Genomic DNA, 121,896 nt, shown 5'->3' on the forward strand with positions numbered 1-121,896 from the left:
GTATTGACTTACAGTAATTCTGCATTATTCTTGATGGGATCTTTACTGGCGGGTCATCAGTACATGACGTGTTGTGGAGACATCACAGCTGTCCTTTGGAATGTTTTAGGTCTGGGGAATGGTGCAAAGTGAGGCCGTTGGGGTTATTGGTCTAGTATAGAGTGGAGCGGGTTCCCTTCTTTGTTGAAGATAGCCACTATGGCCAAGGCCCTGTGAAAGAAGTAGGTATTGCAACAGACAGTTTCCCATCCATGTGAAAGCCAGCAAGCTAATGTTGCTTCTTGCTTCAGATTTCCACTCATCTCAACAAGGTCCTGTGTCCTGGTGGTGCAATTAGCAATTTGGAGAAAAGTGGACACTGAGTCTTTGTCAAAGCTAGTTATTAAGTGGTTGTTTGAACTAGAAAGTTCTTTGTTCTTTTTTATATAATTTTTTAAATTTAAATTTGAAACAAGCTTGTTTTTCTTGCCAATCACAGTTCCCCCACGCTCTTGTCCACCCCTGTACCCCCCCACAAACCCCCATCCCCTTTCTGCTCCCCAGAGAGGGTGAGGCCTTCCATGGGGAGTCTTCAAAGTTTGTCATATCATTTGGAGCAGGGTCCAGGCCCTCCCTCCTGTGTCTAGGCTGAGGGGGTATGCCTCTGTGTGGAATGGGCTCCCAAAGTCCATTCATAGACTAGGGATAGATACTGATCCACTAGCAGAGGACCCATTGACTGCCCAGACCTCCCAACTAACACCACATTCAGGGAATCTAGGTCAGTCCTATGCTGGTTTCCAGACTAGAATCCATGAGCTCCCCCCTTGTTCATGTCAGTAGTTTGTGTGGGTTTCTCCAGACTGGTCTTGAGGCCTTTGCTCATCAGTCCTCCCTGTCTGCAACTGGATTTTAAGAGTTTGGCTCTGTGTTTAGCTGTGGGTGTCTGCTTCTGCTTCCATTAGCTACTAGATGAAGGCTCTAGGATGGTATATAATCTCATTATTGGGGAAGGGCATTCAAGGTAGCCTCTCCACTATTGCTTAGATTGTTAGTTGGGGGGTCATCCCTGTAGATCTCTGGACATTTCCTTAGTGCCAGTTTTCTCTTAAAACCTATAATGGCTCCCTCTATTTTGGTATCTCTTTTCTTGCTCTCCTCTATTCTTTCCCTCAATCTTCCTGCTCTTTCATGCCCACCTCTCCTTGCTTCTTCTTCCTAACTCCTTCTCCCCTCCCCCCATGCTCCCAATTTGCTTGGGAGATTTTGTCCTTTTCCCCTTCTCTAGGGGACCATGTATGTCTCTCTTAGGGTTCTCCTTGTTTCCTAGCCTTTCTGGTGGTGTGAATTATAGTTTGGTAATCATTTGCTCTATGTGTATAGGCCATATATGACTGAGTACATACCATATTTGTCTTTTTGTAACTGGGTTACATCACTCAGGATGGTTTCTTCTAGTTCTCTCCATTTGCCTGCAAAATTCAAGATTCCATTGTTTTTTATTTTCTGCTGAGTAGTACTTCATTGTGTAAATGTGCCACATCTTATTTATCCTTCTTCAGTTGAGGGGCATTTAGGTTGCTTCTAGGTTCTGGCTATTACAAATAATGCAACTATGAACATAGTTGAATGGATGTCCTTATTGTATGAATGTTTTGGGTATGTGCCTAAGAGTGGAATTACTGAATCTTGGGGTAGACTGATTCCCATTTTACTGAGGAACCAATATACTGATTTCCAAAGTAGCTGTACGAGTTTGCCCTCCCACCAGCAATGGAGGGATGTACCCTTTCCCCCACATCCTCTCCAGCATAAACTGTCTTTGGTGTATTTGATTTTAGCTATTCTGACAGAAGTAAGATGATATCTCAGAGTTGTTTTGATTTACATTTCCCTGATGGCTAAGGATGTTGATGTTGAGCACTTTATTAAGTGTCTTTCAGCCATTTTAGAGTCCTCCATTGAGAATTCTCCATTTAGTTCTGTACCCCACATTTTAATTGGATTATTTGGTGTTTTGGTAACTAGTTTCTTCAGTTTTTGATATATTATGGAAATCAGCCCTCTGTCAGATGTGAGGTTGGTGAAGATCTTTTCCCATTTTGTGGGCTGCTGTTTTGTCTTGTTGACTGTGTCCTTTGCCTTATAGAAACTTTTCGATTTCAGGAGGTCTCATTTATTAATTATTGATCTCAGTGTCTGTGCTACTGGTGTTTTGTTCAGGAAGCAGTCGCCTGTACTAATTCGTTCAAGGGTACCTCCCATTCTTCTAAGAGGTTCAGTGTGGCTGGATTTATATTGAGTCTTTGATCCATTTGGAGTTAAGTTTTGTGCATGGTGATAGATAGGGATCTCTCCGCAGTCTTCTTCAGGTCAGCATCCAGTTATACCAGCATCATTTGTTGAAGATGCTTCTTTTTTCCATTATATAATTTTAGTTTCTTTGTCAAAAGTCAGGTATTTGTAGGTGTATGGGTTAATATCAGGGTTTTCAATTTGATTCCATTGGTCTGCCTGTTTATTTTTGCATTGATACCAAGCTGTTTCCAGGATTATAATGATTTTGCATGAGTATCAAGCTGTTTTTGGGACTATAGCTCTATAAGAGAGCTTAAAGTTAGGAAGTTCCTTTATTGTACAGGATTGTTTTGGCTATCTTGGATCTTTTGTTTTTCCATATAAAGTTGAGTATTTCTCTTTTAAGGTCTGTAAAGAATTGTGCTGAGATTTTGATGGGGATTGCATTGAATCTGTAGATTGCTTTTGGCAAGATTGTCATTTTTAGTGTGTTGGTCCTACCTATGCATGAACATGGGATATCTTTCCATTTTCCGTATCTTCTTTAATTTCTTTCTTGAAAGACTCAAAGTTCTTATTATATAGGTCTTTCCCTTTCTTGGTTAGAGTTACCCCAAGATATTTTATGTTGTTTGTGGTTATTGTAAAATGTGATGTTTTCTTAGCCCCTTTATTGTCTGTATATAGTGGGGCTACTGATTCTTTTGGGTTGATCTTGTATCTCGCCACTTTGCTGTAGGTATTTGTAAGTTGTAGGAATTCCCTGGTAGAGTTTTTCAGGTCACATATGTAAACTACCATATCATCTGCAAATAGTGACAGTTTGATTTCTTCCTTTACACTTTGTATCCCCCCCCCCATCTCCTTTTGTTTTCTTATTGCTCTAGCTAGAACTTCAAGTAAAATATTGAAGAGTATGGAGAGAGTGGACTTGTTCCTGATTTTAGAAGAATCACATTAATTTTCTCTCCTTTTAGTTTGATGTTGGCTGTTGGTTTGCTGTATATTGCTTTTATTATGTTTAGGTATGTTCCTGTTATCCCTGATCTAAGACATGAAGGGGTATTGGATTTTGTCCAAGACTTTTTCAGCATCTAGTGAAATGATCATGTGTTTTTTCTTTTCCAGTTTGTTTATATGATGGATTACATTGGTGGATTTTCATAGGTTGAACCTTCCCTATCCCCCTGAGATAAACCAACTTGGTCATGATGGATGATTTCCCTGATGTGTTATTGGATTTGATTTGCCAGTATTTTATTGAGTATTTTTTGGATCAATGTTCACAAGTGATATTGGTTTGTAGTTCTCTTTCTTAGTTGTATATTTGTGTGGCTTGGATATAGTGGTAATTGTAGCCTCTTAAAAAGAGCTTGGCAACACTTTGAGGAGTATTGGTATTAGCTGTTCTTTGAATTTCTGGTAGAATTCTGCACTGAAACCATATAGCCCTGGGCATTTTTTGGGGGGGAGGAGTTGGGAGGCTTTTGATGACTGCTTCTATTTCATTAGGGGTTATAGGTCTATCTAAATTGCTTATCTGTTCTTGATTTAATTTTGGTAAGTGATATCTAACCAGAAAATTGTCCATTTCTGTTGAATTTTCAGATTTTGTGAAGTACAGGTTTTCAAAGAATGACCTGAAGATTCTCTGGATTTTCTCAGTGTATGTTGTTATGTCCCCCTTTTCATTTCTTATTTTTTTTTAATTTGCATGTCCTCTCTCTGCCTTTTGGTTAGTTTGGATAAAGATTTATCTATCTTGTTGATTTTCTCGAAGAACCAACGCTTTGTTACATTGATTTTTTTTTTTTTTGTATTGTTTACCTTGTTTCTACTTTATTGATCTCAGCCCTCAATTTGATTATTTCCTGGTGTCTACTCCTCAGGGGTGAGTTTGATTCTTTTTGTTCTAGAGCTTTCAGTAGTGCTGTTAATTTTCTAATGTGACTATTTTCCAGTTTCTTCATGTGGGCACTTAGTACTATGAACTTTCCTCCTAGTATTGCTTTCAAAGTGCTATAAGTTTGGGTATGCTGTATCTTGATTCTCACTGAATTCTACGAAGCTGTAGTGCATTGTTCAATATCCATGAGTTTGTAGGCTTTCTGCAGTTTGTATTGTTGTTGAATTCTAACTTTAAAGCATGGTGGTCTGATAAAATACAAGGGTTTATTCCAATTTTTTAGTACCTATTGATATTTGTTATATTGCTGAGTATGTGGTCGATTTTAGAGAAGGTTCCATGTGGAGCTGAGAAGAATGTATATTCTTTTGTCTTTGGATGGAATGTTCTCTAAATGTCAGTTAAACCAAAGTGGGTCATAACTTCTGTTAGTTCCTTTGTTTCTTTGTTAAATTTTTGTGTGGAGAAGCTGACTAGTGTTGAGAGTCAGGTGTTGAAATCTCCCTCTGTAAGTATGTGAGGTTTTATGTGGGATTTAAGTTCTAGTAATGTTTCTTTTACGAATGTGTGTGCCTTTGTATTTTGGGCATAGATGTTCAGAATTAAGATTTCATCTTGATGGATTTCTCCTATGATGAATAAGAAACGACCTTCATCTCTTTTGATTGATTTTAGATTAAGTCTAATTTGTTAGATATTAGGATTGCTACACCTGCTTGTTTCCTAACCCTTAACTCTGAGGTAATGTTTGTCTTTGTACTTGAGGTGTGTTTCTTGTATGCAGCAGAAGGATGGAATCTGTCTTCATATTTATTCCGGTAGCCTATGTATTTTTGTAGGTGAGTTAAGACCATTAATATTGAGGGATATTAATGACCATAGATTGTTACCTTGTTTGTTTTGGATTTGTTGTTGGTGGTAGTATTATGTGTGGGGTTCCCCCCATTTTTCTTTTGGCTGTTGGTAAGGTGGGATTATCTTTTGCCTATGTTTTTGTGGGTGTAATTGACTTCCTTGGGTAGGACTTTTCCTCCCAGAACTCTTTTTAGGGCTGGATTAGTTGGTAAATATTGTTTAAATCTGGTTTTGTCATGGAATATCTGGTTTCTCCATCTATAGTAATTGAAAGCTTTGCTAGGTATAGTAGTCTGGGCTGGCATCTGTGGTCTCCTAGTGTTGGTACAGTATTTATTCAGGACCTTCAGGCCTCCAGATTTCCATGGAGAAGTCAGGTTTAATTCTGATAGGTTTGCCTTTATATGTTACTTGGCCTTTTTCCTTTGGTGCTCTTAATATTATTTCTTTATTCTGTATAATTGGTGTTTGTTTGGATTATTATGTGGCAAGGGGACTTTTTTGTGGTCCACTCTATTTGGTGTTCTGTAGGTGTCTTGTACTTTAATTAGTATGCCTTTCTTTAGGTTGGGAAAGTTTTCTTCTATGATTTTGTTGAATAAATTTTCTGCACCTTTGAGCTGGGTTTCTTCATCTTCTTCTATACCTATTATTCTTAGGTTTGGCCTTTTCACAGTGTCCCATATTTCCTGGATATTTGTGTCAGGGATTTGTTGGACTTAATATTTTCTTTGGTCAATGAATCTATTTCTTCTAGTGTATCTTCAATGCCTGAGATTCTCTCTCCCATCTCTTGTATTTTGTTGGTTATGCTTGCACCTGTAGCTTTACCCAGCTTTTCTATATCCAGCATTCCCTCAGACTGTGGTTTTTATTTATTTTATTTATTTTTTGATTTCTCTATTTCAGGGTTCAAACCTTGCACTGTTTGAAGTGTTTCTTAACATTTTTAGTTTGTCTTTTCTTCCATTTCTTTAAAGCATTTTCTCATTTCTCCTTTTAGGGTCTCTATTATCTTTATGCAATTGTTTTTAGGGTTGTTCTCTTCTGCTTAATTTGTGTTGGTGTGTTCAGGTCTTGTTGGTTGGGCTCCCCCATGGGTGCACAGGCTCCAGATTTCAGGAGACTCCAAGCAGCAAACTAGAAAGTTCTATAGCTGACTCCTCTGCCTTCTACTCAAGCATGGTGGGAACATATTTCTTTTTAAGTTGTTTCTTGTTTAGAAATGTATTAATAACTTAAAAATAAGTTATTTTGAATTAAAATTTATGTTAATTTAATGCTTAATTCATGCTCACTGAGCATCATAATAATTATAGCCCTTAGAGAAAAGGGCTATATATGCATAGATAGACTAAATTCAAATGGGTTAAAATGTAGAACAATGGGAAAGGTCCAATTAAAAAAAATCTAATGCCATATGCAAGGCATAACATTCAAGACATAGCAGAAAATCACATCCACTGTCTGAGTTGATAGAAAACAAGATGATGTTCAGCTGGGCAGAGTCAGAGATGGCTTTATTAGAGTTTTGGCTGCCCTGTCAAGTGACATTGATTTTACTATATTCCAGATGGCAGGTTGGTTCTGGATTTCCTGTGCATGCAGACATCCACGGTGTTTTAATTAGGCACTTTGGGCATTCGTATCTCTCATATGAGGAGCTCTCTTGTGTTTCCAACATTCAAGACAAGGAAGAACTCAGGGATTCCTTGTAATTTTACAACTCATGCACACTCTTTAAGAGACCAGTTTCTTGTGTTTCAATGTCTCATATCATTTAGGGAGGGGGCTGAAGAGGAGTGGTTTTGGTGGCAATTGGGAACTTTTGATGTCATTTGTTTGTTTGCAGAGTATAGTTATTCTAGAGCTTTTAGAGATGAGACCAGGGACTTGTAGGACCAGTGAGCATAGTGAAGATAGAGAGGACCTGGCTATCTTAAATTTGGAAGCCTTCAACAGTGGAAAAATTCCCAGGGCTAGAAAACTGGGGGGACATGTCATAACCAACACTAGAAAGATGAAAATAAATAATAGTCTCAAACTATGAGTAGAATTCACATATGCTAAAAAAAATCAAACTATGTAAAACAAGAGAAGGACTCAGCAGGTCTGTAGCAAGATTAGTCAAATTATCCATTATGTATCCTTTCTCATCACATTGACTCCTTGAGTCTAGTTGTATGAATTTTAAAATTAGTCATGTGTCTATAGCTGGATGCTTTTATGCATCCTGCCTGGTCCTGCAGTTGCCTATAAATCTCACATTTAAATTAACCCATTTCTATGAATCTTCATATTGCCAACTGGCTGTTGCTTATCAGTAATGCTCTGGCATCTTCCTCCTCCTCTGGCATCTTCCTCCTTTTCTGGCACCAAATGCTGTTTCCCTGACTACCTTCTTTTCTTTTATACCTTTATTTGGATTTTCTGACTGGCTCTATTCTACCTGGTTATTGGCCAAATCAGCATCTTTATTAACCAATGGCAATAAAACATATTCACATCATACATAGGGGGCATTCCACATCATCTCTCCTTTTCTTTCTAATTAAAAAGGAAGGTTTTTAATTTTAACATAGTAAAACCACATTTGGCCAAATAGGTATCAAGCAAAAATTATACTTACACTATTTAGTCTATTTGCATTTAGTAAAAATTACAGAAACTGTGAGTCTAAATTTTAAATCTATTATATCTTTTTTCATAACCAAGGAAAGCTATAATTATAACTGTCTAGTTTTTACCTCCATCAAAGACCCCAGAAGAATATAACATTACCTAAGTAAACAGGAATTTCATTGTAAGCAATTTGTAAACCTCTAGAAATGACAGAGATATCATGTGTTTTTGGTGAACATGATTGAATCATCTAAGATTTTGACTGTAGCAAAGTAAAAGTAGAGAATAGCTTCACATGACTATGAAAATAAGATAATTTTTATTAACTCAGTTAAGAGGTGGGGAGGAATAGCTTGCATCCTGTGGGAGAAGCATTTTTCTAATGATTGCATTCCCACCCGAGAACCTCTGCTTAACCAGCTTCACAGTGTTTTATTAAACATGGAAACTGGTGAAGAATTTTTATTAACTTTTTTTTTTTGAGTAAATATTTGCTGTGTACTACTCTGTTCTAGGCACTGGTGGTAGAACCTTGAGCAAGACAGTTTCCTAAAGGGCAAGTGTATGTCAAAGATGCTAAGTGAGGAAACAAATGAGAAAAATTGGCACAATGTGAATATATGAGTGGGTATTCGGTGGTAGGATGAATGAACAGATGTTGGCTGGTGGGATGAACCAAGGAACTTGACTAAGGTGAGATTTATAATGAGAGTGGAAGATCTTGTTTAAGATGGAGGGGGTGAAGCCGGGCATTGGTGGTGCATGCCTTTAATCCCAGCACTTGGGAAGCAGAGGCAGAGGATCTATGTGAGTTCGAGGCCAGCCTGGTCTACTGAGCAAATTCCAGGACAGCTCCAAATCAATACAGAGAAACCCAGTCTCAAAAAAAAAACAAAACAAACAAACAAACAAAAGATGGAGTGGGTGAGTGAAGTGAGGAAGTGAGGGATAGGAATGAATCTTAAAGGCAGAAGAAAGAGATCCTGGGGAATAATAAGTGAATTCTGGGTAGGGTATGCAGATGTCTTCAGAGACAGGGGTGTGCTAATGTTTTGATAGTGCACCAAGTGTGATGGGAAGCCATCAGTGATACTGAGCAGGGAGCTGATGAATTAAGTTCACACTTGAATCAGATCATCTGCCTGCTGCAGGGGATGTTTCCACAGGAACAAACAAGAACCATGTTGATGGTCCAGGTGCACCAGGATGTGCTCTGAACTGGGCCTGGCACAGCAGTGAATAGAAGTAGGTAGAATTTGGTCTTTATTTTGCAAGTACATTTGAAAGACTTTTCAATTTCATACAATAATATGAAAAGAAAGCGCAAGGATGGTGTCAAAAAAATTGGCTTGATCAACAGAAAGTGAGCAAATGGCTAACTGGCATAATGAAGATTAAAAAAAAATGGCTTGGAGGGTGTTGTCTACTTTTCGAGTGGACCTGCTTAGTGGTGATGCAACTGGTATGTAAAGGCAGGGTTAAGTGGAGGGGAGTATTGCATGGGAAATAAGATTCCAGGACACCGTATAGGCTAATTAATGTTTATTCAGGGAGAAATCACTTACACCAGAAACAGATGACTACCTCAGGTTCCTGCTCCAAGGATTCCCCTGGATGCTCTCTGCAACCAACCAGTAAGTAAGAGGGAGAGCTGGGGTCTGGGATCCCAGACCTAGACCCCACAGGTCACTCTGCACACCCCCATGGGTCTTGTCAGTGCAACAGGTGCAGGCTGTGAATATCTCACTACAGAGGAGGGCAGGTGCAAATTGTGGGCCTTTCAGAATGCTGACATGAGGCTACTGACACTGCTTAGCTTTTGGTGCCTTACAAACTATGCTCTGCACAGTTGAGTTCTGGGTATTGTGGTGATATATTATTTATGGTTTAATAAAGCTTGCTTGAGGGTTCAGGATACAAAGACACCCACAAGCTACAGAGATCAGGCAATGGTGGCACACACCTTTAATCTCAGGATTCAGGAGACAGGCAAATGGATCACTCTGAGTTCAAGGTCACCATGGCATACACATGAGTGAACAGTAACAGAGCTCATGCCTTTGATCCCAGCATTTGGGATGTGAAGACAGGAGTGATATGACTGAGTGGACAAAGGAATTTAAGGTAGGAAGAGACAGGAACTCAGAGATTTTTACCTCTGAGGATTCTTGGAGATAGCATTGTCTCTGAGGATTCATGGAGACAGGATCAGCCCTTTCAGCCTGAGGTTGAGGTAAGAGCTAGTGGCTGGCTGCTTTGCTTCTCTGGTCTTCAGTTTGAAGCTTAACCCCAAGTATCAATCTCTGGGTCTTTATTTTTCGTGCTATAGGGTATGATGCTTGTAGCCCCCAACTCTCAAGCACAGCATAAGGCTAGGGAAATGGTTTTTGGATTTATTATAGGCGGAGTTTTTAGTTTCTTTCCTGGTATGTGAAGACAACTGTGTATCATATTCACTCTCCATGGAGGTATCAATGTATCCTACTGTGGAGTATCTGTAAGAGCTACACTTGAAAGATTTGAAGAAGCAATTCTAAAGAGCTCTCCAGCTATCTTTATTTGTTTGAAGGGCATACCAAGGCCAGCATGCCTAGTCCAGATAGAGGATAAATCTAAAATCACTCCCACCTGCCATAGCCTCCATTAATTGCTGCCTAACCCTCTTCCCTTAAAGTGATTCAGCATCTAATTCCAGGGTGTGCACACTGGGGAAGCTGCAGAAGGAACTCTTAGAGATATACAGTAATGGCACAAAACAGCATCTGACACTTGCCTGGTTCTTTCTCACTTTCTTCACTTTCTCACTTTCTCAGATTCAACTAGTAGTGTCTAAAGGGTCTGTAATCCATAGTGATTCAGCCCACATAGTGAAGGATATATGTGGGGAGTATAATAATCGATTTGTGTAATCTGCTATTTTATATTTAGATTTCTCCTTATTTATATAAGAAAGGTTTCATGTACTTTACAACATTCACTTGCATTTGACAAAACTTGATTCTTTAAAACTAGGTTGATACACATCAACTTCTGGTGACTGTTAGACTGTGGTGTCCTCTTCCTCTCTTCCCTTTGGGTGTTGGTAGTTCCCCTTTCCATGTCTCTCATGACTCCACACTTTTACAACAGAGGTCAAACATTACAGTTTCTCCTGGCCCGTTAAGACTCAGTAGGAAAACTGAAAATCTTAAACAAGCCTTTGGTGGTGAGGGAAGGGGTATTTATGTCTGATTTCAATGAAGTTGGGAAACAATGCTTCCTTTAGTTTTTATGTGGTTAGCCATTGTAAGGAAACAGAATTTTTAGTTATTTGAGGTTTTTGTTTTGTTTTGGTTTTTCACCAGAAACAAGCAACTTAAAAGACACACTTGGGTGCTATTTACCTGCTTAGTTATCCACACAATCTCTACCTTCATTTTGTCCTTTAATAACACATTTTTACCATATCTCAGAGGTTTACTAGCAACACATTGAATTACTTGGCATTATATATAACTTTTGTCTCCCTTTAAGAATTTATGATCTAGGCTTATGAGTATATTAATAACAAAAATCTAAGAGTGGAATAATATACAGATGTATGCAGTGTAAATTTGATAGGCAAACACCCAGACAACACAGATCTACAATCACAGTTCTCCAGTGTGGCAATTTCTCAGGGCCTGCAAGGATTATTTTAAAACTGTGTTTGCTGCCTGCCACTCTGCTACCAAAAATAAGCTGGTCTGAAGGAACTAAGTGTGAGAGGACATTCCTGGAAGCTGTTTCATCCAAGGCCATTTGTGACAAAGCATTCTTGATTTTTTTTTTCAACTTCATCCAAATTCCGCTGATATATGTCAACAGAGCTGGGTCTTTTCTTTTTTGAAAAAGGCAAATTTACATCCTACTGCCAAATGAGTAGTTGAAAAACTTATGTCAGCTGGTGCTTTGTCTCAACCATTTCAAAATCTATGACTGAAGTTAGAGACACCAAACAAACTACATTTTACAGAAGTATTTTAAGGGGATGGAGAAAGGACTGGTAGTGAATGCAGGTGACCCCTCACAGTGTACACACACACACACACACACACACACACACACACACACACGGAGACAGGGAGGGAGGAGAGAGAAAGGGAGAAAGAGAGAAAGAGACTCGTGCTGGAGCCAGTAAGGCTGAAGTCAGGCAGGTTATCTCTGAAGTCCTTTAATAGACTGGTGACCTTGAGCAGTGTGGTGGTTTGCCAGTCTAATCCTGGGTCTTCATCTATGGAGTTAGCCAAAACTGAATGTTTCCAGGGCCAGCTGCTGTGTCAAAGTCATTAAAGTGCCAGGTCAGTGAAAAGTCACAATTTATTTGCATAGACATCTTTCAGGGTATAAATCCAATGACTTAAGAATTCAGACTGCCGATTTGGAAAACACTGCTAGGTCACAGGAGCGCAGATTTCTGTACAGCACCCTGTGGGAAAGAGGGGTGGGGGATCCCCTTCACAAAGGAACCAACCGGGCCTGAAGAGTTGAGAATTTGGACTCAGACTGAGTCAAATAGAGGTTAAGTGTTTAGCTCCTTCTCCTGGGAAGGAGGCAACATCATTCATTACTGCAAGGATGGAGGAGACCCACAAGCCACACAATGGGGCATTGCTACAGAATGTGACCCTCCAACTTCTGAGGCATCTGAAAAATGTACAAACCCAGGACGCCTACTGCAGGGGACAGGGACAGGGCAACTGAAGGATTCAAGGGCAGCGGGGGCGGGGTGGGGGCGCAGTGGGATGACGAAGGTTCCAGAGGCTTCTGTTTGAAGGCTCTTGGGATGCAGAATCCTCTGAAGGGAAAGGATTGGGATCCCCAAATAACAGTGGAGCAAAAAGCAGTTACAGCATCAGTCTCCACCGGCCCTTTCCCGCGCGCCTCTGTTCAATGGGTTCTTGCACCACAGGGATACCTGCCTCTCCCTCATCCCCACTCCCACGCGGGTTTCCGCTTGGCCCATCGCGCCCTCATCAGGCGGGTGTCACGGAATTCCCCCCAGACCCACCCAGTAACGGTTTTTGGATCAGTAGCTTCCGACCCCTCCCCCTTTTCCTAGCTCACTGGAGCCGCAGTGCCGGGCGCTTCAGAGAGGGGCAATCCGCCCCGGAACCGACGTGAGCGACCCGGGGCGGGGTTGGTGGAAGCGGCCCAGGGATCACCCAGTTGCAGCCCGGTCCTCTCTGCACCCCACACCTCCTTCTCAGGCACGACTCGCACCCCCGCCCCAGTCCCGCGCCTGTTCCCTCCCAGCCTCCGTGCGCATCTCCGCCCCTCCCCCCCCCTTCGCGCGCCTGGCACGCGCAGCCGAACTCTGCGCCGCCTCCATCAGAGTCCAGCCGGCGGCTCAGCCGAACAGCCGCCTGTGCCGCCGCCGCGCCGGTCCTCCGTGTCCCCTCCCGGTCCCGCCCTCCCAGTCCGGGTGCCCCGGACCTCGTTTCCCGCCCTCCTCCCTCCCCTCTCTCCGGCCTTCGCTAGCGCTCTCTCTCTCTGGCTGCAGTCCGCGCCCAGCCCGCCACCGGGCGGGCAGGAGGGCGGCGGCGGCTCCACCATGAACGAGGAGGGGAGCAAACGGTGTAGCCGGATGGACAGCCGCGATGCCGAGCCGCCCCTGCCCCCGCCGCCTCCGCCCCCGCCGCCTGGAGAACCGGCCCTGGTCCCCACCTCCCCACGCTACCGGCCGCCTCTGCCCGCTCCGCCGGAGCGCACCGCGGGGTCGGGCGAGCGGCTGGTAGAGGTGGCCCCGTGGCGCAAGGGTGCAGATGAGCTGCCGCCGCCGCCGCCTCTGTTGTCCCGCGACCAGGAGGTGTCAGCGGCCGGCGACTCTTGCGAAGGTCCGAGGCGCCTTTCGGAGGTGGCGGTCCCCGAGGCAGTGGCGGAGAAAGGCGGCCCGGGGCATCCTGAGGTCGGCGCGTGCGGAGAGGGCGAGCGGCGGGGCACGGGAGACCAGCCCGAGACACGCTCCGTGTGCAGCAGCCGCAGCAGCAGCAGTGGCGGCGGTGGCGACCAGCGCTCGGGCCATCAGCACCAGCACCATCAGCCCATTTGTAAGATCTGCTTCCAGGGCGCAGAGCAGGTAAGGCCAGGGACCCCAGGTCTGCTGGCGGTGAGCCTTTTCAGCACCGCGGACAGCGCACGCCTCGCAGAGGCGCCTTCCACTCCAGTCCCTTTTCTGTGAGGGCAGATAAAAAGTGTCCTGGTAGCAAATACCGAAGTCAATTTAACCTATACTTTTCCCCCCTCTACCCGATTTTGCAGTCTGTTACTCAGGTGCTATAATGGTAACATTATCAAGCGTTTCTTGTGAATTACTCAAAGTATTTTTGTTTATAAGTAGAATCAAATCTATAAAATGCAAAGGTGAAGTCTGTTTCCTATGAATGTGTCCGTAGAGCCTAGTCTTGGGCTACAAATGGGGAGTGGGGTGGGACAAGTCATGCTACAATATCAAAAGAGGGTGTTTCCTTATTGCAAATTATTAATGCAAAAGGCGCTACAGTTCTGCTAAAGGGAGTACTTTAAGAGAAAGGCTATTGTAACCAATTGATGTACTTGAGTTTTGTTATAAACACATTTCAAAAATTATAAACACTATTACAGGCACATACAAACTTTCATGATAATCATCACGCAGGGGAAAGATAATGCATCGCCCCTCCAAAGTGTGTGAAAACACTGGGTTTAATGTATTTAAAAGTAAGGAAGTTGCATAAGAATATGGAGGCTTTCAGAAATATAATGCCCCAAGTCAATATTTATGATGCTGCATTTAGAAAAAGGAAAAACATAATACTACCATGAGCTGCTTCCTCCCCCCCCCATGCACTTCTTCTTCAGCAATGATTAGGAATAACTGCAGAGGAAATGCATCTGACCATCCACTTAAAAGTTATTAAAGAGATTTAATAGTAGAGCTTTCTCCCGAGGGTATTGGGGGATATGTCTTGCAGACATTTTGTATGTCAGTGGAACATTTATGTCATAACTCTAAGCACTATCTTGGAAACAGTTTTTAAGACTTTAGTATCATTCCCATCAGACATATAAAATTTTAATTTGGTTTTCTGGGATAGAGCTTGATGCTTGTAGCCTTCTGGGTAAACCGTTTAGAAGGGAAAGAGAGTTCAGGTTTTTTAAAGCAGAAGCAGGAACAGGAATGTTCACAGTAAGCTATTTCCTTTTCAGGGTGAGTTGTTAAATCCCTGCCGATGTGACGGGTCTGTTCGGTACACACATCAGCTGTGTCTTCTAAAGTGGATCAGTGAAAGAGGCTCCTGGACCTGCGAACTGTGCTGTTATAGATACCATGTCACAGCCATTAAAATGAAGCAACCTTGCCAGGTAGACACAGCTCTTTCTCTTCCAGGGATAATTTTGTTAGCAAGGGTACACTTGACTTTCATTTTTGCTTAAGCGATCCCCTTAATGCTACTTAGGAATATTTAATGCAAGTTGAAGTAAGCTCAAGATTTAGAATTTGTGGGATGTGCTTAGAGAAAGCTACAACAGTCTATCTGAGAAATTCAAAGGACATTGTAACAAAATGATTTCCTTCACAATTTGTTTTTTACTGATCAAATTATAGCCAGTTCCATTTCTTAAAGAGTAAAATGTTACAGAATTTGCTTGTGTGTTTTATTAATTAGAGATGTTATACAGCTTATTAACAGACAGTTTTACATTTATTTAAACTGCGTGGAGCTCAGTTTATGGACATGTAGAAGGGACACATGAAATGGCTATTTAGTAGTGCAGAAACTTCCAGGTGAATCTGTCAACTCAACTCTTGAGTAGCCTTCTGAATCCTTAAGCTTCTGCTCCCTGTGAGTTATTTACCTGTGTTAATTCTTGGTGGTATTTGGTTACATGGTGGTGCGGGCATGTTCCATGTTTCAACAATGCTGCTGAGATTGTACACAGTTTCAAACTTTTGTGTAAAAAGTCACAACACAGGGACACAGTATCCTTGGCATGCAAATGACCCCCCAATACAATTCTCTCTCCCCACCCCCTTATTTTTCTTGGTGGAAATGACTCAATTTTTTTGAGTAGGTTGATGGAGTCTAAAATGAAGAATGTTGAGAATGATATCTAGAGCAAAGTGGGGAAACATGTAGCAGACATCTGGCAGGGAGATTCAGCAGCCATGAAGATGCAATGAGAAAGTGGAGAGGGGAACACGATGGAACACAGCAGCCCCTGTATGTATCTAAATTACCAAACCCAGTTTACATTGAGCTATGTAACATGCATGGCACTGCAGTGTTCCTGAAGGAACCCAGAATGTGAATCATTATTGCATTAATAATTTAAATTTCTTAGTATTTAATTGGTACCTTATTTATTTATTATACAGTTAATTTGCATCTCCAAGAGCTGCATTTAAGGCATGATTAGCAATCATGAAGTGAAAAGGGGAATTTCTCCACTTTAGGCTTACAGGTTACTTGACAAGGGGAAGCTGATGTAAAGAGAGGTGTGGCCATACTGAAGTCAGCACATTTCTGACACCTTTCCGAGAACTTCTGATTGCATGAGTTAATGGATCTACTTATGCTGTCCTGTTGGAGCTGTGTACAAAGTGTCACAGCATGGTGGACATTGTTGTTTTTCTGATGAGTAGAATAGACTCTAGGTAAGACAGGAGTCTGTGTCTAGTCATGAGCCTAGTGAGAAGATGTGTGGAGCTACAGTGGAATGTTAGATATTTCAAAAGCTTTAATTGAGAGCTACTATATATTCATTCCTATTGATCATTAATTTTGCAGTAAATAGAAATAGGCTCTTCATGAACTCTAAACAGAGGTAAAAGTCTAGGCAAATAATACCAAAGTTACAGTAATTTTGTTGTTGTTTGTTTTTGTTTTTTGAGGCAGGGTTTCTCTGTATTGCTTTGGAGCCTGTCCTAGAACTTGCTCTGTAGACTGGCTTTGTAGCTTGACCTCAAAGTCACAGAGATCCTCCTGCCTCTGCCTCCTGAGTGCCGGGATTAAAGGTGTGTGTTACCAACACCTAGCTTAATATAGCAATTATTTTAATAGAAGCAATTCCCCAAACACTTTCCCTTCAAAAAATCGAAATCCCCCCAATTAAAACAACATTACACATGTATTTAAGTTTAGTTTTGTTATGATACACACGTATATCATTTCGTGTATACATATAAACACACATACACACACACACAGTGATCTGTGACATTATCTGATTATTACACTGAGATGGAAAGTGATGTTAGAAGACGGTTCATAAGAATGCTATGCTGGTATGTTATTGCATCTTGCAGAGATGAAAGAACTGTGTGAGACTACCCTCAACACATACAAAGCTTGATGCTCCTTTAAAGGTGCCAGGGATTGAACTCTGACACTTCCACATATGAGGCAAATAGTCTACCGGTGAGCTACATTCCACAGCCAAGCCTGCTAACCTCACCTAGCTGGAATTGGTCATGAAGACCCAAAGAATGGATTTTTAATGCCCAGATGATGGGATAGAGCTTGGTTCCCAGCTTGACATCTTTAATATGGAAGAACCATAGCCTGAGTGGTTCATGTTCACTCTGGCTCTTAATACAAGGTCCATGGGAGTTACCAGTCAGTCATCATCACTTCCATGTTCCCATGGCCTCATATAAAGCTACCTCCTCCAGGGCAGAATCAAACAGAAAGCATGTACATGGCTCATCCTTTCACTGTCTGTCTCTGTTTCCTAAGCATAGGTCCATCGCATAGCTATGAGCAGTCAGTTCACTGGACGAGAACAGGATAGAGAATAAGCAATAATATTGAGCAAGGAGTATTTATTGAGCAGTTAGACTGTGGCAGCCACTGTTCTAAATGCCTTACACACAGAGATACCAATATTTAGTCTTTGTAGCACATTAGTAATCTGAGCAGTACTGTTATCTCTACATCATACAATGTGAAACTAGAACACAGCCAGTCTCTCCTAGGAGTATATCAGGATTCTAACTCAGTCAATCTGACTTCAGAGTCTACAGTCTTAACCACTATGTTGGAAAGTTCTTCTCAGTCTTCTGCCTGTCTTGATGTTTCTGGGTCTTTAATGAGTAAGACTTGACGTAGGCAGGATCTGGCTTTCAATCAAGTCTCTAAGAAGGATTAGAAAGTCTTTGGCTGTATCATGAACTTCCTAAATTCTAAGTGATTTAAAAAGTCACTTTAACTATCTCACTGGCATCTGTATATTGACTGAAGTCAGCTGGGGAGCTTTGTTTCACACATGGAATCACCCAGAACTGTAATCCAGAGGTTTGGTCTTGTCAGAGCATCCTGGGTGGTTTGCCCATTTGACTTGTTCTTGGTGGTGACTGATTGGGGGGTCCAGTCTGGAGATGCTCACTAGAACCTGAATTCTCCTCCCAAATACTGTGGTTCTGGCAATATGGTGTCTGGGTCTTAGGAGGATAAAAGTGAGCATTACAAATCTATTAAGGCTGAGCCTTGGAAGTGACATGATTTCACATCTGCTGTGTTCTCTGATCTAAAGCTAATTTAGTCTCACTCTGACTCAAGAGACAGGCAAACTAACTCCACTTCTTGGAATCAGACCTGTTTTAAAGATAGGCCATCTTGACAGTGTATAGTGTGACTAACCTTCCCACCCCAATCTCTCTATTGATCTTCATCAGGTCATGTGGACCAGTGGGCATTATTATGACTTCCCCATTGTGGGCTGAGAGCTGAAGGAGGCTGTCAGTGCATGGAAGCTTGATTTGCCCTTGGTGTTTGATGAATTTCATTAAGCACTTTCCAGGAGTGTTTATTACCATCATGTTCTTATTGTTCACAGGGAGATGGGGACAATGATTTCCAGGAAACAGGCATATGTGCACAAAACATGCCACAGAGTGCCATGTAAAACACTTTAGTTTTACTCATTTTTTTTTCTCATCAAGATTCAAATTCTCCCACTTGCTTGCCTTATGTTTCAGTTATGCTCAGTGGTAGAACCTAGGGGAAATGGAGCAGATACATTTACACTTTAATTGTTGCATCATTAGTAGTAGGAGTTAATTAAGACATTTGAATTGATTCAAATGCATTTACCTTCCTTCTTACTTACAAAATCTATTTATTAATACATCCAAGATGATACATTAATGGTATTTTAAGAGTAAAAGCTAATTCTGTTTGGAATCACATAATTATTCCTGAAATTTGAGATGCATGAGCATATAAGATCACATTTACTTCAAGATGTTGGTGACATTATAAACCGATGAAGCCACGTTTTAGCTTATGAGTGCTGTTGGTGATATGCATCTTTGAGGAGATAACATTTAGGTAATATGCTGGTGGGACACTTTAACCTTGAAGTAAAACTGTCTGAAGTGTTTCTAGATTAAAAAAACATACATACACAAGAATTCCTAACAATATCGTTGTATATACCAGTTAACTTATACTAAATAGTCTTTACCCTTATTTGCTCAGTGTGTGTGTGTGTGTGTGTGTGTGTGTGTGTGTGTGTGTGTGTGCATTTGTGTGGTGGTGGTGGTGTGTGTTGCCTGTGTGTGTGAGCGTGTCTGTGTATGCATTTGTGTGATGTGTGTGTCTCTCTGTGTGTTCATTTGTGTGTGTGTGTGTGTGTGTATGTGTGCATGCATTGCGTGCGCAGGCGCGCCATGGTATTCTTGTGGCTGTCTGAGGACAGACCAGTTGTGGCCATTGGTTCTCTTCTTCTACCATGTGAGTTCTAAAGGTCAACTCAGGTCATCTGGTATTGTTGCAGGTGCCTTTGCCTTCTGAGCTATTTCTCTATGAATGACTTATCTTCTTTAAAAGGGAGATCATGGTGGTACCTATTCTGGGTGTTATTTTGTACATTAACTTCATAAACATATGTGACATGCTTAGAATGGCTGTTCTTTCCCCTTGCCTGTCATCATTATTCAACCTGCCTAAGAGATAGAGGTTTTGTTCCCTTCTGATAAGAGGTGCTTCTTTTTAACCCCTCTATTGTCACTAAATTGCCTTAAAAGGTAACTGGCCAGCATGCAAGCCTTAGTTCTTTCCCAGCCAGAAAGACTCTCTTTCCATATAACTCTTTAAGTTTTACTTTTAACTAATTAATACCAATTGTATAAACTTATAGGGTACAAAGAGATGTTTCAATACTTGGATACATTGTAGAATGATTAAATATGGTTAATTGATGTATTCACCACATCAGATATTTTTCTTTGTGGTTGGATTTTCTAAGACATGGTATTTTAGCTCTCAATTGTTGTTAACAATGTTGTTGACAACACAGGGCACCAGAATTTACTCCTTGGATCTAACTGCAGTTTCATGCCTAGTGACCACTGTCTCCCATTTTTCATACTCTAAGCAATCTCATCTTCTGATAATTGTCATTTTACTGGCAAAAGTATCAATATTTTGTGTATCCCACACATAAGTGAAGTTACATGGAATTTGTCACCCAATTCCAGGTTTATTCCATTTAACATGAAACCTGTAAGCTTCATCTATACTGTGACAAGTGACAGGGATTTTTTTGTTACTTTTGTTTTTTTATTTAAGACTAAATAGTGTTCCTTTATGTATACATATCATAATCTGTAGGTATGCAGATTGCTCTGTAACCAGGTGATTGTGAATTCCATGTCATTTTGTTTTTTCCATCTTTTTCAACACCATTCTTCACCTACATTTTTACTTCTTGCTTTTTAAAGCCAAGACACATCCCAGTTTCTAACTAAACCCATCATCATAAATTATTAGCAAATCAGTATTTTTGAAAGCACTGAGACATACTGATCTCAGTGTTCTAAGCACAGTCACAGTTCAGATGTCCCTCCCCATGAGGCTAATATACATCCATCATGAGTCTCCTTGTATTTGGAGATCTGAGATTTGGAGAATTTAAAATGTGGTTATTTCACTGGATAGCTTTACTCAAAGTCAGAGAGCCATTGGGTGGATCGTATGTAAGCAGTCAGTGGGAAGTTAAGGAGGCTTAGAGGTTGTTGGATGGTAATGACACAGAGTGGCCTTGTAGAGCATCACAAAGCAGCACATCAACAGGGAAAGAGACACCCTTATGGGAGATGCCATTCTGTATATATGTTTCTCATACTGATAAATGAATAAAGCACTGTTGGCCAATAGGAAAGGAAGATAGGAGGGACTAGGAGACAAGGAGGAAAGAAGAAGTAGTAAGGAGGAGTCAAGATGGAGAGACTGGGGAGATTAGATGCCTGCCCCATTCCCCAGTAAGATTAGAGCACGTGGAAGTACTTCTATTTAACAGAAATGGGTTAATACTTAAGACAGAGCTAGCCAATAAGAAACTAGTACCTGGCCAACAGCATTATATCAAATACAGTGTCTCAGTGCATTATTTGGGGCTGGCGCCGCGGCAGGACAAGACCAGGCGGTGGGCAGAAAAACCTTACTCCTTACAAGACCCTCCCCCCAAACTCTCCTTCCTCCTCCACCATTACTGGAACAGAGGAAAAGATGTGCTGTCTCCTGGGCCTGTCTGCCTGGGAAAGGACTGAGGCTTGCATGCTGGCCAGTTACCTTTTAAGGCAATAGCTCCCCAGCTGTTTTCACTCATCATCCTGGGCCACAGTTCTTCTCAGAGCAGTACGAATAATCTGAAAGTCACCCACAAAAGGTAAAGGACACAGAATTATTTTTCAGTTTTAAATCTCCATTACTGAAATACGGCAGTCCACCACACTAGGTACAGATTTGCAGAATTTGTATTTATCTTGCCCATTGTTGTAAGGTCTGACTTCTAGACCTATTTATGAGACGTGCCTAGAACCCATTTATTCTTAAATGGGGTAGGAGGCGATACTCTTCCCTTCAGTGAACCTCATAGTTAATATAATGCACTAAAAGAAGCTGATGAATTATCACCAAAATTACTTGAGCTTTTGAAATTTTATTAATAAAACGAGAGAGCATGGGTCCCATCAGCCTAACATGCTTTTCCTAGGAAACATCTCCAGTGCTGGCTCATGGCAATGTTAACTTGTCCATGTGTGTGCAACCTTGTCTCTATTTGAGGTTTTTCTAACTGTTGCTCTCATTGATGTTTTCATGGGTTCAATAGCAGAGGGGGGAGGAGGCAAAGCTTTTCATAATCATGCCCAATAGCAATAAGATGATGTTCAGACATGTATTTCAGATTTGTATGCTGGTATAATTTGTAGGCAACTAAAAATGCCAAGATAAACAGGGAACACACCACAAGGCAGTTTGTTCACCTTAGAAACTGGTCTGGTTCCATGTATTTGCTAATTCTCAAGTCCGGTGATGTCACCCACTAGACAAGATTGATGATGCTCTGGTGAGTGAATTATGTAGATGAGCTTTGTGCACTACTATAGCTGTGGTGTTTACTGTTCATCACTGTGTACTGTTGATTCTCCAAATTGTCCCAAAGCCAGATGTCTCTGAGACAGAAGAAAGGGGAGGGAGGAAGAGAGCATTTGGGGGCTTTGAAAATCCTGTACAGGGAGAGGCTGAGGGACAACATAGATTATGTAGATGAAACCTTCCAGAAATTTGTCCTTTGCATGCATCTGCTGTTCTATATCTTAGATGCTTTAAGGTATATCTTCCCTTTGTTTTGGTACTTTTTCTCTTCTTTGCTGTCTGTGCTGTTCATCATGTAGCTGCCTCTAAAAGAAGAGGTTCTGCAGCACAGATGTGGGTGGATCTATCCCTCAAAGCAAGTTATGGCGGCAGAGACAGTTTGAGCAGGGGACTACAAACAGAGCTCCAGTGTGTCTTCACTTGATACCCGGATATTTAAACCAGAGGGTCAGAACAGAAAGTTAATTAAACTCTGAGGGGCATCATAGGCACCACACCAGCTTGGAAACAGCCACAGACACCATATAGATAAATGGACATGACTGTATTCCAGGGAAGTTTCACTTAACAATACTGGAGTTTTAATTTTGCTTAATCATAATGTTTCAAGGAATGCTATTTCCTCGAGCTTTCCCTTCCTCTCATTTTACAATGTAAAAACTTGCAACATATACCCAAAACAATTGCAGAGCTGGCTGGGCTCTGTGGTGGTCAGCAGTAGTTAAAACAATGGACAGACTTGTAGACTTGGGTGTCACTTACATTGTCACATGGGCAAAGAATTTTCAGTTTTACTGTTTCCAACTTCAAGTAAAATCATAATGAACTCACATCATTTAGAAGATGGTGACATTTCAGCTTTATAAAAGTATTAAATGTTGACCATGGCTAATTATGTAACCCATTATTACTTCCAAACAGTTTCTTAGTTTCTTCAGACCACAGGAATAGTTTCACAATCACCAGAAATGGAAGACAGGGCCATGGAAGCCCACAGCATCCTTGGATCAAGCTGTCCTCTCATTTCAGTCAGCCCTGGTACACATGTATGGAGTGCTAGTGGGCCAATCACAACAGAAATTCCTCCAGCATCTGCCACTCACCACGTGTCCATAGTTCCTTCTGAATGTCCTGATATTGAATCCCTCCAGTTTGCTTAGGTTTTTAGACCTGGATTTCTAATGGGGCATGCATAGTCTTGAGTTGAATAAGTTTTAGAACAAATCACAGAATAAAGCACAATATTGCTTGAGATCAAATATCTTTGTGGTCACTTCTGAGCATTCAGTGAATACTGGTATTAGGAATGAATGAGTGCGTGGATACATACATGAGTGAGCATTTTAGCAAAGCTCAAGAAACATCGCAGTTCTGTCACTTCTGCAGTTGAGACTTGCTCTCAAGGAATTAAAGTTGCTTTCATTACCGAGTATTTTCCATTTGTTTTCAGAATATGCCTGAACAAATGTTTTCAGTTTTTTAGACCACAACAAAAAGCCTCAAAAGTAATAAAGAGATCCATTTTAAAACCTAGATTTTTTTTGGGGGGAAGCTTCCAGTGAGATATCCACTCTTTAAAAAAACTTCAAGAAAGACTCAGTGACAATGGAAATGCTATGTGTGTCACACTTGCTTTCTTGAGACTGTCACTGGTTGAAAGGTTTCACATAACAGTTGTTCAGGGAATTTGAATAATTTGTTGGAAATCTCACCCTGTGATCATGGATGTAAAAGAGATGCTATGAAAGTCTACTGGATATAAATGAAATCTGCCACCTGACTGAAAACAAAGAAATACATTTCTTTGATGTGTGGTTTGCACCACTGTAACATAAGTTCAAAGATGATTTTTGGCTGTTGGGTACACTACTGCAGCAAAGGGATATCTAGCAGTGGGCAGATTATTTCCTCCTTGCTCATTTCCTGCTTTACCTTTCGAGTGGCTTTGCTGTGCTGTGACTAAAGGGATCAGAACAAAGGAAACTCAGCTTCCTTCTATTCTTGGACCTTCTGAGAGTAGAGAGGATGACTCGGAGGACAAACTGGGAGTGCATTGGACCATTCAGAATGGCAGAGAGTGGCCTGATGAGCAGATAATCACTACAATTACAAGGAAATGCATGGCCAACTCAGAGGACTCTGCTGAGAACAACTGTATTGTGGTTTGTACTTTCTGTATCCTTGGATATTTGACAGCGTGTCCCCTGTGAGCATAGCTCATAATTCAACAGCTGTGCAATGTGATTTATGCAAATGAAGTTTGGTATCAGTAAAGGTGGACAGCAAACTGTTGTGTGGGAGGGTTTGAAGAAAGCCTGGAAGGCCGGAGTGCAGGCAGAGGCAATGCAGGGGCTTGTTAAAGAGACACTTCTTATTCCACCCACCCCTTAGGTTGGACATGCCACGTAAACTTACATCTAATAACCTACTCTGTTTCTATTTTCATCTCAGGTTAGTTCATTTTGATTAGTGACACATGGGCAATGTGTTTCAATCGGAATAATGGAGGTTCTTTCTTAATGTGCTCTTTGTCTTGCTTCTCTTTTTAGCCTGCTGATTATTTGCAAGTGTCCAAGAGCTTACTGTGGGATGCGGGTGGATGGGCTCCTCAAGTGTCTAGCAATTATTCCAGGAGGTCTCTGGGTACTTGGCTATATATGGCCTTGCAGTTGTGCCAAATGGCATCTTCCTCCTCAATTACCATCATGACACTGAGTAACAAAATAGTTCAGATGAGTAGGGAACTATTTCAAGATAATACAGAGGCTCAGTAGGGTTTGTTGAAAAGATTTTTAGGAAAGGGTAGCAACTTTCACAAATGAAGGGGGACTTTATGTTTTTGTGAAGAACATTTCAAAAGCTATGATATTAAACTTCTCTGTGTTACATTTGCATATTTTATGTGAATATGCATTTAAATGATTTACTACTTTTTAAAAAATAAAGTGTGTTAAAAACTCATTAGGTGAATAGAAAAGAGGGCATGGTCTCTTTTGTTATTTGTTTTATTCTTGGCCCATCTCTTCCTTGCATTTCTGAGCATCATCTTTGTATCATTTTTATAAGGGGAGGATAAGTAGGAAACTTTCAGCGAATCTTCAAAACCCTTGGAGAGAAAGGAAGGGGAAGAGGTGGTGCCTTTGCCTGTGTGGTGTTCCCCAGGACCAAGAGTGCCCAGCCCCAGACTTAGAGGCTGAATTGAATTTTGATAGCACAGCTTCTTCAAGCTTCCTGATGTGCCTTCTTTCTTCCTCCCTCCCTCCCCCTCTCTCTTCTTTCTTTTCTTCCTTTCTTTTTTCTTTCTTTCATCTATCTTTCCTCCCTCCCTCTTTGTTTCACCCCTCCCTTCTTCCTTCCTTCTTTATTTTTTTTTCTTTTTTTATTTTCATGGTAGCTGATCAGGAATAGTTCAGTAGCTTCTGTGGATTTCATTTTAGACCAAGCCAATGTGAGTAGTTTAAAAAAGTGAAAACTAAACCAAACACATACAATGCTAGGCTAGCTAACAGATTGCAAGGACCTTGTCTGAAATGCGTTGGGTAGCTTTGTGCTATGTGGTTCTCTAGCTACGGAGTACAGGACACATAGACACTGAAACCTTTCTGAGTGATTTGCAAGGATGAGTTGAGATTACCCCTTTATCCTAAGGCTCTTGCTCTGACCTGCTATGGATGAGGCTAGTATCTATTGCAGGAAAAACATGAAAAGGAATCCTGCCTCTGTGTTTTGGTTATGATTAAGTTCCATTTTTGTAAGCTGCAAGGAGGAAAAATGCCACATATTTCTCAAGTTGCTTATATGAAATTTTCCACCACCAAGTCATCACAGGTGATGCAGATCATTAGCACGGCAGAACATGCTGATAGTTTGGGAATGGATGTGTGAAGATTAATAGTGTCAACTTGACAAAATCAAGAACCAACTAGGAGACAAGCCAGTAGGCATGCCTGTGCAGTTTTACCTAGATTAAGTTAGACTCTGGGAATGTCTGTGTAAACGTACATGGTTGAGGTTGGAGATGCTGGAGATGCCAGGAACATGGAACCTTCTCTTAAGAAAGTAACAGGCCCCAAGTAACAATGTATAGGGAAGAGGATCTCTCTCTCTCTTTCTCTCTCTCTCTCTCTCTCTCTCTGTGTGTGTGTGTGTGTGTGTGTGTGCATGTGTGCTTGCTATGGGCAACAGCTGGAGTTGTGGGTGTGCTACAGGCAACTGCTGGAAGTGAGGGTGTGCTACAGGCAACTCTTGGAGGTGTGGGTGTGCTACAGGCAACCCTTGGAGGTGTGGGTGTGCTACAGGCAACCGCTGGAGGTGTGGGTGTGCTACAGGCAACTGCTAGAGACCTGAGGATGCTCACCTCCTTTCAAGCCCAGGTGATTTCATTAAGAGCCCCAGATGTTGTACTTGCAGCTGTAGGATTTGGTGTTTTACTTGCTGGGATCTGGTTTTGCTTTGGTCTGATCTTTGCTTTTCTCTTACTCTTCCCTTTTGGAATGTAGTTGTTAATTCTGTGCTTTCATAAATTGAAGTGTACAATTTGTTTTTGAGTGTGTGAGAACTCACAGTTATGATATTATTTGAGTCTCATATGTGAGGATTGCTCTTCCATCTCTTAAAGAGTATTGGAAATCTTAAAGGCGTTGGAGGCTTTCAAAATTGTACTAATTGCAATTTGCATTGTGGGAGTGACATAAGACTATGGAGACAAGGGGTAGAAAGCTATGGCCTAAAAGTGATGTATTTCAACATCGAGTTGATACAGGGTGGAGTTGTGATGACTAATAATTGTCCATTTAACAGAATTTAGAGTAACATAAGAGACAAGCATCTGGGCATGCCTGTGAGGGACTATTATGATAAAGATAGTCTCTGGCCATGCTTGTTAGGTTAACTGAGCTGTGAAGATCTACCTCACATGTGAGCTGTGGTTCTAGCCTGCATAAAATGGAGAAAATGAGCTGAGTGGTAAACTTCATCTTCCCCTACTTCCTGATGAATGACACAGTGTGACCAGATGCTTCAAGCTCCTGCCACCAAGGGTTGCCTACCATGACTGGCAATAGTGTGAATTGTCAACTTATGAAGTCCAGAATTACTTGGGAGATGGACCCCTGGGCATGCCTATTGGGGATTATTTTTAGTTAATTGGTGAATGCAGACCTGTCGTAATTGTGGACAGGGCTACTCTCCGATGAAGGGATTCTGGATTTTATAAAGTTGAGGATAAAACAAGATGAGCATTAGCTTGTTTTCATGACTCTCTGCTTTTTAATTGTGATAAGATGTGTCCAGATTGTTTGAGCTTCTTCTGCCTTGGCTTTCCTGAGGGACTGTACCCTTAAATTATGAACTATAATAACTTTTGATCTTAAATTGATTTTTGTCAGGTATTTTGTTATGGTAGCAAGACAAGTAATACACATATGTTTATTTTTGGCCTGGAAGGTAATTTTATGCATCTCCCAGAGGCAATCACAGAATATTCCATCATTGCTATTTTCTACTATAAACTATATAATCAATACTTTGTGATTGATTATTTTTCATTTATTTATCAATTACCACTTCATTATAAGCACTGCCCTAAGCCCTGGACTTGCCAGGTTTTTTAAAGCCAGTGAGGGCTCTGATTCTAGAGCTGAGGTCATTAATAAGAGTGACAGAAATTAAGCATAAGGCCTTGTTTATTGTATATTGTGCTAATAATTCTATGGGAAATAAATTAGGCATGATGACTAACTAAATGTTTAGGTGCACTGGACACATTCTCAGATATTTTTGTGGATGTGTCCCTGAGAATGTGTCTGCAGAAACTGACATTTGAATCTACAGGTGAAGTGAAGCACAACATCTCTCTAATCTGCATGGACATGTCCAGTGAATTGGAGTCCTAAGTACAGCAAAAGGGCTGACTATCCATTGGAAGGAGAAGCAATTCCACCTATCTGTTTCTAAGTCAGGGGATTGTTTCTTGCCATTGTATTTGAGCAGAAGCATTGGCTCTTCCTGGATCTTATGCCCTCTGTCCTTTGTTCTTTTGAATGGTAGATGTTCAGTACATTCTTTCAGTGATCCTGGCTTTAAGGCCTTCCACTTCCACCTGGGATATCAGCATCAGCTCTCATTAACTATCTTAGGATCTACCAGTCCAGTTATATGAATGCGTTTCTTTCCACAAATCTCTCAGCACACACACAGACACACATACATACAAAATCACAAACAGACCCATATAAGCACACAGACATACATACAAACAGATAGACATATACACACACATAAGAGAGACATATAAAGGAACACAAATACACCCATATAAACACACAGACATACATACATAGACACGAGCACGCACGTGCGTGTGCGCACACACACACAGACCCATAACACAGATAATACATACCAAAACACTCATGAGAGAGACATATAAAGACAAACAAACACTCATACAAACACACAGACATACATACATAGACACACACAGATAGACACACACACACAACTATTACTACTACTATTGGTATTGCTTCTCTGGAAAGTCTCAACAAATCTTCCACATTATTTCAGGGCTTGATGAAATAGATCATGAAGTACTTGAGTAGAGTGGACATTGATAGAAATAAAAGAACAAACAAACAAATAAATGTGAAAGAATAGCCTACCTCCCAAGAACACGTCAAATAACTATGTAATTTTCTTCCTTGAAAGAGAACTCTACTCCTTCCTTTGAATATGAACTATACTCAGTGATTTATTTCCAAAGAATAGAAGAATGCATGGTAGAAAGGGAGGAAGGAATGGATTTCTGCTTGCAATGTCTAGCAAACATTGCTTTAGTCATATCATTAAGGTTAACCCTGGGAGGGAATGATAGCATTCTCAGCGATAGGTCACCTCTAAAGCCATACCCAAGTACAGTTATTTTCAGAATAAAAACAACACAAGACACAACAAGTTGGTGAGAAGCCTGAAAGACACTTCCGCAGTCCTTCTTAAAGTAGAAGGAAAAACAAAGAGGAACATCTGAGACAAGAGAAGACAAAAGAGTATGATGACTAAAGAATCCAGGTTGGAGGCTAGACTAGAAAACAGAGACAAAAAAGAGACAGTGAATTATAAAGTATAGCACCTAGTCAACACAACACTGGTGTGTTAAAGTGGTGGTTGGTTTATCAGCCACAGTGAATACGCATCAGCAACCTGACTGATTAACAGGAAAACTGAATGTGGGCTACATGTGAACTTTGCAACAATTTTGTAAACAAAAGCAGTCTAAGATTAAATTTTTTTTTTAAAGAAAATCAAATGGCAGGGAGAAGTGTGAGCTTAGCTAGATAGGGGGATAGGGGATTTAGGGAAGTTATAGGATATGACATCATGGATTAGAGTCTGATATTGATGATGAAGTTGGTTGTGATAACCATATGAAGTGTACTCTGAGGGAGGAACAAGAAAAACCGTGCTCTAACTAGGAAGTAATGGGGTGTTAGAGGAATGAAAGAAGTCTATGTAGCTACAATTCTGAGTAAGGAAGTCTTGGCGATGCTATGGAGGAAGCAGGGCTTCACCTTGTCAGGCAGAATTCATAATTCATTTGAAGAGCAAAGGGAAGTACTAAATGTTTATCAGTCTCAGGGTGCCAAAGGTCTCAGTAACCATGCATGTATACTTATGTGAGACTCACTCTAATACTATAGTGGTAACAGTGGATGCCATTATCATTTGTGGACACACTGCTGAGGAGAAGGAATGGAAGCATGGATACTGATAGAAAGCTTTGTGTACAATAGTTGCTTGTATACAATGATTGCATCAGAGTTATAAGACAATAAAACCCATTTGAAAATGCTTTGGGCTTGATGATAAGACTTTGGAATGAAGAGAGTGCTGTTACATGATCTTTGTTTCAGTGCCAAGAGGTATCTATGTCTGTGAGAAAATATAATTGATCGGGGGTGTTTACCTGCATGGTGATAATGTGGGTATTCCATAATACACCCCCATGTACTCCTTTATATTAAAGAACCAGAAAATTTGGAGTTCTGACTCTCATATGGTCCAAGTGTTTTAGACAATACATTTTGGCCTAATGTGTCCTGAAGAGTGTTGTAAGTAGAATTGAGAAGAACCTGCACTCTCCTTTTGATCAAGCTATCTGTTGATTTATAGTGTAAGATATAATTGTTTATGGTGATGTTAAAGTCTTCTATTTCCTTTCTAGTTAAAGTAGATCTTTGGCATTTCCAACTGTTAGTTTGAAATTGTCTGTTCTTTATTCAGCTCTATCCATTTCTCCTGTATTTTAGGGGTCTGGTATTGAATGCCAAACTGTTCATAAATGTTATGTCATCCTATACACCAGTCATTTTATCATTATATAATACCCTTTGTTTCTATGTCTTAGTCTATTTTTAGTTCTGTAACAAAATACCATGTTTAGTAGTTTGAAAAAATAGAAACTTCTCCCCACCTCCAACCCCCACCTCCCACCCCCCCATACCATTCTGGAGGGTCATAGTCTAAGATTTAGGCTTTAGGCACTCACAGCTTTGTTGTCTGATGATGGATAACTCCACTGGAGAGTGTGGATGCTGTGTCCTCACACAAAGGTGAGAGGAAGAGAGAGAAGCCTCCAGACCTTTGACAAAGGCCTCAGTTCCATTTGGGAGGGCTCTAACCTCATAACTTAACTATCTCTAAATCCCTGCTTCTTAGTAGTTACACTGCTCATTAAATTTTCACATACAAATTTCAGGGGAACTATCGTTCAGAACTCTACCACTCCATCTCTATATTGCTTTGTCTGATGTCAGTCGGTCCACTGACTCTACTTTGATTGCATGTTTCCATGATATATTTTTCATCTTTTATCTTCCCATCTACTTTGTCCTTGAATTTATATTGGATCTCTTAGAGAGATCCTATAGTTGTATTATTAATTATGGTATTTTGGACCTATATGAAGTAATTCCTATAGTCAAAATTTATAAAAATCAACATGTACGTGCTTTGTTACACTCTGAATATAAAACTTACCAATTTAGAGAGTCTAAGCTTATACTCTCAGGGTTCATATGTTCTTAAATTCTCAATGGACCTTCTGTGAATACATGTTAACTTATATATTCATACAGCTGTCCTCATCTACAACTTGTGAGGGAACTGTTTGGATTTAATTTTTCTTAGTTTGTCCTTTCGTCATCATGCAGGACCTGGTAAGAGAAATGAAGGACTTAGGAATTAACTTTTACTTCTAAGTAAATATACAATACTTAGTATTGTCATGTAGCTAATATCCTCCGTTACTCCAGACTGTCCAGAGAATGATACCAAGTTGGCACAACTAGCCATTGTCATTTATGCCATGCCACTTAAAAATAGCCACATATCTTTTACAAGAGTTGAGATTATAGGATGATTAATGTAATTTCATTGAAAGAGTATGGACTTTGATAATAAGTGGACCAATGTCAGCTAAGCCACTTAGCAGGCTGTGTGGTGAGCAGAGATATTGTGTCTATTAACTCTTTAATGCTGCTGGTATGGCTAAATCAAATTAAGTATTCACAGATGGCTAATTACTTTTAATGCTGATTTTATACAGTAGTGATAATAAAACAGGTAAAAACTGACTTTGAAATGATTTATTTTTTGGACAATGCAATTTTTTTTTCTCACAGAGAAGCACAGTTTCTAAGATGAATGGCTTTGGAGAGTTTGGTCATCTCATTGAATGTTCCCTGGAAACTTGGCTATTTGGAGAATGAATGCTTGATGCTCTGATGTTCAACTTAAAATAATTGAGATATATTGAAGTGTCTTGAATGACTTGGCCACCATGAAAGACATACAATGACTTAAAGAGTGGGAAATGACTTTTTTCTGTTGCTCCCCGAGCTGTGCAAATTGATATTCGGGCTTCCAGAATCCATTTGGAAACAAATGGGTTTCATTTGTCAATACAGTGGACAGCACATATTGTTTTTTGCATCATTGTCATTGATAGGGAATGTGGATGTAAAATGTTCTGAAATGTGAGGATTCCTCCCATCCTCTTTTTAGAAAACTTTTAACAGCACGGAGCTATTTTGTTTGATTTCTTGTTTGTTTGTTTGTTTGCTTTTTTGAGACAAGGTTTTTCTGTGGTTGTTTGATCTTATGGTACTTGGTTAACACAAATGGAATACTTGCTTCCCCAAATTTCATCATTCAAGGCAATATTAATTCAATACCTTCAGATTTTAGAATCTACAAGTGTACCTTGGCTACTAAGTCTTTTATTCAGAAGAAAAGCAGCAGTCATATCTTAGGAAATGAGTGTTCATTATGAGTACTGGCAAGAATAAGAAAGGTCATTCCTAGGAAATTATTCTCCATGAGTCCTTCTCTGGGTTTTGTTGGTTGGGTTCATATTGGTAAAGCTTAGACCACCTTTTAAAAGTTTGAAATCCTTTCCAAATAAATCAGCTGATAGAGCAAGAACCCCTCATGTTGCATCCTTTCTGGTTGGTGGCAGATAGACTTCCCTGTGCAGCTCTGCCCTCTAGTGTCGTGTGGTAACCATGGTCATGATGCTTTTGGAATTCCACAGGAGCTCTTCTGAGTTAGGGCTCTCTGTACTTCTCTCATGTTCCTTGGAAATAAACAAGACCAAGATTAAATTCACTTAATGTTCTCAGTTTAAAATAAGCATTTACTTAAAGTATTTTTAAAAAAAATCAATGATAAAAAAATGTATCAACTATCATTGCTTACCTAATCAATGTGGATGAAAATTTTCTATTTGGTCAGGCTTTAATTTAATAAAAAAATGTTTTATCTCTATGTAGATATATATCATTTCATTTGTTGATGGGGTTAAACTGTTCGGGCTTTTTGAATAAGTTTTGTTTTGTTTTGTGTGTGTGTTGTTGTTTTTTGTTTGTTTGTTTGTTTTTGTGTTTTGAGACATGGTTTGGAGCCTGTCCTGGAACTAACTCTGTAGACCAGGCTGGCCTTGAACTCACAGAGATCTGCCTGCCTCTGCCTCCTGGGTGCTGGGACTAAAGGCGTGCTCTACCAATGCCTAGGAATATGTTTTAAGGCAATTTAAGACTAGAAATCATTTTAACTCCATCAGAACGTAAATTAATTTGCATTTATTTTAGGGATGGCATTGAATTATTATTGTTCATTGTATTTCTGGGTGGGTTATGTTCAAAGAGAAGATAATTGTAATACATAATGGTATCAGAATATGTGTGAAATACTGAAAATCAAACTTAAACAACATAACTATCCAGTATCACATGTATAAAAGCAGCCATTAACCAATAATTGGAAAGACTTTATTATTTGAAAGAGAAGCCGATCACATCTTAATTTCTGTTTTTACATTTTCAAAGAAAATATTTTACCTTGCTTGGGGCCACATTTCTAAAGAGAAGTGGATGAGACACCCTTTAATGATGTAAAGCTGATAACTGAATTTGAAAATGAGGTTTTTCATTTCTGGTTACATGAGATAGTGGTTGAAAAACATACTTGATGCTATTTTAATTTGTAAATATTGCTGTGCAGCTTAAAATGTAATGTATTCTGTAGATTGCTGCATATATCTTTGCGAATAATGTGTGCTGTGTATTACTATATTGAAGTTACTCTGTTGGTTTAATGTGTCTGAAGTGTAGTTGAAATCTGATGTTTACTTACTAAATTCTATCTCAGTGTTCTGAGCTTTGCTGAAAGTGAGTTACTAAAATCCTAAATGATTGTTGCATTAATCTAGCTCTCTCTTCAGACTTATAAATACTTCTTATGTGTATGTATGTGCTCTGGTATGACTGTATCTGTAGTTCAACTGTTAAAATGTCTTGATGAATTAACCCCCTTTTACAATATATAAGACTGTTTTTTTTGTGTAGTTTGTATGTTAAATTCTATTTTAAAACCCATTTAAAATATATGTACCCCATGAAAGAGTTTAGTGAATAACTAACTGTATTAAATATAAAGATGTACAAATAATGGTTTTACTTTACTGAAGTTAAAATTTCTGGACCAAAATAATTTTACAGACTATTTAGAAAATTAAATATAACATTAACACAAATGGATAGAGTTAATACCTAGTCATATGTTCCAGGGACATATGTTTTAGTTCAGACAACTTGAATAATATTCTCTACCCTATTTTGATAAGAAAAAATGATATGACAGTTATTATAAAAATAGCCTTTTATCTCAGTAGCAAACAATAGGTAGTAAGTGAAATAAATTCACAGTAAATGGAAACCTGATTTGTATGGTCAGTAAAATGTTTTCAATAGTTAAATCTTCATCCAATACACAGCATACTAGTTTTTATGGTAAGGACATAATAATAAAAATAATTCATGTTTTACTAAAGGGTTTGTTCTCAACTGAAAACGTTTCATAACGTAGCATAAAATTTCACTGAGCAAAGAAAGGAATACCTAAATTAATGGGTGTTTGAGTGATGCACTCTACTCTGTATTTAAGTTCACCTACCTCTCTTTGGTCAGAACCTCACTGATTTAAGATCAGCCTTCTCAGAGAACATATGAGCAAGGGAGGTCAAGATCATGATGAGGAAATCTAAAGAGAGTTCCCACAAAGCTCCTGGGAACTTGTGAACTCTAGACTGACAGCAGTAGAGACTCTATGGGACCGAACTAGGCCCTCTACATTTGGGAGACAATTGTGTAGCTGGATCTATCTGAGGGGCATCTGGCAGTAGGACCAGAATCTAACCCTGATACATGAGCTAGCTTCTTAGAGCCCATTCCCTATGGTGGGAAGCCATGCTCAACCTGATTGCATGGGAGAAAGGCTTGGTCTTGCTACATTCTATTGTGCCAGACTTTGTTGACTATGCATGGGAGTCCTTACCCATGAGGAGTTGTGGACAGTGGACAGGGATTGGGCTGGCGGGGGGATGCAAGGGGAGTGGGAGGGAAAACTGAGGTTGGGATGCAAAATGAAATTTAAAAAATATGTATATATATATACATATACATACACACACACAATATATATGCCACCTCATGATGCACTAATAAAATATTACACATCAGTGAAGGCAATTTCAGTCCACAGTTCACAGTTCAGAGACAAAGCCTGTCAAATAAGGTATTGACAATATATAGGTGGCAGTTTTACGATAGGAAATTGGCACATAACTTCTTATCAGTTCTGAGTCAGAATCTATCTCGTACTTTAGAAGTAAGAGAGCTCATTTCTCATATCTTATCAGAGACCAGGTAGTGGAATTCCTTCTCAATGTTTGATCAAAAATAAGCAGAGTCCAAAAAATGATAGTGCAGTGATTGGAGTATAGTCATTATCGTTTGTGGCAAGTGGATCCAGAACTCATACAAAAACTGTCCATACTCACATGGATACTCAAGGATTAAGGCTTACTTCTTTGCATAGTGACAGTGGGAGTTGATGGAAGTTAGGCAGGTGTCTATTGTTAATGAGTCTATTGTTATTTTTAGGACTGAAAACATTTTAAAGATATGGTTGAAGGTCATTTGTAGTGAAAAGGTTAGAGTATGCTTGTGTAACCCACCACATACACACTTTTTTTCCAGCTGACTAGGCTAAACTTGGTGACCTTGAGGAAGAGGCTCCCATATTACAAACTTCACAGTACACAACAAACCCTAGATCCAGAGATACTGACAGTGATGACAATTGCCACTGGGGAGCTCTTATGTGCTGTGTATTTCTCAGAGGGTTTAGTTGGACTGACACACTTGACATGCAGAAAGGTGGTCAGCTTAGGAATGCATTCCTTGTTTTGTACCAAGAGTTACAGGACCAGCTAGAACTTCTGTATTAAAAGTTAAGTCAATTTGGAGAAATAGAAGATTGACATCCAGTCGAAGGGCCAGTATCCCATTTGGCACAGCACCATGAGATCTGGATTAAATCTTATTATAGTCTATTAAGTCACTTTTGACTACACAGCTAATTCAAAACAGTATAATATCGTTGACATTTAAAGAACTGAGAAAACCCATCCATTAGAAACAGGTAGGATTCCTCTTTCTCCCCTAGGCCCCACCCTGCCCTATGATTCCCAGGGGAAATACTGGGAAAAGGAACATTCCACAGACTTCTCAGACTTCTGCAGATGCATTTACATGTGTGTGTATGCATTTGTACTATTTGTCCCTCCTCATGGGAAACCCCTACATGCTTTGTTCTGCAGCTTCAGCCTCCTGACAGCCTTTCAGTACATGCATTCCTGCTTTTTTTCAACAAATGGACTGCATTATTAAGAATGAACTTGGCAATCTAACTGGTAGGCTTTCCTATTATGGGCTCCAAATTTTCACTGTTATAGAGGTAATATAGTGAGTTCTGTATACACATGGGGATCCTTGCTATGGGACCTTTCCAATGTGGAAGTGTTGGGTTTTGCTCACCATCAGCAATCTAGGAGCCTGCTTTCTCCATCAGCGCTGTGGAACAGAGCTCATTTCTCATATCCTTATGGTCAAGGAAATTATAAATAGTTAAATATTGCTAAATTATTAATGTTGCATAAAAGTGATACTGTGTTATTTTAATTCTTGTTTCTCTGATTAGGAAGGTTAAATATTACTTCCTGGGTCTACTGGCCATTAGTGTACCTTCATTTTTGTAGGCATTGGTGTAATGTTACTTCCTGGGTGTACTAACCATTAGTATTCTTTCATTTTTGTAGGCATTTGTGTAAATTCTATCATTTAAACACAATCTTTTACTAAATTTGTTCTATGTCAGTTTTATACACATACATCATGGTTACCTCTACAATCCCATCCTCCTCCTCACAGGCCCCTTTTCCACTTCACGGTTTTTGTTGTTTTGTGACACACTGAGTTTTACAGGGCTATCTGTTGGTGCATGGTAGGCTCATCAGCTGTTGACAGCAGCTGCCTGTCTCCCAGCTGCCCTCCTCCCATCTGAACTACTGTATGTGAATGAGAATTCCATTTTTATATCATTGTGAGGTGTTCATCATCCTCAAGTTTGTCTTCCTGGCTACCATGGCCCCTTTAGTGCTAGACACCACATCCATTTTTATGTCATTGTGAGGTGTTCATCATCCTCAAGTTTGTCTTCCTGGCTACCATGGCCCCTTTAGTGCTAGACACCACATCCATGGTCCTTGATGGGGAATGGAAAGAAGAAAGGCAATCCCTCCAGAGATATCTAGAAGTACCAAGGGAATATTTCTCAGAAATTGTTTACATATGACTTACTCATATGGTCATGTCTATAGAGAAGATAAGCCTGAACATGTTGTATTTGTTTTTGTTAACATGAGACCTACTAAAGTAAGCTACTTGAGTTCTTTACTAAGAGCTGGTTGAGTAGATATTGAACAATTATCACTGTCCACTGTAACTAGTCCTATCAGTGTGTGCATCCACTAATTATATTAATATCTTCTAAAGCGATGCCTTGGGGCATAGAGAATGATGCACTTAGCTTTGGATGCAAACTTCACCACAATGCTTAATCATTACCGCTGTTCTACATTCTCATATGGAACACCAAGAGCCCTTGTTTAAGAGCCTCTTAGTCACACCCATTTTATTGCAGAGGGGCAGCCAAGCTTCTTAGCATGGTTGTAAGGCCTTCAGAAAGCAAGCCACACCTCAGCTGCCAGGCTTGGACCTGCTTCTCCTGTGCCTCCTGTGAGTGGGTATGGGGCCAGAGTCGCTCTTATGTTCCCAGCACAGATTTCAGCTTCTGTCACTTCCCTGAGGAGGCTCCTTTCTCACTGTCAAATGCCCTCATTCTGTTCTTCACAAAGAGCAACTCTTCTAGGTTTCTGAGGCTAATCCAAAGCCACTGTCTTCCAAGCTGTTTATCACAGTCAGTCTCTGTGCCATTGTTTCCCTTACTTCCCTCTTTGTACTCCCTTACCACTCTATTAAAACATTTTATTTTCATTGTAAAATTATAGATGTTACAGGTTGTGTATATGCACACACAAATGCAGATGCCCGGGAATACAGAAGCTGTTGGATTCCCTGGAGCTAGAGTTATAGGTGGCTATGAACCACCAAACTGTTTGCTGGGAACTGAACCCAGGTCTTCTGCAAGAGCAGCAGATGCTCTTAACCACTGAACCATTTCTCTGGCCCCAAGAGCTGAACTGTAGCTGAGAGAGAGATAGAGATAGATAGATAGAAAGAGAGAGAGAGAGGGGGGGGGGACTGTGAGGCATCTGAGGACAGAGGACAGGATTTGTACCTAAATTGTTTTCCTTCTTCTTTCTTTTTTTTTTTTTTTTTGGCTGTATGTAGAGCAGAACACTGAACAGCACACTGATAACAGGAGCCAACAGATGATTTAGTGTACATTTATGTATGCACTTAGTGCCAAACAGTTATTTTATACAACACAATCATATCACACTCATGAAACTTACACTTTGTGTGGTCCAAATAACATTATTGGTGATTAATTATAGTAGTAATAGAAGAGATATGTTCATTTCAGAGATAGTACAACCAGCTGCTAGTGGCAGGGGAATACTAAGTCCGCCCCCGACTCATCTATATATCTAGTGGATTTCTTCTTAGCCAAGTAGAGGAAACAGAATTTAGGACTGATGCCAGTTTCTGCAATTTGATCAGGGCAGATTTTTTTTATAGACTCTGGGATAAGAGGATGAGACATCTTGATTGCATTTGTGTCTCTGTTGGGGTAGGAGCTGAAGGTCTGATTTTGCTCAGATAATGTTTGGAGGTGATTATTGGGCCATCCACAGCTATTCTTGTTGCACTGGTGATCAGATCCTTACAAAACAAAATTGGATTCTAATAAAAACTCACTGGATCCTGAGGAAAGATGATTTAGGTTGTGTTTAAAAAGATATTATCAGGGCTTGTAATGATTTGTGACAGTCTGTGTTAAAAAAATTTCTTAAAAAATTATTCTTATTCCAAAGAAATACTAAAACCACATTTTATTTATATTTTGTTCCTTGGTCTAGAAGCCCAACATAAGTCTCATTGTTTGATAGGAATGGACTTGTTATATGGCTGGTCAGGTAGGTAATACCTGGTCTGTACCATCACCATGGTATGTATACGGTTATGGCACATCCAGCTGGATAAATGCAAAGAAAGCATCTGGCAAAACTATTTATTCATAGTAGGATGGGGAAATAGAAATTAAAAATATAAAGCTCAACTACAGTTCTCTTCACACAACTACAGTTATGAATGAGATACTAGAATACAGAGATCAACTCTGGTATCAAAACACAAGTGCTCTCTGCAATGTCAATTCAGATTGTTCTGGAAGAGCTAGATAGATAATTAGGGAAGGACAACACCTGCACACATAAATACATGCACCACAACACACACACATACCACAAACACACATACACCCCCACACAATACCACAAACACATGTATACATCACATACACACATACCACAAATATACACACCACAAATATGCACAAATGAACACTACACTCATGTCAATTGGAATGCTGTTCTTTGTCTTTGTTCATAAATTCCAATGAAACAAAATGTAAAAGCAACTATATCTCCCCACCTCTGTTTTGGTTAATAGGGGTTTATTCTTTTCATAGGTTTATTGATGATATCATGGTAGAATATGATGTATAAATAGTTTATTTGGGTTATAAGTGAAGATCTGGATAGAAAAATTGAATTTAATTCCATTGTCAATATTTTCAGATGTTCTGAATCAAGATATAAAACAAAAGGCTAATACTTTTATTCTGTTAGGATACTAAAAAGTTAGAAGAGCCTGATTAAGTAAGATCTGGCAAAGAAGTGGGTGTGGGAACTAATTGGACTTTGGGTGTAGTTACCATGAATTGTCTACAGATACTTGTTTGAATATAAAACATGTTACCCTATGTCTTGACCATTCCACCGCTATACTCCTGTCCCCATGGAATTCATTTTTTAAATCTAAACATTACTCCAAATGGTCCACCGATTACCTAAAGCTATCTGTAGCTATCTGTACATTAGCACTCATGAGGAGACTAACTCCTTAATAAAAATTAAAGAGGGAGAGTCAATCCATAAAGTGCTTCCCTTGCAGGCACAAGGACCTGAGTTTGATGCCCAGTGCTCAACAATAATTTGGACATGAATACATGCTCCTGTAATCTCAGTGCTTGGGAAGCAGAGATAGGAAACTCCCTGGAGCTAGCAACCAACTCAGCCAGCTTGGTTTATTTGATAATCAACAGGCCAAGTGAGGGAGCTGGTGCAAACAAGGTGGCCAGCTCCTAAGGAACAATACCTCAAGCCTCCATGCACAGGTATACACATGTGAATATACTTTCTATGCAATTTGGATGGCTGCCTAACAGACTAAATACTTAGATAAGGAACTGAATGTTACATTCTAATAATATTCACAGCATTTTGCATTGTGAAATTATAGGCTTTCTTTGGTACCATGAGATCCCCACATGGCTCTTAGATTTTGATATATTTTTACCTAATTCAGAACCATGTGACTCACCTTTGTGTATTCCTCAGTGTGCTCAGTACACAGATTGCAATGTGTCGCTTTGATGAAGAATTAGAATGCATGGCTTAACTAAATGCTAAAATCCACAAATCAATCCAGCAGGCTGATGGGAAACAAGTGGTAGGATTAAGGGATGAGAAAGAGAATAACAATGAACACATCTTGAGTGGTTTAATGCTAGAAAGAAGAGGAGTGGTAAGAGATGCTGCTGGAGAGTGTGCTGGGGAGGAGTAAGAACCATTGGAGTTTGTGCATTGTGATGGATATCACACTGGGAGAGCACACATGATCTGAGCATCATGGGCCAATTTGCTGAATTTCATCTTAAGAGGTCAACTTACTTAATGGTCTTAAATTTGGTTTAAACATATTCAACTTGAAGTTTGAACAGATTATGACAAGTTACAGTGTGACATGTTATAATCCAGAAACTCCTGAATTATTTGGTTGATTAGCTAATTGTGTCTTTTCAGCACAGTACTGGAGGGGGAAAAAAAAACCAAAAGATTGTCAACTTAGTTAATATTTGTGAGTATTTAGGTGCATCCTAGTCCTTTATGTTTCCAGAACTCATTCCACAGCATTTATACTGAATTTTCTGAGCAATAACCATTTATTCTTAATTATTTTTTGTGTATAAAGTGATCTCACATGTATTAACTCAATAATGCCTTATGAAAAGCTGGGCTATTGGTTTAATCATTGGTTTCTTTTTATAGATAGGTTCATTGGACCTTAGGGAAGTAAAAATAAAATTATTCTTGGTCACTTGGAAAATGGCAGTGAGCCAGTAAATGAACTTGGATTTTCATAAATTCAGCTAGTTTTTGTTCACAAGAAAGAATGGGCATGGCCACGCCTACCGAATGCTGGACCGAACTCAGTGCTGTGGTTCTGGTATAGTTTGAGTATTTAAGTATGTTTCCCAGTAATTGATGTATTAAGTCACAGCTTGGCCACAGGGCAGCACTAATGAGAGATGCTATGGACTTTTAGAGACACGTGCAGAAGAGAGGCTAGATAATTGGAGGTGTGTTGTCTACAGACAGATCAAGCTATGTCCATTTTCTCTTATGTAAGCACCTCTCATGAGGGACTGTAGTCACTGGACCTTGGCCTTTATCTCTAAAGTGTGAGCTAGGTGAATGTTCTCACCTTATAAACTTGGCTTCCCCCACTGCTGTGTTGTAAACACACAAAGTTGACTAACCCACCAAGGTGTTCAGGAGTTCCTGGACATGTCACAGTGCATTCAAATCTCAAGTTGGGTATATTTAGACCAAATTCTCTGCATCTGACCCAACATTGGAGACATTTTGAGTATCAACATGATGAGGCAAGTGTGACTGTTCAAACGTTGACTCATGTGCAAAACTACTGAAGCATTGTCAGGGTTTGTCTTCAGCTTGTGTGTACAGGCTTCATATAAAACACAAATGAATCTCATATTTGGGCTTGACACTTATCTCCAATAGACCCCTTTATGCATATGTAAAGATCCAAATTGTGAAAAGAAGGTCTTAAATCTGAAACCCCATGGTCCTAAGCATCACATGTAGGGACCATTAGCCTATACCTCTGAAGTCCTACCCATATTCTGAAGAGGTTGTACTAGCAGACTGTCCCAGGTGGGTCTGTTACTGAGGGATTTACACAGACCTTTTTTCACTAGTAGTCTGGCTGCATACTCCTATCCCAAATGCCTCACTGCACTTGGGCCCAGACAGAATTTTCTCAGTTATTTGCCTTCCTGTCTTTGATCTTGCACCATTTTATAGTTAGTGTCTCTAGAATAAACAGAAAGATTGACTTTGAGTGGGAAAGCAACTTCATTTTTATAGAGTGCTGGCTAGGGCTTAGCTGTGTTTAGAAAAGTTTTCTTTTAAGGCTATGCTTGTTTCTGATAGGACCAATGTGCCCTTAGACATAGGGCATGGAAAGTCCTTTCTGGAGAGGATGATAATAATCAGTGACTCAGTCAGCTGTCTCTTAAAAGATGCCTAGGAAGAAGAAACCAGACAGAGTTGACCAAGGGCAGCCAGTTTGCCTTGGTTCACTGTTATAAAGATAAAGACTAGGGAATGGGAGTCAAGTCTTCCTTGCACCTCCCTGTCGCCTTGGCTCCTTGTCTACACATTCATGGATGGTGGTCTCTGGTGCCTCATGAACCTGTGCTGTATCAGAATCGAGAAGCAGATAGAGGGCAAAGGATCAGAAGTGCTTCAGTCATTGTGAAATGCCAAGGACCAATAAGGAGAGAAAAGCATAGAGTATTCTGTTCCATTTAAGTCTGATGCAATTCTCTTTATATGTTCAAACATGAAATCCAATGAGTGTAAACAGAGCTTTGCTAAGTAGAACCAGCAAAGGAGAGAGACAAGGACAATGTGAGCCATAACTGGGACCTTGACCCAGCTCACTGAGTTACACTGTACACTGTGTTCCTTTGAAGTGCTGACATCAGAACATGTGGGAAATGTGGGCCTTGAGGGCAAACACAGGCTTTGCCAGAGTTCTCTGTGGTCTGTTTGGTCATCTGGTTGCCCTAAGAGGCATCTATTTGCAAGCATCATGGTCTCAGGAGGGAGACTGTTTTTAAACTCTGTTCCATGGGTAGAGTGGAGTCAGTTTCATTGCTGTTATATTAGTGGGAAAAATTCCTCCACAGTTAAATTGTATTTCATATAATAAGTAACCTAGAGGTGGTTCCAGTGGAAAGGTGATTAAAGAATCAAATCCACCATTGTCTTCTGTACAGAACTTTGGAATTCATGGCGTCTGTCTCCACATTGATATTAGTAATCACTCTAAGTTACAAATGTCTGCTGTTTTATTATCTGCTTTGTTCCTATTTAGCCCACACATAAAATCTCCAATGTGTATTGAGAGGGGCAGGGGAGTGGAAACACCTGTATGGTGGACACTGTGTCATTTCTCCACTTTTGAGAGTACTGGATTCCCTCAGCTTCAGAGCTTTTCCTAAGGCCCCTTCCTTTTCAGTGCTGTGGCATATTTCACCATAAAGTTGGTACACATTTACTTAAGATGCCAGAAATATAAGTACGTATGATGCTAGTGATCTTCCCTGTAGTAATATCCACCTTCATACTTGTATCACTGACCATACTCTTTTGGGCGTGGTCACAGGTATGGACCTGACTCTGATAAAGATTTAGGTTTAGTGCCCAGAGGTCTCTCTTGTTTCTTATTTGGGTTCTGGAGAGCATCCCGGTGTCAGCATCAGCATCCTTGGAGTAGGAACCCATGGCAGTTATCTGTTTCTAGTGTAAGTACATTCTCCCCGAATAAACTTCACTTAACCTGAACTGAGTCCAGTGAATATTGATTCCCATGAAATAGTCCCCACCTCTAATTTTATAAAGTTTTGAAAATTGAGAATATATACATTGAAGTTTAATAAAATTTGTTAAGTTCCTTCTCAGTGTGAATGGAAAAAATACTGTTTCCCCTCCTCTGCTACTGACCTTCTACTTCTAATACTTTCAGGTCCCTCGATGGTGAGAACAAGGCACAAGGTGTGATTTCCACTCACAGCTGCCCTAAGTGTTGCAGGCCAGGGTTCCCAGGAGGATTTCCTCTCAGCCTCAATCCAAGGAGCTCCATCTCCCATAATGGGGCCCATTTTCAGCCCCGCCCTAAGTCTGTGTCATATCATAGGGTCAGGGAGAAGCCTGGCTCCCACCTGGACAGTTTACTTTAGTGACTGCTCTGTCCCCAAGTATTTGCTGTCTTGAAAAAGCAAAAATAGTTATATTGACATATGTGTTTTAACTGTTGAACAGTTCTAAGCCATTTAGATTGTGTAGATTTAAGGTTTGTTGTATTGAGGGCATAGTGTTGTTTGTAGACATGCATGTGTGCACATGTGTGAAGGATCATGAGTGTATGTATGTGCTGGGTGTTGGTTTGAACACTGTGTTGATTGTGCAGGAAGACTCAGAAACTTACACTCTTTCTGTATGTGCAGTAGATGCTGGCATCACCCACCCTGAAGGGTTCATGTGAAGCTGATACTTCAAGGTTATGCCTTGAGAAATTATGACATCTCTAGTAGTTGGCTGTGGGTCTACAAAATCCATTCATCTAAGTTTTTATATACCATCAAATTATTTTCTGTGGAGCATAAAGGGGTGCTTGCTGCTTTGTAGGGGACCTGCATTCAATCCCAGCATTCACATCTGGTAACTCACAATCACATGTGACTCCAGCTCTAGGAGATCGTACACCTCTTCTTGTCTCTATGAGCATCTGACCTCATGTGTCATCCCCTCCACACATTCATATAATTTAAAAAAGTCTAAGAGAAACATTTAAGCCAAGTACTTGTCAGGATGCAATTGTTTTACAGTTGCTCTATAATGATTTCCATTCTCTGACTTTTTTTTTTTTTTTTTGCATCAATTTTGGCTATTTAAGGCTTTATCTTATTCTTCAACTTAGAAAATTTCTTTTTAAGTGGTCTTTCATATATGTTAATGAAAGTAGTATATGTAGTGTGGACCAATTGTCTTTCCTATGAATATAGTAGAACTCTCTGGAGATTTCAGAAAATCTTTGTTTTACAGAATTATTTAAATATCTGTATTTTTTGTTTGGATTTCACTTTTGACAACTAAGTTTGGAGAATTTCTACTTGGTACAGATGGTATAGGCTTTCTCTCTGTCTGGTTTCATAAATTTTCCATTTCACTGCACTGTGAACAAACAGTATTGTTCCTATCTATTTTTTATAACTTGCAAGGGATTTTTAAAAACGTAATAAATAGTAAAAGCCTTCAGTAGACATTTGTAAAGAAGCCTCATCTTTGTTTTCTGATATGCAGTTCCATTTATCTGTCTATTTGAGTAGATCTGTAACTTTGTTCTTATATCTTGTTCCTCTGAAAGTTTTCCAGCACAAGGATGCCTCCAAACTCTTCAGCAATCCTTACACTGTTGGAGTTTATCATGGTTTTGCTACATAGATATTGATGTCATGCTTGTGTTAGACTACACACATTCTTCAACCTCAAAGTAGCTTTTCCTTACCTGATGCTATTTGTGATGGACGAGTCCAATTCGTCTTATTAAAATCAAAGTTACTGACTTTCTAATTGGCAGATGCAGATATTTGTATAATAAATTTTAGGCATTTTCATGTCTCATCCCCCTCTCTCACTGTTTCCTTCCCCTAGAACCCTGTTTCTCAATCCCCCCTCCCCCGATTTTCATGTCTGGTTAGTCTGTGTGATATGCTACTTTCTGAGATTTTATTTTTACCATTTCTGGGTTGCATTATTGTGTTTCTATACATATATATACCACTTCTTCCTGTGGGGACAAAGATGGGGCTCTTTATTTAATGGGAAATTTTATTTATATTTATGTGTCTAGTCTCAGCTCTGTAATCACATTTTATGCTGTTCTTTGTTTTACTGCTTACATTTTTACTACAGTGTCTGGATTTGGTTGTGTAGTTTTTCATGTTATTTGAAAAGGTTATGTTATATTGTAACTCTGCTAGGAACAACCTTTATAACCATAGTATCATGTATAATTTTATTTCTTTAGACAATATCTATTCATGCCCCTTAAGATATGTGAAGAGATAAGTATTTTCCTTACTTACGTCTCTCTTTCCTTTTTACTACCTAACTTCAGTTGATTATATCCTCTATTTTAACTATTCTATTAGTAGCTTTTATACTTTTGTTGTATTTAATTTCTTTTCCATACTAGATTTATTTTTGGTGTTTTCAGCTCTCTAGGGTAAGTCAGTGTAACTTGTAAAACCTTCACGTCCCTTCCCATGTGCCTTCCAACATTTTGTTAGTCACCCTTTTCTGCAAGTATCAGAGCACATATCATTTCTTCTCCATTTCAGAACCATGGTTCTTGCAGTTGCTTTTATTTTTATGTTATTTTCATTAAGAAAATTTAGTGCCGGGTATTGTTGTTGCACACCTTTAATCCCAGCACCCAGAAGGCAGAGGCAGGCAGATCTCTGTGAGTTCAAGGCCAGCCTGTTCTAAAGATCTAGTTCCAGGACAGATTCCAAAGCAATACAGAGAAACCCTGTCTTGAAAACAAAAACAAAAGAACATTTACTAACAACCAGTAGTCATTTTCCTGTGGTTTTTGTCTCTTGACTTCTTTGGCTTGAGGAGTCCGGCCACTCATGGGAGAACCCCATGATGATTGGATGCCCTTCCTTCAGGGGAAGATTACCTTTATTCTATCTGGATGCCAAAAAGTGATTTCAATTTCATCAAGGTCTTTTGATTGTGTGTTTATTGTTATCTCTCAAAATTTTCTGGTAGTGTGGGCTCTGAATGTTCCTTTTCATTCTTACTTTATTGACTTATACCTTACACGTTCATTAATTTTTCTACCCTCTCTGCTCTGTTCTTGTATTCTGAGACACTAGTTAGACACTCATTACATGTAAGTACTATTGTTTTTCATGAACATTTCCTTCTCCCTTCACCACTTGCTTTTTGATGCCTTTCTAGGTCTTAAACTCATGGTCTTCTTGAGAGTTGGTATGACAAGCATCTGCTATTGTGCTGGGCTTTCCACTGAACTTGGTAGTGTGTAGTAGATTTCACTGACCACACTATGAGCACCTTGGGTGCAGTAAGAGACATAGATAGTGAGGATGCAAGCTCAGCTCTTCAGGGTTCTGTATTTTCAGAAGGGGTGCTTGGTTACTGTTGAAAATCTTTCCAAATAACCCATATTTGTTATCTTCTTCTGCCTTGCTCTTCCCCCTCCCTTTCTCTTTTTTTTTCTTTTTCTTTCTTTCTTTCTCTTTTTTTGTTTTCTTTTGCTCTTCTATTTCTTGATACCTTTCATTCATGTTCATATCTTCACACTGAGGGACATGCTTCAGAGAAATCACATTGATATCTATATGTGTAGTATGTAGTGTTAGTTATTCACATTTTTAGTAGACAGAGAAGACACTTATTAACTGAAATAATGCCTCTTTTCCTTGGTCCCAAGGATTTTTAGTCTGTTCAACAGTGTTTTCATGTTGAGCTACAGGATCTCATTTCTTAACAGGTACAGTGTTGTTCACTGAACCTTTCCCTTTAAATTGTAGCAGGCAGGGTAGGGAGAATTAACCTTATGTTTTATTTTTCAATTTAGGTTTCAATGATGTACTTGATACTTTTGCATAAGCTTCCTGCTTCTGTTGCTTACTAGGGCATAGCTACTTTCAGGCTTTCAGAGGCTTCTGGGATATCTTCTGAAATGTTATTTGTGTCTGTCAGCTAAATATCATCTTTCTTATTCTTGGCCTCCAGGCTAACATGCCACACTCTTGTTCTCTGATGCTTTGAATACATATCATGTATATCCAAGCACAGCCCCCATTTGTCTGTTGCTAACACATTTCTCCCATCCCAGTACTGTGTTAAAAATCTCTCCTTACATAGTTGGACCTCTCTGTTTAAGGTCTCCATTACAGACTGTGCAGATCCACATTTTGAAAGAGGTTTTCTTAAGAAGAAAGAATGGAAACAGATTCGAAGTGAATGGTCTCAGAGCAAAGGGAATGGAACCCTGCTGTCCTGAGGTGAAAGGATAGACACGTATGGCTTCCCAATGGTTCATGAAGTCATGCCACAGTAAAGTGAGCTTCCTGCTTAAGCTGCCCACAGTATTAGAACTGAAAGGCATAGGAGAGAAAACAGCCTGGGTGATTGACTCATTCCTGATCACAGCAGGTCTGCTGGAGCCCCCTAAGTTTCTCTCTTATGTAGCCACCCCCCACCCTGTCCCCAGTTCCCCACTGATAAAGATACATTTTGTGTTAGAACCCCACCCCCTTCTTCTCCCATGGTCTACTACTCCACACTGTGTTTATTCTGTTTTAAATCTGATTGAAAATATTTCCAGAATCTATTTCTTGCTGTGTGGAAAGTCATGCATCCTCCTAAGTTTTAGAGTATTGTTTTCCACTTTCATGCACCATAGAAGGAAATTGTGATGGGCAATAAGGTCACTTACTGAACTAAAACAGCTCCTGTCACGTCTCCTGATGACTGGCCACTCCCTTCCTATGAGTGAAGTATTATCACCACTACGATTAGATTAGAACCTTGAATAGTTAGGGATTGCTTTAACTGTTTTGACTTGCCTTGGTTTTACATATGGGAAAGTGTTTGTTTCCTCCCATGCTGTTTACTGCATCAGGCTGACCTTTGATAAATGGAAAATACACAGTGTGGCTGGCTTTACACATGCAATTAGAGGCATACATCTGTTTAACCTAACAGCTTTATCCAATCCCATCTTCCTAATAAATTCATGCAACCTTACAGGCACCTGTTTTGAGATAATTGCATCAAATGAGACTTATGAATCGCCCTATCTTTAGTGGAGGTGGAAAGCATGCTTGATAAAATTGCTGTAGGAATACTTGGTTTCCTAGTGTCCATTTATGATGCAGAGGGAGCTTGATTTGTGGCAATGAAGCTTCTCTTCTATCCCTTTTACATCTCAAATTTGAAGCATATCTCAAACACTCTTTGACTCTTTTAGAAATGCTTTTTGGATTGTCATGAAAGAATTGAGTAGTTGTCTTTTACACCTGGTTTCTTCATGTGTTCCAACATCAGAACAATTGATTTTTTAAAAAATCAGAAACAAGATTCTTTTCCTTTCAAGGGACAATTTGTCATTTCTAGTTACTAGCAGCCCATTGGCTATATTCCATGACCACCTAGGGAGAATCTGCAGAATCCGTGTAACAATACTGTTTTTAAAATGCACAAATGTCACCAGGACAGCACCCAGCATCTCAGTATTCCCAGTGTGTCAGCATTCTTTGCAAAGTAGAAGTGTTAAAATTCAAGAACTGTGCACACCCAGTCTTGATGAAGCTCTGGTGGTTTTAACTGACTTGTGACATGGGCTCCAGTTATTCAATACATTACACGTATGAGTATGTGGGTTTATCTTCTTCCATCTGTAGAACAATCAAAGTGAGCTGACAGGTGGACCCAGTTTTCAAGCTTTATGTGGTTATGATATTCAGATTTGTTAAAATTAGATCCCACCTGTATTTACCAATTAAGTCTTAGTGGGCAATAAACTCTGCTCTTTCTTTTTCTCTGTAACTGGTGAAATATGGTAATTTTATTGTTTTGAGTTTTTGAAAATAGAGCTTAAACCACGAGAAAGGGGAAGAGAAGGAAATAATATCTATTTTAGATTTATATCACAAATTTAACTGTATACTTTGCCCACATTCATTTGTTTCTTTTTGGATCCTTGCTTTTCTTAGTGCTTTAACTTAGTAAAGTTAAAGTAAGTTAGAGCAAGTGTAAGGAAACAGTGTCAATCCAAAGAATTTTACAACTCATTAGAATGAATGTCAACTGGAGGTCAGTTTTTATTGAAACTTGAAAACAAGTTCTAGAAAGACATCAGGGTCACCCTCCTCATCTCTACAGTTAAATGCTCTCCAGCTTTCCCCAGAGTTGCTGCAACTCAGCATAGAAAGAAAGCAGTGCTGAGCCAACAAGTTGTTAATTTTCTTAATTAAGTCATAATGGGACTATAAAATAACTCTAAATATTTTATTTGAACATCTTATCATTAAATTAAAATTGCCAAGGCTACTTCAATTAAACATTCAAAAATAAGTATTTTTCTCATTGTAAACCATGACTTGCTAAGTTATTTAGTATTTTACTTTACAGAAAAAAACAAAACAAAAACACCAAAGGCATAACTTCTCTGCTAGTAGTTTGCCTGATAATTGTCAGGAGAATAAAACCAAGGGAATACTACTAACAGTGAGGAAGTGATGGGGGATATCCCTAGTCCTCTTATGACCTTAAATGTCCATGAGGTGCCTTTGGAGTCCTCCAACATTAAAGGTTAAGGTACTGGTCATGTCAGAAATGAAGAAAGTATTATACCCTCATTTATACAATTATATCCTATTATACCCATATATACATTATTGACATTATACCCTTATACACATTATAGCCTTATCAACACATATATACATCATACCCTTATGCACATTATATACATTATACTCTTATATACACTATATACATTATACCCTTATGCACTTCAGATAACCAGTCTATGCCAATCTCATGCCAGTTGCATGGCCTATGAAAATAGTTGATGGGTTCTGGTTCCCACACTGAATGCTGAACTATGGTGCTAACGCTAAGAATTCCTCCAAAGCAAAGCCATCTGCTAATCACCCTGGGTCTGGCAGGGGATGATGGCACTTCGTCATATAGAAATACTAGGGATTAAAGGGTAGGGCCACGATTGATGAAAGAAAGCATCTGTTGAGGTGAGAGGAACTAGGGTTCCAGGGTTAGTTTAGTCTCTAAGTTTTGTGCCCATCTAGCCTCCAAATGGTTTGTAATTTCCTGGTGTGAACAGATGCCAAAGTGTGCTCACATATTTTGAACACTGAATGCATTTCTTTTCATGGTAATTGAAAGATACACACACATTTTGATAGATGACCAATGACATTAAAGTTACTTCTTTTGGGTGGGGGATAGTCTATGTGCCTTTTCCCATATAATGCTCTCCTAAGGAGTCTTTCCCAGTCCATGTCAACTTGGAGTCATGTGGCTAGCATCTTGGTTATGTTTCTGTTGCTGTGAGAACATACTCTGACAAAGGTAACTTAAAGAGGAGGAGTTCATTGTGGCTCAGTTCAAAGGCATGGTTGTCATGGAGGTGATATCAATAAATGAGGACTTTGGAGCAACTGTTCACTCCACATCTTCAATCAGGGAGTAGAGAACAATGGATGGATACGGCTGCTCTAGATTCCCCTAAGGACTGTATTATCTTAACAGTTATTACCCCCTCAATTAATGTAATCAATGTAGTAGTTCATAGGTATGTCCAGAGGCTCATCTCCCCAGTGAGTTTTACAAGTTACCAACAAACTAACAACAACTACCCATCCCAGGTGGTAATATAAAGAATATTTGATATCACTTCTCTGGCTTTTGTTTCTTCTTCATTATAGTGTGATCCTATCAATTTCAAATTCATAGTAGGCTCCAGTATGGCTTGGAATTTGGTAGTAATTCATAAGTTTACAAAGCTGAATAAAAGTGTTCAGTCACAGCCTCCACCCACATGTGAACTGCCTATAGACAAGCATTGTCTTTTAATCACGTGGGCAGGGGTGCTACTTAGCCATACTCACTGTAGTTCTGGTGTGACTATGCGCTTCTGGTGGCCTTAAGACGCCTACCTGGGCTGTGTGAGAACATCTCACTGGGTACACTTATGTGGTGAAATCTTGTTTGTACAAATAAAGCCTGCCTGAAGGTTTGTTAATAGAGCTTGCCACTAGCTAACCATAGAGGTCTGGAGGTCTGTACAGACAGACAGGATGTGAGATAGCTGGTGGGAAGAGGAATATAGGAGGGGGAAACAGGAACTGGGAAGCTAGAGAGGTAAAGGTGACTTTGGCTTATTCATTCTTCTCTCTGATCTCTCAGCATTTCCCCCTATATCTGACCCTGGGCTTTTATTGTTGAGACTTATTAGAACTCGTGTTACACATTTGCTTCTCTTGCAGTGCAGACTCCAGTTGTAGTGTTCTGTAAACATTTCCACACAGTTTTAGCCTTTTGTATTCCATGTACCTTTCACCAACCCACTGTAGGCCACAGATAGCCTGGTGCATTTTGTTAATTTAATAGTTTGAGTTATGAAAGCCAGCAGGATGATGGGCACTGGAGGCTACACTAACAGGGTATAAAGCAATGGTTTCCAACCCTTCCTGATTTTGTGATTCTTTAATACAGCTCCTCATGTCCTGGTGAACCCCAGCCATAAAATTATTTCATTGCTACTTAACACCTGTAATTTTGCTACTGTCATAAATCATAATGTAAGTATCTGTACTTTCCAATTGTCTTAGGTGAACCCTGTGAAAGGGTCATGATCCACAGGTTGAGAATCACTTGTATAAAGGCTCAGCTCTGTGGCTAGAAAAGGAGATGAATGGTCATATAGGGGAATATAGCCACTGCCACATCCTTGGGGAGATATGTGGGCAGGGTTTGCTGTGGCTCACGAACATGTGTAGCTCAATACCACAATCTTATTGCTTCCACCCTCTGAACTTCTAAAATCCCCTCAGTTGATCTCATTTATTCAGAATTCAGAGGGCAGGGGACCTCCTAAGATTGATACCAGAGTAAGAAATACTGAGACAAAGGTCCAGTCAAGAGTATTTAGCACATGACCTCTCCCACAGATCTTGTAGCATAGCAAGCACAGTGCCCAGGTATTGGGTCAGTGTAACGTTTTGCAAGGTAGAGAGGACAGCCTCTCTTCTCTATAGAACAATACCAAATGGTAACTTCAGTATCAAGACCTTCTGGAAAGGCCAGCTATACATGGGAATGCATGTCTGTTGTGCTGACTCAGGTGGTCTCTAGACCTTCTCTGAAATGTATTAATCAAGGAAGTAGGTTGATGTAGACAAAGCTCAAAGTTTCAGTGGCTTCCTCAACAGAGTGATTTGTTCACTCTTCCCATTTCTTTCTGCTATTGGGACAAAATATTCCGACCAAAACTAACTTGAGAAAAAATTATTTTGATTCACACTTATAGGTCACAGCTCACCACTGAGGGAGGGCAGGTCAGGAACTCAAGGGAGGAACCATGGCCTAACACTACTGGGTGGCATGTTGTCTGGATGGCTCATAGATTCATGCTTGGCTAATTTTTATATGTGCTCAGAAACACATGCCTGGGAATTGTGCCACCCACAGTGGGCCAGGTCATCTTGCATCAATTGACAATAAAAACAATCCTTCACAGACATGTCCACAGACAAACCTGATAAAGATAACCACTCAACTGAGACGTATTTCCGGTGATTTTAGACTATGTCAAGTTAACAGTTAAGGCTAGCCAGAACACTCATGTGCATGTCCAATGATCTCTGTGTTGTAGAGGTGCCTTCTGGAATTAGTAACGTTAATGATCATCAGAAAGGAGAGAGATGATGAGCACATAAGATAATTTTTGCCATCCCTGTGTGGTGACGCCCGGGCACTCAGGTCTAATTGGTCACATGGTTTGACTGCAGAGAAAGGCAGGTGTAAGATGATTAGTAGTCTGTGCTGAGCATGTGTGGGAATCTCAGCTCTAAACATGATTGGAGTGAGTTGGAACTAATTGAATATGCATTCCACATATTATAGCATTCATTAAGTCCTGTTGTCCCAGAAATTTGCATTATACTCAGTAAAATTTGAATATTTAAAGTTATTCTACATATATTGCTCTAACTTCATCATTCATTATTTGAACAAATCATGGAGAAATGCTTTTTCTCTTGATTTAGCTGTGCCATTACAAGTAGGCAGGCAGCAGATGCATGTTCCTTTAAAGGTTTATGATTCTTTATCTACATCTCTCAACTTTAATGGTTTAATCAAGTCACTAATTTGACTCTTTATATCTGCTCCTATGAAGAATAGATGCAAACCAAAGCAGAGCTTTTACAGATACCATTTCTGGTCAGAACATTTAATTGTATTAGTAATGAACAGTGTATAGGATGAATTTATTTAATGCCAATGCTCATTACAGTATAGTCTTAACTACCCAAACCTCATTGTATGCAGTCTTAACTATGTAGATTTTATTGTGTCAGAAACTTAGAATTACTTAAAATCTTTGCCACAGACCAAATCTCAGGAAATAATTTAGCATCATTTAGCTTTACTTGTCCTAAGAAATTTAGTATCACCATATAGTAGTGAGTTTTTTCATTATTAAAAACAATTGATTTTTATTTTAAAATGTGTATGCATGGCATCAAAGAATATCTATTATAATGCTAATGACAAATAGAGACTTTGTAGTTAAGAACCTAAGCTTAATTTAATATGCAAAGTATTAAAACTAGGTGTAAGGAACATAATAATTCATGTGTTATAAATTAGTTTATCTGCCAACATAATGCATGACTACATTGCTAATTAGTGGCATTTACATAGTACATTCTTGGCATACAACTTCTTGGAATCAGTGAGCTTTATGTAAATCAGAGACTGTTTAATTATTGATTCCCTTTCCTTTATATGCTGTATTAACCAATTGGTTGCTATACCAAAACACCTAACAATAAAATAAATAGTAAGCAAATTAATTAAAGATAGACATTCCCAAAGAAGTACAAATGTCCAATAAACATATGGGAAAATACCCAACAATCTTAGCCATCAAGAATATATAAAATGAAATTACATTGTGAACACATTTCATCCCAGACAAGATGATATTATCAAGGTGAGGATAAGGGAAGGAAATGATCCCTTTTTCCCTGTTAGTGGGAATAGAAACCAGTGTAGCCATGCTGGAAGAAACAAGTTTGAAGGATTGCCAGAAAAGCAAAAGTGAAGCCACCACATTATTTGGCCAGTTTTTCCACTTTGGCGATATATTCATAGTACCTCATGTCATATGCTGCAGGGATTTCTGTGCACTCATGTTTATTATAACCCTATTCATAACAGCCACATTACATAACCAGTCCAGATGTCGATTTACTTGTGGATGGATAATTAAAACTATATATATGAGTTGCAATCATGAGTCCTTTATCCGTTCATTAATCGCTCCTGACTATCGTAGTTTACAATACTTATTGTGCACAATGACTCTTGACTAAAGTCATATTATTTAAGAAACCCAAACGAGAAACTATAGCAAGTGATTAATCTAAATCCAATTGCATTCTAGAGAATTTCAAGCAAGAGGTTATGTTCATAAATCAGAGAGAGAAAAAAATCTCATGGCGTTGACTTAGTGTCTACAAATTTCAGGGGTAATATATCTTTGCTCCTGTCTTTCTTCTCAAGAAGGAAAGTAAAAATTGAGGTTCCTTTTTTTTTCAGCTTACCTGTGAAAGATTTATGATAAAGTTCTTCTCATCTATTTGGATAATTTGTCCCATTTCATGGTGCAGGTGCAATAGGATTTCCTCCTAGTTGGGCACTCTAGGCTTCCTCAAATGGCTTCTGCATCAAAGCAGTGTGTACCATGAAGCTATCACAGCCAGGGTTAACCAGCTGGATGGCCTTGGTAGAGGAGCCCGTCCTACAGTGTTGGCAGCTTTTACAAGCTCTAAATCCATTCCTGGGGTGAGCCTGAAGACTAGATTCATCATGGCAGCACAAACATTGCTGGGAAGTTAATCCCACACTTTGAAAGCCATGGGCCATTTAGGGACTGCCTCCATGGCTGAGGATTCCAGGGTTAGGCTATAGATATGACTTGTTGAATATTAAATGTGTTCTCTCCTATTCTAGCACAGCCACATGTGTCATCCACAGCCCACACAGCAACAGCTTCACCACTGTGAGAGTCAGCTTTGGGGCCTGGTGCACATTCATGTCAGATGGTCATGAATATGCTGTCATCAGTGCTGTCCTTACCCGTGTGCTGCCTCAGCATACTGACCCATTAGAGTTGCCAGAGCCCTGCTGAATTAGTACTGTGTAGTACAGCATATGGCTTAAACTCCATGTCACCTCGAATACCTGACAAAAGGAGCTGAACAATACTCAAAAAACAAATTTCTGATGAAAGAGTTTGAATAATCTTAAAGCAGTAAGAACATAACAAAGGTGCTGTGCTTTGATGCAATACTGCCATGTTTCAAAAAAGAAGAACCGACCAAACATGCAAAACAAAAGCAAAACCATAAAACCCCTGCCACCAACAATCTAATGATATGACAAACATCAGCCAAACATGTGGACATGATTGATGTGATTGCTGGTCTGTGCTGTCAACTCAAGTGCATGAACAGATGTGGACCCTCCAATGGGCAAAGTGATTGGACAAAGAAGGAACATGTGAGGATGGCTGCATGGGACTCAGCAAATCTCTTTCTCTTCTGGGTGGGTCTGTCTATGGGAGCTGTGGCCTGCTGACATCAGACTTCAGTTTCTACTCCATCTTCAACATGGCACCAATACGGAGACTGCTCAATACACTTCTGGCATTGGACCAAGACCAGTGACTGCCAAGGCATCCCACTTCCTGTCTTGGAAACTGGATTCTTTGACTCTCAGGCATTCAGACACCTAGTACCTATCACAGAAGCCAAGCTGGCTCTGCCCTACTTTTTTGGTTTGCATTCCTATAGTGAATCCCTCCTAAAACAATTGAGATGATAAAGACTTGCATCTGTGGAGTTAATTAAATATCTTGTCCGTAAATGTGTTAGTTTTTAAGATATTAATTAATGATCCTACACATTCTTGGAACTGGAATACTGAGAGTCCATGAGATATCACAGAGAATCCTGGAGCTCTGCGGATATGGTAAATTTCATAGAAAATTCTGTTAGGAACTGCAGGTGACACATGCTTTCACCCACTAGCTCTCACAGCTCCTCTTTTCTCAGTCCCTCTTGCTCTTCCCTCCCATGAGTCACTTCACAGAATTCTTCCTCAGCATTCTGCACTATGGTTTCCTAGTAGCAATACTTCACTTTTTCCTTAAAATTTCACACTAATTGCTTTCTCTGTCCTCAGCCCATTCCTACTCCCATCCAAGGTTAATTTCATGCTCACAAATTGCAACAAGCCCATTTGCTCCCTATTTCATTCTCATCATCTCCTGAATCCAGACACTCACCCAATTTATACTTGATAGCTCTATAAAAAACAACAACAACATGTTACAACTCTGTTTATTTAAGAGGAAAGGTCTGGACTTTTACCAGGCTATTCAGGCATTAGCATTTTATTCTCTTGACTCATGGATTTCTGAACATTTTCATGCCTTATGGTGACTTGTAAAAAGCTTATTTTTGCACCTATATACTACATATGCTTGTCTTTTACAAATCCATTCTCACAGTTCTCACAGGTGTAGATTCTGTAAAATGATGACTCCAATGACATTGGTAATGCCACTACAAATGCCTTTGTAATTAAATAAGAATGCATGGTTTCTGACTTTTGACCTTGGAGAAATGAGTCCACATGGAGCTTAAATAATAATACAGATCACTGTGTCTTGATCACAAAATCAAATCAAAAATAAGACCCCAGGAGTTCAGAGACAAGGCAGCATAAGGCATCTCCCAAGGATGTTTGCATTGTATTGGTTCACTTGAGCTGCTAATTGCTTAGACAACAGAGAGTTACTGTTTCCAAGTTTAGAGGCTAGACATCTTAGAGAAGGGTGCTGGCAAGATCTCCAAGAGCTGTAAAAGGAGGGACTGTTCCAGTTTTTTTGTCCTTGGCCTTCCGTAGCCATCCTTGCTTCTCTTCACAAGGTTGTCCATATGTACCTGCATCCTTATAAACTCTTCTTACAAAAAGAACTCTCAGCTCCAATCCTAGACCACTTAACTGTTATTACTTTGCCCCATACCACTCTGTCAAAGCCCTGTGTCTAAATGCAACCACAGTCTGAGGTAGTGGAGCTAAGACCTCAGTGCAGAGATATCTGAGAGGATTCAGTTGAGATCATAGCAATCAATATATGTGGCAAGTAGACAGGGTGAAGAGGTTGGGATAGGGAAAAGGCTTGAAGTAGAGGGTATGGATTCAGGGCATGCTTCAGTTGGAAGGGTTGAGTCAAGTTCATGAGGAAATCATTGTCTACAAGGTCTTCCAACATCAACTGAAAAGGGGCTACTCATTGTAAGGAATAAATGCAGCATTAAGAATGCATAGTCCAGACTTTCTGGATTAATGAAGCATGTCTTCTGTGGTAAGATCTCTTCAGGGTGTGTGGATATGAGGGTGTGACCAACTAACTCCTCTAAATAGCTCTCTGCATCACCCTCCTTTGATGGAGAGCCTTCTTTTCTGAAAGAGGGTGAATACAACTCTGCTGTGCCTGGTCCCTGCCTTGCTGCCAAGGAGGCAGCAAGTCTGGCGAGAGAGTCTGTAGTAGTTGATGCAGAGGAAAGTCAGAGTTATGCACATACAAGATGGCATAAGGGATGGGGTAAACACTACAGGGATACAGGGTGGGGCTCAGACTGGACAGTAAAAACAACATTGGGCAGAACCAGAATACCAATGTTCGAACGTGCTTGATTACTGACCAAGAAAGTATCCTGAGACTGAGACAGTCAGATAGTAGGTGACTCAACCACACTGCCTTCCATTGCAAATGTGGAGAAGCCCAATCCAGCTCTCTCCTGGAAGGAGCCTCTTTCCTCATGCCTTGACAGTTCTTATGAGTGGGGAAGAGTTAAGCACTCCTGGGGGAGGCGAAATGTTTAGACATCATGAAGTAGAAGTTTCCTTTGGATTTGATTCTACATAAGTCATTGGCATCAATGTGAGGGGTCATATGTGGGCGGTAAAAGGCAGAAGCATTCAAGCTACACTGCTCCTATTTTAAGACAGTTTTGTAATTCTATGCTATCAGACAGAGTACCTCAACTCTCTGTCTCTGAGTTTCTAGGATGTTAATAGGACCATAGAGTAAAGGTAACAGTAACCATGATTCAAAGAAAAGGGTTTCTAGAATAGTAGTGCCCAGAAAAGTACAAGTGCTCAAAACAGTTGCCATTGTTCTTATTAGACGTGTGATCAATAGCAATAGTGATACTGGTGGCAGGACCTTGAAGAAACAGTGGGAATAAAGGCAGCTACTCCAGGATAGGCAAGTTTCTTTCATCAGAGACATAAGCTTTAGTCCTGCTCTTTGGTTCCATCAACAGAAGTTGTTCTCTGAGCTGTTATAGTCAAGCGGCATTGTTAACATTGCTAGTACAACTTGGATTAATTATTGAGAAAACCTGGAATTTATTTAAGTACCCACTCAATTACTACCTTAATTTGTGGCTGGCTCCCAATTTTACCATGGACCCACTAACCACCACTTTTTTAAATTTTAAATCTCTATATAATAGTTATTGTCAGTTTTTATTACTTGGTTTGCTTCATTCATTCATTTTCTTGCTTATGCCACCAATATGTATTACATTATTACCATGTCATCGTTGCTATATGTGCTAAGGCAAACATGCAAGAATGAAATAAAGAAAATGCCTTGTCATCATGGGCAAGGTGGATTAAAAATAAATAAGTAATATGTAGTAAAGCATTGTGTCAGATGGTAGTAAATCTTATGCACAAAATCCATAAAGTGTTCATCTAGGATGTGGCATTTAGGCTTAAAACTATCTGGCCTGTGGAAGAGGGCTTCACTTTACTGACGGATTGCAGCTAGGCAGAAATTTGAAGGAAATGATGCATATGTCTACCTGGGTAAGACATGCTCACCAGGAAGGGCAAGAAAAGAATAGACATGTGTTCACATCAGAACAAGGAGCTCAGCATAACAAAGACAAAATGTGAAGAGGAGGTGTATTGATTAACTTTCACCAACTTGAATGGCCACCATAAATTTGATGGTTTCGAACAACTACTATTTGTTTAGCGCAGTAACCTATTTGTTAGCAATTTGGCTGGGATCATCTTCTAATCTCACTAGCAGACCCAGCAGGCTGGGCCCTAGTCAGTGTTGTGTCATTCATGTGGAGTGGCTTACCTGTGACCCATGTTGATCTGTTATCCTATGCCTGTCCACAGTATGTCTCTTTTTACCATGGTTTCTTGGTCAGAGGAGGTCTTGCACAGGCTTGGCTTCCCAAGGAGAGGAATAGACTCCTCTTGGATTTGTAAGCTCATTTGCCCACGTGCATACACGGATTTGTAAAGCTTCCTGAGGAACTGGAGGTGAGCTCAAGCCTCAGAAGATGCAATCATTGAGAAGCATTTCCAAGCTACTCTGTTCAACAGAGACCTGACAGCAGAAGCCAACCACCCAGGAAGGAGTCTACTGTATTTACCTGAGTGAGATTTGGCATATAAGCAAGAGCTGTCTTACTTTTCCACAATGTTTGCAGTGTGTAGCTGGAACATTGTGAATTTTCAATACATATTGGTTAAATGAAGGAGTGAAAATATAATATCCCCTTGAGAGCTGAAGGGCATGAAAGGGATTGGAAGGAGGGTACCCTGGGAAAGGAGTGGAGAAATGATAATGATATGATCTATTTTGATTAAAAACATATTTGAACATGAAAAGAGTGAATGAGTCCATCGGAATTTAAATTGCTGAGGTGAACTTGAGAAACCAAACAGGATCCCCTTCTCAGAATTTCTGTAAGAGTTTCCTCCATAGCCCTCTAGTGTTGTACATTGGCTGGCCTATGCTTGCTGTCCTTAGACTGACATCTGGGGTGGGGGTGGGATGCCCCTGCGTTAAAGCACTTAGCAGAAAATGTATGACCATAGAGCCAAGGGAGGCAGCAACCCATGTGTGGAGGGCTATTTAGTACTGTGTGTTAAGATTGTTCACTGTACTCCAGTGCACTCTGCATTGTTTCTTTGAGTCCGTGGACTGATATTTTATTACTATAAATAGAAGTAATAAAACAGAACTTTGTGCTTTTTGCTCTAAACGAATAATTGGTGAAATATACTCAAGAACTTGAAGAGTTCTAAATGCCCCTACCCGTGTGTGTGTGTGTGTGTGTGTGTGTGTGTGTGTGATAGGACTTCAGTAGCTCCAAACATAGCATTCAGTGGTCTCTCTCTCTCTCTTAAATATTTGACAATTACAACTCTAATTATCTTGACTCTACGGCTTAAAAGTATAAATCCTATAGGATGTTATAGTTTTGGTCCCTGAGTGACATTTCTCCATCTGGCACCAAAGAGGAATGATTAAGTTATTCAGGATCTATCTTTCCACTGTGGTCCCAGACTCATCCTGGATGCTGCCACAAGGCATTTGTCCTCTGCTCTCCATCCTACTTTCCTCATGTACTACTTTCCTATCACGTGTCTCTTTCCACTTGGGTTACTTCCAAAGGTGCAAGTTACACAGACTCACATAGCTCCACCCCTTAGTTTCAGAAGCTGACAAGCAAGGTTCCATCAACCTTGCCACTTCTGTAACTCTCTCTCCCAGGTGCTTTAAAGAGTGTCCACACTAAACTCTCTCCTCACTTCCTGATGACTCTTCACTCCACTCAGTGCTGACTTGCCACTCCATTACTATCATGGAACTGTTCTTGAAGCCAGCCCTGTCCTGGCTCCTCTGGTGCTCTCTCTTTGTCTCAGAATGCTCAGGTTTATTTTGGTTCTGTGTTTTACTTTGATTTTTTTAAAATCCTAGTTCTTCCTCCATTGGATATGGAAGTTCTTTTGTATGAAAAAATAACTACCTTTCTATTGACAACTTCTTTTGCATGCCTTAGGAGAATTAGACTCTCGGTGAGTCTGTAACTGATCTCATGTTCTTCCTCCTGAAGTGTCCTTCCTTTTTAAACCCCATCTTTCTGCTGTTTTGTTCCCTTGCTCACCTGTGTCATATACAGCCACCCTCTTCGGACCAATAGCAGCATCTTCTAAATGGCATTCCTGCTGCCTCTCTACTTAGGTTCCTGTTGCACAGCACAAGGGAAATGCCTATCATTAACCTCTTTAGCAGTTGGTTGTCTAGCCATCTTGGGAGAAATCTTAATTCTCTTAAAAGAACTAAGTTCCCTTCTGATGCTGGCCAGGCCTACCTCTCTGAACTCATTTAATATCTGTGGTCTGACTTCTGCTTCCCGTGTTCTCCACAGGCCTCAGAACGCTGCCAGTATATCAGCCATCTACCGTCTGCTAGGCCCTCCTGACCCACTTCATGGATGATTCTTATTGATACATCTCTAGCATTTTCGATAAAAATGTTATAGTTTGGATCTTAAATTTCTTCCACATGCTAAAGGTGTGGTGGCTAACTGTGACACTCTTGCGAGTGGCAGAACTTCTAGATGGTGGAGTCTAGTGAAGGCAGTTTGGTCCCTGGATATGTGATCTTGAAGGGGATCTAGGAACTCACCTCCCTTTTCTTGCTCTCTGCTTTGAAACCATCATGAGATTAAAACATTTTCTTTGCTACGTGGTCACGTGATAATCTCACTTCTTGCCTCAGGCCCCATACCATCAGAACTAAGTAAGCAGGAACCAACGTCTCTGAAAGGGTGGGCTAAAATCCATCTTTGTTCCTTTAAATTATCTGTCTAATCACACTCCTGCTGCTGTGATAAAATACAAAGACAAACACAACATAGAGGAGAAATCTGGCTCACAATCCCAGTTGATAATCCATTCTTTGGGGTCGTCAAAGTAGCAGGACCTATACTCACAGCCATGGGTGGAGAGCAATGAATGAGTGCTGGGTGTCCCTGCTTCTCCTTTTTGTAGCTCACAGCCTCCCTCCTAGAGAGTGGTGGCACCTTAGTTTATCAAGACAGTCACCCCCAGACAAGGCCACAGGCCAATCTAATCTGCACATCCCTTACTGGTAATCTCTGCGTAGGGGGAATCTAGATTATCAACTTGAAACAATTAAAGCTAACCATGTTTATCTGAAGTATTTTGTCGCAGCCTTTGAAAAGTGACTGGCATAAATACCACCTCCCCTTTTTTGATCGAACAGGTTTGTTGAGATTCCAAACCCACCTATGTTTTTCCCTTTCTCTTCCTCCAGATTTATTGGCTCACATCCTGACTATTTCATGTACCTTTTAAAAATCTAACGTCTGCTGGGCTACGTGCTGTCTGTTAGGGCCTGTTCTGGTCTCCTGTCTTTGCGCTAATGTATGAGCAGAGGGACCAGATGTTGATGCAAGAATAATTTTATTTTTCATGATACATGGGTTTAAATTAGAGCAGCCATAATTTCATGTTCTTTCTACCTTCCTGAAGGCCAGACTCTCTGTTGCCTGAGAAGCATTGATTTTATCTCCCGGATATATGTAAAAGATAGCTGTTTAAAATGTTCATATAAATGAATCAGTTTAAGGAAAGTTTGCACCGTTTTACCATATAGCTTTAAAGATTAGTGAATAAATAGGCAGCACAAATAGTCAGGAATAAATAATTCACAGCATCCCGAATGAATCATGCTATAGGAAAGCCATGGAGTCATATTTTATTTATCTCTGTATTGAAAAAAATCAATCTGTGAATTTCCAGAGTGGTTGGTCCTGGTAGTCAACTTCTTGGCCAAGCTTTCGTGAAGTGAGTGTTCTTCTGAAGGTGACAGCTCAACACTGGTCTGCTTTTGCTGTCCCAGTTAAGCTGATGAGATGCCAGAAGTCAGTCACACTGCCACCGTGTTAGCACATCTGCCCTTCTCTGTATATTGCCACCTTGTGACCTAAGTAATTGCCCTGAAATCCCGTCTGTTGTTATAGCGACATTGCCATTCATATTGAGTTCAACTCTCTATTTGTCCTCCTCAAACATCCTGCCTGGGCAGCACTTAGTCTTTGTGAGCTTATTATTTTGGCCTGCAAAACACTATACAACTGCTGTTGGACCCTCTGGATCAAAGGGTAAGAAATTTGTGCTTCCCAGACACTGTTTTCCCAAGTCTGGCTTCCTAAGCATTTGTCTGTAGGTGTAAGCTTTTCCACACTGTTACATACAGCATGGTTTTATACCTTTGGGCTCTTTCCAGGTGTATCCAGTTGAGACATCATCATCAAGGGTAGGCAAATAGTATGATTTGTTTGTTTGTAGTTAGAAGTTGACAGAGTAGTGTTGACTATTTCTGAAACACCTGTAATAGTGTTTGTCTGCCATTCAGGAGGTATAGTGGCTGCACTCAGCCCCTTGAGACATCTAGTTTGGTGAAAGTATAAGCATAGGCCAGGGCAGCTCTATTCCTGCTTAGAGGAGCACATCAGCTGGGGCTGGTGTAATGTATTGTGCCTTGCATTTCTGTTGAGAGGTAACCCCTCAGGTCCTGGGCACTGAAGCTTGGGGTCAGTGTGATTTTATACAAGTGGGGCCAACTTTGTGGTGGTATCAGTCAGACAAATAGAGAAAACTTTGCATCCCCCACACTGAAATGCTTCATTTGAAGGCACTATCTATAAGAATACCTTTTTAAAAAAAAGCTGAGTTGATAAACACAAAAGAGATCATTTTCTTTACCACTTGTAGTGTGTCTTCTGTTACACATCCTACGCCAGCCAGTGCTTTCTCACTGAGCTGTGTCTGTTCTGATGTAACAGTTAGCTCTTCCAAAGACACGTCTGAAAATAGTGTAAGCAAAAGTCTTTTTACTTTTGGAAAAGCAAACATCTCCAAGCTCCCATTTAACTGGCATGTCATCTTTGTGGGAATTATTTTATTCTTGCTTCCTGCCCAACATTTTAACAATTCTGACTGCCTGCTAACATGTGGGCTTTCTGCACATGCAACCTGCATATCTTCCCTGTGTCCTGTTATCTTCTCTCAAGCTTCTGGGGTGGGGCAGGGCTCCTGGTTCAGCTTTATTGATGAGTTCATTCCCTTCCCCTAAGTGGATGAGGCTGTGAAATCAAGAGCCACTTGACAGTAGTCCTTAGCTGGGGAGGAAGCTGGCAGCGCAGGCAGGAGCCGAGGCTGAGACAGCACAGGAAGAAGAGCTAAGTGCACAGCTAATGCAAGGCCCATGAAGGAAATTGACGAATTAAGGAACTGGAGGGCACTCATTACAAAATAATGGCTGAAATTAGACTCGCAAATTTTGTCTTAATAAGGAGATGGGCTAAATATTTCATCTTAAGTTATTCTTCTTTCAAAATGCCCTTTACAAATTCCCATCTCAGCTTCTGTTAAAAATATCACCAAAGAACAAACAGTCACAATCTCACTTATGAACATCACTGATGTTTCCTGTGCAAATGGACAAAGTAATTACAGCAGCTCGAGGCACAGATTAGAGGTAAATGCTACAGAGCAAGAATCCTTAGATAATTTCTTTTTTAATTTTTCAGACTACCTGTGATTCTAATTCTCAAAACAATAATCAAACTTGTCAAAAGGAAACGTAACCTATAAAAAGTGGACAACTATGTTATAGTCAATTTTTATATTAGTAAGTATGAAATCCATTTCATCCTGATGGCAAAGTAAGTCTTGTGAGGACCTGGACCCTGTTGCGTAGGCCAGAGTGGCAGTGGGGGTTGTGTGTGTTAGGCTTACTGGAAGAAAAGTAGAGATTACTACCACAGAGAATGATAGCTTCTGATACAAAGATAATATGTGAAAACAGAGCATGCTGGAGATTGACATTAAGCAGCCCCCGTGAAGATGAAGGGTTTCCCCGATTATCTGTTTTTCCTTTAGTTTTCCTGGTAAAAGCAAGATTTCTGCTACTTCTAATTCTGGTATTATAAGCTTTCTCTGTTACAAAGTGCAATAATAGCTTTCCTTTGGAAATAAAAATACCCTCTTGGTTAAAAATATCAGAACTAGAGGAATGGATTCATTGTTTCTGATTCTTCGAAGACAACCTGGTGTTGAGATTCTAATAAGTGCTGTTCCTCCCTTAAGCCCCTCTACTCCCTCCCCTATTCCATGGATGTATCAATACATTTTGCTTAATTCACAAGGGTAGCATCTATCCGAAATGACTACCTTGTTGAAACTCTGTCCTTTGTAAAGTCAATGAGAAATGAGACCGAGTTATTTCAGTGGTACTCTGCAGTGTAGCCAGGCCTTCCATCGGCACACTCACTGCTCAGCTTTGGTGATGGCTTCTCAGTGAAAATGACCTGCATCTTAGTCTTGGTGGCATCCCCCTGGGATGGGAGTTTCTTACTCTGTTTTGCCAGAAAGAGAAAATAAGTCATGAGGCATGGAAATGTCACCAATCCAACGTATGAAGGGGCTGGTGGATCACCTTAAGCTATAAGTGATTTTGAGGATATATATATATATATGCTGAGGCTGATTCTATTTTAAAGATATCACATATTGCACTCTTGTTTCCTGGTGTAATTAGTTGTATGGATAACATGCATACTGTATTTTCTATTTACGTCATTTTTAACCTGGTAGTTCCTGACGGGGTCTTCCTCTCCCCGTCTTCTTGTCAGACCTCAGGGTCTTCCTTGGCTGGGCAGACTTCCCAGGTCTTCTGCTACTTTCTGCAGTGTGCACACCTTTTGTTCTGCTGTCCCCTCACTAGCTGTGACCTTGCTGGAAGTCACCTGGCCTTTGCCCTCAGCCTGCCTTCCTTCCTTCCTTCCTTCCTTCCTTTCTTTTATATAACCAAGTCCATTTAAATGAAAACAAACATTTATAGACAATATTTGGGAATTTGGGCGTTGTTCTTTCCAAACTACTTCCTGCTGGTAAGGGGCGCTGTCATGGGGGATTCTAAGAAGATGCAGAAATCCTGGCTGTAGTCTGCAAGGCTGCCTTGTCCAGCTGTTTTGAATGTAGAATTACCTGGTACTCTGTTTCAGGTGGTCTGGTCTGGCTTGATCAAACTACATTAGTCTGGAAGGAATCCATAGCTTTTCATTTTCTGTGGAAACAAAAATAGAAATCCTTTTCCCCAGTAACTTGTCCTTGAACTTAAATTTTGGAGTTAAAGCATTGTTTAAATTTAATTTATTATTTTACATGTCGATCCCAATTTCCTCTCCCTCCCTCCCTCCCTCCCTCCATCCCTCCCTCCCTTCTTCCCTCCCTTTTACCCTCTCTGCCCTCTCACATGCACACTAACCACCCTCCCCTCCCATCCCCCCACCCCAATTCCATATGTAGGGGAATGCCATCCAGTTGGGGTCATATAAATCTGACAGGTCATGTGAAGTAGGGACTAGGGCTTCTCTCCTGTCTCTAGATTAAGGCAGTTATCCCTCCATGGGGGATGTGTTTGCAAGGTCCTTTTGTGCACCAGGGATACATCCTGGCTCCACTGTCTGAGGTCCCTTAGACTGCTCAGTCCTTCTGGCTGAGACCCATATTCAGGGGGGCCTGAGTCAGTCCCATGCTGGTTTCCCAGCTATCAGTCTGGTGGAGAAAGAAGTAGGAGAAAACAAGGGGGAGGAAAGGAAAACACATGTGATCAGGAAGATTGAGCCCGGTTAGGAATAGAAGACAGGAGAGAGAGAGAGAGAGAGAGAGAGAGAGAGAGAGAGAGAGAGAGAGAGAACATAAAAGAGGGAGCCAATATTGGTTTGAAGATAAAATTGAACACAAAGAAAGGTCTAGAGAACTACAAGATTGCTGCCAACTAACAATTGGAGCTTCCGTGGAAAGGCTACCCTAAATGTCCTTCCCGGATAGTGAGATCAACAACTAATTTATCCATGGAGCCCTCATCTAATGCCTGTTGGAAACAGGAGCTAACACCCATACATAAACACTGAGTTGAACTAGAACCCAGATGTAGATGGAGAGGACAAGACCAGATTGCAGAAACACATAGAAACAGCTTACCTGAACAAGGAGGAGCTAACGGGCCACCCTCAGTGTTTCTTAAATGATTCTTTGGGCTAGAGTATTTCTGAGCACCGGTCTGGTGCCTGAGCCTCTGCAGCCCACATTCACACACACCAATTTTACTGACATTTTTACTGTAATGTGCCGTTATAGCTGTCTCCTGTATGGCATGCTATTCCTCCCCCACAACTAGCCCCCGTGTGTCAGTGGTGGACTTGTACCTAAGCATGTTTGCGGGATAGTTGTCTGGGTCCCATCAGGTCTCCTTCCATTCAGTGACACACAACAATTATTCATTCATGAAAGACAGGTTTTGAACACAGTGACCAAACAGTATGAGCTTAGTTCCAATCTCAACCTGGGACTCTACACTGTCACTTTTGTTTTTAAGGGATGGGACTTTAAAATTGTACTCATTATATGTTTCAGGATTAATGGAAAAAAAAGAATAAATCGGTTCTGAGAACTAGGAGGGAGACACTTTGCTCAAATGGAGCGTAGTGGGGAACTCCATGATGAGTATTACTGTCTTTTGTTGATGGGTCAGCTATCAGTCGGGGGAATCTCTGGTAACTCAGTCACTCATCGGTTGGTTGCCAGCTGCTTTTCCTTTCTGTTTCTTTTCCAGGATAGAATCTCTCTAATCTGCTTCTCCATGCTTGGCCAAACTCTCCCTGTAAAGCAAGTTCTAAGTTCCCTTCACATCCTCTCTGTAGGAGATACGATTCTCTATCTATTCAGTTGTTTGTCATTATAATAAAATACCTAAGATAACTAGCTTATAAAGAGAAAATGTTTATTTTAACTTGCAGTTTTAGAATTTTCAGTCTGAGATTGAGTTCTTTCAGGGTTCTAGTGGGGATACTTAGAGGCAATGGCAAAGAAAACATGTCAGAATAAATGGCTCTCTTCATGGCTGGGGAACAAAAGAAAGACCAGGGTTCCACTATCCTCTTCAGGGTACATACCCAGCAACATGAGGGTCTTATAATGGAGCTATCTCTTCCCAATACTGTTGCCTGGGAGGCCAGGCCTTTATTGTATGGCCTCTTGTGTATGTTGGGGTAGGGAAGGCAGCCGACATCTAAACTTCCAGCACTCCACAGAAGGTAGGTTTTGTGATCCCTTAACACCATTCTGGAGTAGAAGTCAAAGCAAAGAAGAATGTGGAGCATGGTGGGCAGAGTGGAAAAGGAAAATGCAATCTGGCTCAGAAGAGAGCATATGAGAAGTATGACCAAGGAGACCTTGGCCAGCACTAGAAAAGAGGGACCCCCTCAGTGCTTGCTCCCAGGGAAAATGCTTCATAGGCATTTCAGAAGTTACCAAGGCTGCAGTCAGTCCTCACAAGCTCAGTTGTTTAGAAATGCAGAATTCTTTCAAAGACCTTCCAGGGAAGAATCTTCTCAGAGAAGAGTCCTGGAGTCCCTGCTGTGCTCAAAACCTCAGAATTTGTTTCCTTGTGTTCAGCCAGAAAGGCAGTGAGGGGCTACTGCAGCCATTTTTGAAGCAGGACCCTTTCCGGCTTGGATAAACTATAGACCTTGATGTCATACATGCAAGACTGGCTTTGACAACATGCCTCATGGATCTTGGTATCTGGTACTGAAATTTCAAGACAGCCATTAGGCTACACAGTGCACAAGCCAGAGTTCTACAGTCAACTGCTGATGTGGGAAGCTGTGAACATGATGCCAAAGCTTCAGTAGGGACCTTTGGAAGTTAGACTTCCAGAACAAGGATCAGCTGCTGAGAGAAGCTACTAGTGGTGTGCAAAGTCAGCTTGATAGAGAGGCCAGATGGACAGCAACCTGCAGAGTGACAAGGTAGGGATGCCCAAGCCCTTGGCAGACCACACCCTAGTATATTTTTGGATGTTGTGTCCCACCACTACACCTTATTAGTGCATATACTTCTGCAGGGGCTCACAGCTGAGTTTGCTTTGGGCTGCTGAGCAAGGCTGGAACAAATAAGACTTTGGCGACTCTTAAAAATGGGCTCACTGCATCTTAGCTGTGAAATGGGCATGAAACTTTGGAGACAGGGACAGAACGCTGCATTTCTGATGTTGAATATCTATCCCTCAATATATTAAACCCATTTTAAGGTTTAAGGTGAGGTTTGATTCCAGGGTAGCACTGCTAGGTTGGGTGTGAAACCTAGAGGAAAGGCATCATGTCATTGGCGAGTACACTTCTTAGCAACTGCAAGATGCAGATCTCTTGCTGTTTAGCTGTTTTGTTTTCTGATTCCTTGCCAGGAAGTGTCATGCTTCATTTCATTCCTTGCCTACTTCCCACTCCACTTTGCCATCCTGTTCCTTTATCAGAGATCTGAAAGTAACAAGTCCACCTGATCATAGACTGGAGCCTCTTTAACTCTAAGTAAAAATACTGTTTTTTATTTTCCTTTATAAGTTAATTGTCTCAAATATTTTGCTTTGGGGACAAAGATAGCCAATGCAGATATTGAACATTAAAAATTCCCTGTTTCTTCTCTATGTCCACAATGCCTTACTACTGACACCATATGTATGGGAAACATCAAGGGTGTTTCTAATTCTCTGCAGGCACTGACTGGGTGCCTAATGACTTAATTCAATTTGGACACTATCTGAATGGGCATATATGAGTTGATATCTGGTCAGGTTAAGGTTTAGACTTATGAGACTGTCCCAAACTTGACCATCAGTTGCCAATCTCAAGTCCAAGTTGAATTCTCTCTGGCAGCTGTAGGTCAGAGATTTCCAAACTCTTTGCTGAGATGCAATCTCAGGAATGTGTAAGAATAGCTCATAAGCTCAGGAAATACCTTAACTGTATTTGATTAGGTGATCTATAAGATATGACATGGGGATAGCCAGTGTGAAAGACAAAGAGGCAAGACGCATGGGAAAGTATGCGAAGTCGGTGCCTCTGAGTGCCACTCCAAAGGTATCTGAGCTCTTTCCTCTAAGGTTTTAATAGAGGTCTCATTCTCTGGAGGTTATTCATTATTTCACTGGTCCTTGGTGGTCAGGTCAGCCTTTAATTCCTCTTCCTCACTGAAGATCAGAGGGAGGGGATGAAATTTTCGCCCTCTCACCACATGGTAGGTGTCTGTGAAAGCAGTTTCATCTTGAGCTACCTAGCACCCCCAGACCCCAGCCTTCTTATTAATACACATAAAGACTCTAGAGAGCCCAGTGGCTTTAAGAGCCACATGCCAGGATATGAGGACAGAAATGAGGCACATACATTTCTGGTTATGTGATAGCTGCTCATGGCTGAGCAGTGAGGTAGGAATTACTGCCTCTGTTTGTCTTTCAGCCAAGGACACCTAGGTTCTGAAGGTCAAGCAAATTCCTAAGATGAAATAAAAAAGGAATAATTAGAACTGTTATCAAGGCCTGACCCTTTCTCAACAGCAGGTGGAGAATGTGTGTGTGTGTGTGTGTGTGTGTGTGTGTGTGTGTGTGTCCAAACTCATCTGCATACACATTTCGCAAATACTGTCTCCTTGATGTACTACAAGCACAGTTTGACTTCCAAAGCTGCAGGGGAAAAATACCCTACAGTTTTTTTCAGGTGCCTCAGCTCTCTGGAAAAATACTAACCTTGCCTTGTATTGTGTGGCCTTGTAATGAAAGGAGAAGACAAGTTCCAGGGAACGTTATGGGCTGTTGCCTCCAAGCTCTATGACTTGTTTTATAGAGTTCCCTGCACCCTCCCTGTCTTGTCACAGCACTACTTAGATGAATGCAGCGGAGGTTTCTTCTGACCCCTCATTCCATTCTACCCACCCTGGCAGCAGTTTTCTACCCCACTTTCTCAGATACCATCCTCTTAGGACAGAAGCCACAGCACAGCCTTCCAAGATCATTCGGTCACCACTGCAGACCAGCACCGGCCTTCTATTTCCACTTCCTTGGGCTCTGAATGTTCTGAGGCCTTTTGCTTTCCATGGAGGGTGTGGAAAAGGCTGGTTACATTTAATATTGTTGCCTCTATTCAACAATGTGTTCATTGTTTCTAAGTTATAAGTTGTCTTGATTTACTGTTGTCAATGCAACCCCAGTTCTTCCAAACAGATTTTTTTTTCTTTGCCCCAGAGAAGTTTGTTGGAGAGCAAATTATCCTTTAACAGGGACGTAACTTACTGGAAACCAATCCTAGGGTGATCTGATTTTCAGAATAAGATCAGCAGTACTTCCCTTCAAGTCTCCCTCTCTTCGTCAAACCACATGTTTATTCTGGGCGCTTTCCCCTGAGCAGCTAAGTAGAGGGATGTTCCAGGGCATGTGCCTCAGCATCTGCTCATGGATAAATGCTCTGCTTAATGGACCGGTAATGGCAAGTCACCAGGCAGAAGGCTTCGCCGTATTCATCTTGTTCTGTAAAATTCCTTCATTTGGAGTGGTTGTCAAAATAATCAAAGCTTTCACAGGAAATAATAATCTATTCCTTCACTTTCAGCCAAAGTCACAGCTTAAGAAGTCCCTGCAGCCTCCTTTGACACTGATGCCACAGGTGGTTTCTGTCACATGCCAGCTCCCTGGGTTGATAAGAAAAAGCTATGGATGAATTGGAATAAATGCGTTTTAAGTTCACCTAGTGCATCCATGGTCCAGGCACAGTACTTGTGTAGTCCTTTTATGTAACAGAGGGGGGTGGGGTTTCTTGAACTTGGTACTGTTCATGGTTTGGATTTGCTGAGAGGTCTGTCTTGTGTGTCACACAGTGTTTAGCATTATTCACTGGTGGTGGCATTTCTAGAAATGCCAACCAAAGATTACAGTAGACATGGGCATGCTCATCTGAGAGAGGTTAGAAGATCCTTTCATTCTGTCCATTCCTCATGTAAATCACATAAGACACAACCAAACTTTGCTCCCTGACCCATTGTGTCTAAGTTCTGATGTCACTCTGTGTCAGGGTACTAAGTTACAAGGTCTCAGCATTGATAAGTTATAGTCCCTGCTATGAGAGCTCATGATGCAGTCCGGGAAGCAGGCATATGGATAGATAATCATGGGTCAGCAGGAATTACAGGGACACTCTTCATTCTGCTGCTGAAATCATGGAGACCAGGTTTTACAATCCTATTTTTCACTATACCTTTTACTGTTGAGATGATTCCTTTGGAGTCTTGTAGGCATAGGCTTATTTTAAGTGGGGCACCACAGAGGCAATCCATATGTCTACCTTTTGTGGTGCTTGCTTAGGCTGACGGCTTGAGCTAAGATTCTCCCTGCCATTTACAGAAAAACTTGCCTCCATCAGGAAGCTGTTCTGGATTGTCATATCTTGGATTGCTATCTTCTCAATGCCCACTGGGAAGGACACAGTCATTTTTCATAGTGTGTTGCTCTAGGACATGATGCTTGGCTTAGTCTCATAGCTCATCCCATCATTATATCACTTACATGCATTGTACAATGTCTGAAAGTAGAAATCAAATCTTATGCTAGATTTTTGGACTAAAGGAGTTGCTATTTGAATATTTCTATAGATTTGCAGAGTGAGACATGGGTGAAAAACCCACAGATCTCAACAAAGATAAGTGGAAAGTCATATTTTTAAAAAAGCTACAACCTGAGAAGTGCTTGTACCTCTGAAGATTGTTGTTTTTTCCTTTGTCATGTATTCCTTCTAATGTTTTAAAACACTAAATCACACTTACTCCTCTGTATTTTTAAGTCTTGGGATTACTGGGTCTCTTAGCTCCTAGTAGTTACTGGCCTTGGGCCTCCATCCTCACTGTGTGGTCAGGGATTCTGTCTGGGAGCCTGGGCATCTCACTGCAGCATCCTGAATTCTTGCAAGGCTGTCAGAGTCATACATTCTCAATTATCATGTGAGTGAAAGGTGTAGCATTTAAGCAAGGGAAAGATATCCTTGAGGAAGAGCTTCTGTCTGTTTTCTTTTCCTGGAGGGGCAATGAAAAGGTCAAAGTGTTCCAGAGAGGTGTTCTACTACTGTATTAACCTGTTTCTCAAGTAAAGGGAAACTCCTTGGGCTCCTTACAAGGAGGCAATGAATTACCAGTTTGCATATTGGAGGTTACAGTGTTTTGTGTCAGTGAATGAGATTTCTTTGGACTTCAGCTCAAGGTCATATGCTGATCAGAACACTGAGTCAGAAAATAAATTGGTGTCTAACTGGAATCTGGATGGTGTAGCCATACACAGACACAGCAACGACATTCTTTTACCAGATTTACCTAGAAACAAAGGGTTCAGGAATTTCTTATTCTCAGAGGTATATGGTAGGGCTCTTTTGCCTTTTGCACAAAGATTATAATTAAATGCACCCCCCCAGTGTGTGTGTGTGTGTGTGTGTGTGTGTGTGTGTGTGTGTATGAATGTGTGTAAGAGTGAGTGTGTATGCTTTTACTTAACCTTTGCTGATATTCTGTTTTGCAGTTTTTTCTTTGTGGTGTTGGGCTTGAACTCTAGGAATTATGTAGGTTAGATAAGAGCTCTACCACTGAACCACACCAGCCTGTACATTTACTCCATTTTAATGGCGAACAAGATAAGGTCCTTCTCGCCTAAAGTCTTGTTTTTCTTTTTTTTTAAGCCCTATCTTTATTTCAAAACTATAAAACTTAGTTTTAATCAGATATGACTTACATACCATGCATGTCCTCTAAGTTCAGTGTATGCTACCAGGGGTTTTAGGCTTTAGGTTTGTGTCACCACCATCTATCTTTAGACACTTCTGTCACCCAGGAAGCATCTCTAGTGTTTTTCAGGGCTTTCTTTGTTTGTTTTGTTTTTATTATAACAAAGTTCTTAAGATGTAGGGAAAAAGATATGGGGAAGAAAAATCAGATTAAGTATAAATTAGTAAACTCTTTGGTACTGAAGAAATTGTGAAACAGAAGAGCTGCAAACAACAAAGAAAAGGGTTGAGAAATTGCGCAACTCAAATGAGTCAGTGAAATGCAGGCAACTTGGCTGCTCTTCAGCATTTTCTTACCACATGTCTCAGCATGTTGTCACCATGACTCTCTGCATGTTCTCACCATGATTCTCTGCATGTTCTCATCATGAGTCTCAACATGTTCTCAGATGAGTCTCAGCATGTTCTCACCATGGTTCTTAGCAAGTTCTCAGCCTGAGTCTCAGCATGTTCTAACCATGAATCTCATTGTGTTCTCAGCACAAGTCTCAGCATATTCTTACCGCAATGGGAAGAAGAGGCTGACCCATGCCTAGGTGTCTAAGTGATGGTCTTTATCTTGCATTTGATTCTGATGTCTGAAGAGTTTTGACTGGCTGTGTGTCTGTGGCCAGCGTGGTGGCTGTTGTGTGCCTTGGAGTTAGAGAATTTGTTTCCAGGTGGTGCCACTGTCACAAGACTAAGACCTTGAAACTCCTTAGTACACAGTGCTATTTCCACTGGCTCAGGGCTTCCCCAGGTAGCTTGAGCCAATTCCAGGGAAATCAGACTTGTTAACTGCTGTGGTTTCCAAAAGCTAGAAAATTTGCATTGGTTACATAAGGATATTGGGGTAGACACAGGGTCATTTCTGGTCAAATGCACTGTTGGTCAAAATGTGTCCCCTTACTTGACAGGGGTAGGAAAATGATTGGCATCCCATGGGTACAAGAGCCATATCACAATAGAAAAGCACCTGGGTTGGGGCTCACCATTGTTGCTCATCCTTGGGGAAAAGAGAAGAAACAAGGTTGAACTAAGCAGGAAATATCTCTGAGCTACCCTGTTGCAGCACCCAGAGCCCTGGCATTCTTGTGCTTGCACTGTGGTCAGGGCTAACGATTCAAGCTTTGATTGATAGTGGAAATCCTTCAGCATTTGCCTATGTAAGTCCTACTTTCTAGCAAGAAAAACCTTATTGTTTGCCCAGCAGTGTCTTTCCACATACTCCCTCCCTCCCCATAAGTCTATAGCAGCTTCCTCCTCAACTGTCCCTTACCCATCTTGCTAAGCTTGAGTCTAGGCTACTTTTCCTGGAAGCTTCCCCTGCTGGTCACAGCAAAGGAAATGCCTCCACTCACTAAACAGCATATTCATTTTCTCCAATAGTATACCCAGTCTTCTGGTCTCCTGAAAACAGGATTTTTTTTTTCCAAAAAGTTAGTTATTTCTATATATATATTACAGTCAGCTAATAAATGCACATTGAATGAATGAATGTATTTTAGTTCTTAAAGCAGTGTGTGTATAAACATTCTAAGTGTACATTTACATTTGTGGTGTTGTCCCATGGTGTGACTTCTCAGACCTTGAACTGAAGCAAAGTCCAGTTCAGTAAAGTAGATGCTACAGGGTCAAGACTCACCTTCATACACTGTGTCTTTCTTCTGGAACTCAGCCTCTTTGTGGTCTTCTACCACTGATTCAGTCTCCAGGACTCTATTTAGGGAAGTATAACAAGTTATGAGGACATTATTTTACAGTCTTTCTGAAATAACTGTCTTAAGTCTTAGTTCATTTTTATTTATTTATTTATTGGATATAGCAAAATGCCCAAGGTTGAGTACTTTATTAAGAAAATATTGAGCCTGTAGTTTTGGAGGCTGAAGCTCCAGATCAGGTAACCTCATGTGTTCATCTTCTGGAGAGGCCCTCAAGGTAAATAGCATAACATGATTGTGAGGATTAAAAGAAGAGATCACAGGGCCAGGCTTCCTCTTCTTACAACTACTCTCATTCAGGAGAGCTGGCTGGGTAAGACACACACTACTCCTTTGGGAGTATAGCTTCCTTTTTTAAAACACTGCTTTAATATGCTTTTTGGCATTACAATAAAATTGCATCATTTCCCCCTTCCACTTCCTCCCTCCAAGGCCCCTCCTTACTTTCCTTTAAATTCATGACCTCTTTTTTTTATTAATTATTGTTATATGCATACATGTATGTATATATACATGTATATTCCTAGGTGTGTATATAATTGCACAGTGTTCAGTATTCCTCTTATAAAATTTCCAGAACAAGAAAACTACCAATAGCTATTAAAATAGCTATTAAAATAGGTATTAAAAATACCAATAGCTATTACCAAGTGTCATTCACATAGAATGCCACCGAGGTTCTTATGAGCTAAAGTCCTTGATCATGAGACCACTTCTTAGCCTCTAATCTTTGTCCTATCACATTATGTTGCAATTACCATAGGCAAGAGACAAAAGCATTGTAAAAATTCCACAGAAGAAGCTGTCTGCCTTCTGCTGTCACTCCTTATTACCAAGGACACTGTTCTGCTCATGAAGAGAATACTCTGTGGATGGTCTGCATAGACTGAAACAATAAGGTAGCTGCTAGCAATGGAAATTCTGAGGAAAAGGTAAATTCAAAAACACTTAAAGTTTTAATACTCTCCTTTAGCAAAGACAATTCTTACCTATCTGTCAAGAGAACAACTGAGCCCAGTTACAGTCTTACATGTTACTTAGGGTTCCCAGGTGCCCAGCAGAAAAACAATTCAATCTGTATTAAGAGGAGGAAGGGGCAAGCATGCACTGTGCACCGACACACACCATTAAATCATGTGTGGCAACAGCTAGGCTACTGACATTAGACAGTTGTCACACAAGAAACATTCCCCTGATTTCAAATAATAAATAGTACCTACTTTGTTATATTTAAAAAAAAACTTAAGCAAGGAAGGAAAAGGTAACACAGGCTTCAAGAACTGAAGAGATACACATATATCTTTATCTCAATACATAGACCTTTCCCAATGTATACAAATATAAAAACTGCCAAGACACTAAGTGAGAGAGATGAGATATGGATAGTTCTTTGGGAAGCAGGAGGAAAATACCAGAGGGATATATATATATATATATATATATATATATGTATGTATGTATGTATGTATGTATGTATGTATGTATGTCCCAAATTTGCAGCTCTAGGACCCTTCACCTATTATCAAACAATTGTCCTATAAATGAAAGTCAAGTTTTCTTGTGGGGAACTCTATATAGATGCAACCCTGAGAAGCTCATTTGATTCCTGCAATAGTTGTCCTGGTATCTGGCCATCCACAGATGCTCCCTGGGTAGCACTCTCTCTTGTTCAAGCCCCAGTCCTCTGCTTGCCACAACTTGTTTCATAACCAAATGTCTATCTCACATTGATTCCTCCTCCTAGAGTTGAATTTGGAACTGTTCAAGCTGACAGATTTCTTTTGTCCTGGCCCTTATTGTGTGTCCTCTCTGCACATGACCTTGAGCCAGATTCCCTTTTGTTCTGATCTGTTCTGCTCTGAGATTTCCAGGTATTTGGAAGACAATGTTTCATTGACTTTCTGAATGCTATCCAATAACATGGAGCTCTCATATGTGCTGGAACACTTTAGTTACCCAGTCCCCCCCACCTTTTTTTCTGTTCATATGACTTGGATCCAGGCATTTTAGTTAAAAAGAGTGTTCATTTACGGTCAGGACAGTGTCTGTCAATCATATGCCTTTACAGTAGCCAAGAGATTAGAATGAAGACAGTTTTTCCATATGAAAGTGGGCTCAGAGATTTTCCAACTGCCTGGTCCTTATAGAAATTTCAACTCAACCAGGGATTTGGAACTTTACTTTTTCTTTTGTCATTTGAGAGAATAAAAATTGGAATTGGTACCACCTAACAGAGGAGCATTATAAATGAATGATTTATACTGTAAATACATGACAAAAACTAAACAGTCTTCATGATAATATTTTGATTCTATTTTTAATCTAGAATTTAAATTTGGAGGGAATGGCTACCTAAACAATGGTACATCTTAATCTATAGCTATAATTTATTTGAGCCTTCAATTTCTTTGAGGAATGATAGCATGAAAGTCATGTTTAAACACTTTGCTTCACAGCTGAGTGTGGTGGCACTAGTGCCCAAGACACCACCACAGGAGGGCCTAGAGAGGAAAGCCAGTCTAAGATGCATAACAGATTCATGGGGTAGTCTGGGTTACATAACCTATAGAGCTATTCATGCATTCCTTTTCTTAATGTGTCAGTTTTGAGAGCATGATAGTTCCTTTCATGGCACCTATCAATCTCATCTATAGTATGTGTTGATTGCAACCTCTCTTTCATTCTGTAAGTTGCTGTTACCCTTTCCAAACACCTGGTTCTGTTTCCTGATGGTTTTCTAGAAGTTGAGCAGGTTTCATCTTTCATTTGTCTGGATTTATTTCAGCTCTAAAAAATTTATGAAGAGGCTTTTGTAGCAGGGAAGACCTGTTCAAATCCATGAAACCACTTCTATCTTGAAGCCTGTAAAACAGGTCTACATTGAATAAGACCTGTAAGCAAGGAAGCACTGCATTTTCTTGTCAATCTGATTCCACAGTAGCAAGTTTTCTGACTGTGTTTTAAGTCCTAACTCTAGGACTGCAATCTAAACACCATGTAAAGATGATTGAAAATAGACTTCATTTCTCTCTGATGATGACACTCCTTAGGAGCAGATGTTCTCTTGAGTAGCCCTGGTGAGTAATCCCACCTATTATCTTAGCTTATGATTCATATCTGGCCTTCCTTGTAAAAACAAAGATGACACAGTCCTTTGCACTGAGTGATTTAATGGTCACCAAATAGAACTGCACTCTCCAAGTTCAGGCTGATTTCCTCTCAGCACATGTTATTTTTCAGGAGCAAATTGGGTTTTTAACTTAGAAAATACTTCAATTCTTTCAGATAACAGGATGGAAAGCACATCTCTTAAGTGGTTTCCTAGATACTCAAACATATTTTACCGGTTAGAAGTTATTTATACAGAAGGAAACTTTAGATACTGTTTTGGCTTGATCTCCTGTCATGTTTTATAGAAAATTCCAAGCTTTTTCTTTGTTTCTTGTCTTCTTGGTTGGCAGTAATAAAGCTTAGTTAACTAGTAATAACCATTTTGTAGGATCACCATCATTATAGTTTCAGAGAAATTAACATTATTTTCTAAAAAGACTCTCACACAATGCTGCTAAATATGGCTGTATGTGTTATCCATATCTTTTTGGAACAAATGAAAGCACCTCTTAATAGTTCCTGGTAATGTTTAATTTTTTTCTAAATTAGTTCAAACTAAAGAGAGTCAACTCCTCAAAATTATCTTTCTTACGTGGTATATCTCAGAAGCAGTGACTTGCAGACTCGGGAAGGACTATGGATGCCCCTGAGCGAGCCCGAGTCAATCACAGCATTGTGTTGGGTTGCCTTCGCTGGTTTCCCTTCTCTGAGCCTTTTCTGTGATTGTTGTGATTGTACCTGTGTTTTTCTTCTTTTAAGGTGTACACTTAAACAGGCAGAGAAAGGATGAGAGCAGACATAGGAAGCTGAGGGGGAACTTTGGAAATAACTTAGATTTTTAAGGGCAGGTCTCCATTCACTGGTGGTTTAGCCAGATCCAGGACATCATGATGATGGATGTGATAAAAAAAAAAAAAAAACACTGCTTGCCAGTTACACAGATGGCAGAAACCACTCTCAGAACCCTGGATTTCCAGCTACATGGGGGGGGGGGGTGTGGACAACAGTGTGGTGAATGTGAAGGAAGAAGTTTCATCTTCAACTTCTGAAGAGAGAGAGGTCTCTCCTTCCCTTCTTCCTCCTATCCACTCTCTTTTTCTTGATCACCTTCTCTTACATTCTGTATCAATTGTTGATCTGCAGAGCCCTCTTTGATGGAACTTGCAGGCTCAGCCCTGCTTCCCTTAGAACAGAACAGAACAGAACAGGGAAGAGGGTTCATCCACAAGCCCAGCTAGAAGTGCTGTTTCACGACAAACCACAGGTGGCAGCATTGGGACATCACCAGAGGCATGTCACAGCACTGCAAAGAGGAGGATATAAAGGATGCATGCAATTGTCATAAAGTTCACCAGAATATGTTAACAGTGTGAGTACGCAAGTCAGACGCCTGTGCTTATGCCTTGTTTCCAGACGTAAATAGGACAATAAGCTTGGGAAAATTGTTTAGCTTCCTTTCCTTTCCCTTCCCTTACCTTGTCCTCCCCTGTCCTTCTTTCCTTCCCCTCTCCTCCCTTTCCCTTCCCCTCCTCTTCCTTCCTTCCTTGCTTGATAAAATACCATGACAAAAGCCAATTAATGGATAAAAGATTTATTTTGGTTCACAATTTCAAGGGTGTAACCCTGGCAACAGCAATTGAAGAAGCCAGTTATCTTGCTTCCACAATCAAGGTGTAGAGAATAATGAATGCTCAAGGTCGGCCATGTTTCTCCACTTTATGCAGCCCAAACTCAAGCCAAGTGAACAGTGCTTCCCATTTTCCGGCTGTATTTTCAGACCTCAGTTATCTTAGCTAAGATAATTACTCAGCATTCTGCCCTGAAGCTTGCCTCTTAGGTAATTCTAAATCTGTTAATAATCAATATTAACTCCACTCTATCTCTTGTCAACTTGACATCTAAACACATCATTTTATTTATTTATTTATTTTATATAACCAAGTCCATTTAAATGAAAACAAACATTTATAGATAATATTTGGGAATTTGGGCGCCGTTCTTTCCAAACTACTTTCTGCTGGTAAGAGGCGCTGTCAAGGGGATTCGAAGAAGATGCAGAAATCCTGGCTGTAGTCTGCAAGGCTGCTTTGTCCAGCTGTTTTAAATGTAGGATCACCTGGTACTCTGTTTCAGGCAGTCTGGCTTGATCAAACCACATTAGTCTGGAAGGAATCCACAGCTTTTCATTTTCTGTGGAAACAAAAATAGAAATCCTTTTCCCCAGTAACTTGTCCTTGAACTTAAATTTTGGAGTCAAAGCATTTTTTTTATTTAATTTATTATTTTACATGTCGATCCCAGTTCCCACTCCCTCCCTCCTTCCCTCCCTTTTACCCTCTCTGCCCTCTCACATGCACTCTAACCACCCTCCCCTCCCATCCCCCCACCCCAATTCCATATGTAGGGGAATGCCATCCAGTTAGGGTCATGTATATCTGACAGGTCATGTGAAGTAGGGACTAGGGCTTCTCTCCTGTCTCTAGATTAAGGCAGTTATCCCTTCATGGGAGATGTGTTCTCAAGGTCCTTTTGTGCACCACGGACACATCCTGGATCCCCTGTCTGAGGTCCCTTAGACTGCTCATTCCTTCTGGCGGAGACCCATATTCAGGGGGGCCTGAGTCAGTCCCATGCTGGCTTCCCAGCTATCAGTCTGGTGGCCCTTTAGCTCCTCCTTGGTAAGGTAAGCTGTCTCTACGTGTTTCTGCAACCTGGTCTTGGCCTCTCCATCTGCACTGGGTTCTACTTTGACTCAGTGTTTATGTATGGGTGTTTGCTCCTGTTTCCAACAGACATTAGTTGAGGGCTCCATGGATAAGTTAGTTGTTGATCTTACTCTCAGGGAAGGCATTTATGGTAGCCTTTCCACGGAAACTCATATTGTTAGTTGGCAGCAGTCTTGTAGTTCTCTAGACCTTTCTTTGTGTTCAATTTTATCTTCAAACCATTATTGGCTCCCTCTTTTATGTTCTCTCTCTCTCTCTCTCTCTCTCTCTCTCTCTCTCTCTCTCTCTCTCTCTCTCCTGTCTTCTATTCCTAACCAGGCTCAATCTTCCTGGTTGCACATGTTTTCCTTTCCTCCCCCTCATTTTCTCCAACTTCTCTCTCCATTTGCTGCCCCCCCCCACTTCACCTGAGCTCTGGGGGACTTGTCCCTTCCCGGTTCTGTGAGGGAATTTATATGAATCTCTTAGAATACACCTTGTATCCTAGTTCCTCTGGTGGTGTGAATTATAGGCTGGTGATCCTTTTGATCTAGCTCTAAAATCCATATATGAGTGAGTACATACTGTGTTCCTCTTTTTGTGACTGGGTTACCTCATTCAGGATGGTTTCTTCAAGTGCCATCCACTTGCCTGCAAATTTCAAGATACCATTATTTTTTTCTGCAGAGTAGTATTCCATTGTATAGATGTGCCACATCTTCATTAACCATTCTTCAATTGAGGGGCATCTAGGTTGCTTCCAGGTTCTTGATATTAAAAATAGTGCTGCTATGAACATAGTTGAACAGATGTCTTTGTTGCATGGATGTGGATCCTTTGGGTATATTCCTAAGAGGGCAATTGCCGGGTCCTGTGGTAAACTAATTCCCATTTTCCTGAGGAACCGCCATACTGATCTCCAAAATGGCTGTATGAGTTTGCCTCCACCAGCAGTGGAAGAGTGTTCCCATTTCTCCACATCCTCTCCAACATGAGTCATCATTGGTAAACATATCACTTTTAAGCCAAAATTTTACACCTGTGTGGCTCATGGCATGCTGTATAATGCAGGAATACATCAAGTCTAACTTTGAAGGTCTTTACTATCTTTAACAATTTTAATATTGTCTACAAATCCAAAGTCCAATCTAATATGATATTACAGGCAATCTTTTAGTTATGAAATTCAAAATATGTCATTACATATTTCCTACAAACAACAACACAGAATAAACACTCCCATTTCCTAATGGAAAGGATGCAGGCAGATCAAGTAATAATGGGACAAAAGTAAGATTGATCCCCAGTAGGGAAGACACTACATCCTGTAGCTCTATGTCTAGCATCTTGGGCCTGTGATAGAATTATCTGGGCACCAAAGACTAGGTGGCCCCACTATTACAGCTGTTGTACCTGTAGTACACACAATCTCTCTTCTGACTTTACTCCCTTCCATGCATGCAACTCTCTCAGCAGACACCTCTTGGTTCTGGCATCTTCATCTTCCCAGGGTCTCCATCTTTTAAAGCTTTGAATAATGGCCTCTCAGGGCTCTTTGCATGAACTCTGACCCTGTTCTCTGTGATCCTCTCACACTCGAATATCTCACACTTGTGAAGACTGTACCACCATGGTGCTGCTGTCAAGTGCTGTCGGTTTGAGATATAGCCTGGCCCTATTGAACTACAGATGTGAAGCTTCTCTGTCTGGTCATGGGGAAACACTGGGCCAGGCAGTTCCTTCCATGGGTCAGGAACCCTCTTGAGTTCTTTTGATGGGTAGAAGTTGGTTCTTGAGGCAGATATCCTATTGTCCCTGTGCAGATCAGAATGTGTTTCTTTAACAACTATGCCTTCTATTCAGTGTGTATCTATGCTACAAACTTTATCTTCTCTAAGTTCTTCTCCTCCTCAATAATCTATGCACTTCTAATATCTATCTGTTGAATGATTTCCTCTTTTTTTTAACTATAGAACTGGATAAGAGCCATAAAAACTAACAGCTATGCTCAAACAGAATGTTCTACTGTTTTTGAAATGTCCTCTAGCAAAAAGATCAGTCCATCATCTTTAACTTCAACTATGCTCATCTTCTTAGGACATTGGCAGAATGAAGCCCAATTCTTGGCTAAAATATCACATAATTTCCTCCTAGCCCAGTTCCTGTAGAGTCCTTATTCCCTTCCAAAATATCATGAACTGGGGCATCTGCTATGCACATTTCTTTTGGCCTTCTTGTCTTCCAAGCCCCCATCAGAATGGCCAGTTATGCTCCTTGGGTTCTGGTATGCAAAGGGTGTTGAAGCACAAGTCACTGAGCTCTTTCACATTTCACTCACAGAACCCGGAACTATTGTGAGGCCAAAAACCCTCATGGTCAGTGGGGTTTAGTAATGGCTCCACTGCTGATACCAACTTCATGCCTTAGTTATTGCTTTCCTGCTGCTGTGATGGAGTACACTTCTCAAGCAAAAGAAGGAGAAATGAGTTACTTCCACACACCCTCTACTCCGCATCCCAGCAGACACTGAGGCTGCTGGTGTCATTACATCTGTAGTTAAGAAGTAGAGAATGATAAATCATTGTGCTCAGCCTGTTTTTTCCTTTCTATGCAGTCAAAGACCCAAGACCAGGAAATGGGGCTTCCCAGCTTTAGGGTGGGCTCTCCTATCACAGTTAACCTAATCAATGTAATCCCTCCAGACATGACCAAAGACTAACCTAATCAATATAATCCTTCATAGTCAGGCCCAGAGGCTTATTTCTTAAGTGATTATAAATCCTGCCAGGTTAGTAATCAATATTAGCCATCATGTCATTTCAGCTTGCATTTACTTATCTTTAAAATGATGATTAAAACTGTCTCACAAAGTTGTTATGGTAATCCAATGAGTTAATACATATAACTTAGAAAGATGGCTGGCATATATTGGTCCTATGTGAATGGAACTTACTGTCACTAAACTATCGCCAGGACATTCAATGGGAGTAAACATCCATTGGAAAACCTTATTGGTCGCAGCTTTTAAAGGAATAATAGTTTGTTGTACAGATGCAAATAGTTTTTTTAGGATTGTGAATCAAATATGTACTAAAGTGAAATAACAGTAAGTATGGAAAGCCAATTTAGGTACTGTTGTATCATGTTTCTACTCATTCATGGCATGAAGTCAGTGAAAAATACACACACACACACACACACACACACACACACACACAGAGAAAGGGGAGGGAGGAAGAGGAGGAAAAGGAGAGAGAGAAGGAGAGGAGGGAGGAAGGGAGGGGAGAAGGGAGGGAGGAAGAGATTATATGAGAGAAGAAAATCCCTTTTGAGATAAGGTTTCATTATGGAGCCCTAGTTTTCCAGAAGTCACTAAGCATACCTGGTTGGCTCAGTCTTATGACAATTTCCCTCCTCCCCTGAGTGCTGGGATTTCAGGCATGCACTACTACACCTGTGTCTCCAGAAGGAAAAAGTGTGTTTCACCATTGAAAACTTTAGCTCACGTTTTAAATGTTTCACAAACTGAAGTCTAGTCCTTGGGTACCATGAGGTAGAGAGACAGGCACTGAGGTGGTCTCCATCTTCTACTTTTATTTTTCTGTCTAGCTATCTCCAAGCTGAGCCTGTGGATAGTCTCCTACCTCTGAGAGCAAAGATGCTGGCTGAATTCCCTACTTTTGAAGACAGAACTATTTTCCCATGGGAGAAACAAGGCAGCTTTCTTTCCTTTTGAACTAAACTCTAGAAATGTGTGGGAGTGGTAAAGTGGGCAAAGCCTTTATCAAGATGGTGTCACTCTGTCAAGGGAAGACCCTGTGCCCATGGTGGATCACATTCTAGAATTTTGGCTTTGACAGTGTTTGTCCTCACTAGTCACTCAGTAAAGCAAGGTGACAATTGGGGTTCATCAGCACATAGGGAACATAAACTTACTGGGTAATTTGTGTTGTCAGTGGAGAAAGCCAATTATTCAGAGTGATACCAGAAAATGGCAGAGGATCTGTATATACAGTTTATCTTTCTTTAAAACTAACTTGGAAAAAATCCAAGCAACAGTAAATTTCTGTGGTAATGTACATGTTGAACTCCCAGTATGGCATAATCAAGTTGTTATGTCCTTGTAACCTGATCACATGACCTTCAACACATACATTCAGACTGCAGGCATTCACACAGTAAGCCACTGTAAGTGTGGCCTCAATCAGACAAAGGTGAAGCACCCACACTTCTTACTCCTGGATGTGACTTTTTTACTTGCTTGGCTTCTCTGCTAAGGAGGGGCATATCTCATAGGTTAGAACTTTGACCTACAGACAGGATGCAATGACTTACCTGACACTGAACTGTTCAATTTAAACTCCACTCTTCCATTACCCAGGCTATTGGAAAAAGAAAAAATTATATCAGTTAACAAGAACATACTTGCTGAATCCTACTCATTTTTGGTTATCTAGAAGTCCTGTGATTCAGTCCTACATGCTTAGCATATGAACTTCCAGATGAAAATCAAGTGTACACACACACACACACCACCACCACCACCACCACCACCACCACTACCACCTCCACCACCACCACCACCACCACCACCACTGCTCTGTGAACTTAAAAGAGTATGAGTTCCTTCAGGGCCGGTTGTGGTGGTATAGTCCTCATTGGTCAAGAGTCTGTGCAGTAAGAGATCTGTGAACTTAGTGCTACAATCACAGCCCTGTCTGAAAAGCAAAATCCCCAAGTGCATGCGTTCTTTTATGCTTCTTTTTCTTTTATTTACCTGAAGTGATTGATTCAGGGTAAGAATATACAGGTAGATGTGGCAGCATCCATTTAAGATGTATGCCAGCTTTCTGTGTTGCTTAGTGTGTTGCTATATTTAAGGCACATTTTTATATAAATCCAAGGTAAACAGTAAGAAGTTACAGTGGCTCTTCGCATTTGTTAGGTGACAACAAGCTTAAGAGGTTTTACTATTAAATACCTAGCAGATGGGGTTAATGTGTTTCTAATTATATCAGGAAGCTAAGAGAAAAAACAAAAATACTCTTACCACAACCTTGTTGACGTGTAAAGATGAAACATTACACAGCAGTTTATTATTATTTTCATATTTGTTAAAGTTATAAAAGAAAATCTCACATTAAAATGAAGAATATGTTTATCACAGGGAATAGTTGTTGACTGTTGATTCTGCCTTTTGTTGAGCAAATGATTGTAGAGCACTATTTTAAATGTATGTTTACATTTAACCCACAACAATATAGAGTTCAGTAGCATACCTGTGAGTACTGGAGGCCAACTTCAGAGTTAAAATATTACACATGGGTTATCTGGTGATCTGCTGGCAAGGTATGTGTAGAAAGGAGAGGGAGGGAAGGAGAGAATGTAGAGGGAAATAATAAGTGATTTGACTGTTGAAGAGTTTGTGCATTTAGACTTAAGGTAAGTGTGGGTTTTCAGAAACTCAGATTTACTGAATGGGCATATTAGGTTGAGCTGCCTTGGGGAAGGTGTTTCAATAAGCCCAAAGTTGCAGCAGCCAGGCCTTTCGTCCACAGACTGAGTAGGTTCTCGGGTGTTTCATTGCTTATGGGTCAACCGTCAGCTCTTGTCTTGTTTTTCTCAAGCATAAAAAAGTGGGAACATGATTAATTGATCTTCTCAACCTAGTGGGGACTGAAGGACATTTTGAGTACCTGTAATTCCTCTCAAATACTGATACTTGGACATTAACTCACTCTTCACTGAATACTATGTGCTACTATGGTTTCATGTGTTTCTAAGATATGCCATTGGTATACAAATGCTAAATCTTGGTAAAAATGCTCCATGGCTTACCCACTAATAATAAGAGCCAATGATGTCTAAAAATGTTAAATATACCAGTAACAATAAGAACAGATGTATGATTATTTTAATGTGTTACTTTCAATAACTATTTTTACTAATGACCACATATAGTTTGTTTGCTATTTTTACATTTTTCTGCAAGAACAAGAGAGAATTTTCCCTTTCTAAAAAACCAAATATGTTTAAGTAAATAAACAAAGTCTGAGACAGAGGAGTTCTCATTGTGTGTTGTCAGAAGGTATTTAATTTCATATGGGTATGTTATTTCCAGGTAACCAAATATTCCTGAGCCATTCACATCCAGTATTATTATCTGGAATAAAGCCTTATTAAACATTGAGAATGGTGAATTAATGAAAATAATTGCATCAAAGGCAATTCATTAATCATTATCTGCTTGTCTATTTTTTATATCTTAGATACAATGGAGAAATTCATTTGGGGGATTATCAGATTGAAAGGAGTCTGGCATTATGAAGAAAAACACTAAAAATGTGACTTTTTTCTTTTCTCTTTTACTCTGCACAGCACCTTTTCCTTACATGCCTCTGTTTTTCTTTTAGTGGCAGAGCATTTCTATAACACTGGTTGAGAAAGTTCAGATGATTGCTGTAATCCTAGGATCCCTGTTCTTAATAGCAAGTGTGACTTGGCTCCTCTGGTCAGCCTTCAGCCCCTATGCAGTGTGGCAGAGGAAGGACATCCTTTTTCAAATCTGCTATGGAATGTATGGTTTTATGGATCTAGTGTGCATAGGTAAGACCACAGCATTAAATGTTCACCAACTGTTAGTAACGGAATCTCTTTCAGCACCTGCACTTCTACCAGTCGTGTCTAATATGCACAGGATGTTGCTGTATAAATTATCTTGACTTCTGGTTAATTACTGGGTCAGGAAGAGGAGGTCACCACAACTTGGCTGCTTCTAGGGTAGTTTGAAAGAAAAAAAATAAAATAACAGGTTAGTGTTCATTTAATGTGGCACACTTTGTAACTAAAAGGAAGATGGAGTGTTTGAGGAAATTGCATGGGGACAGTAATGCTAGCATTGCCATTTGTTTCTAAGGAACAAGAACAAGCCAGTGCCCTTCCCAAAGCCAAGGAAGCATGGCCAATGCCAACAGCAATATTGTGGGTTTGCAGAGATGACTGTGCCATCAAAAACATGCTACATAATTGGGGCTCAGATTCTTTGGGAGCATAAATGGCCCCTCATAAAGTGGAGGGCGTGGGATCATTTTCCTTGTTTACTTTTCTCTCATTGTGCTTAATAAGTTCAGTGTCCAAGAAGAGGGAAGTTTTCCTGCTTTGCCTAAATGTAGCTAAATTAAGCTTCACAGGCAAGGTTATACTCATGGTTCACTGGGCCAATCAACAGAAGCTGATTCAGGTAACATTGTGTGGTGTGTGGGAGGTGTCCTTGCAGGCATTGTGATGGTGACAGTGGATGGGGATGTGGTGACAGTGCCTGGAGAAGGGCACCCAGGAGAATTTGCCTGCTTTGAGTTGTTTTGCAGGCTCCTGGAAATGGAAAGGTAGCCATGATTTAAAAGCAACAGTTTTCTCCAAATGTGGTCCCTAGACCACTGGCAATAGTAGCATCCTGTCACCTGATTAGAAATGCTGATCACCAGGACCATCCCAGACCTACTGAATTAGAAACTTGAGAGGTGGAGCTGAAGCTGGCATCTGCATTGTCCACATTTTCTGCAACAGTGATGAATACTGAAGCTGGAGAGCCAACAGTCCTTGGGAAAATGTTCCCTGCATGATCAGATGCCTGGGTTTCTCCTCCCATCCTCTGCTTGAGTAGGTCTGCTTCATCTCTCCACCCTCTGTCTTTCTATCCACAAAATGGAACAATAATTTCTACCAAGCAAGTCTAAATAAAGGCAGCGATGATCATGAAAGAACCCCATAATTAGTAGGCAATGGCATATTGCATATGTAAGAACCAGTCAGAAACACCAAAGTTGCTTTCAGTCACTTGAACTGATGTCTGTTCTTATGAGCGTCTAAATTTAACTAGAGATTTCCATATCTTCAGTTGTTTTATAAGAGGAAGTTTTTACACATTTAAAATGTAAGCATCCTGGCTTTCCTTCCTTTCTTCCTTTCCTTGTCACTAATACAAAACTAACAAGAGAGAAAATGATGAAATTTCAGGCCCAAAAGAGAATTGAAAGAGGCAAATGTTGTGAAGTCAGTAATCTCAGTACAGGTTCCCTGGGTAATTAGGCTGATCAGACATATGAGCACTTACAGTAAATGTGCTAATACATGTGTAAGCCCTTGGAAAATTTCAATTCTCCAAATTTAATCTCTAGGGTATTGCTCTAGATAAAGAGGAGTCATGAAACCATCCTTGACACCAAATCCTCCAAGCATCTCAGAGAATGTGTTTACTTCTCCAATGTCTGCTATAAAATGTTGTATGCTTTTGATATTACGAGGAAGGTACTTCCTCAGCCCGGAGGAGGATTTTTGAAAGCTTTCACCATTAATAATGGATAAATTTAGGAGAAGAAAGATCTAGGTACTTCTTAATATGAACATTATGGGTACATCAATAGCTTTAGTGTTTTATTTTTGTGAACCACCTAAACTAAATTTAAGAAAGAAAGTTAAATACAACAAATACACACTATGGATCATTAGACTCAGAAGTGAACCCGTGGGGGAAGGTCTAGCTGCCCTTCTTTTCCTCTGTGTAAAACTAAGAAGGGCCAGATGCCTCCTAAGTAGGAAATAATTTCTATGAGTTTTGCAGTGTGCATTCGTTGCTAAGTTATTACATATTGCTGTCAGCATTTTAATTAAGACTAGTAGACCTGCTTTCCAGAGCACAGGCATGTGAACCAGTGATCTTTGGGGAAAATGTGCTATATTTGGGCTCTTCTTTAAAATTTGAATATTCTCTCATTTTATAAAAGTCAAGTTTCTTAGAAGAGACATTTTAGAAAGTGAATTTTTATCTGTTATAAATATTGAAAACACATTCTGTTGTCTTTTGGCTCATCAGACCCCACTCTCATTATTCACCGATCTATTTGCAGAGTTAGAAAACCTTTAAATAAATTCAGATTTAACATAATTTCATTTGGCAACTTCATTAATTAGTATATTTTAGAACTGTGAAATGTTATTTTTTTAACCTTAAGAAACTGGGAAAGTAACATAGTAAAGGATGCATTTGCCAGCTGGATTATGGCCAGCATTAGCCCCAGCCATCATTACAAATTAATTTAAATATCTTCAAATTGAAACGATAACAAAAATTACACAGATTACACTTAAAAACTACTGACTAGAAGACATGAAGTTGAGTAGAAAGGAGATTTACAGTTTTGAGTTGAGTTTTCTCAGCTCAGTTATTGGGCATGTTCTGTGTCAAACACAGTGCTAGATGCCAGGAACATGGCTAAGATCAGTTTGCTGCCTACAGTTAGGCCATGGCCTCATATTGCTGTGGAGGTTTTCAGAATCAAAATGATGCCATCTTGTCAAACCCTAATAATCAATCAGCCAACCAAATACTGTGGAGCACTGTGCATGAGAGCTCATATCTATGCCTGGTAAGAAGTGTTTCCAAAGACTATAGAACCACAGCTTTGTACAGAAGCCAGCACAAACTCACACAGAAAATATCTCTGTATGGGCTTCTTATCCCACAGGCTACCTGTCTGGCCTTGAACTGGTGTCATCCTTGAGCATAGTTGATTTTTACCCATGTAGCCAAAGTTTGTTATTTCAAAGTGTTTTATCCACCTCCCTTTATTTGTTTTTTTCTTTAAAAAGTTTTACCAACCTCCATTTCTCTGAACACACACCTAAGTTGCTGTGTTGCACATATTCCCATTGCTGTTTCAAAGCTTAATTCCTTGGAGATTGTCTTCCATCATTTGTTACTTAGTCTGGTGGAGACCATAGGTCTGTAAACATGTAATTGACATATCATGGGATGTGATGTCATGGGCCTACAAATGGTCATTCAGTGGTGCCAGAACTCATCCATGCTTTGGTATTGCTGATGCCCGGTGAAAACAGAAATGTTCTCTTCCTACCACTGCAGGAAGCCACACCATTTCTCCACCAAGAGGGCTGAGAAATAGTTGGAAGGATTTTTACAAGGTTTCCAAACTTGCTTGTCTGTAAACAAGAAAAGACAAATGGACAGTTTGAACATTCATTTAAAAATAATTCAGAAAAATATACAGATGATTATTCTCAAATAAAAAATTAAAGTGTACCCGTTTTATGAAATGTGTAAGAAATCAAATCATTAAACAGAAATTTAAAGATTTTCAGAGCCTGTTTCCTGGGCCTGGGAACAAACTCAGGGCATTGTGCTTGCAGGGAAGTCCTCTATAACAGAGATAAACGACCATCCAATTCCAGAAAACAGCCTTAATTGAGGGTATTTGATTACTTATTTCCTCATACTTTGAATTTGTTTGCTGATATTTTTATTATTAATTAATCTATTTCCTTCTTAAGACTTAACATTTTGCTTGTTATTAATATTTTAAATTCTCCAAATGATCAAAGTTGAAATTTTGGTCATGTTCATCATGTAGAAAATTCCATAGATATGAGAGTGGTCTATATCTGCACTGTTTAATATCATAAATATACTTATGTTTGAGTGTGTAACATGTGAACTGTGGATAGTGAGAATGAGAAAAATATATTTTAAGTTAAACTGGGTTTAATTTAAGTAGACATATATGGCTGCAGAACACCATAGTGGTCCAGATGACAAAACGGCCAATGTAAAGTGAAATGTTGTAAGTAGACTACAGACTACAAACAAGTTTCACCCTGTTGGAATACATGGGTTGCAATTCTTTAACAATGGAGGGACTTAGTAGTGAGCGAAGAGTAAAGTGACAAGGGGTTCAAAAAGACTAAGGGAAGTGTGTGTGTGTGTGTGTGTGTGTGAGAGAGAGAGAGGGGGGGGGGTTGATGCCAAAAGAAAGCCACAAAATGGAAACGTGCTTGACATGTTTCTGATACCCTTTCTGAACCTTTACAAGAGAGTTCTGAAGTTTTACAATTTCAGCCTACATTTGTTCGACAGCCCATGTTTGTTTCTGACAAGTGAAATAGGAAAAGGTATTTGGGGATCTCTTTTAAACATTTAAGTGGATGCCATTCAGATTATCATTATTCACGGGACAACCTGATTCTCTGAGATATGTAGCCAGAGACAGAAACTTAGGAAGAACTAAAAACTAACAGGCTTTTGCTGACTTTTCCAAGGAAGATCTGTGCAGTGGACCAGGGGAGACTAGAAAACCCAGAAAGGAAGAGCCAGTGAGGGAGTGGGGGCAGGGCATTGGCCAGAGGACTTGGTATTTCACATTGCACATTGAGGGGATGGGAGACCATACACCCACTGGTTGTGTGCTGTGAGCTGTGTGCTGTGTGCTGTGAGAGGAATGTATTTATGAATGACTAGTTGGACATGCTAAGAGATGAAAGGACATAGAGTCAGTTTATTAACTTGCAAGTAAAATGCAAGTTTCATGAGGAGTGAGGAGGAGAACGTTGTAGAAGCAACAGACTAAAGCCATGTTATATTAGTGGGATTCCCATAGCTTCATTTTAAAAAGAAACTCTTTGTCATTACATGGACATCCCCGATGAGGGAACTTAGTTGTGGTAACCAAGGCAAATAATCCTGAAATATCTTCTTGCAAAAATTATACATTTTATTTATGTAATATCAGAGTTAGAAAACCCACTCTAAAAAATTGTAAATCCATGGCTGTGAAAGATAGCTTTTAATCTTTCCTGGGGTACTGGGGAAGGCACTGTTATCATTGCCTTCTTTTAAAAGATGAATTGGTATTGTTGTTTTAAAATGATTCTAACTATGCACATAATATGAACAGAGACATACATTTTATTTGTACTTATAAAATCTGAAGTTATCAGAAGGCCACCTGGCTCACACCCTCTTCCTGATGTGGGACTTCCTTTGTGGAAATGTCCATTTTCAACATTTTAATGTATCTCCAGATCATGCTGTTCTTATAAACATAGATTCTGAGGAATGTTATCTTTATCCCCTACAAACATGCACAGCTAACAGTCCTTTTCCACACAGCAATGTGATCTCAAGACCTTTCTTTGTTGATTATACCATGATTTACTTCACCTTCCATTTACTGATGGAATCATTCAATATCACTTTTGCCACAAAGGATAATGCTGTGGCCAACATCTGTTTTAACTATTTCTTCAGACAAGATTCTGAGAGTAGAGAGTCTAAGTGCGTGTGTGTTAGATTTTAGAAGACACCACAACCCACCAAAGAAAAGTTTTGTTTTCCCATTCCTTGTTGGCTTCAGTGTGACAGTTTTATCCAAGAAACTGAGCAAGGCCACCCTTGGTCATGCCTGTGGACAGCTTGTCCTCCCTAGAGGCTTGAAGATCAGGGCACAGACACAGAGTGAGTTTCCTGTGTGTGTATCACTTCCATGTCTCTGAGGTGAAGCTCAGCATGGGCAACTGCCTCTCATATGCTCTGGATTCCCCAGTATGCTAGACACTGTGGGGTTAGCTGCTTTGGCTGTTTTGACAACGTTTTGGTTTCTGTTTCTATGTAGAATCCATCATCTGAACGTAGCTGAAGAAAGCAGCCCCCTCAGTTTGCCAGATAAAATAGTGATGTGTTACTTTTCTTCTCCCTGTTAATTTCTGAATTTAAAGCATGAGATCACAGAATGGAGGGACTGTTGACACACCCATGCACCTCTGTGACCATACTCATTGTACACCCCTAGGAACTACAATCTCTCTCAGGGCTTTTTTGCAATAATGACTTAGTTTACATCCTGAATGCAACTGCTCGAATAGAAAATAATGACATGAGTTTAATATGAGTGTTTATGCTGTACAGCTTTTGAATGCTTCCAAGTTTATGGAATTCTAAAAAGAAAACAGGAAGATGCTAGAACAGCAATCAGATCAAAGTAGTTTCTTCTTGCTGTACCAATTACAGTCAATACTGAATATGTCTCTTAGGCAGGAAGCTCATTTTATCCAAAATTAACTTTTATTCTCCTAGATTTTCAATCAAAATAGTTATTTAAATTCAAACAGTTCTTATCATAGTGATGGTAGCCCTATTGAAATTTACTTTTCATAGCACCAGTTTCTTGCTCACACAAACTTCTCAGAGTTACGTTCACCATTGTGTTCACGTTTCATTACAGAGATTCAGAACGATAAATATAACACAGTGTTTGGTTGACTGGATTAGATATATATTTACACTTTAAAGAGCCAAGATAATACTTTTATCTGGCTTTTAATTTTAGATTAGCATTCATTGTACATGTGATTTTGTTTTATTTTGTGAATTTAGAAAAGCTATAAATACAGCCAGTGAGATGGTTCAGTGAGTAAATGTGCTGTGATATATGCCTGATGACCTGAGTTAAATACTCTAACCCCAAGTGAAATGTCAGATACTACACTATGGCAGTAGGTACCAGCAAAGACAGCACTCCTGTGTGGGATGGAAATGGAGACAGACTGCCATACCCAAATGACAAAATCAATCAATAGAACCCTGCCTCAAAACCAATGTGGATAGGGACTGGGGAGATTGTTCAGTGATTACAAATACTTCCTACTCTTCCTGAGAAGATAAGTTTGGTTCCTTGAATCCACATAGCAGCTCACCACCATTTGCAACTCAAGTTCTAGGGAATCTGAGGTGCTCATCTGACCTCTGGTAGCATGGGTGTATCGCACATACATGCATACAGGAAAAAACATTCATACACATAAAACAAAAACAAATCTTTAAAAAACATGGAAAGGCTAGGACTGACTCCTGAAAATTCTCCTCTGACTTTACACAGTTGTGATGGCACATGAGTAACTGCTCACATACAACACACACACACACACACAGACACACACACACGGAGGGAGTCAGAGGACTAACTGATGTGGTTTAATATTATGCTGATAGGACATTTTAAAAGTACATTTTCTCACTCTTGGTATTATGTGAGAAAAGATGAATAATTTTGGCAAGAAGAAATTTCAGTATTATCATAAATATATTCCTTTATCAGTGATGTCCACATAAGATGAAATGTTTCCATCCAAAATGGGGCTATGGGTCATCTCCATTGCTTTTACTAAATATGAAGACAGAAGTGTTAAAAATAAATTATCACTAGAAGTTGAGATGGGTCATGATTTAGGAGGCAGCTAAAGAGCCTCCATATCACTGGTTGCTCATCATGAGTAAGACATGTGTGCTTGAAGCAGATCCAGGGTCATTGTCTAGAGGTCACACATATTAAAGCTATGAGATATCTCCGGATACATATAAAATTCATCTGATGGACCCAAATGAATAAGGCAAAATTTCCAAGAGAACCTCCTCATGTTTGCCCTACAGTTAGTATCCTGTGGGGGATGCTATTGTACACTCATGGGGATATAATGAATATGTAGATGTTTTTCTATAAAAATAATTCAGAATCTAGTTTCAATCCTTCATCACACTCCATCCTTTTACCCAGTCGCCACTGTCACTACCCAGTTTGGAATTAAGTCATTAGAGTTATTTAGGAACTGGAATTTGAAGTCAATGGTTAACATTCAGCCATAGAGTAGGGTACAGAAGGTTTCCTGAGTTCTGTGTTAGGCCCTCTGGTTTTAGTTAAAGGCAGGTTATATGAGGAATTCTGCTTTTGTGTTCTGCTGAGTTTGGTAGGAAGCATGGTTGTGTTGACATCTGTGTGAATCAAAAGGCATGTGATAAAGGAAGCCCAGCTTAAACACTGTTTGGCATAATTACAAAAATTGATTACCTTGCATTGCCTTTCTTGAATGTCTGCATCACTGTAATTTTCTACTCCAGGAAATTCTTTCATTTTTCTTGAACTGTAATTTAATCAGGGACCCACATCCTTCAGTACTACAATTTGGCTAATTAGGAGACCTTCACCCATCTGTATCTATATGAAGGACAGGACATTCTTCTGTTCTTGGCCTGAAACCCTCTGGGGTTTTCTTGCTCAAGTCAATCTCAAGTAGAATATAGATTGTATGGCTCCATGCATTGCCAGAGTGTTTGCCATGTTTGACTGCAACTATACAGAAAGCACACTCTGCTAGCTCACTAGAAATCATTCCATAGATAGAGTAGAATTTATTGACATGGACAGATCACTATCCCTTGACCTCAGAATAGGCTAACATGCTCCAGACGCTAGGAAATGCCACTGTTTAAGAAATAGTCTGATACAATTAGTTAGACTTAAACACAATCCAAGTCTCCCCTGAACACTGGCCCCAGCCTCGAATGCTGCAGGATGTGACTGCAATTTGGATGCATCCTAGCAGTAGAGGCAGAATGGTCCTGGGCTATTTGAAATGGTTGAAGAAAAATAGACTTTATACTTAATATGCTTTGAGAAGTAGGTCATTATCCCTTCCTCTGGAGGTATAAATTATAGGGTTTCTAAGCCTAATTCATAGTGATATTTACCAGTTCTGTTTTTTTTTTAAGATTATTATCTTGGTTAGTTATTAGTGATACTGTTGCATTTTGAACCACAGGAATTAAAACAGAAAAGAACTCATTTTTGATACAGGCCTTTCTGGGCTGTGTTAGAATGGTCTCTCATTACTAATTAACCCCATAGGCCTCCCATGAGGGGTAAATAAAAGATCCCAAGGAAGCCTTCATCTTAACTGACCTTGTAAAGACCTAATTCTTTTGAAGAAATATTAACAAAATTAAACAAATAGCAGACCAAGTGTGCTATTATCATCGACTTCCATCTCTTTAATGGGAAATCGAGACACTCTCGGCTGTGTCTCTCCACTGAGAGCTGTCTAGCCAAAAGGATGTCAGTAGCCTGTTGAGACATATGTTGCTTGCATCATGTATTTACATTGTGTTATCTCTGAAGTACAGGGCAGAGAAAGAGACCGAAAGTGGGTGGGCATATAGGGCCTAGGGCCAGAAACAATACATTTACTGTTTTTGACTTTGAGAATGATTGTGATTTTTTGCATTTTAAATGGGTAAATACCCCAAAAGAATACTAACTTATGATACACGAAGATGTTATCAAACTAAAACTTTAAAGCTTATAACATTGTATTGAGATAAAGCCATGTCCATTTATATGTGTGCTAGCAAAGAGAAGTTATAACAGGGACCAGAGGATTTGCACAGCATGAAAAATTCATCCTCTGGGTGCTAGAGAGATTGCTCGGTGGTTAAGAGCACTGGCTGCTCACTCCAGAGAACCTGGGTTCAAATCCCAGCACCCACATGGCAGCTCATAGCTGTTTATAACTCCATTTCCAGAGTATCCAACACCCTTACACATACATGCATGCAGGCAAAAGCACCAATGCACATTAAATAAATAAATAAATAAATAAATAAATAAATAACAAAACATTTACTAGCTAGCTCCTTTGTATTTGCTTAACAGGGATGTAGCATTCCTACTGCTTTGTCTACTTGCTATAAGAAGACATTCATAGAAACAAGATTAAATATGACCGGAAAATGCCAGGAGAGACATTTATGAGAACTGGTGAGAGGAGGGGCAATCGATTTAGGATCTTCAAAGCCCAAGTGGAGAAAAAAGTCTTGAACTAAATTTTGAAGAAGAGCAGCAACTTCCTTCTTTTCACTTCCTTCCTTCCTTCTTTTCTTTCTCTCTTCTCCCTCGCTCCCTCCATTCCTTTCTTCCTTTCTTTTTACTTTTCTTTTTTCAAAGATTGGGATTCACCCTGGCTGGACTGGAACTTGATATATAGAACATGATGACCTCTGGACCACAAGTCAAAACACTAAGAAATACTTTCCTGTATATGGTTGAACATCCTGATACCGAAGAAATATCATTGATTGTCAGGTGTAGAGGACAGACAGTCATGTCAGAGAGGGTAATAAAGACAGTACAGTCACCTAAGCAAGTGACTCAGAATTTATTAGTCCTGGATAGAGAATTACCATAATGAAAGATGAATCAGATGACAGTGATAGCAATTGGAAGGATTTGAGGCTGGGGATACAGGGAGAACCCCATAGCTGGGACTCACAGAGGCTGCTGTTAGTTTCTGAAGCATGGAACATCAGAAGCAGTTGAAGGAGAGAAAGATCGCGGATTCCTCTTGAACATTTATTTTTTGTCAGAATTTCTGGGGAATCTTAAGGAATGTGGCCAACAAGCAATGGAATGAAGAGTCTGTAGCTCAAGAAAGAGGTTGAAGCTAGAGGTTTATATGTGATCTGAGACAAGTGTCTACAAGGGGAATTATCTGGACAAGATGAACTGAAGTTTGAGGAACACAGGGAGAGAGAAACGGCAGGGGGCATGGCCGGAGTAGGATGGGGGTCAGCTGGGGCAAGAGGAGGAATAGGTAGGCCAACCAGAAATCATTCCAAGTACAAGGAGAAAAGCAGATTTGGCAGTATGGGGGGGCAGTATGGAGAAACATAACACTGCAGCAGCATGAAGATGGGCACAAGAAGGCTGGAAACATGAGTTCACAAGTCTTGTCTGACAGAGGACACAGTTAGAAATGGATAGAATCTATAGGGGTTGTGGACTTGAGAAAGATGTTGCTAACTGGATTGCACTTTTTAATGGTAGAGTTAGATATGTACAAATGGTGAGGAGAGATGTTTGTTGGAAGTCAGAATAGGAAGAGACGATCCAGAGATGGGAAGAAACAGCCTGACATCTCCAAGAGTGCAGAGAGATGAGCCCACCTTCGGGTGGGCAAGATTGCCACATACAGTAAATACTGACCCATTCCCCTGAGTGAAGGGGAAAGGGGAGCACTGCTGGAGAGAATGTCACCAGATCTGCCTCTATTTCTCAGTAGGATGGTCAGAGTGGGCATCTTCTCAGGGAAGGCAGAATATGGGAAGAAGAGTCTCAGGAGAGGAATAAACATGGTGTCTGGCTGCTGAGTGCATTGGGAAATGAGCCTGATCGTGGGGATATGAAGACCCCCTAGGTCTGATTCACTAGGTCTGATTCAATACGCTCCCAAGGCCACAGTTTACTAACCTTGTAAAATACAACTGGACAGTACATTTTACCCCAGGAAACAGGTCAAGTTCAAATAGATGAGACACTGTATCTGGAGTAAGATGGGATTTGGTGACACAGAGATTCTGGGATGGAACAGCCATGCATCTGACCTTATGAGGCAAAAGAATATCCTCAGAATGGGCTGAGCTGGTTTTTGGCTTCTAGAGAAGAAAAACATATTACAAACAAGTAGTGAAATTAGCAAACCCCCTGAAAATGCCTCAAGAAGTGTAAGGTGCACAACAATGTGAAGACAATGAGTAGGGTAGAGAACTGGGAAGTAGAGGTAGAACTTGAAGATTATATTGTTTCCAGAAGTCAATGCCCACAAAGGAATTTTGCATCTTAGTCTATAGAGCCTGCATTTCCACAGATCCTTCAGGCATAGGAAACAGACCTATGGTGATTGTAGACACTGGGGAGTGAAATTATGCACTATTTGTGAGTGTGTCCTATGGCATTGTGATAATAAGGTAATGAAGGATAAGTCAACTTAGAAAGGGAAAGAAGGAATCAAATCACATGATGATGAGGTCAAACTCTTGCAAGAAGATCCAATTGTCACCATTCAGAAGGACACAGGAAAACCTATCTCTCTCAGTCTCCCACTCTCAGGGACTGTCCTTCCCACAGGATACCTCTCCTTTGGGGATATCATGGGGATATAATGACCATCCCTTCAAATGATGGCTGAGACCCTGGAGGCAGAAGGGAGAGGGACACATACTTTGAGTCATCAGGAACTAAGAGGAGTGGCATGGAAGTGGCATAGAAGTCTTCACAACTACTTCCAAATAAATAGACAAGGTTTTCTTAAAATGTATGCTAGGTGATCCCTGAAGTCAGAGTTCCTAGGACCCATGCACAGTCTAAACCCTTTACCTCAGTGTTCAAGTCTGACCTTCACAGCAAACTGTGATGAGGGGCATTGTTGTCATTCTCATCTTAGGGTGAGATATCTGAGTATAGACAACAGTTAAGGCATGAACATGGTCAGCCTGGAAACAAGATCTAACTAAGCCTGGAATTCTTTTGCTCCAGAGATCCGGTAGAAAGACCGAGCATATCTATGTGATAGTTAATTAAATTGACTATCTGACTAAAAACCCTCCTTCAATGCTAAACTAGAATAATTATAAAACTTATTTGCTATATAATAATGGAAACAATGTAAAATATGAAGGTATGGCATAAGGATTGTAGGAGCTCACTTTAGATAAGAAAATATTTTTTCCTAAAATCCCAAAGGTTATATATGTAGAATCTTTATTCATTCACTTATCTATAATTAGATAAAAAGTATAAAAGTATTAGTAGAGAGAGTATAAAACATGATAACCTACCCCATAAGGCCTTTCTTTGTCTTTGTTCCCATTGTTTTTCGTAATTAAAATTATATGTATGAAGAATCCCATGTGGCCTTGAAAGAAAGCTATGGGTAACCCTGTAGTGTGTAACCCTGCTGAACTGAGTTTGATAGCTGGAACTCACAAACATTGGAAGGAAAGAAAAAACTCAACCAAGTTATCCTCTCTCTAGGCATGTGCTAATCCACCCACATATACACACCAATCTTACACACACACACACACACACACACACACACTCACATACATACACACCCCTACCTACCTACTTGAAGTTTCTCATTAGAAATAATATTAAGAAAACTAAAGTTTGATAATTTTTATTTCTAATTAAAGATTTCATCATATATTCAAATAAAATATCTTGCTTGTGTCATGGAATAAAATAAGAGTTAAACATTACAATAATGCTTAGCTGGCCCAAAACATTGGAAATTTTACCCATCTCCTTTATGTTTTAAAAAAAAGCCAACAGAAATGAAGAAGCCTATTGTGATTCATAAAATTAATAAGCTTTTAACTAGTCAAATATATTTTTCAGTTTAGGTGTTTTAATATATTATTCTCACCTCTCAAAACTGACTAAGCAATATATATATCATATAGGTTTTGAAGGTTTATTCAATTTTGCTTTGTGAGTTTGAGTAGGAGTTTGTTATTTGGAGAAGAAATGGGAACCTAGCCTGTTTGTTCACTTTTCACTAGGAAAAGTCCTCATCTCAGCCTTGGGTGTCACCAGTGGATTTTGATTTCATCTTCTTGACTAGTATAATGTCCCTTCTTGTCACTGCCATGTAGCAGTCAAGAACAGCTGGCTTTGACTCCTGAGGCCTTTGACTCCTGAGGTCTGAAGTTCTACAGTACAAGTATCCTGGACCCGGTGCTTGGATTCAGATTTCACCTTCAGGCCCTTGAACGAGCGATGTCACATTGCATCTCTAGAGCTCAGAATTCCTATCCTCTCGCCCAACAAATGAAAGAGCTGCACTGCCACACACCAGTGCTGTGTAACTCTGAAGTTCAGTGACTGTTACAGCCACCAGGATGTCTTCAGTTACTTGTCCACTTGTGAGGGGATTCCCCTTGGTTAAAAGATATTTTGTTATCTCTTGAACTGAGAAATAGCACTGATGTTTCTTTCAACAGATTAATTCTAACTTGTATTCCTAATTACACATCATGGTTACCTTAATTAGGCCTATCTTTACTTCACTGAAAAAAGTCTAGGCACAGATCCTTTCCAAGGATTATTGGCTAAAATTGTAGAAGATGTAAGAATTCTTCTGCTGAGGGTGTCTTTAATCTCCTCACTTTTGCCATATCATGGATTTATAACCCCCAGCATTTTATTATAGCTTTGGAGAAATGTTCTATGATTATACCAGTGACAAGTTTGTGCTCCAAGGTTAGTAACTGAATGATCAAGAGAATTCTCTGACTATTAAGTGGTCAAAACAATAAAAGACATAATCAGTTGATGAATTGACAGAAAGTTTGAGATGAAGAGACTGCTTGCTTTCCATTCTGCCTTTTTTCCTAGTAAAAACCAAGAGGAATCCATACTGCTCTGTAAGCTTTAGACCTGGCTCAGTCATTTCATAATCATCTGGGTTCATAATAGTTTGATTCAGTCATGTATTTGGTGACAAGGCTGGCAACAGAGTGAACAATGAGGAAACAGTTTCCTGTGCTAAATAAAAATTCGCTGCAATCCTCTTGCCACCCACTTTCTCCTGAAGGCAAAGCTACTGTCATAAAATATGGGCAATAACCTCTTATGCTTTTTTCAAATCCAGCTTTGAATAGCTTGTTTGAATTCATCTGCCAGTCTTTTAAAATAGTACTTTAATGTTTCAAAGAACTGTAATCCAGGCTTTTTCCTAAATTTTTATTCCTGCTTAAATATGTACTAACACAACTAGGTTCAGTTGGTGCTTGAGTCAGGCATTTCACAGATCCCTCCAATGCCTGCTAATTCTTCTCTTTCTCTGGATTCAGTAAGGATTGATTGAGTTTTCATCCTATGCCAGGAAATGGGGCAGGAAAAATATCTCCCTAAAAGAAAAAAGAAAGCAGGGTTCAGACTGCTGGGAACACAGCAGACTAGGAACCAGTGTTTATCCAAGGTACTATCAGACAAGAAATAAGTAACCCAGTACAGTTCTGTCCCATAAGAGCTAAGTGGGAGATGGGAGGGCGGGAGGAGGAGCTGACAGATCTTCTCTAATAAGGAAACAGGAAGGGAGGAGGAACTGACAGATCTTCTCTAATAAGGAAACAGGGAAGAAGGTAGTCCTGATACATCATGAGGGGGCATTTCTCTTTCTAAGTTTTCAGTCCATGTTTGCTAAGCAGGCAAAGCAGGCATTGCGTCTTTACTGAAACAGCAACGGGTAGACAAGGACTAATTTAACCCACATCAGTACTCTTTGGGAAAGGGTCTGTTTCACTTAGTTTAACCAGTGATCTGACTTTGGTATCAAGATGAGTTTGAGTCTCTCTCTCTTCAGCCCTGGTGTTACCAGCCTTGGAGATCCCGCCTGAACAAGCTCCTCTCCAGCTAATGAATGTAGACCTCACAGAGCACAGAGACAGGGCCGTAGAACAGGCTCAGAGAAACTCCATCAAGTCTTGGGGTCTCCAATGATGCAATGTTCATTTCTTGATGTGTGCAGTTATCTACATTAAGGGTATGGTGGCTTTTAAATGTGTCAGTGCCTTGAAATTAGTCACTGTCTATGCCAAGGCTTCTTTTCTGTGTTTTGGCAGAATTCATTGTACTTGCCACATTCTCTGACACAGGGGTCTCCTTCCTGCCAGTGCTTGCTGTTGGTTACTAGAGCCAGCACATAACTCTGAAATTGGTTCTAGGTTGTTTGGAGATGAGCAAAGGTCTATACCATTCACATTCTACAATAGTAAAGCCAACACAAACCTTTATAGATAAAAGTGTGTTATTTTATTTTTTTTTCATTGAAAATAGATTCTCTTCTCCTGTGATACATCCTGACCACAGTTTTTGCTCCCTCCTCTCCTTTCAACTCTCTTCCTATGCCCTCTGCATTTTTATAAGTTTTTTGCTGTCATGCATAGTTCAGTTCAACAACAGAAAGCTTTTAGCACATAGGAAAATAACTGTGACTTAGAGTTACTTCTTAAGACATTTGTGAACAATAGTCAATGAGAGATGCCTTTTCAGTAATGGCTTCCACACTCACACCCAAGTTTCTCTAACCACTGCAAGGGCACCTTGGGGACAGGTTGGGAAAGAGTGCTAGGAGACTGAATGTACTTCATGGCACTTTATTCCTTATTATCATTATTAAGGGTGGACAGGAGGATGAGCACACTAGTGCACTTGTGGAGGTCAGATGACAACTCTGTGAAATTGGTTCTCCCTTTCACCAATTTAAGTGGGCTTTGGGAATTGAACTTAGTCTGCCTTCTGCTACAAGCCTTTTACCTACTGAGCAACCATTCGGGCCACTAAAAGAATTTCAGCAAAGTTTACCAACACCAAGGAAATTGTGAACTAATGTTTCATTTTGTGGATACTCCGAAGCAACAACACTGTTGTTTTCACCAATTTCTGGCAAAAATAAAGGCATCAAAAGTAAGGCCAACTAGTGTTAGGGCCTCCAAGCTGCTCTACCATGTGAGAATAAACAGAGAACCACTGACTGTTCAGGTTGACACACTGGGATTTTTTTTTAATTTAAATCTTATCTCATATAATACACCCCGACCACAGTTTCCCCTCCATCCACTCTTCATACTGCCTGCTCCCCCAGGACTCACTCCCCCTTCATCTCCCTCCAGAAAAGATCAGGCCTCCAAGAGACAACGTAACAAAACAAAATACAACAAGGCTGACCGAGGCTGCAAAAGGCAACACAATGGGAGGGAAAGAGTCCCAAGAGCATGCAAGAGACACACCTGCTCCCACAGTTAGGAATCACAAAATCATCAAGCTTGCAGTCACAACATACATGCAGACCCCTGCAGGTCCCATGCTTCCCACTTACAGCCTTGGAACACAAACTCATGCATGCAAGTATATATGTGTAACCACACATACTGGGGTGGTGACACCTTGGCAAAGGACAAAGGAGAATTTAAAACTAGAGATTTTAGGGTATATCAACCAAAACTCTCATTTGGCCAGATCTCTGCTGCACTTACCAGCCTTTCCAAGGGCATTTGGATTGAGCAGAGAAGGACCTACACGGGTTTCTCCCTTTGAGGGCTGCTCTTCCTGGGAAAGCTGAGATGAATATAACTGACCCAGTAGCAAGACAGTCTTCACAGCTTACGATATTGCCACCCAGAAAGATGCAGAGACTTTTTTCTCCATGAAGTAGAGGCGGGTGGACAGGGTCAGAGCTACTTGACTACTACTGTTTGGGTATGGAATGTCCCATGAAGGCGAGTGTTCTATTGAAGGTTTAAATCCCTGGGCTCTATTTAGAGGATGTGGGGCTCTGAGGATGTCACTGGATTGAGGGCTCAAACTTACTTAGTTAATTAATCGCTTGATGATCATGGTGGAAGGTGGTAGAAACTGGCAAGTAGCACTATGCTGCCCGGCTGCCACAAAGTCAGCTTCTGTCCTTCAAGCTCTCTGTGGACCACAGTGTGTGTTTGTGTGTGTGTGTGTGTGTGTGTGTGTGTGTGTGTGTGTGTACTTCTACTTATTTGGACTTAAACGTGAAGAAACTCCTGAAACCCACAGCCAAATAACCATTGTCTTCATTAAGTCATATTCCTCAGGGATTTTCAAGCATCCTAGCGAATTTAAAAACTGGGACTGAAGCATAGATGCACTGGTGATAGCAAAAACTTATATAACCTCTTTCGAATTACAACCTCCAGTGTATGATTTACTTAAGTATTAAATGAAGATGACAACAGTATTTTCTATAAAACTGTACTCAGGTCATGTGCTATAAAGAAATCATGGAGACTGGATGGTTTAGACAGCAAATATTAATTATTGTGGTTCTGGAGGTCAGATAATTCAGAGTACTGGCACACTTCATATCTCACAGAGCCTTTAGGACTGTTACTCCTTGTTACACCTTGCTTTGCTTGGATGCTGGTGGTGGAAGGAAGGAGGAAGGTACAGAAAAAGTAAGTATTTAGCCAGGGAGTTTGCTGTTAATATCAGATAAAATGTATATTTGCTTATAAAGCTTGAAAGGCTCCTTCCCTCTATTCTTTCCTCTTTCTTCTGTGTGATATTGGTCTCTGAACCTGGAGCATTGGAACACACCCAGGCAAACGCTATACCACTGAGATACGCCCCTAGCCCAACTCATTGTTAGTTACAATGCACCAGGGGTGAAAGTAGACAGAGACAAATATGGTTTGTATGTATGTGTGAGTACATGTGTGCACATGGTCAGACATATGACCAGGTGAATACATGGACAGTGATTATCTCATTCATTTCTTATACTTTGTTTCCATGACAATTGTAGCTATCATGCTATATTAATTTTGGGATTGAGTTACTTAAATGAAATCTTTTATATCAGTAAAACCAAAACCTGTTTAAGCCTGATTTAATTTTTAATATATTTCCTTAACAAATGTGCCCCCTTAAATATCAATAAATTTTAATTAAATGTATTGGCAAGAAAAAAAGATTACATGCTCACCACACTTCTCAATTTTCATACTCTCTTGGCATCCATGTCATGAAATATAAAAGTATCCTAAAATAGTTAATATTTATATTTTATAGAAATTACCACTGTTTTCCTCTGCAGGATTAATGGCTCAAGTGCAATATAATCCTAGCCTCTTACTATGTGGCCTGAAATGTCAAGGTCACAAGTTCATTTGACCAGCAGGAGCGTACCTCTGATACCATTCTAAAAGTTTGGCTTTTCTGCACAACAAGCTAGATTTGAATGAATCCCAACCCTTGGCTTAAGTTCCTGGTAGTCATGGCTTCCCATAGCCACCAATTCAAATAAATATTTGCCACAGCCTCCGAGACGCTGAAGAGGAGAGGAGAGGTTCCTTCTGGGCAGCATGGTATTTGTTCTGTTTAGGAGAATTTAAGCTTCAGAAGGCAAAAGGCAGTTCTGAACGCTCATGGGGAAATAAAACAAGATCTAGACATGATTCATGACTGGTGCAATTGATAAGCAGTCCATGCAGGAGGACAGACAAAAGGTTCTTAGTTCTGAGAACTTGGAAGGAGTCTCTTTAAACACTATTCAGAATGTTCGCCAGGAGACTGGAAGACCCATTTCTGCTCGTTGGAGTTATTTTTATATTTGAGGAACTGATTCTACGATTCACTTTCTTAGAAAGTGCTCTAGTAAATGATCCAGACATCTGGCCTTTCAAAAAAAGCTAGTGGAAGAAAAAAAATGCCCAAAATGAGTGGTTTTCTTTGATAAAGCCATCCTGCAACCCTTATCACCACTGCACTCACTTTGAATGAGCCTGCTTTGGACTATAACTGGTTTCTATTTTTTTTCTTTTGTTGGTACGTGTGTGTGTGTGTGCGTGTGCATGAGTGTGTGTGTGTAAGAGCTCTTACATCACTCAGGCTCATTATTGATTTTGTAATTAATAGTAATGTCTTATATTTATATAGTTACCATCCAGAGGAAATCCAACTACTTCAATATTGAGGAAATACAATTTATCTCCAAACTCTACTGCTAAATCCAAAAATTGGTTATTTCACATGCATTTTAAGGAAAAAGTGAAAAGTCAGAAAGGCTAAATTACTGGCCATGATGAATTCCAGAAGCTAGGAATAGATGCAACAATTAAAACCTAGTCATCTTGACTTGTAATTCTGGCTGTTCCCTATAAACAAGTATTCAGTTGGATAAACTCCTGTCATTATTGTAGGAAAAGTAACTTCAACATGGATTTGTGTGTGTGTGTGTGTGTGTGTGTGTGTGTGTGTGTGTGTGTGTGTGTGTGTGATTCTCACAATGAACACAGCATATTTTTCCTGCTATTTTGTGACATGGAAGACTTAGCCTCAAAGATGTGTTTACTTGCCAGGTCTCACACTTTTTTTTTAATGGGCCTGGAAATGTCTCTGCAAGATGCTTAGTCACATATACAAGAAACTTCTGCAAGGGGTGCAGTGTGAATAGACAAAATTCTGACTTCCTTTTTTCAAGGACTAGATATGCCCATCACTGGCTTGGCATTGTTTTAGCTGATGAATGTATGGAAGGTAGGAAAAGAGGAAGGAAAATGGGAAGGGCAAGAATAAGGAAGGGAGGGAGGAAAAAAGGGAGAGATAGGGCAATTTCCTCAAGATGAGCACACTCCCAACCCTCACTCATCACCCCCTCTAATAAATCAGTGATCCTTAAATCACTCATTCTTTTAACCTTAAAGTCTGGGAGGGGGGTTGATTTTTGCCCAGTTCTGTTGCAACAAACCCCACTATTTTCCCTTCAGTGAAGGTTTGTTTTCCCTTACAGCTTCTCTGCTCTTCAAAGTTAGGGTCAAACTTTTTTGTTTCCCCACAGCGTTAGATTACTAATACATTATCTGTTATCTGGGAAATACGAATCACCCAGGGGCAAAAAAAAAAAATATTCTAAATGACAGTTGAATGTCTGTTTCTCTCTTTCTCTATTTGAAATATAATTCAAAGTACATTTTAGCAAGCCCCCCCCAGGTCTCATTTCTCCTTCTCCTCTTTACTATATAGTAAGTTTAGTAGTTATTATGTTCATGTTTTATACATTGGCCACATATGTACTAAGAAAAAATGTACAGTACTTTTCACTTCACTCATGTCTGTAAGGAACTTTCATTTCACTGAGATTTTGACATGTTTATTGTGATTTCAAGACATCCATGGTGGTGTCATCTCTCGCTTTGATCCCAGTTCCTAACATACTACATGACACAGTTGGCACAATGTCAAGTTTAAAAAAAGAAACCCAATGAATTGAAAGCAATGTGATACTTCTGTGTTGGAAGGGATTTAAGATAATGACAGCTAAACTCTCCATACATTGAGGTACCTCTACCTAGCATGATGTAGTTTACCTGTGGTTTCCCCATTCCTCAAATGCTGTGTTCTTATAATGATGAGTAACAGAGATGAGTCTATTGTTTTAACTCCTTACCTTTACACAAGATAATGCTTCCAACTTTGAACTGTCAATAGTCATTTTCTTTCCTTGAATTTTAGGCCTCATTGTCCATGAAGGAGCAGCAGTTTACAGAGTGTTTAAGCGATGGCGAGCTGTTAATTTGCACTGGGATGTATTAAATTATGACAAAGCCACAGACATTGAAGAAAGCAGCCGAGGAGAGTCTTCCACAAGTAGGACTTTGTGGTTACCGTTGTCAGCTCTGAGGAACAGGAACTTGGTCCACCCAACGCAGCTAACCTCACCACGGTTTCAGTGTGGCTATGTGCTATTACATCTATTCAATCGGATGAGGGCCCACGAAGATGTGTCAGAAGACGATGGCTCCGGGGAGGTGGTAATGAGAGTGACATCCGTGTGACAGATGTACACAGCAGCAGAGAGTGGCGCTCTGCACATTTCGGAATGTAATTGCAATGAATGGCAAAACCATAGCACTTCTAATCGTACATCCATGAACTTTTTAAAATCTATGCTTTTTATATGAACATTTGAATTGCAAATACATTTTTCTGAAAAAAAAAAAGAGGCTCATTGTTTGCTTTGTGACTTGCCATATCTCCTTAAAGTTCGCTATTGAAATTGTCATGCACACCATTTAACTCTACATGGGTAAAAGAATAATGAAAGTTATCATTAAGACCTAAGGTATTTTTTCTTGCTTATTTTAAATATATGTGTTTCAAACTTTTTACAACATGTATAGTATTTCAGGCACAGTACAAATGGGTCAGTTCATAATACTGCAGGCAGAGTCCAGAGAGCCTGTCTCAGGCACAACCACCATGTACTTCATGGGGCTCCTTGAGGCATCACCCCACACCATCTCTGGGTGGCCAAACTTGTAGCAACACAAATCTGTTCCCCCAGGGTTGTGAATTGCAGATGCTATGGCTTGCTTTTGCTCTTTTGAATCAGCATGGTGGATATTAAATGAGGAAAACAGACACAGTTTAAGATGCTAAGGTTCCAGTTCGTACTAAACAGACAGTGACATCCTGAGAGCATGCAGCCCTCAAAAGCTCAGTTCACCAAAACATTCTGCATGCTGTAATCAGGGAAGCCCACAAAACAGTCTGTTCACATCAGCACAGTCTAATAGGCTATTATAATTAATTTGGTAAGTAATCCATGTCTTGAATTATTGTAATCATTTCCCTCTTATAGAAAGCATATAGGTCTGCTTAATCACCTAAACACCAACCTTGCCCCATGGCTTAATGAAGTTCTGAGGACTATTTCCACCTACCAGCATTGAAGATCTTTCTGTTTCTCTGGATAGACTAGACTTTTTTTAAAAGAAGAAAAGAAAAATTAAGCCTTTGGTTTCCCAGAAACAGAGTTCTAACTAGTGATGCTTGGCAATTATCTACAATTCACCCTTGTAATGAAATGATTGACACATATTTCAGGGCAGTAACTAAATGTTCAAGGAGGTAGGCAGGCATGATTAGGAACATGAGTTAAGCCTGCTGGTAATTTGAAGTTTATAGCCATAGCCATATCTAAAAGCTTATGAAACAAAATGTTCTCCGTTCTATTTTCTAAAAATAATGTTGGAGTCATTAACAATATTATTTTTGTGTTTATAAATATAACTAAAGTTGCTCCATTGAAAATAATCTTTATTTTGGAAATAATATTTTCTAGTTGCAATTCTGTGTTGCAAACAATGAAAAGGTGACAATGTGTAGAAATATGAAGAATGAATCACAAAGTCATGCAGGGAGGAGAATTCTACCATTATTTAGGGTTAGATCCAGGAAGTGAGGGTATCAGGATTTTGTTTGCTTTAGTCTGACACTATGTAGCACAGTTCTGAGAGAGGCTCCTGGAAAGCTTAGAAACACAGCATTTGATGTGGAACAATTTTAGCTACTGTTAGAATCCTAGTAAAGAGCATTGTATTAATAACACTTTATGAATAGATTTTCGGCATGTTTTTGATTTACAGTTGTCACTGGGTTATGGTGGAACCAGGCTTCTGAAATCTGAGCAGTCATTTGAATACCAGAAGAGGAGAAGCAATGAACAGTCTAGGGAGAAAAGAACATGTTACAAAAGTAGGGGCACTATGTATAAGGGAATGCAGCATACAGGTCCAGACATGGCCCCTCCTCACCAGGGTAGCTTGAAGGATGCATGAGCAAGAAAGAAGATTTGGCAATATTAGTTCTGGGGCCTGAGTGTTTTCTCTGCATAGCTGGAGTAAGTAGTATAAAGCATAGGACATTAAAAAAAAGCATGTTATATGCCAGCTATAAGATGTCTCCTCTCAGGACACTTCAAACCACAATTCTGGAAAGGAAAGCTGGTAATAGTCTCAGGAAATGGAAGATGGCTTCTTCATTATTAAAAGCTCCTCAAACACTTCAGAGTAATTAAGTTTTGTTATCTGGTATTTCTTTAATATAAAATTTAATTTTTATTTATTTCACTAAATATACGCCAGAAAATGGTTTAGATTATAACTCAGAGTTTTTATCTCACATGGGCCTTGTGTTCTATTGGTTACTAACACACACACACACACACACACACACGCACGCACGCACGCACGCACGCACGCACGCACGCGAGAGAGAGTTCACCATAATTAGCCAAGCCTCTGCTTTTGCATTTCTGTGCTCCCCAGCCCCTTGCTTTTATTCCATTAGAGCACACTTTCTAGTTTCTCCCATCATTTATCAGAGTCAGTGAAGCCCTTTTGCTGTTGTTATGATGCCTAAACCTTCCTTCTTCCCTTCCCTGAGGGAATTTCAATTTTGCCTCAAAGGTAACAATTACCTGTAATGTAGCAACTACTGTGTCATTTAAAAACACACTTCAGGGGGATGGAAAAATGACTCAGCAGTAAAGAATGCTTGCTGCTCTTGCAAAGGACACCCAACACACACCCATGACAGAGCACAGCAAAGCAAGTTCAAGGGTGATCTAATGGATTCCCTATTCCCCCTACATGGGCACCAGGCACATACATGGTACGCATTCATTCATGTGAACAACACACACACACATACGAACATATACACACATGCACACACACACATATGTATGTATGTGTGTATCATACTTTGTCCTGTTTTCTTTTATAGTTAATTTTTAATTACACACTACAAACATTTTTTTCTCTGTATAACAACCCTGGCTGTTCTGAAACTCCCTTTGTAAACTGGGCTGGCCTCCAACTGACAGAGATCTGCCTGCCTTTGCCTTCCAAGTGTGTGTTGGAATTAAAGGCATGCATCACCATACCCAGTTTAGTTACACACTTTAATGACAATAGTTTATTTAAATTTCTGATGATTAAATGTTTCCCTAAGTTTTTCCAATTCCAAGCCAATAGCAAAGTTTAAATTTCTTCTAAGATATGATATATGTGATATGGTAATCATATACATTATACATAATAAAACGATATGGTATATACAATAATTTAATATCCTGTATATCAAGAAATAGCTGATTAATGATCTTGATACTTTACACAATTGGCTTAGTTCTTTTCAGTTCAAAGAAAAAAGTACTGTCATGTGAGCATGGATCAGAATTGCAGCATGTGCTCTAGTTCCCAGTAAACTTGAAGCTCTGGCCCCAGTAGTATCCGGACATTAGATCCACACCTCCACATCAGGGATTGACCTTGTTAATTAGCCAAGACTATCAAAGAGGTTCTAAACAATCTTGACCTAAAAACTATAGATCATTTGAAGCCAATGGGAAATTGAAAGCGATGTGTAATTCCCTCTGAAGCTTTCATGGTATTATTTTTCTAAAAGTGTAAACCTTAATCGCAAAACACTTTATATGTGCTTTCAAAAACAAGCCAGCAGCCTCTGCATGTTCTTAACTTCTCTTGTTTCCAGCTGTTTTCTGTTTGCAAAGTGACTCTCCCATATATATATATAATGACTCTCCCATTTAAATGAAAACAAACATTTATAGACAATATTTGGGAATTTGGGCGTTGTTCTTTCCAAACTACTTCCTGCTGGTAAGGGGCGCTATCATGGGGGGATTCTAAGAAGATGCAGAAATCCTGGCTGTAGTCTGTAAGGCTGCTTGGTCCAGCCGGTACTCTGTTTCAGGGGGTCTGGCTTGATCAAACTACATTAGTCTGGAAGGAATCCACAGCTTTTCATTTTCTGTGGAAACAAAAATAGAAATCCTTTTCCCCAGTAACTTGTCCTTGAACTTAAATTTTGGAGTCAAAGCACTTTTTTTAATTTAATTTATTATTTTACATGTCGATCCCAATTCCCTCTCCCTCCCCCCTCCCTCCTTCCCTCCCTCCCTCTCTCCTTCCCTCCCTTTTACCCTCTCTGCCCTCTCACCTGTACTCTAAACACCCTCCCCTCCCATCTTCCCACCCCAATTCCATATGTAGGGAAATGCCATCCAGTTGGGGTCATGTAGATCTGACAGGTCATGTGAAGTAGGGACTAGGGCTTCTCTCCTGTCTGTAGATTCAGGCAGTTATCCCTCCATGGGGGATGTGTTCCCAAGGACCTTTTGTGCACCAGGGATACATCCTAACTTATCCATGGAGCCCTCAACTAATGTCTGTTGGAAACAGGAGCAAACACCCATACATAAACACTGAGTCGAACTAGAACCCAGGAGCAGATGGAGAGGACAAGACCATGCGGCAGAAACACATAGAGACAGCATACCTGAACAAGGAGGAGCTAATGGCCACTAGACTGATAGCTGGGAAGCCAGCATGGGACTGACTCAGGCCCCCCTTAATACGGGTCTCAGCCAGAAGGACTGAGCAGTCTAAGGGACCTCAGACAATGGTGACTCTCCCTTTCTGACACCACGGAGAAGATAGAAAGGTGTGCACTGAGGTACTTCTCTCTCTCTCTCTCTCTCTCTCTCTCTCTCTCTCTCTGTGTGTGTGTGTGTGTGTGTGTGTATATATATATATACATATATATATATATTATTGACCACTGCAAGCACACTAATACTGATCTAAATTCCTTCCCCCTTTTTTCACTTTTTTATTTTGAGACAGGATATCTGGTTGTCCATGCTGTTCTTCAGCTTGTGATCCTCCTGCCTCATCCTCCCAGGGATCAGGTCTGTACCATTACAGGGACCAGGGGTTTAGAGTATTTAGAGGGAGTAGTTAAAGTGCTGTGATATAGGACTTATATTCAGTAAAAGATCACACTGGGCTCTAGGGGTGGATGGCGGTTTCCCAAGAGGACACCTTTATCTGAAGGCTGGACAGTCAGGGGGAGACTGAAAAAAGTGAGAAGCAAAAATAGATGCATTTGGGGAAGGAAAGGGATACCATACGAGGGGTATATATGGACAGAAAATGAGTGATGCCCAGAATGGCTCTTGGAAAGTGAGGGATGACACACCCATGTGTCAACCTGAGTTAGGGAGCTCAGGGCGAGATGAGGTTGGAGAATTATTCTGTCTCTGTTCCTACAAACTCAGGGCATATCTGAGTCTGTAGGTCAGGAATAAGAGCTCATCAGAAATTAACTGTGTATGTGAGAAAAAGAATGGGGAGAGAGGGAGGGAGAGGCAGAGAGACAGAGAGAGGCAGAAGGGAGAGGGAGGAGGGAGGGGGAAGGAGGAATGTAGGGAGAGGGAGTAAGAGGGAGGGAGAATATGAATGGAGATTGCATAAACTCAGGAGAAAAACTAAAAGATAGAAATGTTCAAAGGCCAAGGAGAAGTACTGTTTCTAAATGGAAGACCTCGAGAGTTACCAAATGTGGCTGAAAAGTAAGAGCAAGGCCAGGGAAGTGTCCAAAACTGGGTGGAGTAACCAGAGCCTTGGTGCTTTGGACAGAAAGAAATTCCAGTGAAAAACCTGTGGACTAATAATGAAATGCAGTGTAAAGAAGAAGGTGGATGTTTTCTCAAAGCAGGACTTACTTTTCCTGTTATTTTCCCTTCCTACTGAAAGACCCCCATGAGACCCCAAGAGTTTGAAGCCTGTCAGGGGGGAAGGCCCTTGCCCCCAAGAGACGAGACCAGACCACTGTATGCAAGTGCAAGAGGTTATTTATTGTTTACACAGGTACCTGTGGACGCTTCAGTCTTTCGGGGGACTGAGCGTGCCGAGGTTAAAACTCAGGCAGTTTATATAGGGTTGGGGTGGCAAGAAGCAGGCTTACAGAAGCAGAAGCATGGTTTCAGGAATTTCATTGTTTCATCTAAATGTAGCAGTTGTAGTTAACCAAGGACAGTTGGTTATTCAGGTTGGGCGCAAAGAATACAAAGAATTCAGTTATGACTCTCTCAGCATCCCAGATACCATCCTGCTGACCTTGCTTTAGTCCAAGCTGCAGACCACAGATATCTGGTTGGCATTGGATGAGAGCAGCACCTGGTTCCCTCCTGTACTTTTCTCATAACTTGACCTTGGCAATTAATGAGAGCAGCTCAAACAGGCAATAAGCATAGTGGGGGTCTTTCGCTACAAGTTCCTTTAGATTGCCTCTTCACTCCAGATGTGACCTCTGTGGGCTTGGGTATGTTGAGTAGGAAAGGAACTGGACTGCCAAAGGGGTAACTGAGAAACAAAGTGTGTAGAACCTCAAGAAGATGCTCTTTACACAGGCTTCCTACAGAGAGCTAGAAGGAAGGGACTGCCTGTATGCACTTAAACTCCAGTAGGAGGGAGAAACTAGAGACCATTAAATACGGAGCTTTGTGAAAGCACATATGGGGGTCTACTAACTGGTGTAACCTACCTTTCTATCCTCTTCTCTTAGGCTGTTATTAAATAATGTGTAAGAATTTTATACATGCATATAATGTTTGGATCAAATTGACCCATTCCCTCCCTCATCCCCCATACCACTATAACCTCCAAACTTCACATATTCTTTAAAACAAAACAAAACAAAACAAAAAACCATTGAATCAACTTAGTGCTGCCTGCACGTGCATAAGTATAGTGCCATCTCCTGGAGCATGGGTAGCCTCTCATGGGCTGCATCCCTGAAGAAAATGGACTCTTCCTCTCCCAGCAGCCATCAATCTCCATCCAGTAGCTCCTCAGCTAGGGGTGTGACGTATTGCCTCCTTGCACCATCCAATCTGGATTTTGGCTTGATCTGGCACAAATTTCTTGCATACAGTAAAAGACAAGAAATCTTACACTCACTCTAGCAAAACCCAAACTCTTGTCTCTTTTTGAAATCCTGACCGCGCCCCCCCCCCTGCTGCCTCTATAATAGGAATTACGTTCCTGCAGCTTGTTTTTCAGACAGCAGATGTTTGATGTCATCTCTCCATACTCCACTTCTTTGTATCCACCTTCAGTCAGATTATTCTTTTAACATTTTCCTTAGATGGAATCACTGAAAATTGCCTCCCTTGCTGGGCTAAACCTCCATCATCTCTAATGGAAACTGTTACAGGAGCTCGAAAAAGCCAATTACACTGAGTTGACTTGCTTCTTCCAAAAGCTAATGACCATTTAGGACATTGCAGAGTGACTGAAGCTGGAAATACAAGTCTAATAAGGCTTATTCATTAAGATGAAGATGAAGACAGAATTCAAAAGAAAAGCCTTCAACGGCACACCCAGTGTCTTTGTTGGCCACATGAAAACTTGCAGGGTTGCAGACATACACAGAAGGGTACTTACACTTACTGAATTTTAGTGCTGTATTTTCAAGCACATCCACATATATGTCCAGAAAATCATTACACATGAAAGAAGCATGTCTTGCTATAATTGGAATCAAATATTTTAATACTCATTTTTTCCCAGAGATAAAGGACTTGTGTCACAATGTCATGTAGAAAATTTTACACACACACAAACACACACACTTGTGCACATGCATGTGCACATATAATCTAACATCTATGTATACATACATATATACAGATAAATGCACAATGTACATGTGTAGACATACATACCATACTTATCTAAACACACACACACACACACACACACACACACACACACACACATATGTATGAGTTTCAGTTTTCAGTTTAATAAATGGTTCTTTTAAATACCCCTTTGCCACATAAAGTAATAGTTTTCAAGAACTTAGATGTACTTGAGCGGCCATTCTTCTCCCACAACTTACTTGATTTCCAGGCTCTTATAGGTTCCAGTAAACTTCCTCTCTAGGAAAATAAAAGTATAGTAATAAAGATAGATTCAAAACAGAAAAAAAATCTTGCCAACAACAGAAAAGGTACAAATAGCCTTGAAGGAGGAGGAAATAATGTGTTTTTCTTATGCTTCCATAGAAAAAGGGAAAACCATTAATTAGTAATTCAATAAATTATTGTTCCAAGTTATACTTGATTCTCTTTGAAATTTGAAAAATAAGTTCTGTAAAGTATTTTGCTAATTTCAATATCTGCTTCTATAATTCCTCCTCAGCATCTATTGTAAGTGCAGCCAGGAGACAGGTAGCCTTAGAGAAAAGGAAAATGCTGAATGCAGAAGGACCTGGGAGAAAGTGCAGCATCTAATGTTCAAAGATTTAAACTTTATTGTTTACTTCCATCTGAGAGGATTAAAGGGAATGGAATTCTAACTGCAGATTTGGTTTTGCACCCAGGAGAATCATACTTCAATAACATCTGTTCCACTGGAGATTACCAGGTAATCATATTTATGAACACTTTGAATCAATGTCCTTCCAAATAAAAGCAAATTAAATTTACAGACAGAAGTACAAGATGAAAATATCCTTCCAGTCTATTTTTTTTAAACCAGAAACACTCAAGAATATTATTTAAGTCTATCTCCTTCTGTCTCGGTCAGAACTAAGTTGAATCAAGACAATAGGTTAAAATTTTCTATATGACCTTATGACACAAGTCCTTTATGTTTGGGAAAATTAGTACTAAAAATGTTTATTCCCAGTTACAGCTATGAAAGGAGTACACTCTTTTCATATGTAATAATTTTCTGAGCATATATGTGCACGCACTTGATAACATAGCACTAAAATTCATAACTGGGTTTGTTTCTGTAACACATACAAGCTTGGAAGACCTGTGAGTAACAGTGGCTGTCAGTGGGGCTATACTTGAAGGGTCTATGAGTTCACAGGGCTTCTTTCAAGATATAATCAATTTCTTTTAGAATAAATCTCTTAAGTGTGAGATCACAACATTCTACAGGAGACAAAGGCAATGATTAGCTCCCCTCACGTTCTCTTTTTCACAGGATGTCTGCTGGAAGAATACAGGAACTTAGTCAGGGACATGGAACAGGGAAAAAGAGAAGATGCTACCTATTTGTCACAATCCATGGAAATGTCACCATCAGAGTGTAAGATTGGGGTAGTGCTCAGTGTTCCGTTCTCCAGCGCCTGGTGTCTTTGTGCCCCAAAGTCATTAAGGCAAATCTAATGCTCATCCACCCTGTTTACTCTTTAGAGTCACTTTGAATCCTGGCTGTGCTCAGTGGTGTTCCAAATGTCTGGCTTCTATCCCAGATTTATGAGTTCAGTCCAGGTTGATGGTCTTAAATCCATCAGCACTCAAGAATGAAAACACTACTATCTTTATGAATATTATAATTGACACAATAATTGTACTTGTTTGTGAGGGGCAGAGTGGCAGTTTGGTGCATGCATGCAGCATGTACTGATGAATTTGAGTGTTTCTAGTTCCTTAAACATTGGTCATATGGGGGGGGGAACTTGTCTCTTCTAGTACTTTATAGATAGCTTACTAAATTATTGACAAAAATTGTCAGCTTCTTATGGTGTAGAACACTAGACTTATTCTTTTCATCTAAATGTACTTTGGGCCCCATCACCCAACTTCCACTCTACCCTTTAACACCTCTGTAACACGAATAAATAAAAGACCCAGAAACAGACATTGGAGTTCAACCTGAAGATCAAGGCAGCCAAGCTACCACAGAGCTCTTACCTCTATAAGGGCCGGGAGTATTCCTCAATGTGGCTGGAGAATCAATGCTTTATACTGAGACTTTGCTTCTGTCTTATACACCTCCCTAATGCTGGGATCAAAGGCCTGTAATTCCAGGTGCTGAAAGCATCATTGTGTGAACTGTTTCTCTTGAGGACTGGTTCAATCTGGTGTAGATCTGAGTGACCTTGAACTCACAGAGATTTGTCTACCTCTTAATCCTGAGTCCTATGATTAAAGGTGTGTACCACCACCTCCTAGCTTCTGGCTACTGGGATTAAAGTTATATGCCTGACTTCTATGGTTTGTGGCTGACTAAGCTTTCTGAGTCCTCAGCCAAGCTTTGATAAATCATAAGTAATATATCACCACACCCATCCACTTTAATTATGTGAGATCTACCCTAGCTTTCCCTTAAAAATGAGGATGGGCAGTAGTTGTTTTCATTGTGTGGCTCATTATTCTTAAATACCATATTCTCTGGTACTAGCCATGTAACCACAATAGAAACACTTCATTCTTTCTTTTTAAAATTTATTTCATTATAATCACAAATATAACTACATCATTTCCCTATGTCTCTCACATTCCCTATGTCCAACACATTTCATTTCCCCTGCTCCCTCTCTATTTCATATTTTCTCTAATATTGTTGCATATTTTCTCTAATTATTATATGCACACACATTGATATACATACTATATGTGTGTATACGTATATTGCACACAGAGCCTACTAAGTCAATTCAGTGTTGCTCATATATTTTTAGTGCTTACCATTTGGTATTGGATAGCAAATTATAGGTTTCACCATGAGGAAGACTCTTTAGCCCTCTCTCAGTAATCATCAGTTACCTTTATCTCATTATCTTGGGATCATATGAAATGTCTCCCATCTATACTGGCCTATCAAGTGGAACTGTTGTTGTCCCAGTCTTATTTGAGTAGCCATATTGTTGCAATTGCATATACATACACATGTTTTAGGAAATTTCTGCAGTAGAAGGCAAGTTTCCTTATGACTTTTTGAAGGTTGTTAATAGTAATTTATTCTTCCATGAATGCCCTTCTGTCCTCTGCCAAGTTTTACTCTATCTGTCCTATTAACCTTCTTTAACTATGTTTTTTAAAAAGATATCCCCATCCTTTAAAGCCAAGACCCTTTAGTAATTTCCTGACATCTATGGCTATTTCAAATGAGCTCTGTGTATCTTCAGATTCAAGGCTGGTATCCACAAATGAGAGAAAACATGTGACATTTGTTTTCCCGAATCTGGATTACCTTATTCAGAGTGATTGTTCCCAGCTGTATCTATTTACCTGTTTGTTAGCAGCAGATTAATATTTCATTGTGTAAATACACCACATTTTCACTATCCATTCATCAGTTAGACATCTAGGCTATTTCCATTTCCTGGCTATTTTAGTAGATCAGTAATGAAATGAACAGAAATCTCTGTGGTAAGATATAGAGTCTGCCAAGTATCCAGGAGTGAAACACCTGGATGATATGGTAGGCATGTTTTTGGATTTTTGAAGATACTTTGCACTGATTTCCACAGTGGCTGTACCAGTTTGTGCTTCCACTAGCCCCAAATAAGTTTCCTCTTCCTCCATATAGCAGCTAGACTCTCCTAGAAATGGCTGCACAAACAAGCCTGGAAGAATGACTTATCAATGAGCATGCTAATGTCAAATGGGTTTTTTTTTTTCAGTAGTCCCACTCCTATACAAAGAAATATAGGCAACTAATTACTGCTGGGAGGAGAATTAGTCTTTTTTCTCCTAGGGTTGAGCTAACACTATGGTAGAATGCAGTCAGGCATGATGCTGGAGTGGGAGCTGAGAGTCTTACATCTTAACCCAAAGGCAGTGGTCTGGGACACTCAGTATGTCTTGAGCATATTTAAGACCTCAAAGCCCACCCCTACAGTGACACACTTCTCCAACAGGGTCATACCTATTGTACTATTGCAACAAAGCCACACCTCGTATTAGTGCCACTGACTATAAGCTTGTGGGGGCCAATTACATTCAAATTAACACACACTCTCTCTCTCTCTCTCTCTCTCTCTATATATATATATATATATGTATACATATATATTATGTGTGTTATACACATATTACATATATTACATAGCACATATACATACATAATGCACATATATGTATATATGTATATATATATATGTAACAATAATAATCAAGAGAAAAGAGGGCATTAATTTGAGAATATAGTAGACATAGGAGGGGTTTGAATTGGTAGCTAGGAAGGGCTGAAGGGATGAAATAGAGGAGAATTATATAATTTTATGTTAAATAAATTTCTCTTGTATTTTCTTACTTACATTGGATATCATAATTATGATACAGACTTTGTAGGTTTTTTCCAATCACTAAAAGAATTTACATAAAGCTGGTGGTGGCACATGCCTTTAATCCCAGCACTCAGAAGACAGAGGTGGATCTCTGTG

The 121,896-nt window shown here is 40.1% G+C and overlaps 1 protein-coding gene across 1 annotated transcript; it reads left to right on the forward strand.

Moving 5' to 3' along the window:
- Window positions 1–13,147: 13,147 nt before the first annotated feature.
- Marchf11 (membrane associated ring-CH-type finger 11) lies at window positions 13,148–110,046 on the forward strand. Its single transcript, XM_051182590.1, has 4 exons — window positions 13,148–13,757; window positions 14,867–15,022; window positions 88,474–88,666; window positions 109,567–110,046. The coding sequence occupies exons 1-4, from the start codon at window positions 13,233–13,235 to the stop codon at window positions 109,887–109,889; spliced, it is 1,197 nt and encodes a 398-aa protein (XP_051038547.1). The 5' UTR covers window positions 13,148–13,232; the 3' UTR covers window positions 109,890–110,046.
- Window positions 110,047–121,896: the final 11,850 nt, after the last annotated feature.

This window comes from Phodopus roborovskii, unplaced genomic scaffold (genome assembly GCF_943737965.1).
Source record: "Phodopus roborovskii unplaced genomic scaffold, PHOROB, whole genome shotgun sequence".
NCBI classification, from domain to species: Eukaryota; Metazoa; Chordata; class Mammalia; order Rodentia; family Cricetidae; genus Phodopus; species Phodopus roborovskii.

Coding starts and splice junctions, on each gene's coding strand:
- Marchf11 (XM_051182590.1), top strand. CDS start 13,233: ATGAACGAGGAGGGGAGCAAACGGTGTAGCCGGATGGACAGCCGCGAT. Junction 13,758..14,866: donor GCTTCCAGGGCGCAGAGCAG/GTAAGGCCAGGG, acceptor TTTCCTTTTCAG/GGTGAGTTGTTAAATCCCTG. Junction 88,667..109,566: donor TATGGATCTAGTGTGCATAG/GTAAGACCACAG, acceptor CTTGAATTTTAG/GCCTCATTGTCCATGAAGGA.